The sequence below is a fragment of the Myxocyprinus asiaticus genome, chromosome 25 (genome assembly GCF_019703515.2).
Source record: "Myxocyprinus asiaticus isolate MX2 ecotype Aquarium Trade chromosome 25, UBuf_Myxa_2, whole genome shotgun sequence".
In the NCBI taxonomy this organism is placed as follows: domain Eukaryota; kingdom Metazoa; phylum Chordata; class Actinopteri; order Cypriniformes; family Catostomidae; genus Myxocyprinus; species Myxocyprinus asiaticus.
In genome coordinates this window covers 28,385,582-28,529,760 of record NC_059368.1, presented here as the reverse complement: position 1 = coordinate 28,529,760, position 144,179 = coordinate 28,385,582, and the positions used below count along the sequence as shown (strand labels likewise).

General features: G+C 40.5%; 1 protein-coding gene across 1 annotated transcript; it reads left to right on the top strand.

The window, feature by feature from the left end:
• The first annotated feature begins 59,103 nt into the window (after positions 1-59,103).
• LOC127416433 (cadherin-2-like) lies at positions 59,104-117,384 on the top strand. Its single transcript, XM_051655798.1, has 16 exons — positions 59,104-59,302; positions 62,736-62,844; positions 90,341-90,549; positions 97,488-97,628; positions 97,723-97,878; positions 99,826-99,970; positions 100,495-100,667; positions 101,145-101,282; positions 101,375-101,560; positions 102,735-102,988; positions 103,458-103,600; positions 105,670-105,903; positions 106,272-106,505; positions 107,376-107,515; positions 108,607-108,771; positions 115,360-117,384. The coding sequence occupies exons 1-16, from the start codon at positions 59,255-59,257 to the stop codon at positions 115,564-115,566; spliced, it is 2,682 nt and encodes an 893-aa protein (XP_051511758.1). The 5' UTR covers positions 59,104-59,254; the 3' UTR covers positions 115,567-117,384.
• Positions 117,385-144,179: the final 26,795 nt, after the last annotated feature.

Here is a 144,179-nt window from a genome sequence, read left to right as displayed (position 1 = left end):
AGGGAAGCTCACCTCCGATGATGTGTCTGGCAGTTCGCACCACCCTTTGCAGGGCTTTGCGGTTGTGGGCGGTGCTATTGCCGTACCAGGCGTAGATGCAGCCAGTCAGGATGCTCTCTACAGTGCTGGTGTAGAACCGTGTGAGGATGTGGTGGTTCATTCCAAACTTCCTCAGCCATCTCAGGAAGAAGAGGCGCTGATGAGCCTTCTTCACAATGGCCTCAGTGTGGACAGACCATGTGAGTACCTCAGTGAAGTGGACACCCAGGAACTTGAAGCTGCTGACTCTCTCCACTGGTGCTCCATTGATGGTGATGGGGTTGTGTTCTCTTTCTCTTCTCCTGAAGTCCACCACAAGCTCCTTTGTTTTACTGACGTTGAGGGAGAGGTTGTGCTCCTGACACCAACGTGTCAGAGTGTGCACCTCCTCTCTGTAGGCTGTTTCATCATTGTCAGTGATCAGACCTACCACCGTCATATCATCAGCAAACTTAATGATGACATTGGAGCTGTGTGTTGCCACACAGTCATGTGTGTACAGGGAGTACAGGTGTGGGCTGAGAACACAGCCCTGTGGGGCTCCAGTGTTGAGGGTCAGTGATGAGGAGATGTTACTGCCCATTCTAACCACCTGGCATCTGCTTGAGAGGAAGTCCAGGATCCAGCTGCACAGTGAGCTGTTTAAGCCCAGAGCCTGGAGTTTCTCATCAAGCTTGGAGGGCACTATGGTGTTGAATGCTGAGCTGTAGTCTACAAACAGCATTCTCACATAAGTGTTCCTTTTTTCCAGGTGGGAGAGAGCAGTGTGTAGTGTAGATGCAATGGCATCATCAGTGGAGCGGTTGTTGCGGTAAGCAAACTGCAATGGGTCAAGTGAGAGAGGCAGCACAGAGCAGATGTAATCTCTGATTAGTCTCTCAAAGCATTTGCTGATGATGGGGGTCAGAGCAACAGGACGGCAGTTATTTAAGCAAGTGATTTTGGATTTCTTTGGTACAGGCACAATGGTGGACATTTTAAAGCATGTGGGGACTACAGACAAGGAGAGGGAAAGGTTGAAAATGTCCATAAAAACACCAGCCATTTGGTTCGCACACGCTCTGATGATGTGGCCCGCAATGCCGTCTGGACTCGTGGCTTTATGGATATTCACCCATCAGAAGGATCAGGTTACATCCGCTACAGAGACGGAGAGTGAACTAACCTCTGTAGCTTCGAAGTCGAGAGCTCTCTCCGCGAGGGCGGTGTTATTTCCCTCGAAACGAGCATAAAAATTATTTAGCTCATCCGGGAGAGAGGCAGCAGTGTTCACGGCAGAGTTTTTATTCCCTTTAAAGTCCCTGCCACATGCTTCTAGAGTTGGTGGTGTTAAACTGTCCTTCAATCTTGTTCCTGTACTGGCATTTTGCTGCTCTGATAGTTTTTTGGAGGGCATAACTGGCTTGTTTATTCTCCTCTGCATTCCCGGAATTAAAAGCAGAGGTCCGCACATTAAGTGCCGTGCGAACATCGCTATTAATCCAAGGTTTCTGGTTCGGGTAGATCCGTATTGTTTTGGACGGAACAACATCCTCTACACACTTTCTGATGAAACACGTAACGCTAACAACGTAAACCTCGATGTCGTCATCAAAGGTGGACCAGAACATCTCCCAGTCCGCGTGATCAAAACAGTCTTGTAGCATAGAGTCTGATTGGTCCGACCAGCACTGGATCGTTTTGAGGGCGGGTGCTTCCTGTTTCAGTTTCTGCCTGTAAGCGGGCAGAAGCACAACGGAAGAGTGGTCCGATTTGCTAAATGGTGGATGGGGGAGGGATTTGTAGCCATCCTGGAAGGGAGAGTAGCAATGGTCCAAAACCTGGTCCCCTCGTGTGTTGAAACTGATGTGTTGGTGGTATGTTGGTGCGACTGATTTGAGATTGGCTTTGTTAAAGTCCCTGGTCACAATGAACGCGGCCTCAGGGTGCACGGTTTCCTGCTTGCTTATAATCCCATACAGTTCCTTGAGTGCCTGGTCTGTGTCGGCTTGTGGCGGGATGTACACAGCAGTGATAATGACCGCTGTGAATTCCCTCAGTAGCCAGAATGGTTGACACAGAAGCATGAGAAATTCCAGATCAGGAGAGCAGAAAGACTTGATAGAATGTACGTTCCTCTGATCACACCAGGATTTGTTGATCATAAAACATACACCACCACCTCTGCTTTTACCTGAGAGGTCTTTCGCTCTGTCTGCTTGGTGCACGGAGAACCCCGTGGGTTCGATGGCTGAATCTGGAATCTCCGCAGACATCCAAGTTTCTGTAAGGCAGATAATGCAGCAGTCCCTCGTCTATCGTTGGAAAGAGATCCGCACTCTCAGCTCACAGAGCTTGTTGTCCAGAGACTGAACATTTGCCAGTAGAATGCTGGGTAGCGGGGGTCGATTTGCACGACGTCTTACTCTGATGAGAACACTGGCTCTGTTTCCCCTTTTCCTTCTGTGTTTCCACGGCCGTGCAGCCCAGATAAAGGGCTCCGCTGGCGTGTTTGTAAACAGCGGGTCGGCATTGAGGAATTTGAAGTCCGGTTTACGGTGTGTAATTGCAGAATCAATGTCCAAAAGTGTTTGTCTGTCGTAGACAATAAAACAGACAACATCCAAGACAAAAAAGATAAGAATTGTAAACAAAACAAACAAAAAACTACAATGTTGTTTCGTAGCTCGCAACACAGCAGCCATACTCGGCGCCATCTTGAGTCCAACATGTACCACCATTGCCTTCCAAACCCACAATAAACTCCACCAAATAAATCGCATTGTCTACTACTTATTTCATTTTGACCACAGCTGTATTTTTTCAAACAATATTTCTTTGCTTTCCAGTTGGTTAGATGCTTGATATAGGTAAATACTGTATCTAATATCTTAGTTCCGAATTTGCTACCATTTTCATCTGGGAAGTGACTGTATGCCTTTATCTACAAAGCTTGTAGTCTTAATTATTGCCTATAGAATTCTTGTGTTAAAAAGACATTTACCAATACAAATCTCCTATCAACAGCTTTTTGGAAAGCAGGCTTATTGATCACATAATGTCTTGTAGACTTAATGGGGTGCAAATTGTGAACCGATCTTCTACCCATCCCAAGCACCTTTGTACACTCAAAAAAAGTGTTATGCTAATGAAGCATCCCTTTGTTGATGCGGAATTTAAACACAAGGAAACACATTTGAAACAATGTAGGGGGTAGGAAATAATGAGCAAAGTTAAAGTTCAGCCACGATCATGCTTTCTGTAAAGTTTTACAATGTGCCACACTACATAAGATTCAAGATTTCGCACAGAGACACGGCTCCTTTTCAGAAGTTTTGGTGCCTCCAGAAAGCAGCAGAAAAAGACAAAATTCAGGGAGATGTAGGGAAAAAGAATGCATTCAGGACGTGGGCAGTCATCTTCGATCTATGAAAAGGGAAATTAATTTACATGGCAGTAGATGGAGTTGCAGGCTTTGTCCGAAAGAGCCATGTGAGGAATAGTAATTGAGGCATTTGCGCAATATCAGTTTTTTCATCTTGATAAATATAAAACTTTAAAAACATTGTAGGATGGGATGTTTTGAGTAAAGGTTTTGAAGTTGCTTTGCATCATTAATAGACTATAATATTAATTTGTCACAGTTAGTACTAAGATTATCCTTATTCTGACTCTCAGCACAGTATGAACAGATACAGCTAACTTATCTACAATATGCTGTATGGGCAAAGAGTTCTTTAATACATGGATAGAGCTAAATATTAGCATTCCCATTCATTTTAATGGCAGTTGCTCAGTTGGTGCATGTAGCCCCAGAATTACACAACCTGGATGCTGCCTCAACTTTGCTTATGTACCCTCCATTTCGGTAACATTTGTCTTGTGTCTAGAGCCTTCAAGTCCTCCTTGGAAGTCTGTACATGCTCAGAAGTCGTAATTACGAAGTGATGTGCCTTAACCATGTCATATTTCTTTCTTTTTTATTTATTTATTTTAATTACTGACAAACACTGGAATTGTTTTAGCCTTTATGCATCAAAAGGAAAAGCAAAGGATGGGCATTAGGTGTGGAATAATTTAGAGTGAATTCAGCAAGAATGAATTGTGGCTGGTAAAAGTGATGTTTATTTGCACTCGCTGTCTGTGCTGGTTTTGCGCACAATTCACTAAAATAATAATGCAGATCCAACAGCTGCACAAACGCACCCAAAAAAACCGTGCTGAAACCAATTTGCATGGCGTAATTCTGATTTTACTGGCTGATTCTGAGAGCTGTATGCAAACTGTCAGGACTGTACAGCATCACTCCAAAAAGTGTCATTGTGGTGATGGGGCGTGGTCATGTGTCTGTCTGTGTGAGAGAGAGAGCGGCAAGGCTCGTCACATGGGTTGTAATTATTTCTAATACCTGTCTCTTGTTATAGTGATGGTGGAGGGAGACTTAAAAGCCACACCAGCTTACCAGTGGGGAGAGAGGGAGAGCACGAACTCGACACTTTCTGAGTATATCCATGATCTGACTGAGTGTTTAAAACATTTATTGTGTTATCTGATTGAGTGTTTGAATCTACATGAACAGACTGTGTTAAGAACCTGAGGCAGAGAAATAAATGTCTTGCCTGCACTGCTTCGTTGCCTCCTGACTCAAGAGAACTGAACTTGTTACACTGTTGCCGAAACCCGGGACTTTGGAGGACAATGCCTTTATGGAATCTTCACCACTGGGCGAAGTCATCAGATCCCTCTGCAGCATCCTGTAAACCCAGCATCAAGCCCTCATGAAGTTACACCTGGAGCAGGAACAGCGGTTCCAACTCTTGCTCCAGGCCCAAGCGGAGGACCGGCAGGTATTCTGGAGCCTAATCGACAGAGAGAGGGCTGGCAGACAGAGATCCAGAGGCCTACCTCAACTTGTTTGAAAAAAACGTTGAGGTGTGAAAGTGGCTGCCCGACCAGTGGGCTTGTTGCTGTTATTCTCCAGGGAGGCGCAGCTAGCAGCCCAACAACTTCCCACCACCAGCCTCCTCAAGTAACTTGACCTCAAGAAAACCATCCTGCAGTGGGTCGGTCACAGTCCAGAGTAAAATCGCCAGCAGTTCCGATCCCTGAGGTTCAGGAGACACGGTCACCCGTTTGCCTTTGCCCAACAACTCCGGGATGCTTGCCGGAAATGGTTGCTGGATGAGGGATCTGTGGCACTATGGACATCATGAACCTGGTGGTACTGGAGCAGTTAATCGCCCAGCTTCCTTGTGGGAAACACAGGGACACAGGGACATTCGCAAGTGGTGTGCGGCGTACCGTGAATATCAGTTGGTGAATACACCGGCCACCCCAAAAGTGCCATTGCACTTTCTACCTCTAATCGAGGTCCCCTTCAAAAGAATTGGCATGGACCTCGTTGGGCCATTAGAACGGACCACGCGCTGACATCACTTTGTATTAGTTCTGGTGGACTATGCAACGCGATATCCAGAAGCAGTGCGCAACATCTCAGCACATAGTGTTGTGGAGGCACTCTTCAGAATAATCTCCCAAGTGGGGATTCCAAAAGAAATCCTCACTGATCAAGGCACTACCTTTGTGTCAAGAACACTACGCAAGCTATATGAATTGTTAGGTATTAAATCGATTCGCACAAGTGTTTACCACCCACAAACAGATGGGTTTATGGAATGATTTAATAAAACCTTAAAAACATGTTCATAAATTCATATATGAGAATGCAAGACACTGGGATAAGTGGCTCGATCCCGTTATTTGCAGTGTGAGAGGTCCCGCAAGCCTCCACAGGGTTTTCCCCATTCGAACTATTGTATGGCCATCAGCCACGCGGGATGCTTGACATCATATGCATAGCTTGGGAGGAGGGACTTTCAATCAGTAGAAATGAAATTCAGCACGTTCTTGATCTTAGAGCAAAACTCCACACCTTGGGTCGATTAACACAGGAGAATTTGCTCCAAGCTCAGGAATGTCAAAGCCGGCTGTATGACAGGGGCACTCGACTACGGGAATTTGCACCAGGAGATAAAGTGCTTGTATTACTGCCCACCTCAAGCTCTAAATTACTCGCCAAGTGGCAAGGACCCTTTGAGGTCACACGACGAGTTGGAGATCTCGATTATGAGGTTAAGCGAACAGATAGGGGTGGGTCATGTCAATTTTACCATCTCAACTTCCTAAAATCATGGAGGGAGGCAGTCCCTGTTGCCCTAGCGATAGTAGTCCCCGAGAGGGTGGAGCTCGGGCCAGAGGTGACTCTCAAACCAAATTCATTCACCCCGGTCCCCTGTGGAGACCACCTCTCACCGTCGCAGCTCACAGATGTGGCCAAGTTGGAAACGGAATTTCAGATGTGTTCTCGCCTCTCCCCGGTCACACAAACCTCATAGAACACCATATCGAGACCACCCCAGGGTTGGTGATTCATAGCTGCCCCTATTGCCTTCCTGAACACAAAAAAAGGTTGTTAAGGAAAAATTAGAGGCTATGCTTGATATGGGCATAATAGAAGAGTCGCACAGCAATTGGGCCAGCCTGGTGGTTCTGGTGGCTAAGAGCAACAGGTTGGTCCGGTTCTGTGTAGACTATCGCAAAGTGAATGCGGTGTCCAAATTTGACGCATATCCAATGCCTCGGATTGCCGAATTGCTCGAGCGGTTTGGTGCGGCTCAATTTTATTCGACACTGGACTTAACAAAGGGTTATTGGCAGATCCCTTTAACTCCGATCTCCTAAGAAAAAATGGCTTTTTCCACACCATTCGGCTTATACCAGTTCGTGACCCTTCCATTCGGTTTGTTCAGGGCCCCAGCCACGTTTCAGCATCTCATGGACAAAATCCTCAGACCCCACACAGCATATGCCACTGCATATTTAGATGATATTATTATCTATGGTAATGACTGGCAGTGGCATATGCAACATCTGAGAGCTGTCCTGAGATAGCTGCAACGGGCGGGGCTCATGGCCAACTCGAAGAAGTGCGCAATTGGGTGGGTGGAAGTTCGGGATCTGAAGTTCCACTTGGGCCACGGGCAGGTGTGTCCCCAGGTTGACAAAACCACAGCGATCAGGGCCTGTCCAAGACCAAAAAGGAGGTAAGACAGTTTCTGTGGCTAGTTACTCTGACGTCACCAGCCTGCTGACTGATCTTACTAGAAAAGGGGCTCCTGATACGGTCCGGTGGACGGTGTTGTGCCAACATTCTTTTCTAAAGATAAAGTCCCTTTGTGGGAGGCCGCTTTTATATGCTCCTAATTTCTCTCTCCCCTTTATTTTGCAGATGGATGGGGGCTGGGGGCAGTGCTGTCACAGGAGGTGGAGAAGCGAACGGTGCTGTACATTAGTCATAAGCTCTCGCTGAGAGAGACTAAGTACAGCACCGTGGAGAAGGAGTGTCTGGCTATCAAGAAGGCCATCCTCACCCTCCACTACTACCTGCTGGGGCGGGCCTTCACCCTCTGTTCAGATCACTCCCCTCTCCAATGGCTCTACCACATGAAAGATACCAATGTGCGGATCACCCGTTGGTACTTCAGCCATTCAAATTTGGGGTGCTCCACAGACCAGGAGCACAGATGGCTGTTGCTGATATCCTCTCCAGAAATGGGGGGGGGGGGGTTGGCAGGCTGGATGTTGCCCTGGCCTTTGGTGGGGATATGTGGTGATGGGGGCGTGGTCTTGTGTCTGTCTGCACGAGAGAGAGAGCAGTAAGGCTCGTCACCTGGGTTGTAATTATCTCTAATACCTGTCTCTTTTTATAATGATGGTGGAGGGAGACTTAAAAGCTGCAATAGCTCACCAGTGGGAAGAGAGAGAGAGAGACAGAGAGCACAAACTCGATGCTTGCTGAGTGGATCCATGATCTGACTGAGTGTTTAAAATGTTTCTTTTGTTATCTGATTGAGTGTTTGAATCTACGTGAACAGACTGTGTTAAGAACCTGAGGCAGAGAAATAAAAAGTCTTGCCTGCAATGCTTCGTTGCCTCCTGACTCCTCCATTGCCCAAGAGAACCAAATTTGTTACAGTCATGTACAGTCAACATCCATAATAACAATATTTTCAAGACCAACAAACAATATTCTTATGCCATGATTCTTAAATTGACATGCCCCCACCTTCCTGAATTTCCCACTGGTAATATTGACGAATATTGAATATTTGAATATTAAATATTGAAATACTATCAATCCGACAGGACTCGAAACCAGCATAATCATCCAGGGCCCTCTGGAAAAGCCAATAAATTAATCTAATTAATCATAATTAATCGCATATATAAATATTTGCAGAGAAAGCCCGTCAAATAACAATAATTCAATAAATGATGATTACATTTCAGTTAGGACAACTCTCGGAGATAGATTAAAGATTTTTATTGATTATAATGACAGTGAAGTAAGCTTAGTCTTGGCGGACTAGATTTGCTTTACGCATGCTGCTGCTGCTGCTGCTTGACATGAGTCAATATGCTACTGCTGTTGGCACGAAAACACGATACTGCTGAGACAAAAGTGACATGCTGCTGCTACTGTACCAACCTCAAGATAAAGCCCCCCCTAAAGCAGATCTGGACAGGTGGTGCTGGGGAGGGATAATGCTACACATACTGTGCTGCTGTAGCTATTTCCCGGTGTATTGCATGAGGTGAGTAGAAGCATTATATATTTTGACACAAGGAAAAAGTTTCTGATTGGGTGCGTAGAACGAGGTACACCTGTGCTACCTATCAGCCATGCCATGTAGAGTTTCCTAACTGTACTTACTGTCGTTTCAGTTAGTAAATCCTGTTCGAGACCACGAATGACGATAACTCTACACATACTGCGCTGAGATGTAATAATTACATTATTGTGGCAGACGAGTAAAGCATTGATAACACAAAAAGTGGCTTTAGAATCCAATATATTGTTTATTTTTATATTATTGAACCTAAGCCTATCATTGGCCTGCAGTCCACAGCAATCCATTTTGCAATTGAATATGTCAATCTCTCCGAGAGATTTATTATAAGGGCTTTTCTAATGACACATCAATGTGCACATGTGTCAGACAGATGCCTCTGGAGCATCTCACTTTGATTACGTTGCATCATAAACCTGCCGTTTTTAGGTTGCTGTGTCAAGTTAAAGATAGTTTGAAACTTAGAACAACATGTGTGGTGAGAGGCCTACACTCAAATCAGTGTTGCCCCTGGCAACAGTAATCACTGGCACAGCCCAGGTGGATGAGACACACCTGAAACTCATCAAGAAAAAGACTGCAGAAGAGAAGAGAGAATGGTCTCGCTCCATTACGCTCCATTACGTGGTGAATAACGTTTGTTTCTCTCTATTTACCCACAGGAAGCGATTGATGCCAGACTCTCACGATACAATCACTCTGCGGACTTCTTCAATCAACCACCCTCACAATCCCTCGCATGGATTCAGCGATCACACTCACCTTTATAAACTGTGTTTTTCTCCGGATCTTCTCCCCACACTAGCTCACACTCACTTCCAGTCTGTAAATAAAACGTCCTCCTTGTGTGTTCATGTCTCATTACCCCGCTACATATGTCTTGAGATCCCTGCATTCAGATTTGTGCTCCATCAAGCTGTGTTTGAATGAAAGAACAGGTTCTTCTCATCTTTTGCTGCCACTGGTATCAGGCAAGCCTGAGTGTGTTTTGTTCCCTATCTGTCACTCACTCGACGTTGTGTCGATGTAGTGACACTACGGGTCACTCTTGGGAGCCCGAGACACCTCTGGTCTTTGATAAAAGGCCAATGAAAATTGGCGAGTGGTATTTGCATGCCACTCCCCCGGACGTATGGGTATAAAAGGAGCTGGTATGTAACCACTCATTCAGATTTTCTCTTTGGAGCCGAACGGTCATGCTCACTGAGCTGAATTCCCACGACTGTTCATTCACCTCTGCTGGATCTGACAGCACATTTCAGCGGCTTCTCCCCCCTCTGCACTGGTGCACTGCAGAGAATGCCCCTGGGCGCTTCGGCAGAAATAAAAGAGTATATTTCTCTAAAAGAGCGGCACACACGGACATTGCGGTCACGGCTCGCCTTCGTAAGAAAGCAAGCCACCCCAGAGGCCCCCCCTTGCACGGAAATTGGAAGCATGGCTTGCGATTTCCAATCTGTCGCTACGCGATTCACTTCGCCGGGCGTCCGCCCAGGTTCAGCGGTGTCCACTTCATCTTGGTGAAGGACGAAAACGCTGCTACCTTGCACGGAGATCGCTACCCTCCAGCAGAAGGGCGCGATAGAACCTGTCCCTCCAGCAGAGATGAAGGGGTTTTTCAGCCCCTACTTCATCGTACCGAAAAAGGCCGTGGGTTGTGGCCAATCTTGGACCTGTAAGTACTGAACTAGGCTTTACCCAGACTCCCATTCAAGATGCTGATGCAAAAACCCATTCTGGTGAGCGTCCGGCATCAAGATTGGTTCGCAGCGGTAGACCTGAAGGATGCGTACTTCCACGTCTCGATCCTTCCTTGACACAGACCCTTCCTGCGGTTTGCATCCGAGAGTCAGGCGTATCAGTACAAAGTCCTCCCTTTCGGCCTGTCCCTGTCTCCTCGCATCTTTACAAAGGTCACAGAGGCTGCCCTTGTCCCGTTAAGGGAGGTGAGCATTCGCATTCTCAACTATCTCGACGACTGGCTAATCCTAGCTCATTCTCGAGACATGTTGTGCGCACACAGGGACCTGGTGCTCTCACACCTCAGCCGACTAGGGCTTAGGGTCAACTGGGAAAAGAGCAAGCTCCTCCCGGTTCAGAGCATCTCTTTTCTCGGTTTGGAGTTGGACTCAGTCTCCTTGATGGTGCGCCTTACGAACGCGCGTGCACAGTCGGTGCTGGCCTGTTTGAAGGCGTTCAAACAGAAAACAGCGGTTCCACTGAAACTTTTTCAGAGGCTCCTGGGGCATATGGCATCCTCGGCGGTGGCCACCCCACTCGGGTTGATGCATATGAGGCTGATTCAGCACTGGCTCCAGACTCAAGTCCTGAGATAGGCATGCCGCCACGGGACATGTCGTGTCTGTCACCGTCTTTTCAGCCCTTGGACTGACCTCTCGTTTCCATGGGCAGGCGTTCCTCTAGAACTGGTCTCCAGGCGCATCATGGTCATGACAGACGCCTCCAAAATGGGCTGGGGCGCTGTTTGCAATGGGCACGCAGCCGCCGGCCTCTGGACAGGTCCGCAACTGCATTAGCACATCAATGGCCTCGAGTTGTTGGCAATTCTGCTCGCCCTGTGGAGGTTTTGGCCGTTGATCCAGGACAAGAATGTGTTAGTTCAGACTGACAGCATGTCAACCGCCAAGGCGGTCTGCGCTCTCATTGTATGTCACAACTCACCCGCCGTCTCCTCCTCTGGAGTCAGCAGCACTTTAAGTCGTTGCAAGCCACTCACATTCCGGGCAACCTCAACACAACAGCGGACGTGCTGTCACGACAGGTTACCCTCAGGGGAGAGTGGAGACTCCACCCTCAGGTGGTCCAGCTGACTTGGAGTCGATTCGACAGGCACAGGTGCACCTGTTCACCTCCCAAGAATCCTCCCCACTGCCCGCTCTGATACGCCCTGACTGTGACCCCCTCGGCATAAACGCGCTGGCATACAGCTGGCCCCCTGGCATGCGCAAATATGCATTTTCCCCCAGTGAGCCTGCTTGCACAGACCCTGTGCAAGGTCAGGGAGGATGAGGAGCAGGTCGTCCTGGTAGCACCCTATTGGCCCACCCAGACATATTTCTCAGACCTCACGCTCCTCGCGACAGCTCCCCCCTGGCGAATTCCCCTGAGGAAGGACCTTCTTTCTCAGGGACGGGGCACCCTCTGGCACCCACGCCCAGACCTCTGGAATCTCCATGTCTGGCCCCTGGATGGGTCGCGGAAGGTAGACACGATCACTCAGGCAAGGGCCCCCTCTACGAGGTGCCTGTATGCCTTTAAGTGGCGTCTGTTCGCTAAGTGGTGTTCTTCCCGATGCGAAGACCCCCAGAGATGAGCAGTCAGATCAGTGCTTTCCTTCCAGCAGGAGAGGCTGGACGGGAGGCTGTCCCCTTCCACTTTGAAGGTGTACGTTACCGCCATAGCAGCACACCACGACGCAGACGACGGTAAGTCCTTAGGGAAGCACGACCTGATCATCAGGTTCATAAGAGGTGCCAGGAGGCTGAATCCCTCCAGACCATGCCTCGTTCCCTCATCAGACCTCTCTGTAATTCTTCCGGGTCTACAGAGAGCCCCCTTTGAGCCTTTGCAGTCAGCCGAGCTTAAGGCACTCTTCTTGGAGGCTGCCCTCCTGACTGCACTCATTTCAATCAAGATTGTCCGGGGGAGTGGCATGCAAATACCACTCGCCAATTTTCATTGGCCTTTTATCAAAGACCAGAGGTGTCTCGGGCTCCCAAGAGTGACCCCTAGTGTCACTACATCGACACAACGTCTCGTTCCCTCCATCAGAGAACGGAGGTTACACAAGTAACCATGACGTTCTCTGTATAAGCTGCACGTTACCTATACAGCTGGAGTTTCACTTACTGCCCCCAGAGAAAACAGGTGGTACTTCAAGCTTAAATTTTTCAGATGATAGGAATATTCCTTATTATGGTCTGGGGTCAGGGACATGATTATTTGCGTTAATTTTTTTAACTCATTATTTTTTATATAACTGATTGCACTGAATTAATGCATTAAATCGACAGCCCTCAGCATCTACCAACAGGAGCTTACTGACTAAAGTAACCAGCCAAACCTTGAACCTTGGCTGTAGATTGGTATAGAGCAAAATTCTGGTAAACCACAATCCACACGAGTGGAATTAATGTTATTTTATGGGTAATGTTCAGACTGAGAGAAGAATAAGAACATTAAATTAGAATGCTTTTGCTCAATATTGCCATATGTAAAGTCATCAAATCCCTGTGTTGCGGTAGCATATTGCACATTATAAACATAATGGCATTGCTATGTAATGTTTGCTGCATGTGATAAAGGTGCTTTTTCAATGTAGCTTTATGCTAAGTGTGCCGGAGGCTATATTGGATCTGTGTTGGTAATGGGGGGCATTGGGGGGGGGGTTGCTGTAGCCTCATGCTAACCTGGTCTGTCAGCAGAATGTAATATGATGAGGTGTTGTGCTTCATTGTTTTGCTTGCCGCCTGTCTGGTACACCGCTGCTGTGCTGCCTTTGATCATTAAGCCAAACCATGTCACCGTCCCTGATGTCATGAATTATAATGTGCTGATCTTTGATCTTGACAAATATTTTTCCCATTTTCTGGCCCTTGGTGGGTGATGTGTTACATTCCCTAACAAGGCTGTTCTGTTGTATTCAGAGAATGAATAATTTACCTCTAAAAGGAGCAAAGCCAAGCAGTTTCACCATTTATTCTGTGCTATTGTCTTTGCTCACGATTCTCTCATTCCTCCGGCTGGCCTTCATGGAAAAAGCACAAATAGAAATAATGTCTGTTAAAGTATGTCAAATAGGAATTCAAGGTAATATTATTCACAGTCTTGTAAGTTTCCAAGAATTCTTTCAAATTATCATGCACAATTTTGCACGATTATAATTAATGCCTACAGAAATTGCAAGGAGCACAATTAGGATGAATATCTAAATTGATTGCAAGAGAAACACTAAAAAGAAAGGCGAAGAACAATCTGAGGAATTATGTGTGTCTTAAGGCCGGATGATACCTCTCAGTTTGTCGGGCACACTATACTTTGACCTTCACACCATAGACATTGCGCATCCAAGGCCCATTCACAAACCCACAACACACACACATATTGTGTTGTGGGGTCTGTGCAACCTTGTAAGTGAGGGCCAGAGTCGTTGTGAAATGGATATGCACATCCTCTACCATACACACAGGTGTACATGCACACAATAAATGTCACTTCCATTTATTCTTAAAATAAATTTAAGTGGAAATGAAAAATACCCACAAAACTCCACAGGAAGGAAGATATTTGCTCGAGGTACTTTGTTGTATTGGTGATTTTAATCTTCACACTGTAATGAATTTGATAGCCATGGAAAATTAAAGACATTAACTCAGCACTGCAAATTGAATCTACTGGTCTGAATAATATATTATGTTGAGATGTTTCATGTGTGCCATGATAAACAGTCCTAGTGAAATGCCCTCAGCATAGCAGGACGAGAAATATTAGCCTTCGCTAACTGCCGGGCTTAAGAGCACTTATGTGAATTTTTTTTTTTTTTTTTCATCCTATAGACCCATTCTGACCTCAAAAGACCTGGATAATACTGCAGCAGATGGGATGAGTTTTGGCATAGTGGCACAATAACACTTTTAGTTACAATGCTAACTTCATAAAATATAGAAATGTCTAACAGACTAAAAGCTGTACTAAATGTTTTAAAGAGCCCATATTATGCTCATTTACAGGTTCATAATTTTATTTTGAGGGTCTGCTAGAACAGGTTTACATGCTTTAATATTCAAAAAACACATTATTTTTCTCATACTGTACATTGCTCCAGCACCTCTTTTCACCTCTGTCTTAAACGCTCTGATGTAGCTCCTGTCTCTTTAAAGCCCCCCTTTCCAAAAAAGCCCAGTTAGCTCTGATTGGTCAGCTGGCCCAGTCTGTTGTGATTGGTCAACCACTTAGAGCATGTGTCAGAAATGTAACGCTCCTTACCATAACTGAGTTTCAGCTCCCAAAAGTCTATTCGCTGTTCTGGCAGGCATTCGTATTTTTTTAGATGAGCAAATGCAAAATCCTTTGAAAGACAGGTGGGCATACTGCAAATGCTTGCGTATACGCTAGACTACACTACTGAGTTCACCCAAAAATGAAAATAATTTACTCACCCTCATGCCATCCCAGATGTGTGACTTTTTCTTTCTGTAAAACACGAACAAAGATTTTTAGAAGAATATTACAGCTCTGTAGGTCCTCACAATGCAAGTGAATGGTGACCAGAACTTTGAAGGCAGCATAAAAGTAATTCATATGACTTCAGTGATTAAATCCATGTCTTCGGAAGCGATATGAGTTGTGTGGGTGAGAAACAGATCAATATTAAGTCCTTTTTAAAAAATAAAAAAAAAATTATATTGTAGCGTCACAGTTTAACTGTTGCTAGTTCTGATTGGCTGCTCATGTTGCAGTGCATTATGGGTACTTTTTATTTTCTCTCACCCTCTGGCAGAAGAGTAGCACCATTAGTTAGGTGCTTGGGTGAGCTATCTATTCCAAGCATTTTCTGTGTTGTGTGCAGACTCCTTTGGGATCTGGGAGGCCTTGTTGAGGAGCTACAATGTTACATCAGACAATGAGAATCAGCCGCTACTGCCCTCTTCAGGGTAAAAACCCCAGATGAAGAAGACATCAGCAAGCAGAGCCAGAGGTAAGTGGCTGGTGCCAGCACGAGGAGCAACCATTTCCTGGAGGGTGTCACCTGTCCACGCCGGCTCGACCGCCTCTTTTGAGGTGGCTGCCTCTGTTGAGGCAGGAGTTCAAGACTCGCGTGGGCGGGAACCGGACCAGAAGGAGGATCTCTTGTCGATGGTCAAAAGTGAGCATATGGGTATTGAATTCCAAGGAGACATGGGCAGCTCCTCTCAGGTGTTGGTGGTGCAACGGCTACTGCAACCGAGACCATACCGCACCAGGACTCCCCACAAATGCCGCCCCACACTGGCACACTCACCACTAATCAAGGTCAGCAGCTCTGGGAACTGCTAGACAAAAACCAGGACATCTTCACGGTGCGAGATGAGGAGTGTTGGTGGACAGGGCTGGTAAAGCACGAAATTGACACTGACACTGTTCCACCAATACACCTGCGGCCCCACTGACTGGCTCTGACCAACCAGTCGGCGGTGGAGCAGAAGATCCTGGAGATGGAAAAGGCGGGAGTCATTGAGCCGTCAGACAGTCTGTGGGTGGCTCCCGCTGTGCTTGTAAGGAAAAAGGACTCCTCCTGGCCATTCTGTGTTGACTACCAATGCCTCAGTGCAATCACAAGGAACAACTCCTGTCCACTGCCCAGCATTGATGACACCCTGGATTACATTGCCAGGTCTAGTTGATTCAGCTCCTTTTACCTCCAAAGAGGGTATTGGCAGGTGGAACTGGCCCTGGAGGCAAAGCCCAAGACCGCTTTTACCATTGGTCAAGGGCTTTGTCAGTTCCGGGTGATGCCATTTGGTTTTTGCAATGCCCCTGCCCCCTTTGAGTGTTTGATGGAGCGGGTGCTGATGGGCATCTCTTGTCGCTGTTGTGTGGTATATTTGGGTGACCTGCTAGTACACGCCCCAGACACCTCCAGGAAGTTTTTCATCAGGACCGACCCACCCCATACCAAACCTTGGCAGTGGAACATTCTGTTGAGAGCAGGGTGGGGGACTCTCTGCTGGTGATTGGGGAAGCCGGGGATACCTCAAGGCTACAAGTAACCTCCCTGCCTGCCACTTAACAGCCTGATGCCCATGAGGGACATCCTCAGGAGAGGCATCCAGAGGCACTCCAGAACTATGTTTGTGATACCATTGGTATTGAATTGATAACCTCAGATTGAAACTTTAATGTGTGTTATTCTGTACGCAATAGGGTTTGTAGACACCGGGACGGCTGTCTGTTAGGAGGGAGCTGTGTAGCTTCACAGTCTAACTGTTGCTAGTTCTGATTAGGCTACTCATGTTGCAGTGCATTATGGGTACTTGTCATTTTCTTTTATCCTCTGACAGAAGTGTAGCACCATTAGTTAGGTGCTTGTGTGAGCTGTGTGTTTCCAAGCTTATTCTGTGTTGTGCACCGGAATAAATGCTCTTGTGTGTGATTAAACCATCACACTTGTCTTCATTGAGACATTTCAATATTTTAAGAGATTCATGTGTGGAAGTGACTTTCATGTTTAGTCAACTACTGGTTGGGGCTTTTCAAGGGTGGAGATTGATAGTAAAAAAAATAACTTAAATATTGATCTGTTTCTCACCCACAATTATCATATTGCTTAATTTTTGGTTGAACTATCCTTTTAAGACTTAATGTAGTATTCCTCTGTAGTAATATCAGATGAATTAACCAATATCCATTGTATTCTTTTCATTTGATTCCCTTAAATTAAATTGAATGTACTGTGCTTGTTGACTTACATTCAGAGGCTTATCTTTAGCAAATTGATCTCAAACTGTGATGGATTCAATGTTATTTACTTACAGTTGTGCTCAGAAGTTTGCATTCCCTTGGAAAATTGGTAATATATGTACCATTTTTAAAGAAAACATGAATGAGCAGGCAAAACACATTTCTTTTATTTCTTATGGGATTCATATTCAACTGTAGGTTATAATAGAATGGCACAATCATAAAACAAACATGGCAACAAAGAAAAAAATGAAATGACCCCTGTTCAAAAGTCTGCATACCCTTAGTTCTTAATACTGTACATCATCATTACAGGGTTTTTGTTTATTTGCTGTTCTGTTTAGGGTATTTTCACAATGTCTCAGTATGAGCCTTACATTTTGCCTAAAGTTACACTTCTGACATCATGACTTTCTCATATTTAATTTTAGGGGCGAAAAAATGATAGCACAGTGAATATGACCTTTTCTTTATCAACAAGACAAGACACTAACGTGTAATAAGGCTAGGCATTGGAATCTGCATCAGATTGGAAATTGAAATATTGGAATGATATGTTCCCAAAATTAAAGCTTAAGCTTCTATATGTAGCCAAGTGGAGAAATTTCATGTGATTTAAGTCTAGTCATAAATTGGACGTGGCCCCTTTAAGAACCGGAGTTTTGCAACACTGGAGCTTTGCAACACCTGCTTTCTGGCACTGTGTTAGAAACGTGAGGACATACATTGTGCAAGACAGCTCCCAGTTTTGTTCACTGGTTAATAATTCTTTGGGTAAATATAAAATTTCACACAAAATGCTCATAAATTGAGTTGTGTTAAAATTGAGTGTTTGTTATGAATCATTTTTGAAGGATGCATATGGATTGCATGTGTGGAGTTTGACCATGTTTTGGATCACATGTGAGGACTGGGTATGTAAATTTAGTATTAATTATGTCTTATTTAATGATTTATAGCCAATAGTGTTTTCCAGTTTAGTGAACAAGTGTAATACATGTTATATGAGAGAAAAAAAAATTGTGTTATGAGAATTGTATTGTTTTAAACTGTTATACATGTTCTTAAAGTCTGGTTAAAAATGCATAAAATACTGTGAGTGTTTAAGCATGTGTTAAATGCATCGAATGCTTTGAGTGGTTTGAACAAGTACTTAAGTGCATAGGGTGCTGTGAATAATATAAGCATGTATTTAGTATGTGTTTAGGCATGTGGGTAGGCTAATACCCTGTTTGTGTTTTCATTTAACATTAGCCATTATAGTTGCACAATATTTCATTTTTGTATTTCATTTCCGTTTATTTCATTGTACCATATTTCTTTTTTCTGAATTTCATAGTGCTGAAATTCACTGAATCATTTATATAATTTTATCATTTTTTAACCAATTTTATCATTTTGATCTAATTTGGGACATTGTTCTTTTTGAGTCACATTTACAAATTGTCAGAAAATTTTTTCATTAATCAAATATGTACAAAATCACAGTTTATATATTTTTTTATTCCCTTTTTCAATACAGCCCCATCGACCGCTGTCCTTTTTATGAGACAGCAGTCAGAATAAAACCCCAAAAGATATTTTAATTTATTTTAATATTTTATTTAGATATTTTAAGAAAATGCTTTATTTATAGTAATCAAAACACATAGTATTCCTGATAATGTTGCTGATAATAATATTGAAGATTGCTGAGCCTTTAATGTTATCCTGCGAAGTAAGGTAAGAACATCGGTGCAGTAACATATTAATACTTTGACTTTTAATTTAATGAGAACTGATTATGAACAAAATTATCAAAACTTGCTAAAATGCTTTAAAAGTCCTCCTTGACTATTTTTACATTATTGCTTAGACCCCTTGGTGTAAAACATGAATAAATGCAATTAATTTTCAGAAGCCATAATTTTCTGACTGGCGATCACACTGTGCAAGTCCACATCTTGTTTGTTTGTTTTTTTTGTTTTCAGTTTTATACAGTGTGCTTTTGCTGAGGTTGAATTGATAGCAATCACATTTCTGGAGAAGTGCATGCCTACTTTATAGTAAAACAGAGCACTACAGCTTCAATAGTATCGCTTCTCTGGGTTTGAATTAAGTCAGAGGAAAGTATTAAAGGGGTCATATCATGAAAAATCACATTTTCCTTGAGATAAAAAGAGCTTGATGAATATGTCACTTTTATAATTCAAAACTTACTCAACTGTCCAAAAATACGATTTATTGATTGTTCTGAAATCCTTAAGGGGTTCATATATACAAGGAATCAAATTGTCCTTGATCATTTGAGATAAAAGGCCTCAATGTACTACAAAAACATACTGTAACTTTCAAATAACTTTCAGAACAAAGCTGCAAAAATGACTTGTTCCATACTTACAAGACTTTCTAACATCAGACATCCCCAACTTTCTAACACATGAACATCCACGCATATGCATCAGTGAGACCAACTGGGAGATCAGAAACTTGGTTTATCCTGTCATGTTGTGGTAATAAGAAGCAGATTAGATGCTTGTAACATTATAAGGATGGGCAAGGACGAGGCTGGAACTGGCTGAACAGTCAACATAAAGTTTAATGATATAAATGAACTTAAAACCAACATAAACAAAAATGCAAAGTGGCCGCGTGCATCTCTCTCTCTCAAACCGGCGTCTCCAGCTGCCTCTTATCTCGCTCTCCCACTGATCAGCTGATTCATTGCCAGCCATACTCCACGGCCCAGCCACGCCCTCCTCCTTGTCACAGTGCTATTATTCCTAAACATCAGAAGAAATAGATTGAGTTTACCAAACTTTGTGCTTTTAATGGTTGTGTGTAGCATCTGCCACTCTGCATATTCTTCTGAAGGATCCCAACTTTAGGAAATAGTGGCTGAAGTTTACATTAACCTGCTGAAGTGCATGATCATTTAATTGGACTTTAACCATTTGTGCAGCACATTTCCACACTGATTGTTTTATGAATCATGTCATTTTATTAAATGTCATTTAAGTCTACATTACATGTGTGTGTGGTATTCATATTGTTTAATTTCACCCGATTACAATTTCAATAGGCTTGTTAAAAAGAATAAAGACTTTTTATAATGTTACACACTTCTTTGGGCTTAAAAGTTACATTTTAAATAATTGAAATCATTTTCTATTGCACTGTATCACTTCCTCATGTCCCAAAAACTGCACGTCAAACATCTTTGACAAAAATAAATGCTAAATCATTGGATTTCTATTTTTCCCCCACATACAGTTAAGAGTTTAGTGTTACATTCTCTCACTAACATGAATTCATTTGTGGTAAATATGTAATTTTTAACACTGATAGTGGAGGTTTTTTGTGTGTCCCTTGATTTATTGTGCACCCTGTTATGTCATGATACCATGACCTTTCGTTGAAGATATATGTTAGGAAATGACATCACACACACTGGAGGTGGACATCAGCCATTCTGCAAAATTACTTTGAGTAATTTGAAGTTTATAACTCTATTGTTTTATTTATGTTGTCCTTTATTTTGTGGTGTTAGTCATATGTGGTCAAGTATAACATGTCCACCCTATTATGGGAAGATATATGGGAATTTAATATAATTTTAAAATTTCAATATATAGTATTTATGTTAACAGAAATAAAATCATAAATATTAGTTTACAAATATGTTTCCTAGATATCAATCACAGACCATGTAGTGGCTCATTTATCCACTGAATGTCCACCCTAGTATTGTCCACCCTGTTGCTGCCCATTTAACTGGATTGACATTTTTTAGTAATTTAGCTTGACCAGTATGACTAATACAATCTTTAATATGTTTTATTTTTCAAAAGTTTCAAAGCCGTAATGTCACCGAATTGCAGGAATGACCCATTTACGAGACGTACAGAGTTGCAGTTTCACAGCTCTCTATATGCAGATTATGCAGTCTACAGTAACAGACCTCCAAGGTCAGACAAACAGGGACTGGGCAATATGAATGCACACAAACACCAAAACATCCCTGCAAATACATACTGTATAAAAACAGATACAAACACAGTGTTCTTCTGACTGTTGGCAAGGTCAGCGGCATCTGGTCCAGAGTGAAGACAGAAGAGATAAATCACCACTGCCAGATTAAAGCCGCTAAAATGGAGAGAGAAAGAGCGAGAAGAGGGAAAAGGAGAAGGTGGGGGGCCTTCAAAGAAATATAGCAAATGGTCTACAGCAGAGAAAAGGGCATGCAGGAAACAAATGGTGAGCTAAGGGTTAGTGTTGCAGGATATAGAGACTAATGGGAGTCTGGTAAGGTTGTTAGGGCTTCAAGGTTGTTGTAAAGAGAATGGAAGCTACAACCATGATTCACAAACGAGTGTACAAGTTCATCAGGACAGTGCAGTAGACAATCAAAACTTATAGTGAGCTACCTACCTAGACAGCACTTAGGAGCTCCCCAGAGGTGAAGCCTGTCCCACAGGGTAAGCAGCAAATGTTGCTATTTAAAGTCCAAAGGGTACTCCTGTTTTTACATGCAAGCTATGGCCATGGCACATGGCGTAAATTATGTCATTAGTAGGGTACATGAGCACTGTACGTGTGCAGTACAACTTTTATAACCTGGTGTACTCTGTATGCATAGTCAATGTATGCTCTTAGAATTGTTTGCACTAATTAGTGGGTCCACAAGGTATCAACACTTACAGTCTGGCCATTTTTTCCACAAAGTGCCGGTGAACAACAGGAGATGAAGGTGGAAACAACAAATGTGGATGTTCACTTCAAGAGTGAGTGTGTGAGAAAGTCAGATGCATGCATTTGTATAACTTGAGTCTACTATAAATACACCTTTATTGGTCTAAACTCCTGAAGAGAAAGTCGAGCATCACATAGCAGTCTCAGGGTGGCTACACACTAGAGTTTACACTGCATCAGTGGTGAGGTGGGGATGCATTGATGGCGGGGATGGTAACCGTAATGGTTTGCGATAGTGACGTTCCGTTATGCAACCAAAAGTTCAAAGCATTTCGAAAGCATTTTGCTGCAACACACACTTTCGAAGGTCTCTATCCGTGATCGCCACTTGAATGCTGCTTGTTTTTAAACTGTACCGCCTCTTCCCACTGTGGAACACGCTTTCCAAATGGACCTTTTGCATTCCCATGTGTGAACCCTTACAAAAAAATCTAGAGTTGCCACAAACTTGCTGCAGATTCACCACTCATTATTTTCATATGCAGATGAGCTCTGCGGCAAACTCTTCATTGTTGCCAAAGGTTTGCTACATGTTCCCTACTACCGGTGAAGAGCTGCAAACTTCTGGCAAACATCTGATCGTTCCCTAGTGTGTATTTGCCCAAATGGAGTTAACTTTGAAAGGCTAGAACATTTGATTGAACACATATGGACGGGACAAAAATGGGAGAATATTGGCAGTTATAAAAGTATATGGAGTTATACCCATGAGAGACCAGTATGAACAATGAAGACCATGAGCCAAAGTTGAGTTTCAATCAGTTGAGAGAGAGTTTACTGAAGACAAAGTTCTCCACATTTCAATTGGCAAAAGACAGAAAGAGAAAATTATTTGAGGAGCTAACAAACATGGTGTTCTGTTTAAGTACGTGAATTGACGTAAGTCAAGTTGGTCTGCAGATTCAGGTCAGAGGTTTGTCATACATCGAGAGGGCTCTTCTCCTTTTAGATACCCTTGGCTTACAGTTCCTCTGACTTAGTAACATGACCCTCAAAACTCAAAAGTCAGGCCTCACTGGGACACAGGCCTTATCCAGCTGGAACAAACATTACAATAGAACAATAGGTCCAAATGCAACAGAACAAAGTTTGGCAGAAATATACTTTTAGTGATGAATGTTAAGAATGTATTTGTGTCAGTAATGAATGACCTAAAACTTAAACACAATAAAACTCTTAGTTTGATCAATTATCAATGAAATAGTTATAACTCACATGAATAATTGTTCTCTGGGAGCCGGGCTAAATGAGTAAGCACTGTTTCTGCATTCCTAATAGAAATCAGACCCTCAGTCACACCTCAGAGGACAAATACACAAATGACTTGTAACATTCATAATTAAAACATAACCTGAATAAATGCACATGATTTAAAAACATGTTAATTATCTTTTGATTATAACAATTGCTAGTGAATGTATTCAACTCATCAATTGGCCAAAGAGACAGGAGTAAACCAGTCCATCCAATGGCATTTATAAATATACATGCCATACAATACCAAAAAAACAAAAACAAAAAAGATAATAGTTTAAAAGAATGAAAATAGTAAAAAAAAAAAAAAAAAAAAAAAAAAAAAAAAAAAAAAAAGAAGAAAAATGATCAGTGTTGTAAAAAGTATCCAGTTGTCATGCTTAAGTAAAAGTAAAGATACCTTCATAGAAAATTGACTCAATTAAAAGTTAAAGTAGCTCATGGAAAAAATACTTTCAGTTGTGCTCAAAAGTTTGCATACCCTGGCAGAAATTGTGAAATTTTGGCATTGATTTTGAAAATATGACTGATCATGCAAAAACTTCTTTTATTTAAGGATAGTGATCATATGAAGCCATTTATTATCACATAGTTGTTTGGCTCCTTTTTAAATCATAATGATAACAGAAATCACCCAAAAGGCCCTGATCAAAAGTTTACATACCCTTGAATGTTTGGCCTTGTTACAGACACACAAGGTGACACACACAGGTTTAAATGGCAATTAAAGTTTAATTTCCCACACCTTTGTCTTTTTAAATTGTAATTAGTGTCTGTGTATAAATAGTCAATGAGTTTGTTAGCTCTCACGTGGATGCACTGAGCAGGCTAGATACTGAGCCATGGGGAGCAGAAAAGAACTGTCAAAAGACCTGTGTAACAAGGTAATGGAACTTTATAAAGATGGAAAAGGATATAAAAATATATCCAAAGCCTTGAAAATGCCTGTCAGTACCGTTCAATCACTTATTAAGAAGTGGAAAGTTCAGGGATCTCTTGATACTAAGCCAAGGTCAGGTAGACCAAGAAAGATTTCAGCCACAACTGCCAGAAGAATTGTTCGGGATACAAAGAAAAACCCACAGGTAACCTCAGGAGAAATACAGGCTGCTCTGGAAAAAGACGGTGTGGTTGATTCAAGGAGCAATACAACGATACTTGAACAAAAATGAGCTGCATGGTCGAGTTGCCAGAAAGAAGCTTTTACTGCGGCAATGCCACAAAAAAGCCCGGTTACAATATGCCCGACAACACCTTGACACGCCTCACAGCTTCTGGCACACTGTAATTTGGAGTGACGAGACCAAAATAGAGCTTTATGGTCACAACCATAAGCGCTATGTTTGGAGAGGGGTCAACAAGGCCTATAGTGAAAAGAATACCATCCCCAATGTGAAGCATGGTGATGTCTCACTGATGTTTTGGGGGTGTGTGAGCTCTAAAGGCACAGGGAATCTTGTGAAAATTGATGGCAAGATGAATGCAGCATGTTATCAGAAAATATCTTCTGCATGAAAGCTGTGCATGGGACGCTCTTGGACATTCCAGCACTACAATGACCCTAAGCACAAGGCCAAGATGACACTCCAGTGGTTGCAGCAGAAAAAGGTGAAGGTTCTGGAGTGGCCATCACAGTCTCCTGACCTTAATATCATCAAACGTGTGGTTCATGCAAGATGACCAAGACTTTGCATGACCTGGAGGCATTTTGCCAAGACGAATGGGCAGCTATACCACCTGCAAGAATTTGGGGCTTCATAGACAACTATTACAAAAGACTGCACGCTGTCATTGATGCTAAAGGGGGCAATACACAGTATTAAGAACTAAGGGTATGCAGACTTTTGAACACATTTCATTTTTTTCTTTGTTGCCATGTTTTGTTTTATGATTGTGCTATACTGTTATAACCTACAGTTGAATATGAATCCCATAAGAAATAAAAGAAATGTGTTTTGCCTGCTCACTCATGTTTTCTTAAAAAATGGTACATATATGACCAATTCTCCAAGGGAATGCAAATTTTGAGCACAACTGTAAGTAAAAGTGTTAAAGTAACTGATATAAAATGTACTTAAGTATCAAAATTACAAATAAATCGCATAAATGATGGAGCAGCTAATTAAACCCATGGCAACTTATTTGATTGCCGGTGCCATACTGGAGTTTACTGTATATTAGGAGTTAACTCAAGAACCGCTCTACAACCAGTCAGTGAGTAAATGCACTCATCTGGTGCAAAATAACAAAGTAAACAGCATGAACAACATGTGAAAATCAAGCAAACTGGCGACTATACAGTTTAGATTTAATGTGTTTCATGCTATTGTGGAAGAATAAAGCTTGCCAGAAAATAAAACGAATTTAGCTAGTTTATATGAGGTGACAGGATTGTGCAATAAAATAACATTGCCCATCAGTACAGTATATGGCCACTAGGGCTAAAAACGATTAGTCAATGTTATCGACAAAAAAATTTCGTTGTCGAATAGTCGTATGAATAGTGACGGGACGGTCCGGTTCTGTGTAGACTATCGTAAAGTGAATGCGGTGTCCAAATTTGACACGTACCCAATGCCTCGGATTGACGAGTTGCTTGATCATTTGGGCGCGACTCAGTTTTATTCAACACTTAACTTAACTTAAAGGATTATTGGCAGATCCCTTTAACTCCAATCTCCCAAGAAAAAATGGCTTTTTCCACACCGTTCAGCTTACACCCATTTGTGACCCTTCCATTCGGTTTGTTCGGGGCCCCCGCCACGTTCCAGCGTCTCATGGACAAAATTCTCAGACCACATACAGCATATGCCGACGTGTATTTAGATGATATTATTATTCATAGTAATGACTGGAGGCAGCACATGCAGCATCTGATAGCTGTCCTGAGGTCGCTGCGAAGGGCGGGGCTTACGGCCAACCCGAAGAAGTGCGCAATTGGGTGGGTGGAAGTTCTGTATCTGGGGTTCCACTTGGGCCACGGGCAGCTGCGCCCCAGGTTAACAAAACCGCAGTGATTGCGGCATGTCCGAGGCCCAAGACCAAAAAGGAGGTGAGACAGATTCTGGGGCTGGCTACATCCTAAGGATGTTGCCCTGGCCTGAGTCGGGCAGTGGGGGTATGTGGTGATGGGGGCGTGGTCGTGTATCTGCCTGCAAGAGAGAGAGAGTGGTAAGGCTTGTCACCTGGGTTATCATTATCTCTAACACCTGTTTCTTGTTGTAGTGATGGCGGAGAGAGACATAAAAAAGCACACGAGGCATCAGAGTGGTTGAGAGAGACCAGAGAGAGACTGTTCCTGTGTGTGCGCGACAAGAATTATTTACTCGTTTGTGTGTGATTACTTGACCACTGAGTGCCCTTTTTGTTTATGTTTTGTGAACGATGCTGAAGAGTAATAAAAATACTCACGTTGACAGTTTGCTGCCTCCTGACTCCTTCCTTGTCCAGACTATGAACCTGCTACACTGAATTAAACTTAATAAAAAGTATTTGTTTCCTTTAATTCAGTGAATGTCATTTAGAGGCATTTTTTAAAGGATTTTGTCCTCTTTAATGTTAGTAAGCACGTTTAATACAGCCTTTTATGTCGGGGCACAAGCTGAATAATCGGTTAAGAGCTAATGATTAATCGTTGCATTAATCGCCGAACAGTCGAATAATCTTTCTAATAATTGTTAGATTAATCGATTATCAAAATAATCGTTAGTTGCAGCCCTAAGAATGATAAAATAAGACACACCTAATGTACATGTCCTTGCATTGGTGTTAAAAAAAAGCTTCCTGCTTTTTCAGAAAGTGAAAAAAATATGTGAAACAGGCACATTCTGTCCAACAAAAATCACTTGAACGCTCATTACATCACAATTGCAAGTTCTGACCTTGAAAGTACGAACTTCACAGAAGGACTTGAACGCAGTTTAAACCACAACATATATATTAATAATGTTTATATTGGCTGTGTTAAACATACACTACCAGTCAAAAGTTTTGAAACACTTGACTGAAATGTTTCTCATGATCTTAAAAATCATTTGATCTGAAGGCATATGCTTAAATGTTTGAAATTAGTTTTGTAGACAAAAATATAATTGTGCCACCATATTCATTTATTTCATTATAAAACTAAAATGTAATTAAAAAAAAAAAAAAAAAGGTTTTTGAAATTGATGACTTTGACCAAGTAATAAAGAAAAGCAGCCAATAAGTGCCCAACATAGATGGGAACTCCTTCAATACTGTTTAAAAAGCATCCCAGGGTGATACCTCAAGACGTTGGTTGAGAAAATATCAAGAGTACATGTCTGCAAATTCTAGGCAAAGGGTGACTACTTTGAAGATGCTAAAATATAACACAGTTATGATTTATTTTGGATTTTGTTTAGTCACAACATAATTCCCATAGTTCCTTTTATGTTATTCCATAGTTTTGATGACTTTACTATTATTCTAAATTGAAACACTTACTTACTTACAAGTGTTTCAAAACTTTTGACCGGTAGTGTATGTGGATAAGAGATATATAAAATAATATATTTGTATATGATTTTCATATGAACTCCGGGAAAGGCAGGAGACTGATAGCACATTATTTCACAGCTTTCATAATGTTTAAGCCTAAATGTGTCAAATTCATTCTTCAAAAAACAGATTTAAACTTACATGAGCAGTTTCTTGTCTTCCCCAGTGGATACAGATGGAAAACGTGTTTTCCAGTGCGTGCTACATTTGTGATTTTGAATCAGATTCGTGATTTGTGAAATTAATCATTCAGACTGCTTTTTTAAATCATTTTGATCAGTTCAATTGAATCATATTTAAAAGATTCGACTCAAATAATTCTTTCATGGATCTGACATCACTAATGCATGCAATGTACAAGTACAGCTATGTTATTTTTTTGCGGTGTTCAGTCGCAAATGTAACGAAAGTGTCTGGAGAAATTAATTAGAGTATAAGTACCAATTTTCTCTTCAAAATGTAGTGAAGTAAAAACAAAAGTCTAAAGAAATATGTATACTCAAGTAAAGTACAAATATTATAAAATTGCACTTAAGTACAGTAGTGCTGTCAACAGGGCTGAGACACTAAATTCGAATTTGTCACTTAAATAGTTCCAATATTCGAAGTATATTCGAATTTTAAAGACATTATTCCAGGTAGTGGTAAAAATCCACAAGAGGGCGCAACAAATCAATATAAACCACTCATCACCGTAATAGCAATTGTTTATTGCAAAGAACATATCTGGCTGTTAATAAATGTGTGTAAAATTATAAAGTCAAAGATTTAGCCAGTTTATATTCTCAAATCAAATGTAAAACAAGAAAAGAAACGTTTCAAAAGATGCTTCTATGTTAACTTAGTGTTGCACGCAGTACCTATACCAGTGCCAAAGTACTACCACAGACTTAAGCTTTATAATACCTGCGGTACTAGAGTGTTTTTCATTAAATACAGTTGAATGTACATACCTAATGCTTATGCAGCGAGACGCTGATAAGAGAGCAAGGCATAATCAACACACAATGGCCAAAGACCGCCATCTCAGGAGGGCGTTCACTCCGAACGCATCTGTCTTTTTCTTTGTAAGCATGTGCTAGACGGACGTCTTTGACTGTTGCGCCTTGTCTCACTGTTTTTTTAGCATCTCATGAAGAAACAATGCATTTTTTCAGACACTGTGTCAATTTAAAAGGAAATTCAGCATTTAAAACGCGCCGTATAAGTCATTGTCAGCACTTGACACACATCCAATATTCAATGCTAATTTTCGCATTCGAATGTGCATTTTTATCTTACATTCGACAAATATTCAAATTCAAATTTTAATGTGACAGCCCTAAAGTACAGTAACAAAGTATATGTACTTTGTTACTATATACCTCTGATGCTTATTAAAGTATCTCATGCTAGCTTAGCAACATGCTAATTTCAGACTCTGGTGGAGTCAGTTATAAATCAAGTTTTTCGTGTGCTTCACATAAGAGCATTAATTGTGTTGCATTGCTGCCTATGAGCATTTCAAATCAGTCACTTATGAAGTTTCATTCTGGTTAGGATGCTGCCTTAAAAGCAAATGCATTTGTTAGTTCATTTTGTAAGAAGTAACAATACATAAATGTGAATGGCAACTTAATAATTGACCAAAATCTCAGAAATAAAACTGGTATATAATATATTTGTCTGTGTTAATTTAAACTTCTATGTTAATCAATCAATTAGAGAACAAAAATATAAATTTTGCTTTAACGTTGTTAAGCTAGCATTTGTGTTCACCGCCATGGGATCAGTGTAGGATCCACTCTTCTTCAGTTTGCTCTTCACAAAATATTCAGCTCCATTCATCACTCATTAAATGCCTCCAGATGCATTTTAGAAATAAACAGAGGACAAAGGCTTCTTGTGGTGTTGTCAGACTGTTAAAGAATGCACCCATCTCCTAGCAACTGTTTAGTAGCCCACTCTGATAACACACTGCTGAGATGAAAGTCAAACAAAGCTACATCTGATTAAGCTGCCAAAATGAGAATAGTGCTCTCTCTGGAAAATATCAGGCAAACATCAGTTTACAAAACTGTTTATTTCATAAACATGATGTACTGTAAGTGGAAAAATGGCAGGAGCTGCACGTGGGATGTGAGGTTGTGGGTGGGAGCCTGGGAGGGACAGAGTAATGTTTGTGTTTGCATTGTTTTTTCATAAACATATTGTGGCATTGTTGTATTATGCTGTATGGTTGTGAAGGTTTTGAGGGCTGACATGTTGTAACTGTATTTCAGCTAGTTCTACCAAAAATAGTAAAAATACTGTATGCAACCCCTATTTATTGTTGGTTTATGTTACAGTATGTTTGATTACACAATGAACACAGATTGAATGAAATATTTTAGAAAGTATATATATATATATATATATAAAATGATATACTTTACAAAAGTAATACAAATATTTCACATACGTTATACAACTGAAAATCAATGAATTAATCATTATTGTGCATATTGTCCACAGCTGGGAAAGGAAAAAGTGTGCTTTGTTTGCGTAGGGGAGGAGAAACAAACTACAGTAATTAATAATGCAATTATGTAGTGACTTTTCACACTTTATTGTGCTATGTGGCCAAGCAAATTTTTTTTTTTTTTTAAATACAAAAGTGTTCTGAAAATCCTATAGTATTTACAGTATAAGTGATTTTATAAAAAACAAATTTAAAAAAAAGATAAACATCCCTTATAATTAGCAAATAAGGCGACTATAAACTGTAGAAAAACATCAGTTCACATGTGTAGCCCCATGTGTGTGGAGGCAATGAAAGAAGTTACAACTTTTAAGTTACACACATACACACAAGCGTAAACGGTGAACAAAAGCTGCTGATCTTCATGAGAAGAGGTCAAAGACCTGTTGTCTTGTCCATGTCAAATTGTCCATTATGTCTCATGCAAGTGATCCACACAGTCTAGTTCATCTCAGGCCTCATTTGCATCTTATATCTGCATGTTAATCAGAATTAGGTAGCAATGTGTAAATGTCTACATTTGGTCATTTGGTTTTCCAAGTCAATACTTTAAGGGGTTTATGGCCAGTGACGAACTGAACAGATGTGATTGACAGGTTGGGAGTCAGTGAGGTACGAGGCAGGTCACAATATTTCAGCTGGCAGTCAAATATTAGCACAACCTTCCTGCCACAAAGACAGTCTGGGTCAGGAGTACTAGTCACACAATCACCCACACATACACGCACACACAAAGATAGATTCCTCAGAGTGACACTTGGGGTACTCAGTGGGTCATCATGGCAAAAGGGTTCAGAGGTGAAAGGAGATGATGGTGAGGCTGTGCAGAAAGAAGAGAGTGAGAAAGTCAGTGTGTGATTATGTGTGTCACTAAAACAGGAATAAAATGGGAATGATAAATTCTGACTGTTCCAAAACTATTGAGCTGCCTTGCCTACATAGGCAGCTGCCTTCAAAGGCATCATTCTTACAGAAATGGAGCCTCATTAATGACTGATTTGGAACATTTTACATAGACAGCAAATGTGTGTCATTTAAATACTCAAATCACCTTTGACTTCAATAAAGACTGGCATTAGCATGTTGCTAAGCAAACAATACAGTACAATAATAAGCTTTAAAAACAAAGCACACACGAATATTGGGGGAAATAGTCAATTTATATTAGACTACTTATTGATACTTTTCAACACTGAATGAAAAATATTTATAATTGACATTTCCCTTGCTTTGCCCGACACACTGGAATTTTTCCTTGAGCTCATCGCAATGTCTTAATTTCCAACTGCCTGCTAGGAAAAGTGCAATGGAATGCCATAAGATGGACTTCCAATTTGGAAACTCATGTGGAAAACAGTGAGATGTAGATGCCTGATGTCACGCAAACATTTTGGCACCCAGGGAGTCAATAATAAACTTTCACTTTTTAAAAATAATATCCATCAATAAATCAAAGTTCCTGCATTTCATGAATATAAAACTTGTTTAGCAAACGTTTGCAGAGACAAGTGTTCAAAAAGAACCCAACCCACTAATAAACTCATTAACAGTGCTTATATTACTCCCAGTCTATTGCATTAAATGAAAGTTAGATCTGACCCTCACTATCATCTATGTAATAATTCAGCAGTAGGTACTTACTTACACATGTTCTGGGAATGCCCTATTGTGGATTCATTTTGGTCTTTTGTGAAGACTGTACATTCAGATAGTTTATTAAACCTGGATATTCCAAAATACCCATTGCTCTTCTTATTATTGAATGAATCCATGTTCCAACTAAACACTCATCAAAGAAGAACCATAAAAAGATCATCTTAAAGCTTTGGATGGAACCATCCACTCCTACATCTTCCCTCTGGCTGGCACACTTTAGAGATATTGCCTTGTTGGAGGGCACCACCGCCAAATTCAATTGTGCAACGAGCAAGACAAGACAGAGTTAGGCAGAAAGGTGTTGTTAGACAGGATCAGGTCTTGAGTTGCATGAACCACAGTGTTTCACCCTGTGCTATTATATATAATTTAATTTTATTATTATTATTATTATTTATTTATAATTTTAGGTAATCTATGCAGTTCTTGGGTATCTGTCTGTAACAGTTCATATGATTTCTCTGCATACTCTTTTTTTTTTCAGAAGAAAATATACAATATCACAGAAAATAATAATAATAACAACAATAATAATAATTTGTCTGTGGAGAAAATGAATGGGTTTTAGGAACCCAGAACCTGACTGTTGCACTCTATTTGCTTCTTTCTAGAAGGTTGCAGATGGTATTAGGGGAGGTAAATTCTCTCCTGGATTAATCTGTGTAGCGCAAAATGAATCTTCAATATTAATATTTTAAATTTTGTAAATTCTGTCAACATTTTGTACATTTGTTCTGTCAGAATTCCATTTCAGATTATATACTTTGAAAATGCATACACTAGATGGCCGAGTCCATAATGTGTAGTGTACAGTATAAAGTTCATAATTTGAGACACAACAATGGACTAAATGCCATAAAAGGCTTATTTTGATTTCATGTAAAATGCATTTTCAGTTCATCCGAAATTATAGCTATACATCACATCTTTGAGGAGATTATTTTAGACCACTTTCTAGGGATCTGACAGCAGTATGAACTGGGTCTTGAACCAGGCATAACAAACCCTTTGGACATTGCGGTGGACATTGACAACATAAAATCGCTCTGCTCTGTTGATATTTAATGGGCAAGTGAAACATATTAATATCAAAGGGAATATATACATACTTAGTCTGACCTATATTTTCCATAAGAGTGAATTCTGCATTACTTGCCCAGTAGATTAAACTGGTTCTGGGAAATATGCTCTTAAATAGAAAGGAAGGCAAACCAAACATTCTAATAACAGTAGAGCACTAACCTTTCAAGTGAAATTTTAAAGCATGTTGAAAATGTACTTTAAGAATATGGAAAGAGCTCAGACATATCTCAGCAGTCTATTTAAGAGTAACAGAAGCAGAAGAGGATGTAAATTCTTTTCCCTCAGCACAATAATATACAACTGCAAACAGGTTTTTTTACTTGTCATTTCTCCCCATCTCTTGAATTGAAGTGGTACCCTGGTGAACTATCCCTCATAACTGTACCTCTTTTCCCGTGCTCCCAAAAGGCCTTCGCTGGTTAGCAACCCACATGTCTGATATGTGTTTAAAAAAACATCAAAGTACATTATTTAACAAACATGTTGGAGAGGCAGACTGAGGAAGCAAGAGAGATGGAGAGTAAGTTTATATTCTGAAATTTCTACAGTACCCTGAAAATAACCTCTTTTTGAAGTGAGATAGCCAAATAAATCTTGCAAAGCACAAAAACTTTTAAAACTTAATCTGGAGTGTATTTTTCATTTATTTATTACTTCTCACACAGGCTCAATAATACAGCAGGTTTTGTTGTCTGTTGAGTTCACTGAACCTTAGACCAGGAAGAAAAAGAAAAAAACCTTACGCAAATGCAGTACGTCAATACAGATGTGAATTCTTGGCCAGTGCATTGCAAGTGTGCAGTCCCGATGTACATACAGTACTTTTATTTTTTTAAGAAAAGTAAATACATTTAAGGACTTAAAGCTGAAGTGTGTAATTTCTGCACCACTAGTGCCACCGAATGGAATTTCAAAAATAAACATTGTTTTCAAACAGCTGAGATCGAGCAAAAAGTAAGTCCCACCCCCAACATCCACCATTGGTTAATAGGCCTTTATCACAGTCCGCGTGTCATCACATCCGGCTCCGAATAGTAGCGTAACCAAATATCCACCCATTGATCTGTCTATGGACGATCACAGTTTTTCTAAATCAATTTAGCCAACTTGGATCCACTTGGCAGTAAACATCAGCACTTCACCATATGTGTTATCTACCACTTTAATGTGCAATAGTATCTGAGCGAGGCGATTATCAGTTTTCTCAGTTCATGAGGAGCTGCGCGTGCTGTTCAGCTTACTCCCAGAGGATGAAAGTGCTCAAGTCCGAACAGACAGTGTTTAATTGTTTTAATGTTGTTGTTTTCACTACTGTAAATATAATACAGTTGTAGACACTGGGACATTTTCATCTTTATGTTTTATTTACACTGCATTCAGTCGCGACTCGCGAGTGTACGCTTCTCCAATCACTGTACTCATACCACGAGGATAAAACTCCATGTTTACAATGATTAAACCAGTTATTTTCTGTAATCGGACTCTGGGATGAAAAGGTTTCTTTATTTGAACATTTTTAAATGGATCTTATGTCATACATGGAGATTATAATAAGTAAGTACATTAAAGCAATGTGATCATTATCATCGCAAATATTCTGTATAATCTTTACATGGAATATACGGTTTTTTTTTTTTTGTGACTTACTGTATACCCCTGTCTTGTTCTAATGTTCTTTAATGTGCAAAGGTACTCTTGTTTGTATATATTCTTGCACTCATCTAATAAAAAAAAAACCTTACTTATACTCTGTGAAGTGTTCCCTGCTCACATACAGTACATCCATACATGACACCATTTTCATTACTTCATCGAGTAATGATGGTACGGTGAGGTAGGTCTGTTTAGATTAAGTATTTAAAATGAATTGTACATAAAATAGTCCATAATAATCATTGAAACAGCCTGCAGCGGAAGTTATTTTATGCTACTAAGCGAAGATTCTGCTCTTTGAACACTGAAGTGTGATAAAGGCCTATGTTGTTATGTCAGGCTGGACAGGTCACTCAAAACAAACAGATCCAATTTTTATAGCGAGTGTCTATATGCCTAATGAGCTGAATTGTAGAATGTGTTCAGGAAAAATAGCTAGTATAAATACAAGCTAAATGAAGTGTAAAGGGGCATTGTTACACATACACAATGCTGAGTTAGTGCTAAGCTTTGTTCAGTGTACTGTACAGTATACACATAAAAATACAAAAACAAAAACAAAAAAAAAACATATTTATCAGTCTTTATATAAGACCTTATCCCAAAAGGAGGTGGTTAAAAGATGTTTATCCCTAAGACAACTCCTCATAGCCTCCAGCAATCAACTTGACTGTATCAGTGCGGTTTCATAGCTTAGCTCACTGAAGCTTCCTCAGCTCATTTCCAAAGCTCTCAAATCACAGAGAAGCCTTTCACATGAACAATAAGCCTTACATATCAACCTTAAATAAATTCACATACATGTTTTTGAGTCTGAGAGTCCTTCGGGTGTCTTTTGGCAAACTCCAGGTGGGCTGTCATGTGCCTTTTACTGAGGAGTGGCTTCCGTCTGGCCACTCTATCATACAGCCCTGATTGGTGGAGTGCTGCAGAGATGGTTGTTCTTCTGGAAGGTTCTCCTCTCTCCACAGAGAAATGCTGGAGCTCTGTCAGAGTGACCATCGGGTTCTTGGTCACCTCCCTGACTAAGGCCCTTCTCCCCGATCACTCAGTTTGGCCAGGTGGCCAGCTCTAGGAAGAGTCCTTGTGGTTCCAAACTTCTTCCATTTACGGATGATGGAGGCCACTGTAATCATTGGGACCTTCAATGCTGCAGAAATTTTTCTGTACCCTTCCCCAGATCTGTGCCTCGATACAATCCTGTCTCGGAGGTCTACAGACAATTCCTTGGACTTCATGGCTTGGTTTGTGCTCTGATATGCACAGTTAACTGTGGGACCTTATATAGACAGGTGTGTGCCTTTCCAAATCATGTCCAATCAACTGAATTTTCCACAGGTGGACTCCAATCAAGTTGTAGAAACATCTCGAGGATGATCAGTGGAAACAGGATGCTCCTGAGCTCAATTTTGAGTGTCATGGCAAAGGCTGTGAATACTTATGTACATGTGATTTTTTTCATTTTTTATTTTTAATAAATTTGCAAAGATTTCAAACAAACTTTTTTCACGTTGTCATTATGGGGTATTCTTTGTAGAATTTTGAGGAAAATAATGAATTTAATCAATTTTGGAATAAGGCTGTAACATAACAAAATGTGGAAAAAGTGAAGCGCTGTGAATACTTTCCGGATGCACTGTACATCCATACATGACACTGTTTTTAATTACTTAATCGAGTAATGATAGTACGGTGAGGTAGGTCTGTTTAGATGAAGTATTTGAGATGAATTGTACATAAAATAGTCCATAATAATCGTTGAAACAGCCTGCAGCGGAAGTTATTTTATGCTACTAAGCAAAGATTCTGCTCTTTGAACACGGAAGTGTGATAAAGGCCTATGTTGTTGTGTCAGGCTGGACAGGTCACTCAAAACAAACAGATCCAATTTTTATAGCGAGTGTCTATATGCCTAATGAGCTGAATTGTAGAATGTGTTCAGGAAAAATAGCTAGTATAAATACAAGCTAAATGAAGTGTAAGGGGGCATTGTTACACATACACAATGCTGAGTTAGTGCTAAGCTTTGTTCAGTGTACTGTACAGTATACACATAAAAAAAATTAAAAAAAAAAAAAACATATTTATCAGTCTTTATATACGACCTTATCCCAGTAGGAGGTGGTTAAAAGATGTTTATCCCTAAGACAACTCCTCATAGCCTCCAGCAATCAACTTGACTGTATCAGTGCGGTTTCATAGCTTAGCTCACTGAAGCTTCCTCAGCTCATTTCCAAAGCTCTCAAATCACAGAGAAACCTTTCACATGAACAATAAGCCTTACATATCAACCTTAAATAAATTCACATACATGTTTTTGAGTCTTTCACAGGTTGTCTTTTCTCTGTTTAGAGTTGTTTCACATCTCAGAGGGAGACAGACAGAATAAAAAGCTTAGAAGAGGGAGATGTTAGAATCCTTCACCTAACCTCAGAGCAGTGCTGATAATTAGCCAGAAGAGTGTGTAAAGAGAAGAAAAAGAAGGATCTGTTCCTTTTCTTCTCAGCCCTTTTCTTTTCTGCTCCGAATGTAATTATCTGCTCAAAACCCCATGCCACCAACCTAAACCTTGTGTGAGATGGAGAGAGAGTATGTGTGTGTGCCTCACACACTTAGGTGTGAGTGTTCACCAACTTCCAATTCCAAAAACAAGTCACCTCAATACAGTGAGCTGAACTCCCTTGCACAAGGGTAATTAGGCTCATCGAGAGAAAGATATAGAGAGAGAGGAGAGAAAGATGTGGGCGGGTGTAGAACGAATGGGATGCCTGAAGACATTAGAGAGGACAGCAGAGGAGGAAGTGTGTATTATGGCCAATAATCTAGGGTTAAGAACAAAATGATGCTTGTGTGAATATGACACGATTTGAATAGCAATGTCCCAGACATTTATAATTAATTCCAAAATTGAGTTAAAGGATATGGAAACAGAAACAGAACATTAAAAAGTGTATTGCACACATTCAGCAGGCTTGAAAGTACAAAATGTATTTGCTTAATAGTTCTAAACGTCCTGGTTACTTTCGTAACCTCCGTTCCCTGATGGAGGGAACGAGACGTTGTGTCGATGTAGTGATACTAGGGGTCACTCTTGGGAGCCCGAAACACCTCTGATCTTTGAAAAAAGGCCAATGGGGATTGGCGAGTGGTATTTGCATACCACTCCCCCGAACATACAGGTATAAAAGGAGCTGGTATGCAACCACTCATTCAGGTTTTGTGCTGAGGAGCCGAGACAAGGTCCCGGCCATTTCAGCAGGTAGTCCAGCGTGGTGGCAGGAGGGACACAACGTGTCGTTCCCTCCATCAGGAAACGGAGGTTACGAAAATAACCAGGACGTTCCCTATCTGTCACTCACTCGACGTTGTGTCGATGTAGTGACACTAGGGGTCCCTATACGAAACGCCACAACTAGCTGAACTGTGTTACGTGATCTGGCGGTGCGAGATGGGCAGACCACTGTGTGCTACCCCAGTACAGGGCTTAGTTAGCACATGTACTGAGCCGGCAGCGAGTTTCTCCACAAACTCGTCTGCCACAGGGCAGGGGGAATCATCCACGGAACACACTTTGTGAACACTACTGGGAGTCAACAGCGCACGTCTTCAGCTCAGGGGAGGCGAAAGGTGCTATGCGCAAGTGATACACCCGGCTAGCTGTCCCGGACTTACCTGTTCGTACCTAGCAAGACACGGGACGAAACCGGCTCAACCCGGAGATTGTAGAACCTCGCAAAGGTGTTGGATGTTGCCCAGCCCGCTGCTCTGCAAATATCTGTTAGAGAGGCACCACTGGTCAAGGCCCAGGAGGCTGCCACACTCCTGGTAGAATGGGCTCGTAGCCCTGCAGGGGGTGGCATGTCCTGAGCGTGATATGCCATTGCTATGGCGTCAATGACCCAGTGGGTGATCCTCTGTTTGGAGACAGCATTTCCTTTCCGCTGTCCACCAAAGCAGACAAAGAGCTGAAGCTCTACGTGCGATCCAAATAGATGCATAAAGCGTGCACCGGACACAGCAACGTCAGGGCTGGGTCTGCCTCCTCCTCCTCCTAGGGCAGTGCTTGCAGGTTCACCACCTGATTCCTGAATGGGGTCGTGCGAACCTTGGGCACATAGCCCAGTCGGGGTCTCAGGATCACATGAGAGTAGCCCGGACCGAACTCCAGGCACATTTCACTGACAGAGAATGCTTGCAGGTCTCCTACCCTCTTGATGGAAGTGAGCGCAGTCAGGAGGGCAGTCTTTAAAGAGAGTGCCTTAAGCTCAGCTGACTCCAGGGGGTCAAAGGGGGATTCCCGTAGACCCTGAAGAACTACAGAGAGGTCCCATGAGGGAATGAGGTGCGGTCTGGAGGGATTCAACCTCCTGGCGCCTCTCAGGAATCTGATGATCAGGTTGTGCTTCCCTAAGGACTTAACGTCCACTGTATCATGGTGTGCCGCTATAGCGTCTACACACCTTCAAGGTGGAGGGGGACAGCCACCCCTCCAACCTCTCCTGCAGGAAGGAAAGCACTGATCCAACTGCGCATCTCTGGGGGTCTTCGCATCGGGAAGAACACCACTTAGTGAACAGACACCACTTCAAGGCATACAGGTGCCTCGTAGAGGGAGCCCTAGCCTGAGTGATCTTGTCTACCACCGCGGGTGGAGCGTGAGGTCCGAGAACCACATCTGGGTGGGCCAGTAGGGTGCTACTAGGATGATCTGCTCCTCGTCCTCCCTGACCTTGCACAGGGTCTGTGCAAGTAGGCTCACTGGGGGAAACGCATATTTGCGTATTCCAGGGGGCCAGCTGTGTGCCAGCACGTCTATACCGAGGGGTGCCTCAGTCAGGGCGTACCAGTTTCTTTTTATTTATTTATTTTTTTTTAGCAGGCAGTGGGAGGATTCTCGGGAAGCGAACAGGTCTACCTGTGCCTGCCCAAATGAACTCCAAATCAGCTGGACCACCTGAGGGTGGAATCTCAACTCTCCCCTGAGGGTAACCTGTCATGACAGTGCGTCCGCTGCAGTGTTGAGGTTGCCCGGGATGTGAGTGGCTCGCAATGACTTAAGGTGCTGCTGACTCCAGAGGAGGAGACGGCGGGCAAGTTGTGACATATAACGGGAACGTAAACCACCTTGATGGTTGATGTATGCCACCGTTGCCGTGTTGTCTGTCCGAACTAACACATGCTTGCCCTGGATCAATGGCCGGAACCTCTGCAGGGCGAGCAGAATTGCCAACAACTCAAGGCAGTTAATGTGCCAATGTAGCTGTGGGCCCATCCAGGAGCCGGCGGCTGCGTGTCCGTTGCATACAGCGCCTCAGCCCGTTTTGGAGGCGTCTGTCATAACCACGACGCGCCTGGAGACCTGCTCTAGGGGAACGCCTGCCCATAGAAATGTGAGGTCGGTCCAAGGGCTGAAGAGGCGACAACAGACCGGCGTGATGGCCACACGATGTGTCCCACAGCGCCATGCTCATCCTAGGACTCGAGTCTGGAGCCTGTGCTGAAGCGGTCTCATATGCATCAACCCGAGCGGTGTGGCCACCGCTGAGGATGCCATATGTCCCAGGAGCCTCTGAAACAGTTTCAGTGGAACCACTGTCTTCTGTTTGAACGCCTTCAAACAGGTCAGCACCGACTGTGCGCGCACGTTCGTGAGGTGTACCGTCATCGAGACCAACTCCAAGCCGAGAAAAGAGATTCTCTGAACTGGGAGGAGCTTGCTCTTTTCCCAGTTGACCCGAAGCCCTAGTCGGCTGAGGTGCATGAGCACCAGGTCCCTGTGCGCACACAACACATCCCGAGAATGAGCTAGGATTAGCCAGTTGTCGAGATAGTTGAGGATGCGAATGCCCACTTCCCATAACGGGGCAAGGGCTGCCTCTGCGATTTTCATGAAGACGCAAGGTGACAAGGACAGGCCGAAAGGGAGGACCTTGTACTGATACGCCCGACCCTCGAAAGCAAACTTCAGGAAGTGTCTGTGTCGAGGTACAATCGAGACGTGGAAGTACGCCTCCTTCAGGTCTACCGCCACGAAGCAATCTTGATGCCGGACGCTCGCTAGAATGTGTTTTTGCATCAGCATCTTTAACGGGAGTCTGTGTAAAGCCCGGTTCAGTACTCGCAGGTCCAAGATTGGCCACAACCCACCGCCTTTCTTCGGTACAGTGAAGTAGGGGCTGTAAAACTCCTTCTTCATCTTGGCCGGAGGGACAGGCTATTTCCACGCGCAAGGTAGCAGCGTTCTCGCCCTTCACCGAGGTGAAGTGGACGCCGCTAAACCTGGGTGGATGCCTGGTGAACTGAATCGCCTGAGGTGCCACGTCGTGCCGTGGCCGTGCTGAGTTCAGGGACATCGAAGCACTTACTTGGCTCCTTGTGACCACCCCGGAACAGCCTGGGATGGGGGAGGAAGAGGTTCGTCCTCATGACCTGTGGAGACCGTCACATCGGGGGCAGATTTGTGCCACAGCTGGGCATGCAGGGGCGGGGGGGCCACCGCTGGAGCGCCAAACCTGCTGAAATGGAATGGTGGACAGTGGTCGTGCTGATGGCAGTGCGCACCGGGTATGTGACCCAGGGCACAAGGAAACCACTCTTTTGCTGAACTTTTAGGTACCGCAGCCACTTGGGCATGCGGAGAAATTAAATGAAAAGGCAACAAAAAATTCTCCTCCCGGCCCTCCACCGGGGGATGGAGTGGTCTGCTTACCAGCTCCAGAGCAGGGGGTCTCCTCGCCCCTGGGTCGCCCGTCTCAGGGGCGCATTGAAGCCTTTCTCGGGTTCTTGGTGGCCGGCCGTGAGACGGGTGGTGTCTGCTTCCTGTGGTAGGCTCCACACCGGGGCCGGGCCACGGGGGCGGGCTGTGGCGGAGCCGGTGCAGTCACCGCAGGAGGACGCCCTTGGCGATGAGCAGACGTGGTGCGGGATCTTGAGTCACGCCGGGGCAGGATGTGTTGGATAGCTTCCAACTGCTGCTTCACCGCCGAGAACTGCTGGGCAAAGTCCACGATGGTGTCGCCGAACAGGCCAACCTGGGAAATGGGGGTGTCAAGGAACCGTGCCTTGTCGGCCTCTCTCACCTCGACCAGGTTGAACCAAAGGTGGCGCTCCTGGACCACCAAGGTGGACATCGCCCGCCCGAGAGACCATGCTGCGACCTTCGTCGCCCAGAGGGCGAGGTCGGTCGCTGAGCGCAGTTCCTGCATCAATCCCAGGGTGGAACTACCCTCGTGCAGTTCTTTTAGCGCCTTGGCTTGGTGGACTTGCAGGAGAGCCATGGCGTGCAGGGTGGAGGCGGCTTGTAAAACGGCACCGTAGACCTTGGCCGTCAGGGACGACATAAACCTACAGGCCCTGGATGGGAGCTTCGGACATCCGCACCAGGTGACAGCGCTCTGCGGGCATAGGTGCACCGCGAGCACCTTATCCACCCGGGGGATCACCGAATATCCCTTGGCCGCCCCACCATTGAGGGTAGTGAGGGCAGGGGAGCTGAAAGATCGGGACTGGGCAGTAAAAGGTGCCTCCCACGACATTGTCAGCTTCTCGTGCACTTCCGAGAAGAAAGGAATTGGGGCGGGGTGTGGCTGTGAGCGGCGCCGCGGGCCTAGGAACCAATCATCAAGCCACGAGGGTTCAGGGGAGAATGGAGGGTTCCACTCTAGCCCGACGCTCGCGGCTGCCCGGGAAAGCATGTCCATCATCTCCGCGTCAGCCTGTGACTGGGCGACCGTACCCGAGGGGGTAAGCCCAACTGAGGCTTCCACATCTGACTGGATGAGCCCGCTCTCCAATGCTGCGCTCGAGAGCTCATCACCTTCGCGACTCCGAACAAGAGGTTGAACTCGCCATGAGACGAGCCGGCGGACTCATCCGGAAGCCCGATCGGGCAAACGAGTGTGCTGGGGAATGGGAGGTCTGTGGGGGGATACCCGGCGGAGGTGGTCCCATTGAGGTCCCCAAATCGCCCCCAGTGCTAGCCGCGCTGGCCTAATACCCGTAGGTAGAAAGACCGAGGCGGGGAGCCGCTGGGGTGGCTTGCTTTCTTACGAAGGCAAGCCGTGACTGCAATGTTGCCATGGTCATGTTCTCGCAATGAGGACATGACCCATCCATGAACGATGTCTCCATGTGGGCTGCGCCCAGACACGAAAGATCGTGGCCGTCAAAAGGCGAGAGATAACAACTGCAACCAGGAATAACGCACGAACGGAAGGGCGTCTTTAAAAAGACGTTCTGTGTGTGTCGCTCTTTTAGAGAAATATACTCTTTTTATAATATACTCTTGTATTTCTGCCGAATCGCCCAGGGGCGTTCTCTGCAGTGCACCAGTGCAGAGGGGGAGAAGCCGCTGAAATGTGGCGTCAGATCCAGCAGAGGTGAATGAAAAGCCGTGGGAATTCAGCTCAGTGAGCATCGACCGTTCGGCTCCGAAGAGAAAATCTGAATGAGTGATTGCATACCAGCTCCTTTTATACCCGTATGTTTGGGGGAGTGGTATGCAAATAACTGTAAAATAATGTCAAAAATCAGAATGTTCTTCAATGCAGTGGTTCTCAGCTGTTCTGATATGGTGGGCACCTGGTTTGCTAAATGCAAAAATTTAAATGTAACTAACCATATGTTTGTGCATGGGCAGGATAGCGCCAGCCTGATCTTAAGAAAATAGCATGGCTGTGGCAACATTTTTGCTAAATGAAATAACGTGGTTCATTACACAGATTGCGGCAGTTCCAAGGTGAGTTGTCCACTAAAAGTAATGTTCTCCCAAATAGAGTTTTTTTATTTAATTATTTTGAAAGTAAATGCTCTAAAAGTGGTGTGCAGCAATGCCATTATCTGTATCTGTATTTGTATCTGTTACTATGACAAAATGATCTGTGTCTGTCTCTGTATTCGGATAGAACTGGATGTGGGCGTGGCTTAATCCGGAAGTGTCTCAAAACTAATTTTAAAATGTAACTCTCTTCCATTTATAGTTTCTGTATATAAAATATGCCTCGGATAGGCCTATTTAATTATTATTATTGTGATTATTATTATTATTTAATTATATTATTGATATATTCTTTATTTTTTTCTCACCAAATGAAGCTGGATATGTAGGCCTCATAAACTGTGGAATATGTTGTTAACTGTGGTTTCTCCTGGTATTTTTGACAACAGAATTCTGTTTTATGTCTGCAATGTGCAAGTATAACAATGTTATTCTGGAGGCACGAGGTTTTAAGCAATTGTTAAAATGTCAAGCACACATTATGCAGTGAATATTAATTACAAATACAAACAAAAAAAAAATGAGAAAATAATTAAGCCTAAAAATAGTTGAAAGCACTGTAAATTTATATCAGAAAGTTTTATGATAGGCTACACTTGAGGCTTATTTTGTAAGCACATATTTTAACATAATGTGGAGCAGTGTTTCCCAAACCTTTTTCTGCCACAGCACATTTTTTACGACAAAAAAATTCTACGGCACACCTCTATCCCACAAAGGCTAACCATCATCAATATTTTTCCTTTTCAAGAACTTGAATCTGTCTGTCTTAGTAGCGTGTTTACATGTAATGTTTGAAATTTGGCTATGCCAAAAAAATAAAAAAAATAAAAATAAAATCACATAGGTAGGCTATGCTGTGTGAGGTCACAGGTGGCAAGAGTGCTAAATGGGTAATGAAAAAACAACAAATTAGCTTCTTTTCTAATTTGTAGATTTGTTCTTGCAATGCCACAACAAATTACAGGGATGCAAACTCATGAGGGGCGAAAAAGGTAAGACAAGAACTGGTCCACGAAAAAATTTTGGGAGGATTTTTTCTTTTCTTTTTTTTTTTTTTAAAAATAAGCTAAAAGCACCAGTTCCAGCTATTTTAGTGATTCAGGTTTATTCAAGTTTACAACTATGCAGAATTAGCTACAAAATAAATAGTATTTTGGTGAGGCTTGCTTCTGTTTCACAAATTTGTTCAATTTTATTAACTGATTAGTTCAGTGACCCCTTCTGGAAATGTCACTAGGTGGCAACAAAGGAGCATCTTATGTGCTATGAGTGAGTCAGTGGATCATTTTGAGTCGTTCATGACTGAAATCTACCAAGAGACTTTATAGTGTTTAAGCATTAAAAGAACAAAGCAGATCTATAGTCTTCCTTCAGTCAGAGCATTATTTTTCATCCAAAAAGACAACAATAATAGTCTAATAATAGTGAGTTTCAATAATGTCCTTACCTTCTCTTTTATTAAAACTTGCATGGCTACAAATCTACTGACTTCAGTATAAGAATTATAAACACAAAGCAGATCTACGGTATCATTTTCATTTCCAATTTAAACTGCTGAGCATGGCTTTTATCAGAAAAGACCACAATAATAGACAAATAATAATAATTTTGAGTTTCAATAATATAATTTCATCATTGTAAAGCGCATTTCACATGAGCTGAATCGAGGCGTCAACGCGCCGTTCAACGCCAGTGTCAAGTGCCGCATTGCCCTCCAGATTTTACAAGTTTGCCACATAAAAAAGTGGGATGTGTGCACAATAAACATTGAAAACGTGTATTTGGAAGAGAGAAAAAAGCTTGCAGTTGCTTTGATAGCAGAAAGTAATAAAATGACTCATTTATGTTTCGGTCTAAGTGTTTTCTTGGTGAATTTAAGGGTGTGTTCACACTTGGCAGGTTTGGTTCGATTAAAACGAACTCTGGGGCGATTGCTCTGTTAGTGCGGTTCACTTGAATAAGTGTGAATGCTGTCACTAGAACCTTGGTGCGCACCAAACAAGCGGACCAAGACTACCTGAAAAGTGGGTTTCGGTCCGCTTCCAAATGAACTCTGGTGCGGTTCGACTGATATATGAATGCAACATGGACCAAAGATGTCTAAACGGACCAAAAACATGAAGTAATTTGCCTAATACTGACCTCAAGCATACCTGGTTCTTCTCATCATAGGAGCTATATTGCCCATTACAGTTCGGTACAGGCGTCGGAACTACCGTCAGCTGTCCTTGCAGAATATCTTCATTTGTGTGTGCAATGGAGGAATTCCTGGCGCTGTTTGTGCTCCTTTACATATTTTATTAGCTCTTCATTTGTTCTCAGCTGGTAAAAATACCACCATATATACATATATAAATATAACAAGCGCATTTCGCCCAGCAGCCAGTATTGTTTTGGATGATCGGCAAGTTCCGTAAAAATATATACGTCATAAAAGCTGTCCAATCAGGTTGTGACTTTTTCCTGATGCCTTTTGTTTTGTATCATTAAGTTCGGTGTTAAAAATAATAATAAATAATAAAAATGCCAGTGTGAATGCTAAGCGAACCAGGACTAAATGTATCATTTTCTTTTTTGGTCCAGACCAAGAGGACCAAGAGAACCGAACTGCAAGTGTGAACACACCCTAAATTAGTTCAATAACTGGGGTCTCTGATATTCGTAAACGATAAGGTAATATTTAATTAAAAGAAATTATGAGACATTCAATGTCTTTTTACAAATTTGGACAGTTTTTAAATATTTCTTGTTGCTTAGTACTCTCAAAGACATTATTGGTGAAGCAAAAACATGTGTAAAACACTTTGGTGTAAAGTGGCGTCACTTCATAGACTTCAATGTATTCTGCAGCGCTGACACGAGTCATGTGAAAGACCCTTAACGCGTATAAATATCAGTCACTTTTACACATTAATCATTGCTCTTCAATATCACAAAAGTGACCGATTATGGTTTCAAAATGCCGCATTTCTTCAAAAGGTGAGGAGTTTGGATCCCTGAAATTATTATTATTTTTCATGCATTTATATATTTTGTGGAATTTGATAATTTTCGGCACACCTGACAATCTTTCACGGCACAGTGGTTGGGAAACACTGATGTGGAGGACATAATTATTTAGTTAAATTACATGTACAGAATTATCTAAATGCTGTGGAATAAACAGCAAGTGCGAGCCTCTATAAAGTTCTAGAAGAAAAAAGCGTTTTTTGTGCAGGTTTTGTTTTCTTTGCAATCATCCGTGCATGTGCAGGAATATTCTGAATAGACTTACAAGTATGTAAACCTATATGGATCATTTAAACTGTTAGGGAATAAAGGCTAAACCATGCAATTACCTTAATGGTGATGTGGATATAAATGTGTTCAGCTTTAAGAGATAGATAGATGAGCTCCGTTATAAAATCATCACATCAGGAATTCAACATTGCACTCAGGTTGGTTTGTGGATCCTTACATGTGAATTGTGTGCAACAGTTGGTGTTAATTTGTTAACTGATATAAGTGGAAAATGTGTATGATATAGTATCTAGTTGTTACTCTTGACAAGATTATATTTCTGAGATGTGCACAATTAACAGAGACTGAAAGGGAGTCAAGAACATGGCCATCCAATGAACTTGAAATCACACATGCACATTTTCATTCATAAAATTTACACTGTTGTATATTTGTATTATTCGGATGAATTCGTTTTTTGTTTTGAAGTTATTATTCGTGCCTTTCCAATAAGGTATTCGGATTCGTGCACATCCCTATGATCTTGTTTTAAATCAACAAAACCCACCAACCTCCTTACCCTAAACCTTAAACCTAAACCTAACCGATACTGCCATAAAAAGTAATGTGAGGTGTAAAATGCAACTGCTGAAGCACAAGTCATTTTGTGGTGCCTCTATGACACTTTCGACTCACGTGTTCTATTGGAAAGTAACGGGGTCCTCTGAGTTGCATGCACAACACAACACACAACTTGTTCATACTAGAATAAGATTAAATGAAGTTGATTATGTAATACAAAGGTTAGCATGTATTGCCTTTTAAGTCACACACTGTAGTAAAATTGTTTTAATGTTATTATTTAGCACTGTGTAAGGAACAGAGCGAAAAGTGTTCTTTAACTGATAATCAGCCATTTTACTCTGGATTTGTTTAAAAGTGATTACAATTCATTGTTGTTTTTGAGCCTCTTGTGTTTTAATACAATAGGAAACTGCCACGATATGTACAACAAGCCACGTTAAAATAATTTCATAAAAATGTAGGTAATGTGGTTCTATGAAACCAGTTTGCATAGCACGATAGGCTTATCCAGTTTAAAAGGAAAATATGGAGAAAATACTTGTCGATTGTTATACAGATATAATGATATCAGAAATGCTGCATCCAATCAGATGCTATTTTGCTGCAAATTCATCTGTTCCTTGGTAGAAGCTTACCAAATTAGGTATACAGTGTATCAACATGGACTCAACTCATCCTTGAGAACCATGAACAAGGTAAAAGAACCTTACAAACCAGACACAATTTATTTTGCATGGTCAGTTACTGGCTGCAGAGAACTTATTGTTTAATTTTGTTCAATAAGCATGTTTGTTGTTACTGTGTTGGGTTGCCATTTTAAGTACAATGTAAAATCTGTGTCCTCAAGCAAAATCGGTTGAGAACCACTGCTTAGGTTTAGCAAGAACCATGTTCTTTCCATTTTTGTTGTATTATGTTCTTGAGTTGGCTGAACAGTCCTTTACTTGAAATTACATTACAGGTTCTTCAGATATATTGTACATCTTAAGTGTATTTGTTGTAGTTATCATCTGTTAACAGAGGAAAAGTAAAGCTGGGTTCTTTGAAGTACTAATAGATTGATGGTTTTCTAAAGATCCACATAACACAATATTTTTCTCAAATAGTGTCTGTAAAACACTTTTTGGAACCTTTTCTTTTTTTTTTTTTTTTTTTTTCTAAAGAGAGTGAGTGTGTTGCTGTTACTGTCTTAAAGGATGATATTTACAGTCACTGTTATGTGAGATTCCCTTTTACAACATGAATGTGGCCAGCCAATATTGCAACAACATAAGGTGTCAGTGATGATAAGTAAAATCCACTTTGTTTTTAAAATACAAAGACGCAAATATGCTTCAAGGCATTAAAAAGGTGTGCAGGATGTTGATTTACAAATGGTAATGAAGAGTGGTATATTGAATGAGTTTTAGCATTGTAAGCACATTTATGCTGCTCACACATACATATAAAACCTGCTGAGACAGTTGACATTTAGATCAGAGCTGTTTGCAGTGCACTGCTGTTGTATTTTTAGTATATATGGTTTGATATTTTGTTTTGACTATGACTTTTAGAAGATTGCCATAAAGCCTTTCAAAGTGGATTGTCTTTTCCTGTTTCCTTAGTGCTTCAAGGCCTTGGGTGAAACTCAGAAGAAAGGTGAAAGAAAGCATGAACAGCAAGAGAAAGAGATAGTTTAATGGAAAAAAAATAAGAAATGGATTGAGACTATTAGACACATTGTAGTTAGGTGTGCGAGAATGTGACCCCTCTTAACTCGGTATACACACACCCACAGACACAGCATGAAGAACATCTCAAAATGCACAATAAAACACACAGTGGCATGCTAATGAGATAAGTAGGAGATAGAATCTGGGCTTATACTCAAAATGTACCTCCCTCGGGGAACAATCAAAACAGAAAGAGAAAGAGAGAAAGATAGAGAACAAAACTGTTGTCATAGATTAAACAAACTTAGGCATCACTGTCCTCTGGACCTAAATATGTGAAACATACATTTCATACAAGCTCTTATTCTGATAACATTTTCTGCAGTAATGGGTGCTTGAGGCATAAAGCCAGAGGTGGGTAGAGTAGCCAAAAACTGTACTCAAGTAAAAGTACAATTACTTTAAAAAAAAAAATTAAAAGTAAATAACATAAATAATTACTTGAGTAAGAGTAAGAAAGTATCCATTTAAAAGAGTACTCAAGTAGTGAGTAACTCGTTACTTTCACAAATGACATAATAGACGTTAACTCCCAACATTCCATTACATAATACACATTTAACATGTATTACAGAATTATTATTAATGGAAATTATGTCATCATTCACCATCATGTTGTTCCACACCCATATGGCTTTCTTCCATGTAACACAACAAGGAGATTTTATACAGAATGTTAGCCTTGGTCACAATTTACTTTCAGTGAATGTGTTTATATATATATATATATATATATATATATATATATATATATATATATATATATATATATATATATATGTTCTGAAAGTGAATGGTGACAGAGATTGTCAGTCCCTAACATTCTGTATAACATATTTTGTGTTCCACAGAATACACAAGGTCACAGAGGTTTGGAACAACATGAGGGTAGGGAAATGATGGCAGATTATATTATGGCTGAGCTATCACTTTAAAGGGACAGTTCACCCACAAATGAAAATTTTCTCATCAGTTACTCACCCTCATGCCATCCCAGATGTGTATGACTTCCTTTCTTCTGCAGAACACAAATTATGATTTTTAGAAGAATATTTCAGCTCTGTAGGTCAGTAAAATGCAAGTGAATGGGTGCCAAAATTTTGATGCTCCAAAAAGCACATAAAGGAATCATAAAAGTAATCCATACGACTCCAGTAGTTAAATCCATATATTCAGAAGTGATATGATAGGTGTGGGTAAGACACAGATCAATATTTAATTAATTTTTGGCTAGAAATTCTTCTCCCAGCCCAGCAGGGGGCGATATGCAGAGAAGAATGTGAATATATATATATATGTTTATAGTAATGTTATAATGTTTAAAGTAATATGTTGTTGTTTGTTTGTGTTAATTTATGAATCAATAAAAATGTTAATAACAAATATATATATATATATATATATATATATATATATATATATAGATAGATAGATAGATAGATATAGATATATATATATATATATATATATATATATATATATATATATATATATATATATATATATATTTGTTATTAACATTTTTATTGATTCATAAATTAACACAAACAAACAACAACATATTACTTTAAACATTATACCCCCACTATATCCCCTCCCCCTACCAAACTCCCAGCCTACCCTGACCCCCCACCCCCCCCCCCCCCCCACGAACACCCCTGTGGTCAATAGAACAAAAATAAATAAATAAATAAAATATAATAATCAAGTATAATATAAATAAATAAATAAACTCTAAATTTCTCCTTCCACTGCCCCTCCTCGAGATTCCCCCAAAAATGCTAAGTAATTGCCCCATTTCTTATTGTAAGAATCCCTAACTTCCATCATTATGCTCGACCCTTCCTCGAAGGCAGCCACCCTCCCCATCTCCGCGCACCACTCCAGGAACAAGGGTGCTCCATCCGACTTCCAACTCCTCAAAATATCCTGCCTACCAATCATCTCACTGGTCAATACCCAGTCCTTCATGTACTTATACTCCAAATCCATGACCTCCCCATCTCCCAAAATACAGAGTCTGGGGCAGAACGAGACCTGAGTGCCCAACACATCACACACAAAACTTTGCACCTTCAGCCAAAATTCTTGGATCTTATGACACCCCCAGAAAACATGGGTGGTGTCTCCATCTTCAGAATGGCATTGCCAGCAGATGGGTGTGTCCTTCAGACGAAGCCTATACAATCTAGATAGGGTTCAATAACATTTATGTAAAATCTTCAATTGCATAAGGCGAACCCTTGCATCTCTAGATGCAGACTTGACATTTTTTAGAATCCTAGCCAACACGCCCTCCTCCAATAACAAATTTAAATCTTCCTTCCATAATCTTTTGAGAGAATTTAAAGCTCCGTCCACCAGACTCTGAATTAGCAGGGAGTAATACACTGATGCCTCATGACCCTTCCCAAAAGCAGCAATCACCACTCCCAGAGTATCTGCCGCTCTAGGGGGGAGCGTGCTACTCCCAAAAACAGTGCAGAGCAGGTGGCACAGCTGTAAATACTTATAAAATTGAGATCTGGGAATCCCAAAATGTTGAATCAAATTTTCAAAAGATCTCAATAATCCACTCTCATATAGGTCACCAAGTGTATTAACCCCCCTCACAATCCAATCTGACCAACAGAAAGGGGACTTATTAATACATAGTTTAGGGTTCAGCCATATGCTCGAGGCTACGTTTAAATAGATATCCGAGCTAAACACTCTGGACACCTTTGCCCATATCGAGTGTAAATGCAAGATAACGGGGTGTGACTTAACTTCTCCAATTAGTTTAATAGAAGGGCTTTGCAGTGGTGAGATAGGGTCAAGAACTTCCTTTTCAATACAAAACCAGGGAGGGGCTCTCTCAGGTGGAAGCGACCAATGAGCCAAATATCTGAGACCGAATGCATAATAATAAAACAAAAACTTAGGTAGGCCTAGCCCACCTATGTCAATCGGCCTATGTAACTTGTTGAAATGTAACATGGGACGCTTTCCATTCCAAATGAAGGACTTCGCTATGCTATCAAATTGCTTGAAATAAGAGAGGGGGACATCTACAGGGAGAGATTGTAGTAGGTAGTTGAATTCTGGAATACAATTCATTTTAATAGCATTAACCTTCCCAATCATCGATAAATGTAATGAAGCCCACCTACCCACATCACTCGAAAACTTTTTATTAAAGGATCAAAATTAACTCTAACTAAATCACATAAATTTGCTGGGAATAAAATACCCAAATACTAAATGCCCTGTTTGGGCCATTGAAAGGCACCCGGTTGAAAAGCCATTACTGGGCAGTACACAGTCAGAGCTAAAGCTTCCGATTTAGATCAGTTAACTCTGTATCCCGAAAATTTTGAAAAGGAATTGATAATTCTGTGGAGGCTAGGCATAGATCTAGTGGGGTCGGAAACGAATAACAAAATATCATCTGCGTAAAGCAGAAGCTTATGCACCACACCTCCCGCCGTCACCCCTGGAAAATCATCCTCCTTTCTTATCGCGGCTGCTAAAGGTTCCAGGGCAAGACAAAACAATAATGGGGAAAGAAGGCAACCCTGCTGAGTGCCCCTATTGAGAGTAAAATAATCTGAAATGAATCCATTTGTTTGTACCGCCACTACAGGGTGTCTATAAAGTAACGTAATCTATCCAATAAAAGTATTTCCGAACCCATATATTTCCAAAATCTTAAAAAGATAATCCCATTCTACCATATCAAATGCCTTTTCGGCGTCAAGTGAGATGGCAGCGACCGGAGTCTGATCATTCGCCACTGACCACATGATATTAATGAAACAGCTAATGTTGTCAGAAGAGCTGCGGCCCCTAATAAACCTAACCTGATCTATATGTATAAGAGATGTCATAACTTAATCGGTTAGCCAGAATTTTTGCCAAAATTTTTACATCTAGCTGGATCAGGGAAATTGGACGTTAACTTTTACAGTCGCTTGTGATCCGGGCTTGTGTCATGGTTTGCGGAAGCTTTCCATTCTTTAATGATTCTGTATAAACTCCTAACAAATGTGGAGCCAGTTCTGTAGCATAAGATCTACAAAATTCAGCGGCAAAGCCATCTGGCCCCAGAGACTTGCCTGTAGGCAGGGCCTTAATTACCTTGTCAAGCTCCTCCAAGTTTATCTCAGAATCAAGAGAATTTTTTTGCTCAGTTGTCAGTTTAAGGAGTTCTAATGGTTCCACAAAATTTCTAATTTCTTCATCAGTAAACGAAGACGTGGAACTATAAAGATCAAGATAGAATTCTTTAAAAGCATTATTAATATCAATGGCCGAGGTAAATATTTCACCACCAGCAGATTTCACTGAGGGAATGGTAGAAAAAGACTCTCTCTGCTTTATATATCTAGCCAAAAGCTTCCCTGCTTTGTCACCCGACTCAAAGTATGACTGTCTTGCCCTGAATAACCAAAACTCCACTTTCCGTGACAAAATAGTATTATACCTGTATTTCAAACGGGTCAATTCTCTGAGGCCATCAGACGACATCTGGCACTTCAGCTCTGCCTCTGCACTTTTAATATTCCCTTCCAACTCCACGAGTTCTCGTGCTTTGGATTTTTTGGTGAATGAGGCATACTGTATGATCCGACCCCTAAGAACCACCTTAAGTGCCTCCCAAGCCACGCCCACAGAGGATACTGAGGACCAGTTGGTCCCCATATAAACATTGATTTCATTCTTTAACACTTGTTGGAAATCAGGATTTTGCAAAAGGGATACATTAAGGCGCCAACTATGATTTCTTTTTCTCCATATGTGGCAACACCTCTAAACTCACCAGGGTGTGATCTGAGACCAAGATATTTCCAAATGAGCAGTCAACAACAGATGAAATGAGGGACTTAGATATATATATATAAAAATCTATTCTAGAATAAATCTTATGGACTGATGAAAAAAATGTATAGTCCCTACCAGATAGGTTCAAAAGTCTCCAAATATCTGCAAGACCAAGATTTTTACACATCCTGTGAAGCGTCAGTGTTGCTCTAGGGGGCTTACACACTTTTGCTTCACTATGATCAAGGACTGAGTCCATCAACAGATTAAAGTCTCCTCCTAAAATTATATCATGAGGGGTGCCAGCGGCTTGCAACATCCGTTCAAGATCTATAAAAAAGCCCTGATCATCAGCGTTAGGTGCGTAAATATTAGCCAAAATCAACATTTGCCCCTGAATTTCCCCTAAAACAATAATGATTCTTCCTAATTTATCTTTAATCTGTTTGAGACATTTGAATTGTAGATGCTTACTTGTCAGTGTAATGACTCCCCTGTTCTTACTTGAGCCAGCACTAAAGAAAATATGTCCACCCCATATCTTGCCAAATTTTTCAGCTTCCTGAGGGGAAAGATGTGTTTCTTGAAGAAAAACTATATCATATTTTTTACGCTTAAGAAAAGAAATAACCTTCCTTCTTTTTATGGGGTGCCCCAACCCATTCACATTCCATGTGGAGAGAGATAACTCATATTAATAACGGACATATTGATATAATAGAAAAAATAAATTGTGTGTCAAAAACAAGATTATAAAGACCACATTCCCCATTAGAGCAACAATCAAACCCCGAACTTCCCCCCGAACAAAACAAACAGAAAAAAGAAAAACGTGTGCATTAACCCCGCGCTCGACAGCGCCAACTGGCGTCAATCCCTCTAAACTCAAAAGGTCCATGTACGCACGTGAGAACCCCCGCGACAAATTTGCCATCAGATTGCTCAAATCCGGTGCTTCTGCACAAATTTTGTGAGGCAAAATTACATAACAGAAAATACTTTGTAAAACAGACCCCAGCCAACAGGCAGAATAAACACAAAGAATGTGTAGATTCATTCACAGAACTGTCTTGAAGGTGTGTTCCTCCACAAAACAACTTCCAGCTGATATAAAGCCTTTAAGTTTCCTCGGACAGACAAACAATTGTTCCGTGAGCCGGCTGTTATGAGTACAGCAGATGACGTAATCATTCTAATGTCCCTTAAAAATACTCCACAAAAACAAACTCCAGCCGCTAGGTGGAACCAGCACGAAAAGAAACAAAACAGGCATCCCAGTTCCTCGGATGATCAAGAGCCAAACTCACTCAGAGGCCGCTAAAAAAGTACATCATGACTTACTCAGCCCGTCAACTTTCTAAAAGACTGTGAGCATGTAGATATGTTGCGGTTATCCATAGTGTTCATTCTCAATCTGGCCGGGAACTTCAGTGTAAAAGCGATCTGCTGTCAATCCAAAAGTTTCTTGAAGGAGTCATGCCACAAAACAAACTCCAGCCGCTAGACGGAGCCAACGCAAAAAAAAAAAAAAAAAAAAAAAAAAAGCCGCCTAGCTTCCTCAGACAATCGAGACACTGAACAGTGAGTCAGTTCACTAATATAAGAAACATCAAATCGCTTATTCACTCCAATGTATTTATAAAGGAAAAAAGTGCCTGTTTGGGACATGTAAATACTTTGCTGCCGTCCCTGGTATCTATTCTCAGTTTGGCCGGAAACATCAGTGCAAAAGCGATCTTCCGTTGATGTAAGAGTTTCTTACATTCCTTGAACCGATCGCGTTTCTCTCTTGTCGAACTCGCAAATTCCAGGAACAAGAAAATATTGTGACTCTTCCAAGAAATATTTCCTTTGCTCCTCGCCTGGCGCAACATGAGATCTTTACCAGATGATCTCAGAAATTTGGCCAGGATTGATCGGGGCCTGTCTCCCTCAGCAGATCTGCGAGCAGGGACTCTGTGAGCTCGCTCGATTTCCAGTTTATGGCCTGTTATGTCAAGCAGACACAGGAAGAGCTCGTCCAGGAATTTCACCATATCTCTGCCCTCTTCATGCTCAGGAATTCCAACAATTCGTAAGTTATTCCTTCGGCTTATACCTGTATTTTTTAAATATTCAAGTTTTTCCAAAATGTGTTCCAAGTCTGTTTTGGACGCGGGCGGATTAGCGGATAATTCCCTCTCGGACCACTCCAGATAATCGATTCGTTTCTCAACATCTGCGGCTCTTGTGACCAACTCAGAGAATTTTGTTTCCATCGCCGTAATAGATCGATGTATTACAGCGAGATCCTCCAAATCAGCAACAACCTTCGTCAGCATCACCAAGATGTTGGACAGTTGATGCTGAATATCTTCTCCCGACGCGCTATCCAAATCGAGTCCCCGGCTCGCAGGCCCGTCAGAGGCCTCAGCTTGAGCACGTAAGTGTCTTTTAATGTCTCCAGAGTCTGAGGATGTTGACTTCTTTGCCATGTTTACCTCAAAGAGCAAATATGTAACTGGGTGTATCGAATCTCACCAGATTATAACATGAAAATATTTTTAAAAACTAGCAAAGTGCGCAGAGCTAGTCACTCACACGTCTGCTTCTCGCATGGCGTCACATGTCCCCCTGTTCGTGAAAATAATTTTTTTATTGCAAAGACACATGGTGGTCTTCTTTACTTCCTTTGTGTTCAGCATAATATAGAAAGTGTATGTGTTTGGAGGGTGAGTAAATTATGAATTTTCATTTTTGAAGTATTCCTTTTTTATACTAGTCCTTTAATCACCTTTTTGCCTTCGCCAGTTCATAGTGAATTTTTAAAAGTACAAATATTTCATGTCGTCTCTGAGTTAGCATGAGGACATAAAAGCTGCATGCAAAATAATGATCAAAAAATAAACAAAATGCTGCTTTAGATGGAGCATAGCATGTCAAACCACAGGACAAATCAACTTCCCAAAGGTATTTCATGTCCAAATAAACATTCTTGGTGTAACCCTTAACCCCAATAACTGCTAAAGAACTCTAATACAATGATATATATTCTTCTTTCAGCAGACCAATGAGATTCCTGTCAGCTTTTTAAAGCCAATCACCATAAAGTAAATTAATTATGAGCCACAGTTTTTTCCATGCTCATTAGGTTGCTATTATTCGTGTGTGTGATAATAAATATTTCTGGCCTATATGAAGACCACCTAATAAATCTAAATATTTCCTTGTGGGACAGTTACATTTGCTCTTTTTTATTTTATTCATTTAGCAGATGCTGCAATTCAGCATGGCTCATGACTCAAAGGGTAGCCAGGGCATTATAAACATGGTCTGGTTGAAATATGGTCCAGGGCATGGAAAATGTAGTCTGCAAGAAAACTAATTATTCTGTCCATAGGAAGTTTAAAGTGAGAGAAGGGCCTCCCAGGAGAGATGGCTAGTTAGCCAGCCATAATGTTCTGTTCTGACCATAATGCTTTTAGCATTGTAGGAGTAGTGGACTATGTCTACTTATAGATTTTCAGCAGATATGAGAGGACCTCTCTGGTCATTTCCTCCCAAATTATTCATTAAGCAGCTAAATATGTGTGACTATTGAGTAGTTGCCAGAATTAGTTATATATAATGGACCAATCACAATTTCAACCTCAATGAATTGGTGTTGTTGTGAAGATAAAGCAAGGCACAAGGTAGCACTTCTTAAAGGAATAGTTCACCTAAAAATGAAAACTCTCTCATCATTTACACACCCTCATGCCATCCCAGATATGTATGACTTTCAACAAAGATTTTTAGAAGAATATCTCTGTTGGTCCATGCAATGCAAGTGAATGGTGACCAGAACTTTGAAGCTCCAAAAAGCACATAAAGGTAATCCACAAGACTCCAGTGGTTAAATCCATGTTTTCTGAATTGGTATTGCAGACTCTAGGCACTCAAGCTCAATCACACATCCCAGCACCATCTAGCACTCTGCGCATGCGTCAAGCACTAGGAAGTGTAATTAAGCTTGAAATCATGATCATCAAGGAGACTGCAGATGCCAAGATTTATAGTGTAAAAGGAATTATATTTGGTCTGTCCTCACCCAAAACCCATTGGATCGCTTCAGAAGACATGGATTAACTCACTAACATCATATTGATTTCTTTTATACTGCCTTTGTGTGCTTATTGGAGCTTCAAATTTCAGGTCACCATTCACCTGCATTGTTTTGACCTACAGAGCTGAGATATTCTTCTAAAAATCTTTGTTTGTGTTCAGCAGAAGAAAGACATACACATCTGGGATGGCATGAGGGGAGTAAATGATGAGAGAATTTTCCTTTTTTTTGGGGTGAAATATCCCTTTAATAATTTTGGTAATGGGCTGATACAATATTATAGAGGTGTAATGAAATATCTTGCCATAAAGCTTCAGTTTCAGTACCTAAGACAGAATGACGATAATATTAAGGTTAATTTTCAGTTTGATGTCACGTTTGGCAACTTTGAAAGCCTTGAAAGAAGCAGTTGCATTTGGCTGCCATCTTAAACACAATGTTGTGGATACACTTTCTTAAAAAGTACCATTAGGACTATCACTGGTATGTTCAGGTAGATTATGTCTTTTTTCCTCTTTTACCCTCTCTTTATCTTTTATCTCTCTGTCTCTCTAGGCCAACCTCTGACGTCACTTAGACAGACCGGCAGCTCCACGGTTTGTGTGTGTTTGTGTGTTCCGGCCGGCCGGTAATGATGAGCAGATGGTGGTGCGCGCTGATGACCGGAGACTCTCTCAGAGTGTGCAGGACATCTGCTCCGTAGACATTCGCTGCTGTCACAGGAACTCCAAGTGCCAGTTTCCCTGTCCCTGCCTGCCACGACTAGAGACACAGTCGTGCCCACAAGTCAACAGTGGAATAAGACATCACCTGAGCAAATTCCCTAATCATATTTCAGCACTGTCATAAAAATCAATTTACATTGTGATTTCACACTATTTAAGATTCACAGCATATGAGGGGCATAATTTCCCTCCCACCTGATATACTCGTGAGATTTTGTAATAAATAAAGCCAAATTGGGCCTTTATTGAATTGCCTTATTTTGATTTAATCAACATGGAGTCTTAACAATGCTTGCAGAAGCTAATAACACCATTAGATTTTCAAAGTAGCCCACCTAGATGAGAGATGCACTTTAAATCCAGGAATTCTCAGTCCCTCCTGCCTATTAGTGAGCATTAAGGGGTTGGGGTGGGGTTAAAGAGAGAAGATTTTCCTTTTGTTGTATTGAAGGAGGCGGGGTCTTGTCTTCTTCACTGTGACTTCCGGAGGCTGAATGGGGTGACATAGGGGAAGGAGCACCTTCTCCGGCGCAGTACCGATAGCGGAAGCTAGAGGGCGCAACTGAGGTGATGAACTGCTGTTGAACTGAGAGAGTGAGCTGAGCGTCAGTACCAGACTGTGAGCAGCGCGGTTCAGTGCCAGAGACAGAGAGAGAGGAACGAATCTATCGCTACATGCCGCCGCCACTGCTGCTGCTACCTTACGGAACATTATAACGCATCGGTCCTCAAGGAAAACGGCCAGTTCTATCGGAGTCTTCATAAAGACGGGATTTAAACGATGTACCGTTCGGGAGGCGTGATGCTGGCGCTTCTCGCGGCTGTGCAGGTAAAATACATGGTCCGGAGGCGATGTGCGCGCAAGCACGGGCTCGAGGTTTGCTGTAGCGATGCTGGCTTATGTTTACCGGGGTTTGGCATGTTTGTAATTGTTATTATTTATATTATGGGTGTTTGTCAGCTACAGAACAATTCGACGCAATAATGTGTCTGCCTTATTTTCTGTGAAAATACAAATAAGAGCTTATGCTTAGTGTAATGATATTCAAATAGGACGATAGGTGGCTCGTAGCCATTTAATTCAATCCTATCCATGTTTCGGTTTGTCTCTTATGGTAAAATAATTTATATTGCATTTAGTTGGCGTCATATGCAATTCCATACTAGCGCGTCCCTAGCGCGTGTAGGTGTGCGATGTGGCTGGATTTTTATATGGCGTGAATCCTAGAGCAACTGTCGTACATTGTACTAGCAGCCCGTTCAAACCGTCCCGTGCTGAACCGGAGCCAGTCGCAGACGAAATGCGGGTCTCTCTCGCTTCTTTTGGCACGAGAGGGAAAAGTTACCCTCGTGGATGTGATTAGGTCACAATGGTTCCGTTCTGACTGATGAAAGAAATGTAACAATAATCAGTTAATGAACAGCTCGTTGAAGTGGCCGCGAGGTTACTGTCCTTTTCCGTTAACTCAATCTCTTTTAGTTGTGGAAATGTGAAATGTCACTGCGAACAACGGGGCTAAGCGTCACCCAAATATGAACAAATCACTCTGACCTGAATCAGCGAGTGGAGAAACGAGGCGTGTTGTCAGGTTGTTGGGTCTGCTGCCCTCTAAATTGCTGAAAATGCCTAGTCTAGCTGAATTATTTGAACGCGGAGAGCAGTCAATTTGATGTTCTGTTTTTATGCACCTCGACTGAGAAAATTATGATGTAATCATGGAACCGAACGTTCGAAATTTACATAACAATAAAGTTAACATTTGGCCATCAGCCATTTGGTCCTGGTTTTAATGTTGTATTTGCGGTCAAAAGTAGCAGCCTTTATCTCGTAAATGTCTTCTGGGGGCAAGTTTTTTTAAGTGTAACATAAATGTCGCGTTTTACTGCCGTTAATGTTGTTTGTGCTCGTGCTGTAACGGTTCCACATGTTTAAATACCTCTGCTAGTCAGGGGGAGCGCATTCTTTCAGAGCGAGGGCTTACATTTAAAATTCTAATTCGAATTTTTGAACCATTAAAGGTCGCCGGCGCGCCAATCGCATTCTAATTTATCGCAGACACTATAAAGCGAGAGCACAGTGTGACAGTGTCTTTATTCGATCTCCTTTGGCTTTATAGCGTCTACTGCCTCTTTTTCCGTTTGTTTCTCAGCTATTCTTCATGTCAGCGGGGCCGCTGGTGCGGCTCCATCTAGAATCATTCCCTCTGTAAGGATGTGCAGAGGCAGCATATTGCTAAGCAATTGCTGACAGGACAGTTTAAAGTCAGATTTTTAAACACACCCCTGAAGTGCCGGCTTTATATATGGGTCCTGCGGATATATTATCAGCTGCAAGGCAGCTTAATTGGTTGGAGACAAAAATAAATAAAACCTGATCAAGAAAACAGTCGATTTTAAAGGAATATCACGAGTTCAGTGCAAGTTAAGCTCAATCGACAACATTTGTGGCATAATGTTGATTACCAAAAAATGAATTTCTACTTGTCTGGCCTTTTCTTTAAAAAAAAAAAAAAAAAAAAAAAAAAGCAAAAACAATAAAATAAAATCTTGGTTACAGTAAGGCACTTAAAATGGAAGCGAATGGGGCCAATCTGTAAACATGAAAATATTTAAAATTATAGCCACAAGACGTAAACAGTATTCAGATTAGCATGATTTTAGTATGATAAAATCGCTTACCTTTTCTGTTTAGTTATATGCAAAATTATATCCAACTTCGCTGCCATGTCAACATAACACACTAATCCCTACAGTGTCCATAAAACGACAATTTAAACAACTTTACAGCTCAAATAATGCACAATTAGTAACAGAAGAATAAATGTAAGTGCTTTTATAACATAAGATTCACAGTTTTGCCTTTAAATACTCCAGAATTGGCCCCATTCCCTTCCATTTTAAGTGCCTCACTGTAACCTCAATTTTTGCCTCTTTTTTGAAGGAGGGACAAATTAAAATTATTATTATAATTGTATATATATATATATATATATATATATATATATATATATATATATATATATATTTGGTAATCATCATTTTGCCACAAATGCTGTCGATTGAGCTTTACTTGAACTATTAAACCCTGAATATTCCTTTAAGCAAACCTTTGGCTCTGGCAGTGACTATTCTGCCATGGTTGATGATGATCTTTGTTAGAACACAAGCAAATATTTGATCAGTTGTGTGCAGGAGGGAAATAAGTCAGCATCCTTTGAGCTAACAAGTAATTAACATGTTTGATAAATTGACTATGGTCTTATTAACAAGCACAGCTAGCTGCCTTCCTCCTGCATTTGATCTTATTCTAAAACAAATAGGCTTGTTTTGGTGGACATCAGGACCACCACTCAATCCTCGTTTGATCTCTTAAACTAGCATCCACTAAAAGCCAAATTTACCTTTGATTATGCTAAGATACGGACCTTGTGTCTTATCAGGTTAGCTCATGCCGTTAGATAGCTACATTTATATGGAATGACTCCATGTTCATTGTTTATTTTTCTGATGGGACTGAAGTTGAGAATGAAAGAGGCTTTGTGCTGATCGATAGCTGTTAAACACCACTACGCTAGGTGTGCATGCCTGTTTTAAGTGTAAGCCATAAAGGGGGTTTGTGACTGGTGTCACTGGAGTGCTTGTGCCAGCTGTGTGTGTGTTTGTGTTTTTATATAAGTGCTGCACCAGACCACGGCGTTCAAGTCAGACTGCGTGTAGCCTGGTCAGCTCTGCTTTCCTAACGACTCTTCCTCCTGACCTCATCAGTCAAATTACACCCACCTCAAAATAACAGATGCCCTAGTGCCACTGGAGGGCGGACAGCAGGGGAGGGGAGATAGAAAGCACTCCCTATGCTTTGGGGAAAGTAGAATCAAGAAAAATTGAATAATTTAGGAGCGGCGCAGAATATTGTTATGGATATTGCTGCAATAAACCTTATTTAATTTAGCTGATATGTTGTAAATTAGTGGGTAATCGGTGCGAAATACAATAGTATTGCAAATTCAAAGAGTTCATTTTGAGCTTGATCAATGGACTCGCCGACTCTTGAAGTCTCATCGCAGTGCTTTTCTTGAGCAGAGTTCTGCCTCATTTCCTCTGTTTATGGTGAAAGAGTGCAATCATTATGTCCATCGATTCCTCCTGGGATTCTGGATATTTGGCTCTTGGCGTGGTGTATGTTGGCCCATGCTGAGGGGTGATGTTTATTAATCACCATTAATCAGGGGATTAATTTGTCTGGTGCTCTTGTCTTTCGGCAGGTGGCGGTCCAGGGCACAGGGGCGATGCCGTGTCAGCCCGGTTTCGTGGAGACACAGTACGACATCATGACCGGTGATGTCATCACTGAGGGACAAGTTCTACTCAAAGGTAAACAAGGATGTTTTCTTGAATTTGGTCTCAAACAAATGCTGAATGCTAAAAGAAATGTGTGGCTAAGTGGTCTCATTCCACAGTTTGGTTTCAACTTTGATTCTTTACAAGCCACTGTTGGAAGGAGAGTGTCCAACAGATGGGGGAAGGGTGGGGTTTTTATGTGTGTTTGTGAAATGAGGGGGGGAGGTTGAGTGTTATGGTTGCTTATAGCAGGGGGTGTTTATAGAGGGGAGACTCAGCACACCGTTTTGGAAGAATGTGTTTTGAAGGGTCTCAGTGTGAAATATTTGGAGGGCCGAATCGGCAACTCCTCCCATGGTTTCAAACACAGATGAATCTCCCCCGTGGTCGATGGCATTGATCGAACCAGCCCCTATCCATACAGTCAATCGATGGCATAGATCACACACATATATCTCCATACATTTAGTCAATCACAGCCCAGCTGTCTATGAGCACTGGCAGGGCCACATTTCTGCTGCGATTGTAAACCTTGGAGGACTTATAACATCCTTGCATCATATTTAATTATTGCACCATAACAAGGGCATACGTTTTACATGTCCAGTAGGTAAACTTAACAAAACCACCAATTATAGCCATGGCTTATAATTCAGTCAAAATATTTTAGATTGTGAAATATTTATAGCAAAATATTTTTGTCTTAAAGTTCTGAAAGGGAAAAGTGCCTAATGGCTAAGGGTGGTGTGCCTTTTCTGGTTGGAAACAGTGTGACGTCTAACAATCAACATGTTATTTTTATATTTCCATATTGTTGACTTGTTTATTTGTGTTGTGGAAGAGTGTGTCCAGAAATATGAACAGACATGGTAGCACTTTACAATAAGGTTCTATTTGTTATCATTAGTAAATGCACTAGGGATCATTAACTAACAAAGAATTAAATATCTTTACAGCATTTATTCATCATGGTTAATGTTAATGGTAACGCTTTACAATAAGGTTCCATTTGTTAACATTATCTAACAATATTAGTTAACATGAGCTAACAATGAAAAATGGTTAATGTTAATTTCAAAATATACTAATGCATTTTTGAAATCCAAAGTTGTATTTGTTAACATTAGTTAATGCACAATGAGCTGACATGAACTAACAATGAACAATTGCTAACATACGGAACTTTTGATATAAAAATGTATTAGTATATGTTGAAATGAACATTAACCAAGACTGATAAGTGCTGTAAAGTATTGTATTGTTCATTGTTAGTTCATATTAGGGCTGCAACTAGTGTTGTCACGGTACCAAAATTTCAGTTGTTGGTATCGATACCAGTGAAATTACCAATTTCGATACCACAGCAAAAATATGCTAATATTATAATGTGCTATTGAACAGTTATTTTTAATTATTTAATAATTATTTTGATATTTATTATTATTTTCCAGAACTTTCCTGAACATTTTATAAAGTTTAATTTAATTTAATCATCAAAATGGTGTCTAATCAATAAATTCTTAAAAATGTAACAAGTGAAAATATAACTTTTTAACATGTCATTGCATTTTTTTTTGCCAAACTTTTATTCAACAGCTGTCTTGCTTGTGATATTTTGATTAATTATTATTATTATTACAGTGAATATCATATTTTACTATACAGTTATAACATATTTTTCTTCAATTTCAGGCAACTAGATTTTATTTTGAATCGTGCTTTTATTATGGCATGTGCTTTCTGCCGGATGCTTCACTTTTCCGGATAAACAGTTCAGGACACATCCTAGAGTGATCATTGAAGACTTTTAAGTCACGTCTGAAATCTCATCTCTTTACAACTCTCAAGTACATCAAACAGCATAAGCTCTCTGTCAATGCACCTGAAGCAGCAACCGCTCCACATTAAACTCTATGCTTACTATGATCTTCTTTGAAGTGCACTGGACAACTTAGGTCGAGTTTCTTCTGCTTCAGCTTGTCTCCGTTGTTTTTCAAATGAGTTATCATGCAACACATTTTTCACCGGGGCTGTTAAGTGACGTCACTGATGGAGCTTCTCCGTGCTTGCCGCATATATCCAACTAATCGATACTGCAATTCTGTTATCTATAATTATCCATTTTATTGATTAGTTATTGCAGCCCTAGTTCATATTAACTAATGGTAGTGAATACAGGGATGCTCACACACTCACAAATATACTGTACATGCACACAGAATTGTGACAATTACAATAAAACAGGCTTTAAATTTCACACTGAGGTTTGACATATCACACCCTGAGTGGAATTTCCCAAGTGTGTGTGTGAGCGTGTATGTGTCAGGAACTGCTGAAGGCCCAGTTCTGCCTTGATTTGATCTTCACTTCCTATGTCCTTCTTAGTGGAAAGGTGAGCTATCACATTGCCCACACAAACACAATGGAAGCTCTTATTTCATTACCATTTCAGGCCTGTGCTCATAAAAGCCTGTCAGGTTAGTTAGTCAATGTGAACTCTGTTACGCACAGTGGCTTTTGCCAATGAACGCAAGAATTGTAATCTTTATGCACTATTTCATTTCCCTCTCTCTATCCTCTCCACCTACCCCCTAACTGAGCACTGGGGGAGTCTCTTGTTAAACATGAGGTAGATGTTTTGTGTCCCTGACACTCATTCATCACATCCTTTTTAGGCAAATTACTTAGGGATGAAGACTTTCTTTTCTCCCCTGCAGCCTTTCTTTCACTCTTTCTCCCCCTTCATTTCTTTTTAAGTGGGACACAGGAATGTACAGTTAGTGCTGTCTCACTGACCCGACTTTGTGATTCTTACCGAAAGAATGCGCTTATGCAGTTTTTGCTGTTCTTTGGAATTTGAATTCCACTCCAGCAATAACCCTTTATTTTCCTTTCTACTGTATGTGGTCTCCTTAGCCTCACTGTTCTCCTGTTCTGTTTCTGTTTCTTTTTACCTCATATCTTTTCCCCCTCACTTCTAAAACGAGATACAGCTTTGAGCTTTTAAGACAAACTTGTTTTATTAGCGGAGTAATTTTGTAAAAAAAAAAATTTTTTACCATTCCTTGAAATACCTTACTCAAGCCCTTTACCACTGAGTACAAATTTCTCTCTCTCTATGTGGCCTCCTTGTTTTTATAGGAACTTGTTTTTCCCTCGTTATTTTTTTTAAAGCAGGAGAGAGCAAATGATCAGAGGAAGATATGGTGGGTGAGAGGTGATTACTGTATCGGCACACACACTACATGCCGTGCCGAGAGGCGGTGTTTGTTTTTGATTACTTCCGATCAGAACAGAACAGAACTTTCAGCGCTGACTGTTTTCCTGAACAAGTAAAAGAAAAACAATGATGAGTCAACACAGAGAATGGGAGAGAGTTACAGAGATAGAGTGTCTTCTTTGTCTGGGCCATGTGGGGGCTGTTGGTCACCGAGATTGACCAATCAGGGCGTAACATTGAGGTCATCAGCATGCGGTTCATTGCCCTTCAATGGGCTGACTGAGGTGGAATTAAAGAACGGTTACGGGAACACAGACCATATTAGAGTTGCTGGGGGAGTGAGTAAGAAACCGACAGATAAAAAGGTAGAAATTTGGGGGGTGGGCACTCCTGGTGCTTTTGTCCTTTTAGTGTTTTTAAATTAAATTTGAAGTCCTTAATGAGCTGTCTAAAGATTAAGTGTGCTATTGTCTTATTTATTCAGCCATCTAAATTCTTTATTGCATGTGTGTGCATGCATGTGATAATGAGCTGACATAATTAAAGAAGAATACTAAAAACTTGCAAGTTTTGCAGGAGTGGTTTGATAGTTCTCTACTTAGTTTTTCATCAAAATCTGAGTCAGAGTTTAGTCCCGTTCTAATTCTAAATAAAGTCAGAATGACATTAAAATAGACTATTTACTTCCTTAAGGTACTTTCTTAAAGGCATAGTTTACCCAAAAATGAAGATTCATATCACTTACTCGCCCATGTAGGTCCAAACCTGTCTGACTCTCTTTCTTCCATAGTACACAAAAGATGTAAGGCAGAATGACAGTCTCAGTCACTATTCACATTTATTGCATCTTTGGTCCTTACAGTGTAAGTGAATGGTGACTGAGGTTAACGTTTTATAAAATTAAATTTTTTTGGGTGAACTGTTCCTGTAAGGCACATTCCTGGTTTCAGTGCATACTATTTCCATCTTCCATTAACTTGATAACTCGTTCTTCTTTTGAAATGACTTTCCATTTCAGCTGATTACACTAAGGCTGTGCTGGCTCTTTGATAATGTAAACCAATAGCCTGGCTTCATTATGGAATGCAATACCCACTTTTACAGTACAGTCAATTTCCGGTGGCTAAAACAACTCCCGTCGTACACTGGAAAAAGACTAACCTAAAAATGTGCTTCATGTGATAACATCTACAGTAAATTAACTAGTTTGATGTCAAAAATTTTATATAATCTGAATCATCCTGACCACATTACACCAACAAATGTAATTTTAAGGGTTAGATTAGGTAGAAATAGCTTCTTAAGGTAACAATGGCAAGTTACCACTTTCTTTTCAGAGCACATTTTTTTCTGGTTGATTATATTGTTTCACTCATCAAAGTACATCACAATACAGAAGAAAAATGTCTTGCAAACGGCAGTTCACACTGACCTTAAAGATCACATTGTCAGCAACTGTACTCGATCTTTATGCTCGATGACTGGACAATTATGCACATTTGCATACCTCATAACTGTTTAAATGCAACACAAGGAGGACACATGCTTAATTAATGGCTGTTTGGAGAGGTATTGGATGTTAAAGAGGCAGAATACCACAAAAGAGAGAAAAATGTGACCTCTCTTAAGCTCAAACAGTCAAACCTCTTCTTCACAATCTCTCTGTCTTTCTGTCTCTCTCTCTCTCTCTCTCTGTTGAATTTGGCCTCATGGACTTCATTACCCTAAATCGATCTGGCAAAACAAAGACCCTGAGAGTATTGATCATAGTGTACATATGTGTGAGAGCTTATGCGTGAGCAACAAAGAAACAAAGAAAGAAAGAAAAAGAGGATTAATCTGTGGGTGGTGAACCTGAGAAAGACAAAGAATAGCCTTTGAAGGTTATTGTTCAATATACTTTCCAGACTGTTGCCTTTTCGGGTGGTCTGTACCAGACATACCAGGATTACCATGGACCATGAGATCAACACACTCCTCATTAATGTCAGTGTGTTTGTGCACCTGTTAATGTTGCATTAATTCACTGTAAAATCTTAGGCTCAGCACCACAATGTTTTTTTAGTCAGCTGGTCTCTGGGTCTGTTACCGCAGGAGGAGGTGTGAATCCTGTCCAGGGTGACATCAGCTCTTTAGACAGATATTTTTAGAAAAGTACTTTGCTCAGAAGCATGAACTATATTTTCGAAGAGCAAAGTATGACATCAGACATGACTTGGACCATGTTTGTTGGTTATCATTGGCTGTTCATGGAGCTCTGCAGAGTACTCACCCAATTTTTTAGCTGTTTTGGTTCTGGAAGTATTTTTTTCAATTCATTTTTTTTTTCCATTGGCTTTTCATAAAATATTTTATAAAAGAGTTCTAAGCCATGAACCCAATCAGTCAGCTCTGAGGTGAATCACAACATTACAAACTTTGATTTGAAGCAAAGAACTATTTGAAAATCTAAAAAAAAAAAAACAAAGGTACAAGACTGTGTACTTTCCTGTCTTTATTGCGGGAATAAACTACAATCCCATGAAGCATTGCAAATGATGTAATTCAGTGAAAACTATGGAAAAATATAAAACAAATGTTTTAAGTCATTGATTAAAGTATGGAAACAACATATTTTGAATTAATTGCAAAATATTCAGATATTTGCAAATATATAAGTAGTATAAAACTCGATTGCGTCATTCACAGTACGCCATGTGAGTGGGTGGTTGCTACAGTGCTTGTTTGGTGCACTTTTTTCGACGTGATTCTCTGATTGGTCGATTGTTTCCCTTAAGGATAATGGGTAGTGTAACCTGGAATTCTGCTATTAAACACTAGCATTGTTTCATCATGAAGATGAAACAACACAGACTGATGGCTTCAACAGAAGCATATATTATCAATTAACAACTTCAGAGCTCACGGTAGGGCTGTCCTTTAAAGGTTTTGAAGTTGTCATTAAAAATCAATTCACTTATGGAAAAAATGCATGGGATTTTTACTTCCGGAACCAGGCAGTTGCGCACTATTGTAGTTTTAGTGAAGCTTGCAAGATTCAGATTGCTTGAGGGTGTTTGAATGCAATGCAAACACAACACTAAGTCTAAAGACTTTCCGTCATTCTCTCTCAATCTCGTGCATGTGTAAGCCCCTTTTGACTGTGGGGGGATTTTTATAGGGTTCTTTGGTGTCATGGCAACTGTCTGATTCTATTCTCTCAGGCTTTTTGTTGTTACAGGTCAGGTGACCCAAAAACTCTGTTGTCTCTCTGATTTTGTGCACGACTTTCTCATTCTCATGCAAACACGCTCGCACACATGCATTCAAACACACTATGCAAGTTCGTACAGGATGCCCTATTTTCCAAAGTAATGATGTATTCCTTCCTACTGTGCTGACCATATTGTTTGGAAGGAAGGGGTGAAGAGAGAAAGAGAGAGAGATGGATGAGAAAAGAGGAAAATATGGGTGTGGTTGGTGTTTTTCATACTCAAATAGTATTATTGATTGTTAAATAGTTTCCTTTAGGCATAATTTACACAGTAATAGTGTTTAACCACAGCAAACAGGTTATTATGTGGCGTGTAAGATAATCACAGTGTGGTTATGTGGTAAGACGTAAAGATCCCTATTTGATTGTGGATGAGTGCGTGTAATGTGTGTTTATGTAGAAATGGATTTTGTGTTTTTGGCCCTCACTATGTTACATACACACTGGTCAGCTCTGCCTGACCTCTGTATACTTTGTGTTTGTGGTTGGGTGCATGCCTGGGTGACTGCGTGCTGGATCGCTATGAGAAATTGCGGGGGTGGCTGAACTACACTCAAGTCTGGTTTCAATCATCAGACGGAGTCAGGGGGTTTTAGGGGGGGAGGATGATGGAGAGATATGAAGGTACATTTTGGAGTGGAATGGAGATGGGAAGGACAATGATGTCAGTCTGAAATTAGAACATGTTAAAAGAAGGAAAAGGCAGGCCTTAGAGCAGAAGAAAAGAGTGGGGGATGGATGGAAACAAAAGAAAAAAAACTGAAAGGTTATTTTATGTCTTTCTTGAGCTTTTTAGATGGTGGCTGTGAATTTGTGAATCATTCTTGAATGTTTTTAGTGTGTAACATGGAAAGGCCCTTTAGAATGTCATCAATACCATAACAATGATTCACCGTATGCATAAACAAAACACCACCATGTTAAACCGGCCCAGTGAATGAGTGATTCTTCTCTCTCTCTCTCTCTCTGCATGTGTGTGTGTAGATGTGCTCCTATGGCTGTGGTCTATTTCATGCTCTGCCAGATCTTTCCTTCTTCCATCCTGCAGTAGGAAGATATGGGACACACATTGATTAATTGCATACAGTTGTGTGTGTGTGCTGGATGTAAGTGTGTATGGTTTTGAATGCCTGGCAGAAGCTATATTAATGCTTTATTAGTGTTTACATTGCCTTGACTTGTGGCATGTATGGCTACTGCATAGTTGAAGAATGTGATTTAACAAATACACTGGAATTCCAGTACAACCCAGACGTTACCCCCCTTTTATCGCCCCCTGTTCTCTTGTGTCGCCCTGTCTCGCCACCTATCCCAAACACCCTCCTCTTCCCCCTTTAATCTGGCTGGTATTTGTGTTATTTTAATCTTTATCCATAAAGGGTTACAGTTGTAGACGTAATTGTGTGTGTGTGTGTGTGTGTGTGTGTGTGTGAGTTATTGAGATCTAAATGCTGTTTAATTGATAATGGTGAATGACGGGTTAATCTGATCCTAATGGCTTCCAACAACAACCCTGCATTTCCTGTTTGCACATATGTGTGTATCTATATACATATGGATATATAATGCCATCAAAACCCACTGGTTGACAGCTGTAAGTATCCCCTACCCTTCAACCCCCCAACAATCAGGATAAGCCAAGATTGGCATGTCTCAGACAAATGCGTCATGTTTTCCGCTCTCTGCAAGTCTGTGTGTGTGTACTTAGTAGGGCTGCAGGATTTGGACAAAAAGTCATATTGCGATTTTTTTTTTTATTACTATTTATTTATTTATTTGTTTATTTTTTTTTCAAAATGTTGTGATTGTGAATGGAACTGCAATATGATAAACAAAACAATAGGAAGTGATTCCTTTTTAGCAAAATTGGTTATGTTTTGCCCATGATCTACTTGGGCTACTCTTTGAGGGTTTACACTTAAGTCCTCTTAAAAAGAAACAAACTCAATATCCTAATTTCTCAATTTCCGAACTTAAAAAACAGTTTCACATAATATCTCAGCTCTGTATGTCCATACAATGCAAGTGAATGGGTGCCAAAATCTTGAAGCTCCAAATCACGCAAGTCAGCATAGAAGTAATTCATAAGGCTCCAGTGGTTACTGTAAATCAATGTCTTCAGAAGCTATATGATAGACATGGCTGAGAAACAGATCAGTATTTAAGTCCTTTTTACTATAAATTCTCCTCCATACTCAGTCAATCTCCACTTTAACTTTCACTTTCACATTCTCCTTCTTGTGTTTTTGGTGATTCACATTTTTCATGCATATCGGCCCCTACTGAGCATGGAGAAGAATTTGTATTTGTATAGAACTTGCATTGTATGGACCTACAGAGCTGAGATATTCTTCTAAAAATCATAATTTGTGTTCTGCAGATGAAAGAAAGTCATACACATCTGGGATGGCTTGAGGGTGAGTAAATGATGAGAGAATTAAAAATTTTTTGAACTATACCTTTAATGTTTATAAATTATGTTTACAAAGAGAACCTCATTGTAAAGTGTTACCACTTTATATATATATATATATATATATATACACACACACATACAGTATATATGGGGTTAGTCTGTAGTATTTATAATTAGCTTTGTGCACTAAAAAAATGTTAACCTAAAAATGTGCTTCATGCGGTCAGAAATATTTTTCAACGTGTCTGAATCAATCTGATTACATTACAAAACCAATTTTAAGGGTTAGATCAAGTAGAAATTGCACAATTGCACATTTCCACTTTTTACTGTGTATAAAAAAAAAACAATAGAAGTCTACGGAATGTCCCTATTAAGTGTGTGTCTGTGCTTTCACAGCAGTTACAGTAGGATTGTCTACATCAGAGAGAAAGGACAGCTGGACTGGCATGTGTCCAGCTCTGGTCTGGATAAGGTTTCTGCCGTATTTGATTGAACACTCTGGTCCCGTCATTATTACACCCTTCCATTCCTTCCCCTTCCCTTCCCTTCACACCTCTGCTTCTGCTATCAACTCGCTCGCCTATTTAGGTGTGTCAGCAGCTAAGCGAGGAGAGAGAGTGTGAAGTGGAATTTTTGCGTTTCCCGCAAGATGGAGGGATATATTTGGATCCGAGGGCAAAGCTAGCATGATCTTAATACAGGACAATGGACTGCAGCTGTGCCCGATTTGGGTCCGCTTCTTTTACGCATACACACAACAGGATAGAAGGGGATGGCGATTAAAAATTATTTCTCTAGAGTTTAATGAGAAAAGACATTTGCTGGCACAGGAGTTGACACAGGTGCAGGAGGTGATAATTGGAGTGACTCATGTGACGACTTCTCTCAAAGGGACAGTTCACCCAAAAATGACTATTCTATTATTATTTATTCACCCTCATGTTATTCTTAACCTTATGACTTTCTTTCTTCCATGGAACACAAAAGGAGATGTTTGGCAGTATGTTAGTCTCAGTCACCATTTACATTCATTGCATCTTTTTTCCATAATATGAAAGTGAATGGTGACTAAGGCCAACATTATTCCTAACATCTCCCTTTGTCGGTCCAAACCCATATGAATTTCCTTCTTCCATGAACCGCAAAAGGAGATGGTTTGCAGTATATTCTCAGTCACCAATTACATTCATTGCATTTGTTTTTCCATACAATGAAAGTGAATGGTGACTGAAGCCAACATTCTACATAACCCTTAGTTGGTCTATACCTGGATGACTTTCTATTTTCTATGAAACATTAACTGAGATGCTAATAGACAGGATGTTAGTCTCAGTCACCATTCACTTTCATTGCACCTTTTTTCCATACAATGGAAGTGAATAGTGACTAAGGCTAACATTCTGCCTAACATCTCCTTTTGAGTTTCATAGAAACCTAGGGGCTTGGAGCTACATTAGGGCAAATAAATACTAAATGATGATGATAATTTTAATGTTTGGGTGAACTATCCCATTAGAACAATCAATAAAGTGGATCTGTTCATACAGCATTCCTCTGAGGGGCCATCTAAAAAACGTACAGCTCTGACATCATCTCAGTCTCGTCTTGATCTCTCTGTTTTTCTCTCCCTGCTTGCCTCCCTGATATTCCCATCTTTGTGTTGTATTGTCTCACCCTTTCCTTTGAAGCATCGTTTACTAGTGTACGCTCTCGCGGTTTTTTCACTCAGCCGTTCCTCAAAGGAGAGGCGCTTTTGTTGTGTTCTCCGTCTCCCTTTTTCTGAGCCTCACTTTTATTCCACTATCACCTTTCCCGCTTTTATTTTCAGGATACTCTAGCACCTGTATGAATGCCTCGGTTAATGTGGCTGGTGCTCATGTACTGCAGTGTTCTTTAAATGTTAGTGGAGCATTGCGACTATGTTATTACATTGTTTCCCATATGGCCAGAGAGGTGAGAGAGTGGGCTTCCCTCGAGCGAGATTTATTGGCCCCAAATTGATGTCCTTGGGCGTTGACGATTGATTTGACATGGCCGACATTGTTTTGTGAGCCTGGGGGAGGTATTTTGTGCAAGCATGCGGCCGAATGAAACTCTATTCCTCCCCTTTTTTTCAAAAAAACCATTCGCTTTTGCTTCCGAGCTGCAGGCCTTAGGGTTGTCAGGGGCGACCAGCATGGCGCTAGGCAACCTGGCCTAATTCGTCCCATTTGGCTGAGCACGGTTGCGCAGGGAGTATTGTTCCTGAGTCAACAGAAAACTAGTCCCGCAATCGTGACCGTTCAGCTGGATCTTTAACTTCTAGTACAAATCAGAAGCGTATGTTTGTCTAGAATAGATGTCTGATAGTTCCGTCCGTGTCTTACATCTGTGCATAGTTATGTAATTTGAGAATTTTGAAATACATCTCTTGCTTATTTTCGTTCTGCTCAGTTGGCGATAATCCTGACACACACACACATCCCCCCTGGCACTCACACACATATCAAAGTACTAAGTCCGCCCTTGTCCGCAATACTGTATCCCACTGTCTCCCCAGCTGTCACCATTCACACACACACACACACAAACACACACACAGAAGCTGACATACTTATGCTAACAGACATAAATTACAACATGCATAAAATGTGTTCATTCTTTCGCTCACAGACATTTAAAGATGCGTGAACATCCTCTCAACCATGAACACGTGTAACTTTATTCCCTAGATTTGCCTTTCTGTTCTCGCAAAGACAAATCACTGTCGCACACACACGTTCACAACCTCCACTGCGGCTTGGTTATCTGGGTCAGTGCCTGTACAAATCTCATTACACTCCAGTCTGCCATCCTGATGCATAATGGGTAATGTTGTACAGACCCAAGTATTTCAAACAACACCTCAGACACCAGTTTTACTTGGACTTTTCAAAATCCTGTTTGCATGAAATTCATTTAGCAGAAGTTCACTTAAGCATTTTTATTAGGTATACTCTTTCTCTGGCTGTCTCTCTGTGCCTTTTGTAAAATGGTGTCATATTGAGTAGCTCACAAAGGAGTGTCGATAGTGAAAGCCGATTCCATCGCTCATTTTGCACTTTGTGTATTTGAGTCCTCTGTAGTCTCTCTAGAATCATGTTTCACGTGGTTTGCATGTATCATTGTCACCCCTCAGGACAGGTAATTCCTCACTCACCCTGTTCACAAACACATTCTGTATCTCTATTTTCTGGGTCCACAATAAGTCTGTTTCTCCCTGAACTGCAGGATCTAATGGGTATCTGCTATGAACAGGAGGTTATGGATTTCTGCAAGCGAAAAAATAAAAACAATTATGCATCCTCACCACGTTTGAGTGTGCGTGTAATAGCAAAAGTGGTTTGTTGACAATTTCGTTTGCATTGTATTGTTTTCTTCAAAACTTTATTGGAGTCTCTATGCTGATTTTTGTCCTACATGTAGGATGTGTTACAAAATATTTTCCCTCAGTCACATAACATAACTGATCCTGCCCAACTTATGTTCTCGGTTTTGTGTTACAATTTCTCTGTGAATTTGTGAGTGTGGTTTGTGGCTTTTTTTCTTTCTTTCTTTTCTTTTTTTTCCATTTGTCTGTGGGAACACACCTTTATTGGCGCAGCTCTATCAAATGCTGTTTTGTCACCCAGTGTGTCGGATGAAGAGAAAGAACCACTCTTAAACAAATTACGTCTGGATGCCAACACATGAACGCACACTAAATTCTATCGGGGCTTGAGCTGAAATCACTATTATTTTCTGGGAACTCAAGATTTGCAAGAAGTCTAATCCTGGTTTTCACTTCTTTTGTTTTGCAGTTTGCTTTTTCAATCTGTGGTTTTTAAATACAGATTAACAGAATTCGCAATTGTGCGCATCAACACGCATGGACATGCAGTACAGAAAGTCTGGGATGTTGTTGTTTTTGTTTTTTGTTTTTTGGTCCAGAAGAGCAGCATTGTTTAAAAATGAGAAGGAGGAATGCTGTACAGTAGCTTGGTTGGTTTTGGTTTAGATCTGAATTTATCTGTTTCTTTTCTCACAATGGTGTTTGTGTGCTCATCCTGGATGTCTCAATCGAGACAAGAAAATGGGCCTCATTCATGAAACTTTTTCATGAGTACATTTGGAGTAATTTGAGTGTAAAATTGACCTTCCCGAAAACTTTCTGCCGGATTCACAAACGCTTCGTACTCATCAGATTTGTTAGTAAAACATGTGCATGTTAATGAATTGTAAACATTCGTCAATAGGAAATAATAACACTGCAAAATAATTATTAGACAGTGTAGGTATTCATTTGATCTAAACCAAGTCTATCTAGAAAGTTATCTAGAAATCAATATCGATAAATTGTCAAGTTTATCTAGAAAGTACTCATTGTATATCAAACAATTTTTGTGTATATTCATAAACCCCTGCAGATAGAGATGAGCAGCGCAGCAATATGAAATAATTTATCATTACAATTCAACTGGCAAAGTTTGATGAAATGATCGCTTGCCAAATGTTGGCTATAGATGCAGTACACTTAAAGCACATCACAGAGGAAAGCAATAATTAGTGATCTATGTGAATCATCATGGCAAAATGAGCTGCGGTTGTTTGATTCTCTCATATATTGCCTCTCCGTGGTTTGTTATGAAGCACAATAACTGTCACGTAACTAATGCTTTTTTATGGGTAAAAAGAAAAGAAAGGAGACCGTTCATCAACATGCACATGCCAGTTATGGTCTTGAGCCAGTGTTTACATACATGATGGACGAAGTTGAGCAACAAACACACTGTGTACAATCGTACTGGGGATATTATCGCTGTCTTTTATATCAGTCTCCATGTTTTTAACCTGTCATGTTCAGTTAGAGCACAGCGCACACGTGTAGCTGATCAGATCGGGAGCAGCATTGAAGAGCTATGAATTATTTTTCGCTTCCTTATTCAGCCTTTGGTGGATTTACAACATATCTAACTATAGCGTTTGCAGTATTTTTTTGCTTAATCTCGATAAAAATAAATAAAAAATAAATCGTGTCAAAATGAAAATTCGAATTAATTGTAAAAACCACCCAGCCCTACGTTAATCTGTTCTGAATGTGTCTCAACAGCAGCGAAACGTCACCCTCACCTGTCAATCAACCACTGCGCTAAAACAAGAATTTAAACTTTGCCGGTAACGAATGGCTTTAAATGGAAATAACAGTCGGATCTGAACATTTAAAAAGCGGATGCATACACAGTCACGAGAACTTCACAGATCTTCTTCAGTGTGTCTGATATCATCACTGATGAGGAGCATGAACATCTGCAACTCAGGTTAAAGGAATAGTTCACCCAAAAATGAAAATTTGCTGATAATCTACTCACCCTCAGGCCATCCAAGATGCATCAGAGTTTCTTTCTTCATCAAAACAGAATTTAAGAATTTTAGAATTTCATTTCAGGACTCCTCCTTTACACAATGCACGTGAATGTACTCCATTTTTGACGGTCCAAAATGCATATTTAGGGTGCATCAAAATAATCCACATGACTCCAGTCGACAAATAAAGTTCTTCTGAACGCAAATGATTATTTTTTAGAAACAAAACAATACTTATATACTTTTTAACTACAAATTTTCACTTCTGTACATCTCTGTGACGAGCGCTCATGAGAGGGATGACGTAAGCTCGTTGGTAAGGTCACGCATCACGTGGAGGAGGAGGCAGGAAGCGCATCACTATTTACAAGAGAAACTTGCACAGAGCACAAACAGTGCAGCGTTTTTTATGAGCTTACATTGTCTTTTCTGACTTTGTTGTGCTTAATGTCATGCAGTAACACAGTGACATTGATTAATGTGTGAAATCAGAGACCCTCCCCTCGAAATCTGAACACAAGTTGTCACAGGAGATGCATTTAAGCGACCTTGTGTAAACAGCCATGTGTCTCACCTGACCACATGTGATCAGATCACCCAAGGTGCATCTTAATACCTGGTGTAAACAGTGTCTTAGTCTGTTTCTTTTTTATTTAAGTGTTAACTGTTTTTTAGCTTGGTGTGTGTTGCATTACAGACATTTGTTTGGTACAAAACACCTTTCAACACACAGATTGTCATACTCCAGTAGTTTGGAAATTTCTAAATGGAGAGCGGGTAGTTGAGCAATGTTGGTAAATTACAGTATGATCTGCATTCAGCTGTGTGAGAGGCTGTGCAGATGTTTGTAATTGTTTGCTGTTTGTTATTTCCCGTCATTCTTTCTGATACACAATGAAGAGTGATTACAGTGGTCAGTATGATTGACCCGAGGGAGTCTTCATTCACTCACACTCAATATACACACACGCACATAATCTGAAGCCTTTATAATCCCCTCCTCCCTCCTTCTACCTCTAATTAATGATTTCTGTGGTTTACCATCCATTTTGCTTCAAACACCAAACACTTGTGCAGGCAAGTGTGTGTATGTGTGTGTGTGCGTGTGTGTGTGTGTGTGTGTGTGTGTCTGTGTCTGTGTATATTGATTGTGTGATTTGAGGGAATCATTCTATAGAGTCGGTTCTTTTTAATGAATTAGTCGAATTTCATTTTTATTCTGATTTATAATACAACATATAGCACTACAGACATACTTTTGTGATAACATGAAATAAAAATGTACCCTATTTATTTTCTTAAAAATAGTCCCTGGTTTTATTGTTCAAGATTCATAAGTGCACATTATTCTAAAGAAGAAAAAAAAAAAATTCTAAATTAAATCTTATGAAAAAACAAACAAAAAGAAAAACATAAAAAGTCCCAACCTACATTATTTTTCACTGAATATTCTGTTTCACTCTGAAATACAGCTCATTACAGCAATGAAATGCTTTGTGGATGCTGTTTTATGCTGTCCTTAAATACACTTTTCTATATATCTAGTAACATTAATAATTGAATAATTTCTTTATATTTGAAGGCTTTATTAAATTCTAGGACTTTAGACAGGAGTTTTAGTATGGTAGTGATAGTATGGAGAGTAGGCAGGGGGAGAAGATTCCTACTGTAATAAATGTCCATTGATGCAGCAAATTTTGTGACCTAGTCAGTATCTCCAGAGGCAATGCTGTCACAAAAGCAATCGTCTGGGTTTTCTAACCTAAATAATAGTAATTGTCATGGACCTTTGGTCACATATTATAATAGACTCCTTGTTATAGTGCAATTACATGAGGAAATACAGAGTAATAGCCATAAACATGCAATATAGAATCATATAATCAAATTACACATTGTTATTATGATTTTAATACATTACTTTATTGTGTTATACAGTATGTTTAATATGGAATCTATACATTTCCCAAATGTTTTATATAAATAAGCCCAGAAAAGGAAACACACGTGCACACACACACACACACACACACACACACACACACACACACACACACACACACACAAAGGTTGCATGGCTTTGATTACGGAGCCATTTGCTGTTTCATGGTCTGATGTCTTTTAAACAATTTCTGGTTAAAAAGGATTTACACACACACAAAAAATATTATTCTATCATGTACCGAATCTCTTGTTGTTCCAAACCAATTTTTGGAACACAATAGGAGATTTTTGGCAGAATGTTAGTCTCCGTCCACTTTCATTGAATGGAAAAAAGAGGCAATGAAAGTGAATGGTGACTGAGAAATTCTTCTTAACATCTCCTATTGTGTTGTACGGAAGAAAGAAAGTCATATGGGTTTGGACCAACAAGAGGATGAGTAAATGAGAGCAGAATTTTCATTTTGGGTGAACCATCCATTTAAGGGTGGGAGGTGAAGTTAAATAAATGCCTATGGATATTACGTTTTATATTACAGGTATTAATTTGGCAGGCACTTTTATCCATAGCAACTTATAGTGCATTCAAGGTATACATTTGATCTATTTGTGTATTCCCTGTGAATAAACCCATGACCTTGGCATTGCTAGTGCCATGCTCTGGCAGTGTAGCTACAGGAACAAGATACAGCCTTCAGACATTGCATGCTTAATGTACTAGGACTATTGCGATTTACTGCTGGATCATTCATAAACGCTCAAGAAATGCTTGACAAAGGTCTTAAGCGCAAGAAGTTTTTCCTTTAAAACGCATCCGTTTGTGTTTAAATGTTTTTTTTTTTTAAGACAGCAGTGAAAAGGTGTTTTGTGTGTGAGTAGAGACAGCAGTGGAATGCACTATCCGCTTTAGGTTTTTCTCAGGAGCGAAGTGGCGTGGCGCCCCTGCCATATGCTAAGTGTGTGTTTGTGTGAGTGTGGGTCTGTGCATGGTCATAAATCCTAAATCCACACAGACACCACCAATCTAGCAGGGGCAGGGGTTAAAATGACTTTGCACGCATGTGTGTATGCACAAACATACACACAAAGCTGGACCACTGAACTGAAAAAAATTATGATTGGGAAAAAAAAAACCTAAAGGCCCTTAGTGCTATTACAATGCAAAGTGAATAATTGAGTTTGTCTGTGACAGGGATTATTCAGTGAATGCCAGAAAAAAAAAAAAGTGTTTGTTTTTTTGCTTGCTTTTTAAGATTCAGTATTTTTTTATGTGTCTATTTTGTAAAGGTATGGGCATTAATGTGTAGAAGCTGAAAAATGCTCTGGGAGTGAATTGTGGTTTATAATTGTATTAAATAATATTGTTTGTCCTTTAATAAGATGTTTAGCATCCATGATATGTAAGAAACATCATTATTCTTTGATTTCGAAGTATTTGCTTGTAAATTAGCTTGTAAATCCAAAACATTCAAATGCTGATTGTTGTCATACTTGCTGTGGCAAGCAACCTAGTCACCCTTTGAAAAGAGTACTGTGGCAGTACCATGGTGCATTGATGGTATCAGTTGGTAATACCATGGTACTCTCACCGATATACACTCACCAGCCACTTTGAGGTACACCTGTACATCTACTTATTCATCCAATTATCTAATCAGCCAATCGTGTGGCAGCAGTGTAATGTATAAAATCATGCAGATATGGGTTAGGAGCTTCAGTTAATGTTCACATTAACCATCAGAATGGGAAAAATGTTTTATCTCAGTGATTTAGACCATGGCATGATTGTTGGTGCCAGATGGGCTGGTTTGAGTATTTCTGTAACTGCTGATCTCCTGGGATTTTCACACACAACAGTCTGTAGAGTGTAAAGTGAATGGTGCAAAGAAAAACAAAAAAAAGTGAGCGGCAGTTCTGTGGACGAAAATGCCTTGTTGATGAGAGAGGCCAACAGAGAATGGCCAGACTGGTTTGAGCTGACAGAAAGCCTATGGAAACTCAGATAACCCCTCTGTACTATTGTATTGAGCAGAATAGCATCTCAGAATGCACAACATGTTGAACCTTGTGGCGGATGGGCTACAACAGCAGAAGACTATGTTGGGTTCCACTTCTGTCAGCCAAGAACAAAAAATTGAGGCTGTAGTGGGCCTACCATTTGTGTACCTCAGCAGAAATCCAGATTTGTCAGACCAGGCAATATTTTTAGTTCTGTCCAGTTTTAGTGAGCCTGTGCCCACTGCAGCCTCAGTTACCTGTTCTTAGCTGACAGTAGTGGTGCCCAGAGGGGTCTTCTGCTGCTGTAGTCCATCCGCCTCAGTGTTCAATGTGTTGTACATTCAGAAATGAATTTCTGCATAGCGCTGGTGTAACGCGTCTTTATTTGGGTTACTGTCACCTTCCTGTCAGCTTGGACCAGACTGGCCATTCTCCTCTGACCTGTGTCATTATCAAGCCGTTTTCGCCCACAGAACTGCCGCTCGCTGGATATTTTTTTGTTTTTCACACCAATATCTTTACACTCTAGAGACTGTTGTGCGTTAAAATCCCAAAAGATCAGCAGTTACAGAAATACTCAAACCAGTCCGTCTGGCACCAACATTCATGCCACGGTCTAAATCACTGAGATCACATTTTTCTCTATTCTGATGGTTGATGTGAACATTAACTGAAGCTCCTGACCCATATCTGAATGATTTTTAACATTACACTGCTGCCATACGATTGGCTGATTAGATAATCGCATGAATAAGTAGATGTATAGGTGTACCTACTGTAATAAAGTGGCCGGTGAGTGTATATACTATGGAACTTAATGTTTACCATATGTATATTTGTCATGGTATATGGCAATTAGATTACCATATGGTATTTACATGGTACTAAAAGGTACTTCAAAGTAGGGGTGGGCGATATACCGGTAGACATGATAAACCAGTAGAAATTTGGCAACTGGCATACATTTTGGATAATCGTCTGTATCGCGGTAACGCAAAATCTCCACCGCGTGCAAGAAATGTGCACTTCATTCTATTCACGTAACGTATGCTGTACACATTCTGCTGGAGAAATGGAGGAAGGCGGAGCTCGTTTATGTGAGACTGAGAGAATTGATGAAACAGGGTTTTTCAGGCCTAGGGGGCGGCCACAGGGCCGGGACTGGGTAGTGAGTGTGGTTAGTGACTGGGCGGGAAGAGCCGCTGTAAGAGGAGTCACTGGGAGGGCGGCCGAATCTGCTTGAGGAGAAGTCTCTGGGGGAGCGGGCGGAACCGCTGGAAGAGGAGTCTCTGGGGGAGCGGGCGGAACCGCTGGATGACTCTGAGGGCGGAGCCGGGAGAGGCTCGACGAAGGCAGGCAGAGCCATGGTTGGCTCGAGGGGCGGAGCCATGGAAGGCTCGATGAGAGCTGGCAGCGACTGGGAAATGACCTCTGTAGTTGTGAGCTTGGGCAGAGACTGGGGAACGACCTCCGTGGTCATGAGCGCGGGCAGAGACTGGGGAGAAGGTGTCCCTTTCCTTCTCCTCCTTTTCTGGACAGCGGGGAGTGTAGTTACGGGAGCGGGTGAGACCACAGGCATTGGCTCTGGGACGGTTGAGGCTGCAGGCATGAGCGTTGGCCGTGGCAGGCGTGGGCACTGTCTTGTTGGCCATGGCAGGCTTGGACCAAGGAGCCGTGGAAGGCTAGGATGAAGGAGCCGTGGAAGGCTTGGACGAAGGAGCCGTGGAAGGCTTGGAGCAAGGATCCGAGGATACAGGTTTTGGCCCAGGGTTCCCGCCATAATCCACTGTGAAAGGGGAACCGCAAAGTTCCAAATCCTTCTCAACATATTCACAGAGCGTCCACTGAGGATCAGCCGGAGGCATCAGTTCCTTCAGTGCACTATTCAGACAGGTCCGGAAGAAAACCACCAGAGAGCGGTCTGGATAGAGCACTAAATTCGCTAGTTCTAAGAACTAATGGACGTGATCCTCAACTGGACGGTCCCCTTGCTTGAGAAGCAGGATACGGACAGCCGCTAGATCCATGTTTGGTCAGTTCTTCTGTAACGAATGGTTTCTGAGATGAGACAGGAGACATAGGATCTATATGCAGGCTTTAATAAAAAATGATGAAAGGGAAACAACAAACAAGAGCTGACAAAGGAACTAAACTAGAGGGTATTTATACATACAAAAGCTAATGAGGGAATGGAAAACAGGTGAGAACAATGAGGAACAGATGGCAGTGATGAGGGCAGTGCATGATGGGAAACATAGTCCGGGGGAAACACTTCAAAATAAGAGTCCTAGGAAACACGAGGGAGACAGACTGTGACATAAATGGTCATACTAATTGGATTACCTTATGGTATTTACATGGTTCTGAAAGGTACTTTAAAGAATACCAGATAATTGCCTCAGCACTTAATTGGTACTCATTAGATTATTTTATGATTTTTAGTTAGATGGTGCTTAAAGATTCTTTATAGAATAGCATAGTATTTCCATGTTACATCTCCAAAAACAAACATGGCTTTAACATGATACTTTAATGCTACTCATTAGATTTTACATGATAATTAGATATATCGATATTTACATGGTGATGAAAGGTGCTGAAAAATACCATTGTATTATAGTGGTACATTTTATTAGTGGATATTTATGTACAGATTACCCAATCCTGTGATGGTTCACATGGGGTGAACAAATTAAATACAGCTTTCTGTTCTCTGAAAGCACAATGTATTGATGTGCTAATGTGAAAATGTGTAATATGGTTCTCTGAACATGTATGTGCAAGCATGCATGCATTTGCATGTGATCAAGTCATTTAACAGGTTGAAATTGAACTTAATCAGGCGTGATATTCGTTATGTTCGTTTGATCTAAATTAAAAATCTGAATAAATGAGGGAAGACAGGAGAGAATATTTTCAGAGGGATGATGTTAGGGGAATAAACTTTAACTGTAGCCATATTATATCTTTCTATGTATTTCTCTTTGTGTTTGAGAGGAACAGCATGGGGTGAGTAGATAACAACAGTATGTTGTTAGTTGTACTTTTGGATCAAAGGCTGAGGTGATTCACATTTACAGAGGAACACATGAAAGCGGATGTTACTCACCATTATAACATTTTGGCAACTAATCAATAGCCATTGGCTCATTATAGGAATTACATATTGTTTTGCTTTCCAAAAGAGATAATGAATCCATTTATGAGCTGAAAAGCTCAACAGTTTAATGTGCTTTTTGATTTTAGAATGTATTTATTTCCCACTGGTGTGTTTTATTTCAGTCTATTTAGGTATATGTGTGAATGTGTCTGTCTTTCTGTGTATGTGTGGCTGTGGAAGTGCATTTGAGTTAAACCTAAGTTGCCATGCACACTGTGGGACATGCTTGAGCAATGGGGCCATTAGAGGAAACTTACCCTAAAAGTCACGGAAAAGTAGGCAATTATAGGCAGGCGGTACAAAAGGCAGCTATGCTCGATTCAAAGTGGGGTACTAAGTGACACATCCATCTGAATTCCTTCACAGAAAGCCTCGGTATTTCTCTGAGACCATGCAACTCCAAACGACTACATTAAGACAGCTATTTTATACTCCCTCATGGGGGTGGAGGGGGTAAACAAAAGTATTTTCCCATTACATCCCTCATTTATGTCTTGCTGCTACTAAAAGCTAGCACCAATTGTGGCCGACTTATATTAAAAAGAAGTAAGAGGTCCATTGGGAGGGAGTAGCGAGGACATTTTGAGCGGTAAAGAAGTGAAGAGGGAGTGAAAGAGATTTTCAGGAGTTGGTGTTGAATGCTAAATGCTTATGCCTGAAAGAGATTGCTTACGAAGCATATCACACCTCTGTTATCTCACCAAATCAGGACTTAAGCTTGAATGTGTTTGTGTCCATGTCCTCATTCATGCTGTCTTGAAAAAGTATAGGCATATATCATAGAGAACAACTGATTTATCGTTTTATCAGGTGGCGCTTTATGTTTATTTGCTGTGTCAAAATCTGTCGTCATTGCAAAATGTTCAGATTTTTATCCCTACTTTAATGTACATTTTGTTATTTTGGTTACATAGATAATTATCAAGTGTTCTAAATTGAAGCAAGAACACGCAAAAACAATATGAGTATATGGAAATGCACCCTGTCAGCTCAATTCACAACTTTATCTGGTGAATAATAATAAAAAACTTAATCTGGTGACTAAAAAAACTACTTTAAAAAAGTTCCCAGATTGTTTGTTGTGAAGAGTCCTGTATTATGCACCAAATCATAATTTTTTTTTCTGGTTACTGTTAAGGGTGTAAATCAGACATTTCATCACGATATGATCTATCGATTCTCTTGGCCTGCGATACGATATTTGCCGATACTTCAGAGTCTGCCACAATATGATTTCGATTTAATTCGATTCAGGGCCCTGCTATCGATATTCTGATATTATGTGCCTATTTTACACAGTCAATTACATTTTTGTTTGCCCTCAAATGCAACCAAAATATAATTTGAATATTTTATTGATCTCTCTGAAAAGCGCAAATATAGTATTCACATTGGGACATCCACAACAAAATATGGTACTTCAGATGTTGAAAAATATACAGAAAATAATATAAAAAATAATGTCACACACAAGTGATCATCAGTCGTTTGATTACAGCTTATTTTTCTATTTAATCCAATTCAAAATACTTACATACCCATGACTTATTTCCAACTATCCATGCTATCCGTGGTTTTCTTGGCAACAACTTCCACAGTTGCAGTTAACTGGGATAAACGTTAGCAGGGATGTTGATGTGTAGATGTGGAAAGTCTTATAACTGATGCTAGTGCTGGGCAGCAGGTGATTTCTCTTTCCTTCATTAATGCTGTTCAGAATGTCGGCGTTGTCAAGATGTTTCGCATGATGGTTGAATTGCCCAATGGTACTTTAATATAGCAAATTCTCATGTAAAATTCAAATGGGTTGCATGCGCAATGATATCGATGGAAGCCCGAATTAATCGTGCATGTGAGCCGCACTGCGTTTGTCATGAGAGCTCGCATTTTAAGGAGCGCCTGGTTGACGTGCTCGCACTGATCCTGTCACTGGAGCTCGCGTTTCGCGGGAAGCCTGGTTGACGCGCAGGCATGGATAGCAGAGCTTAATTTGGCTTCACAGACCCCGCGCACATCCTTGTCCCACATGACAAGCGTATTTAGTGCTCATGAAGTGAAATGAATGTAATAAGGTTTCTTCATCGCCTGACGGAAATGCATACAACGTGGCTGACATGACAGAATTTTAATAAAGGTGCATCTTAAAAAAAATGTCTATCGATATTTATGCGTTGTATCGATAACATTGGATCGTTGGTTATTGATCGATGAAACGTTACACCCCTAGTCGGCATCTAGTATATAGCTTCTTCATTTCATTCTCTTTAGATTAGAAACCATTTACTCAAGTGTCCACTCACCTTCACTCTGTCTCTTAAAGGGGTCATGACAGATTCTTTTTTTTTTATATAATTTTATTATCTTCTCTGAGGTCCACTGATAATGTTAGTAAAGTTGTTTTGTACCAAAACAGTCATAATTTAGTAATATATGATCATTTCCCACCCTGTCTCTGGCTGTCTGTCTGAAACACTCAGTTTTGGCTTAAGCGCCACCTTTAAACTTCAACGTAAACGCCCACTATGGTTGGCTAACATTGTGCAGCCCGATTTGAAACTCAATCGGAAGAGAATGAACAAGCTCCACAACATTACAAAATGGGGGGGAGGGTTATATACATAGTCAAAAGCATGGTGAAACAAGACGCAGACACATGTAGTATCATGCTGCATGATATCTAGTTCAAAAATAGCACAGATGGGCACAAGAAGGCGTCCAGGATGCGTTTGTGATCAAAACAGCAAAAGGCAGACCAGCTAATGAAACAGAATGGCATCTCCTTTCCAGAGTTGTAACTTGACACAGCATCTTTTAAAAGTGGCGTGAGATACATGACAACGGTCAAAGATGCCAGTGTAGTGCATGTTTATATACAAAAATAATTTACAATAGACTAGATGGGTCCCCTTTGGTGTTCAGGAATAGTAAGGCCACACTAGGCCTGTTTGTCCTGCTCTCTCTGAGTATGAAAGGAGCACCAGTGAGCGGGGCCAAGGGTGCGATGATGTGAAGTAGGCATTGATGTTGTTGCTGTAGAGGCGGTCATGAATTAAGGGGCCCCCTAGTGACGTAAGGAAGTCGCAGAAGTAGAGAATGACGCGTTTTTGCAGCTTGGTTTCAGTAAATGCTTTTATTGCTTTGGGGATTAAGTTTTGAGTTCTAAAATTTACAGTATGTTTTTTATATTAGAATGACCTCTTATGTGTCAAAACATCAAGGAAAATTTGATTCCTCATGACATTAGCCCTTTTTAACTAAGACCAAATGAATGGAATCAGACTATCTTCTTTGCCACTCAAAAATGTCTGTGGTCTCACACGCACACATAATGTGTATTAAGCCTCCTAAATCCCCACCTTCATATTTGGCACTTTGACAAATTATTTTCCATCTCATTGGTCAAGGTGACAGAAAATGAATGTTTTTATTAATTGCCTCTTATTAAGATTGTATCGGTTCATCGCCAGTAAATCATGAACCTGTGTTTGACCCTTGTTGTAGCAATATTAAAAAATCAGATATTTCATGTCGCAGCATTTCACTTCATCAATACTTAGCAAAGAAAAGCAGGCATACATGTCAGACCCTTCATTTGATAAGAAAAAGACTGATGAATATAGTCAGGTGTAGAATATAATGGAACCAATATTAAAACCTTCATACACCATATTTAGCTGGGGGAAATTTGTGGAATAAAATCTTTTCTGTTGTCTTTATCAGTCGTATTGTGGTTCGAGGACTGATATGTGTCTTTGTTGCCAAGGGCTTTCAGAAATCACACAAGTTACCTCAGATGTAAATAAATTAATTATTTTAAACAAACTCTGACTTAAAATAAATCACCCTTATAATTAAATCACTTTCCACTGTTTTTGCTTTAACCGTGTTTGCCCATGAGACGTGATGAGTAATGCAGCTTTTACCCGCCGCATTAAGCCGCATTGCCTGCTTGAGTTTGCAGGGACGTGTAAAGACATTGCGATGAGAAAAAATACTCAAAGACACAGTTTTTCTTTTTTCCCCGTTAGAGGAACAGAGCCCAGTAATAGAAGGAGACAGTGCTGTAGACATGTAGTGGCTCTAGAACACCATCCCCCCATCCTCATGAAAACTGCACAGGAAAATGCAGCTGCAGGCTAAACTGGTGCAGCCATCTAATAAATCGTGATTCGTGCACATTGTGAAGCCAAACCGACACACACACACCCCGAGCACTTAGCTCACACCTGCACCTGGCGAGCGGGATATCTGCTGCCATCAGGGCAATCACGTTACATTAAATGCTTTACTCAGTGATGGGTACCAATGTGCCAGGGGAAGAGAGTGTTTTCATTTTAAAGGGTTTATGCTTTACACAAGTAATTTACAAGGACACAGAGACTACCAATATTAACAATCAGATAAACTTAATAATTGCTCTCCCCCTTCAGCAAGTCTCTGTCTAATAATCAGTATTAAGGTTTCATTGGTTGCCATGTCTAATAATAGTGACTGATTATTTTAGCCTACTGTATTACCCTGAGAGGTCCTCACATAATAAATGGTGATTAACGAGAGTGAGAGTTAATTTACCTATGGACCAGTCTAATTACTAAAAGGCATATCAGCATATTACCTCACACATATGTGTCAGAATCGCACACACACATACCTGGGATGTAACAAAGAGGTAACACCAAGAGGTAATGAAAAGAACACCTACTATGAGGGAGAAAATTTTGAAGCCTGTGCTCCCTGGTGTTTTTGTGTTATTTTTCTGTGAGAGAGAGAGAGGAAGTGCTCTTCAAATGAATTTTTCTTTTCTTTTATTTATTTTTTATTACTATTTATTTTTATTTTTATTTTTTGGCTTTTTGCCATTTTTAGCTGAGAGAGAACAGGAAATGCTAGGAAAAGAAGGATGGAATCAGGTAGCGACACAAACTGGACTCAAACTCGAGTTCCCATATGAACACCAAGGCTCAATGATTCACTGCAAGTGTGACTCAAATTAAAATTTCGAATATTTGTTGTTTTTAAGATAAAAATGCACATTCAAATGCAAAAACTGTGCATTCGAATACAAGATGTGTACCAAGCACTGACGATGACTCAGGTGGAGGCTTTTGGCTATTGGGTCTCGCTTTCTTGATAGTGTTTTGCATCGTAAGCAATGCGTTTTAAAACACTGTCAAGTTGAAAGGAGTTCAATTTCGAAAAGCATGTCTCGAGATCCCGCGTTCTGTTCCATTCTCTTGCGCTCTGTCTAGCATCCTGTTTGAATAGTCCCTATTGTCCCATTGGGCTCAGATACCATGCCGTTACCACGGTAAGATAGAGTCTGAGCCGTAAATGGCGCTTCACAACCAAGTGAATACCACTGCTATATATATGGGAATATTACTACCATGCATACCACTGGAATTTTGAAGGTGTTCAAATTTTAAGGAATGTTATTTTCTTTTTAGACTTATGTCAATAATTGCTCGTCCACTGCAGCTATACCGTGTCACGTTAATGTGCAGTGAGAATTCACGTGCACCATCCACCTGGGCAAGATAATGTGTGCTTGCGTTCTGCTTGAAAGATGAAAAATGTCAGACAAATGAGCCCCGTCAATATGAGCCTTCTTCCAAACAAATGTTTCCTGATAGGAGAGTGTCTCCGCGCCTCTCTCAGTGCCGGGCGTGTAATTGTCTGTCTCTGTTCTCTAATTGCAGCATAATAAATAAAGCACAGTCATTTGTGTATGTCTGTATTTCTAATGTGATTCCCTTCAGTGCTGTTCTGCCGAAAGCTCTCAACTCTACTTTTCACAGCTTTCTCTCTATTTTTTCCCCTCATCCCTTTCTCTCTTTGTCTCCTCGTCCTCCCGTTCCTATGTTTCTTGGCATACCTGGGGGCCTGCAGGGGATGTCTCAGCATGAATAATGCAGGAGAGCTTTAGAAGTTTTACCTGCTCTCCTTTCCTCCATTCTCTGTTTTTTCAGTTTCTTTCTCTTTCTCTCGATCCCTCTGTTAGTGTGCACTTTCCATTTCTTTCTCTCCTTGTCCTCACTTTTCAAGTAAAACCATTATTCCCTTGTGGTGAACAGGAATGTGATTTTGTATGTGCTTGTTTTAAAAAAAATAAAAAACATTGTAGTTTAAAAACAAAAGCAGACCTGCGCTCAGTCCACTCTCTCTTTCTCTCTGCAGTGGATTTTGTGGACTGTGGCAGAGGTTCCGGCTTGCGCTTCGAGAGCGGAGACCCAGCAGATTTTCGGATAGAAGCCGATGGGACAGTATTTGCAGCACGAACCCTACAGCTCTCCGACAGGATGGGGCAGAGCTTGGAGATTAAGGCCAAGGACATGAAATCTCAAGAACAGTGGCTGGTACATGTAAACTTCACCCAGTCCGAGAAGGTATGGAAGTCAAGCCAGAGGGCCCATTTTAACTAGTCGACTAATTGGCGGGTCAGTACCTGCCAATAAATATGCAAATAAGATGAAAGCTAGTCAGTAAGTCCAATAGGATGCATTAGTTATAAAAGTGTGCATTTGGACAGACTTAAAGACTTTAATCAGTTGACACATTTGTATACATTATGTTTTTCATATACATGCAGTTTTACAAATTATTATTTGAAAAAGTCATGACATTGTTAGATAGTGTAAAGAAACACACTTTAATCTCACTCTTGAATATTTGTTTTTATTAAATAATTTCAAGCAACACATGGACAATAAAGCATTAGACAATTTAATCAAGAACCTCTGAAAAACAAAGTTCATATATAACTACAGCAAAAAAAAAACATGGATGGTTACAGACAGGTGCTTAGAACACAATCAAATGTATAGAAAGGAGAACATATGTCTCACAAACTGCTGTAGATTGCAAAAATGATTATAAAATACACATAGTCACTCTTTTGCTGGTATATCACTGGTAGATCTGAAGTTGCTATATCAATAAATACAAGCAATCTTATAAGCAACAGCTATGTGCATTAAAGTATTCTCTCCTGTCTTGATATTTTAGAGACTCACAATAATTGTAAAATCCTCGTTGAAACATAAATAGCAAAGGTTTAGTGTTTGGTTACTTTTATGAACTTCCCTAAGAAATATATTCAATAAAAACTGAATAGAAGTAATTCCATATCTCTGGAAAACGTAATACACATTTTTTTTTAACCAATTATACACATCAGACTAAAATGTAATACTACATACACTTGAAAAGCAAGTGATCCGCCATTGACAATCAGGAAAATACTATTATTAAAATCAATAGTTGATCCGCAATTGACATTGCCTTGTCCGCCATGTTTTTTTCTCCAACTCAGAAACTCCAGTCTGCTGTGATTGGTCATGAGGTTCAGCAGCAGGGACTGTTGGGTTGTAGTCCACTGTTGAGCTCGCACTGATGTGGGCTCAAACGAAGGGCGCATTGAGGGTGCAAACTGGGCACTTGTGAGCACCCCTCAGAGAGCTAAAATGTCAAATGGTACACCCTACGGTCTCGTGGATTCACGGGGCCGCTCAAACAAACAGCAATATTTTTTATAGCGCCACAGAGACCCAGGGCCCCACGGAAAATACATCATGTTTGTGAATAAATTATTTTTGTTCCCTCCTCCACAATATATATATATATCGCAATATCCAATTACATTGGCTGAGGGATCGGTGAATATTCTTGCTTTAGTGATTTTGCATTGAAAATTACATTATTTAAAAAACTAAAAACTTAAATCAAATACATTTCTTAATTCAAATTGCACTCCAAACGAAACGAAACGAAAAAGCATATAAAATAAAAAAGTGATCAAAAAATAATATATATATATATATATATATATATATATATATATATATATATATATATATATATATATATATAAAGTAACCACCTTTCCATTTACTGTTAGGCAAGTATCTGTCTAAACATGCAGGCGGAAGATTATTACGCAAACGAAAACATAAAAACAATTATAGTGACAGTGCCCTTTTCGCCATGGCTCAAACAACAACTGTATAAGAATGATGGTCTCTTTTATAACAAGCTCTCTTGTCAAAATTTGTGAATATAGGTCTATCACATACTTGCAATTCAATTTTGATGTGGGCTGTAGTTTTGTAGTCTGTTTTTAAAACATTTTCAATGAGGAGTAATCCGTTGTTGGAAAGGCTGATGATGAGTCTGGTGATTGTTTGATGAGATGAGAAACTGCTGTGGTCTTTTTCCCTTTCACTTTTCGTTTCTCTTTTTGATAATTCGCTTCCTTCAATTTTTGCTCAAGCTCGGTTATTTTCTTTTTCCCTTTTGTAATTCAGTTGATAACACAGTCATTTTAGTTTGCGTCACTTTAGAAGCCCGATTAACATTTTCTTTCTGTTGTTCTTCGGCATGCATTCGAAGTACCATTTTTGCCTTGGCTCAGATTACAGTCATTCATGCTGCACATTCCACTGAAGGAAGAAATTATTTGTTTTCATTTTTTACCAATTATATGAAGAATATATTTACTGACAGTGTTTGACACAAAGCCTATTTAACAGCACAGGTCTTTGCTTAGCCTAAATGCCAGTCAGTTGATCAGTGTGTGTGTGTGTGTGTGTGTGTGTGTGTGTGTGTGCGGGGTAAATTATTTGTAATATTAATATAATAATAATAATAATAATAATAATTTAATACATTAATGGGAAAATTAGCCAAATATCATCTTGTCATCGTCAAAGGCATCAGCTATTGGCACTCTCACTCTGACCATTGTCGATCCCCTAGATCATCGTCTATCGGCACAACCCTAATAGAAAGATGAACTTACATTCTTTTGTGCATTAACTGTGTCCTTGTTGAATGTCAGGAATATGTCAGGTATTAACAGTGATTGTATTGGCCTTCCAGGTTAGGCTGTGGATTTTTGCATGCACTTCACTTATACCGGTCGATTTTGCTTTAAAATTTTAATTAATTTATTGAAACATGAAAAACTTAAAACAAAAATATTTCTAAATTAAAATTACTCAATGACTCAAAATAACGAAGTGGTCAAAAAAAAATTATATAACGACCTCCCCAAATCCAAACATTTAACCCTCCAACTTCTTCTATGACTTAAAAATCAATCTATGACAACAGGTGTAAAAATATGAATACAAATTAGATCATAAATACAATTTTAAATATAAACATAATAATACAAATAATAATAATTGAAAAATAAACCATGACCTTTAGAAAGTTCGTTTAAAAAACAATAAATATTAAAAAAAAAAATTACAAATTAAAAAACCGGCTGCAACAGTGATTGTCAGGGACATAATTTAATGTTCCACCATATTTTCAGAGTTTGCACATGAACTTTATTACCATCTGCTGGTGGAGTCTCCAAACTGCAAATGCAGGAACTGATTTTAGACTTTGTGCTGAAAACAGAAGTGCTCCTGAAACGTCTGGGTGCAATGACCTATTTCTCAAGAAAATAGCAAATTGCCCTTGGCACCACTTCATTAATATACAATACACCCACAGCTTGCATGCATACACCCACAGATAGCGCAAACACTCCCACCCACGGCCACTTGCGCTTTGTGCTGGCACGAAAATTGCCCTTAGAATTAGCGCTCTTACAATAAGATGTAGCGCGCTGTCGTAGCCCGCAGTTGTAGCACTGTGCTTAGTTCAGTCATGATAATAGAGCCCACAGTGTTTACAGTTTTGAAGAAATCAGCCTACAATGTAGATTGATCAATCATGTTTTTCATCAAACCATGCAATAATGACTTTCAGATATTACAGCTTCATTTTCTGTTAAATCATAATTTTCTGTAAAGCTGCTTTGAAATGATGTGTGTTGTGAAAAGCGCTATAAAAACACAAAAGACTTTTTTAAATAGTTACTCACTTCTGCTTTTAGTCATGTGATCTACGACTAGTAGACGCAGACCCAGCTTACTGACTTGTGGCAAAACTGATCAGAGTCTGTGAAACCCCTGCATTGCACACTCACTTGTTAGTAGAAAACGTAATCTACATGACTGCGAAATCACACTAATTATAACCATGTCATCGCTAACAGCTCACACCATTTCCATATAGCCTTATGCTACAATTATGCCATCAAACAGCCATTGTGTGAATGTGAGCTCACACAAATGTGTCTCTTCATCCGAGGCCCTCTGTGACAAAGCCAAAGCACTAATAAAACTATATTAGAAAATTAGCAGAGCACTAACACGTTGATGGTAGGGCTGTAATTAATGTTTAACGATGCTAAAGAGACATTAAGGCAGGAGGATAGATTAGACAGAGGAGATCTGGACGCTCAGCTTGGGAACACGAACCATATGTCTCTTAGCCCTGCCTTCTGCTCTGAGACAAGGAGAATTAACTCTTTATTACCGACACACATGTACACACTCATACTGCAGCCAAGGAAAAGAGGACAAGAGGAGGGGAGCGGGAGAGGAGTCGGTGGGAGAGAGAAAAGATAAGGGAGAGATAAAGAATGAGATGGTCAAGGAGGAAAATGAGGAGAGGGTGAAGGGGAGGGTTTGGATAGGGAGAGAGAAAGAGGGCAGGGCTCAACAGTAAGGATGGTTTGTTTGAGAGAGGCCTAGTCCCAATACCCACACTTGCGGTCTTGGCCACTTGAGTGCGCGTGCATGCGACAGGAAGTAAGTGTTCAAGACTGTCCCTTGTCTAAAACATGCCAAAGCTCAGTGCACTTAACCCACACTAGTGCGAATGCTGCTTCAGAGTGGTCTTTCAGGTTAAGTGTATCCCAGAGTTCATCACGATCAGGAGCCACACCCCGCCTACCCGAGCGATCGGTGTATTTTCACCATGACGTCAAGGGAAGCTTTTCAACACAAGTTATTTATTATAATCAGATAGTGAAACGTAAGAGAAGCATATATTTATTTTGTAACGTGTTTGGGATGACTTAATAGCAGCATCATAATTACAAAATATTATTTATGTGTATATTTATATACCTCTTTGTCATCCTTCTCACCCAATAATCACATTATTTTGTTTGTTCTTGCCTGCTGGTGATTTTGGTAATTTATCAGCCAGTGTGGCATACACTATGCAGTGTAGTAAATGTTGTTTTAAAATTAAAAAATGATTAACTACTACTACGGTTTCTTTCTCATCTTTATGTATTTAAAATGTATGCTGTAATCCTTTTTATTTGTTGTATGAAACCGCATACTGATAAGTGCAAAGCAGTCTTTGGTCGTCTTATATAAATGACAAGCCAAAGCATATCATTTAAATGGTTTGTATTAGTAGCTATTAATGGATCACACAGGTTTATAGAATAAAGTTTTTATTTATTTTAATTAAGTTTTATGCAGTGTATTGAGAAACAAAGTAGAAATAAATTGCTTATATTTAATATTTTACAGCAATTATGGACAATGCAATTTTACAGTTTTTAATGTGCAAAGTATTGAAAATCAAAATGAGTAAAAATAATTAACTTTTAAAATTATTTTCACACAATAAAAACATTATAAAACATTTACTTACATATTTTCTACAGTACACTTCCAACAACCAGTATGTATGTACCAGTGTATTAATAAATGAAAAGATGGGTAAGATTTTCAGTTATTTATTATTTTAAGTAGGCTGTAACAGTCACTGCTACCAAAAACAATCAGTTTTCAATCAGCTGAGTGAAAATACAAAAACAGCTGTCACAACCAGCACCAACATCTTTAAGTCTACGAGTGTCCCAACGTGCAATCAAAAGTCATCCGCACACTCGCAGTCTTCACGTCTACTTGCACACTAGTGGCCAAACACTGGAAATACGGAAGACAATTAAAAATAAATTTCTATATTAAATATAACTCTTTCTAATATCTTATCGGATAAAAGAGATAAAATTATTTTTTTAAATACAGTATTTATTTTTTATTTCATTTTTTTGATATATTGATATATTTTATATCATTTTATTTATTTATTTTTTTTTTATTATAATGTAGATCATAAATATAATTAACATTTTGGTATATTTAAGTCACATAAATTATATTTTTTGTTTATTCTAAACAAATTTAACTGTGTATTAAACAATAGTATCTTTTATCTGTTACCGCTGTTTTATAAAAGCAATATATATGTAATAGGGTTTAAAAATCATGGAAATTAATTGGTTAAAAGGTGTGGGAACCCTGGTTTTTCTTTGATGTTATGAATATTGTTGTTGCAATTTTGCTTGTCAAGAAGGCAATGTTATCTGGCTGGCTGCATAGACAAAATAGTGAGAATGACTTGTGATAGTATTGGAAGCATCAGTAAGAATGGTTTGGGGAAAAAATCAGAAATGTATTATTTATTAAAGACCTTGCACATTTTTTGTAAACAAAACTCAGTTCATATTAATTCACTCAATTTTTTATATTTTAATTTTTTTCTGGCATACATTTCTATTTATTAATTTTTTTGGTGGGGCTAGTAAAAATGTTGGCATGGCATGTAAAAATCTGATCTACTGGCCAGCAATCTTACTGTAGAGCCCTGGAGGGTATGAGAAAATGTATAATGATAGAGAGAGAAATTGGAAACATGAGAGCCAACGTGAAAGATACGAGGCAAAAGATGTTTTTGAATCTGTTCAATCTATGTTTATGTTGTCACTGAGTTTGTTTGGAGAGCAGTGCGACTATGAGGAGCTTCGACTGTAATGAGTTGGCTCATCACCTGAGTCATAGCAGACAGAGAGATGCAGAGAGAGAAAACGAGAAAACCTGCCCCCCACCTATCCCCATTTCGCTGTCATTAACGTCAGTATTTCACCACAAGAGAGGGAGAGAAGATAGGTCAAGAGGGAGGGAGGCTTAGCTCATATCAAATGAAAAGAAATATTGAGACGCCTTACAAGCAAACACTCAGAGATTGTGTACCCACATAAAGGATACTGTCTTCGTGTCAGCTTTTACAGTAAAATGAACTTTTAAAGTGCACACTTTGAGGTGTTTTGTTCAGTTTTCTGCATAACACTAAGAGTAGGGCAGATTTCTGGTCAAACATTCCTCTGGCTGCCTCTGGCTCTGAATAAAAGGGCTGAAGGAGCAAGCAGATTGAATGATACTGTGAATTCTACACACACACACATTCACTGAGAGAGGTTTTTCATCTGAGGGATTTAATGCTGGAGCAGCATTCATATTTATGACCCTTTTAAAGAGGGTAAAGTTAATTTTGTAATTATTTGGGGCTGGGGCAGTTGTGTTGAAAGTACCACAGTGTGTGTGTGGGTAAATATATATTGGCCGGTTGGGTGTTTGTAACTGTTGTTCTTTTTATTTTTTATTTTTTATTTATTTATCAGGTGCCAGAGATATGGTTTCCACGGCACAGTGTGGTTGTCAAGGGTGATGGCAGTGTGAATCGTGTGAAAAGAGACTGGGTCATTCCCCCTGTCAACGTGCTCGAAAACTCCAGAAAACAATTCCCTGAAGAGCTTGTCAAAGTGAGTTTTAATACACAGAAAAAAAGAAAAAAAAACATTATTTAATAATTCAGTTGTACATTTATTCTGCAAAATTTGTGCTTTTGTATTTCAGATCCAGTCTGACAAGGATAAGAGTAACACACTACGCTACAGTGTGACCGGACCAGGCGCTGACCAAAACCCCACCGGCCTGTTTATCATCGACCCCATTTCAGGAATCCTGTCTGTCACCAAACCACTTGACAGAGAACATATCCCCAACTTCCATGTAAGTGTGTGTGTGTGTGTGTGTATGTGTGTGTTGGTGGATTTGGGTGGTTTACGAGGAAATTGTTTTAGGTTACAAACTGGTAATTACAAGGTATTATGCTATAAATGTGGTTTATGAGGATATTTCTAGTGTCCTCATAATTCAAATCACTTAAAAAACATACTAAAGGATGTTGTTTTGAAAATGTAAAAAATCAGAAAGTTTTTTGTGAGAGTTAGGTTAGGGTTAGGGTTAGGGGTTAGAATCTATAGTTCATACAGTATAAAAATAATGATATCTGTGGAGAGTCCTCATAAGGATAGCCGCACCTAAATGTGTGCATGCATGTCTCCATATCCCTGGTTTTAGAATCATGCATCCCATCTTGGAAAGAGAGAAACACTCTCAAACTCACAATAAATTGCGTATGTCAGGGTTACCATGGCAGCCGGTCTGAGAATGTGACCTCTAACATCCCTCTAATCCACTGTACCGTGAAGAGGAGAGCAGGCAAAATTAAAGTCACAGGAGCTTATCCTCACTCTAAATTACACACACATTCATTCATTGTGCTGGTAGGGGGGCCTTCCCTAAATCAGGATTTTCCTAAGAACAATCCTCAATCTCCCCTGAAAGTAGTTAGAACCTTTTCCTGTGTTGTTTTAATATCCTTTTCAATTTACTACTGGACCTGAGAGTCTGTTAACCTCCCTCAGTGTCCACCTAATCCACATTCAAATTCAAATAACTATGTAGAGATTGCATGAATATGTAATGATTTGCCTCCTAATGGTGCCAAGGGTGGAGCATCAGGCTTGCTTTGGTTAGCTCATGAATATATGCAGCAGACCAGTGTCAGAAATAAAGGAGAAATATTTGCCCTATTGAATTGTTTTACAGGGGTATTTTTGACCTTAATAAGGATATATTTTTCTAACCATATAAAAATAGACTTTGTGTCATCCTTAGGTCAATCACTTCAATTTAATCATATCATTCAAATAAATTCAGAATGTGAATAATTAGATACATAAGATGTTACCATCAAACTTAAATTGTCATACCTTGACCAATATGTCAAAATGCCTGACAAGCTAAACTCCATCTGAAAGTATTTTAAACAGCAAATTGATAATTTATAACTATTATGCATGCACCTTTATGACCACATATTAATTGAGAGACTACATTAATTATTTGTACTTTTTACTTATTCAGTTGTCACAGGGCTATTTAAAATGAGCTAGTGAAGGCAAAAGGGTGATCAAAAATTGAAAAGACTGAAAAGAAAGTTAAAAGAAATGGTGACGAGTTACAGGATGTATGATTTTGATAACACTAAAAAATAAAAAAATTAAAAAATAAATAAACAACAAATTTTAACTTTAATAAAAAGCATCATTTTCATTACTAGGCCCTGAATAGAATATTAAAAATATATATTTCAATTTCAAAGTATTTCATTGTGATGATTATTACTGTACATACAATATTTCCAAAGCATTAATACACACAACAAATAATGACAAGAAAATAATAATAACAATAACATAGTAACAAATAACAATAAAAATATAATTAAAATAAGGTGTCTCAATTTATATTAGATGTTACAAATAAGAAAGAGATAAATTCATTATGGGACAATTTTTGCTCCCACATTTTCCATTTTGGGGCAATTTTGTAACTTTTGTTGGCAGTTTTGTCCTGAACCCCATTTAATTTCTGACTCTGCTGCAGACCTAGGAGCCCAATATCTGCTCTTGCACACAAACTGCAAGCAGGTCAACTGTAGCAGCTGCTATGCCCAAACATTCGTTGTAAATAATTGGGGTTGTTGTTGTTGTTTAGATAGATGTTCAGATGTGGACTTGGGTGTTTGTTTTTTCAGCTTTTGTTGTCATGAAGGCTTTTCAGGGGGTTAATGCAAATGGTAAATATGTAAGTGTGTGTTTGTGTCTTCAGCTACGTGCTCATGCCGTGGACATTAACGGGAACCAGATGGAGAACCCCATCGACATCATCATCAATGTCATTGACATGAACGACAACAGGCCCGAGTTCATACACCAGATCTGGAACGGAACTGTGGATGAGGGTGCTAAACCAGGTACACATGCTCGTTCTTTAACAAAGGGTTCCCACAGTCATGGAATTTTAAAATGGTGTTTTCCAGGACTTGAAAAGTCATATGTAAATTAAGGAAAATCTTAAAAGTTAGGACATGTCTATAAAGTTTTATAGTTATTGTCTGCACTTAAACATTTAATCAGCTCAGTATTGTTCTTGTGTAGAGTAAAACATTTTCGCAAGCTGCAATCGTAATGTCCAACTTGTGTGAGAATCATTTGTGTGTCGGTTCTATTCAATGAATCGGTCAAACCAGTTAACAAATTAGTGTAAATGATTCATTAGCAAATCAATCTGAATTAAAATGATTTTTTTTTTTTTTTTTTTTCAAATCTGTATACAGTTATCACAAATGACTGGAAAGTTCATGGAAAAGTCATGGAAATGTATTGGTCAAAATGTGTGGGAAACCTGTTGTAACAGTTTGTTACATGTCACCAATGAAGTGAAAATTTGTTTTTGTTTTTTGTAAGACAAAAGTTGACATTTATTTCTTGGCTTTAGGTACATTCGTGATGACAGTGACCGCCCAGGATAAGGATGACCCAAATACAGCCAATGGGATGCTCAGATACAAGATCCTCTCCCAGACCCCAGAAAGCCCCTCCTCCAACATGTTCACTATCAACAACAAGACGGGCAAAATCATCACTGTAGCTGCAGGCCTGGACCGAGAGGTACGACGAAGTGTCTGCGAGTGTAATGCCAACAATACACAAAAATACTGGGCACGTTCACAGAACAGCAGAACACAGTTGTCAGTCCTGTTTTAGGCTAGTATGAAATACTGTTACATGAACACACAGTTCGGTTATGAACAAGAGTGACGACTGCATTCTATAAGTGACTCCTCTACATTTTCAGAGCTCACAACTGAATTTTGAGAGTGAGTTCAGCTAGCCTGTGCTGTTTGAATGCATGAGAGTGGACAACTAGCTGTCTGTCACATCATTCAATGTGATTCAACAGCCACTCTGTGCTTTTTGTCGACCAAAGGTTTAAGATCCAGTCACTGTCTTCCACCACAGCTGATCCCATCAGTTTTGTGTTCTGACTGTTTGAACTGTAAAGCCAATGACATTTTTTTTTTTAATTCTCTGTTGATCCATCCTATGTTTTCAAATCCAACTTGTTTTGTTTTCTGTGCCGAGCAGAAGGTGCCTCAGTACACCCTGATCATCCAGGCCACTGATATGGAGGGAAACCCCATGTATGGTCTGTCTAACACCGCCACTGCTGTCATACGCCTGCTGGATGTCAATGACAATGCTCCAGAGTTCACCCGAGAGACTGTGAGTGACACACACAGACACTTAAACATGAGTCTTGCAAAAGCCATCTTAGCTGAAAATCAATCTCTCTCTGTCTCTCTCTCTCACTGTAGTTTCATGGTGATGTCCCTGAGAACCGTGTGAATGTGATAGTGGCAAATCTTACTGTGACAGACAAAGACGAACCGGGAACTCCATCCTGGAACGCGGTTTACCGGATCATATCTGGGGATCCAACCGGACGCTTCTCAATCCCTACTGACCCCGTTACCAATGAAGGCCTTGTTACCGTGGTCAAGGTAATGCACGTACACTGCAAGAAATTTGAATACAGTGGCCCCAGAAAGTGTTCCTTCAAAAATGCTCCTTCTGCAGCCATCAACACGAGAATGCTACTTCCACAACCAGGCCCTGTGGTTGGAGTGGATGTGTAGGGGATACCTTTCCGGACGAGCTCTCCCTCTCACTTGCATTCGGGTGGGGACAGAGAAAAAAATGGGTTAAACATGACAACCTCAATCAGCTGCAGAGTGAATGCTTATTAAATGCCACTTAACCTTCTTGTCAGTTGGGAGGCCATCCCCATGGATTCTCCATCCCAATCCAGGTTTTTCATCTGACTTGAAAAAGAAAGGGCATGTTACATTACCATTGTTTGATCTTCTGTGCTCTCTCTGCTCAACCTTTACCCGTATTCTCCACCACTGTGGTGGGTCTGGCAGTGCATCTAATTCAGCCAGTACTCTTCCCACTCTGCTCCTGGACCTGCGAGGACGCCAGTGTGCATGCACTGGATTTAGAGACCATTCTCTCAAGGAGAGGTATGCTCTGCATTTTAAAGGCAGTGGTGAAGAGGCTCTTCACATCAGGTGCGCCTCATCATCCGCTGCCAAACAAGGATTTTTAAATTGTGTCTCTCCTGCCCACTCCCGTTGTGAGCCTGGCTGAAGGACGGCCTTCAGAAAAGGTGGGGCAATGATAATCCAAAGGAGGGGCGTGTCATTCCACCACAGTGGTTTAAAGTCATTACAAAAATGGTTCAGAAAAGTGACATTAGATCAGAGAAAGCTCTGGCATCATTTGTTTGCAGATGCCACTTTATTTTTTTATCCATGCAATGAAATTCATACGTTTTTAAGTGTGACTTAAGTGTCCAAATACTTTTGAGGCCACTGTATCAACTGTTATTGGGGTTTATTGCTATTTGCTAGAAGCTCGTAGGCATGGGTTCAGATATGGAACAAAATACTTTCTCCATGGAAACAGCTTCCACCTGCTGTTCAGCTGAGTTAGTGGTTTATATGTCTCTTAATTGGGAATGAGTCATTCATAAATTATTATTAAAACATTTCTCCTCTGTATACTTAATTGCATCAAGATCCATTTATTGAATATTTTGATTCCCCTAAAATATTACTAAGCTACATTAACTTGATTGTGTGTGTGTGTGTGTTTTCGTGTTCTTGTGTACAGCCAATTGATTTTGAGATGAATCGATCATTCATGTTGACTGTCGTTGCTGAAAATGAGGTGCCGCTAGCGAGCGGGATCCATCGCACACGCCAGTCTACATCCACCGTGTCCATACGTGTCATCGACGTGAACGAAAGCCCAAACTTTGACCCCAACCCCAAACAGATCAAACTGGAGGAGGGTCTGCCGGCGTGGTCGATGCTAACGACTTTAACAGCACATGATCCAGATAGATACATGCAGCAAAGTATTAGGTAACTTCTAAATATATTTTGAATAAAATGGAATAAATAGGGGACATATCCAGCCCATTTATGGAGCTGCAAAAATTGGAAATTGTCATGGTTATGGCATCAGAACCATGAGCAGGTATGACTACCTACTTTATATATCAACACCTATTTGGTACTCATTTAACATGCAGAGGTTAGCCAATTATAGCAAAGGTAATTTACATATAGAAGTCTTAAATGTACAGTAGCAAAAAAAAACAACCAAGGGAGAGTGTAGAAAATGGTATAGTAAAACTAAGTTACTGTTTTGTGTTGCTAGAAACATGGTGGGGGAACTAAATTCGTAATATGACCCCTTTAATTTGTTGTCATTGTGTTTCATTATGGTTTTTTTTGTTTGTTTTTTTTTTTTTTTTCACTTCAGTGGTTATTCTGTGAAAAAGTAAATGTAAACAACCTCTTTTTTTGTGCATTTTTGTGTGTTTTAAAGGTACTCTAAGCTGTTTGACCCCGCCAACTGGCTCGAGATTGACCCTAGCAATGGCCGAATTTCCACTATTGCTGTTTTGGACCGCGAGTCTCCCTACGTCAAAAATAACCTCTACAACGCCACATTCATGGCCTCCGACAATGGTACGTAGATAGGAATGGGTTTGTTTGTTAAAGTAAATGTACAAATGCAGAAGCTGTGGCTCAGTTGAAATCCATTACAGGTTCAGTGTGGATGAGTGATTTCATTGATCTGAGCTCTAAAGGAAAACTAACAACCATAAAAACGCGGAGATAAATACACACCCACACATCACCAAAAATGTATGCAAACTCATTCTGAATGCCTATATGCTCACATTCTCTTGAGAATGGTTTGTGATGGTCGACTAGTCATCAAACAAACAATTTGTGTGGTCAACTAGATTATCAATAAAAAAATATATATATATATAGCCTATATATTTGTCATTTTTATATATTTTTTCATCCCCTTTAAAGCACCGCTGCCACATATTCAGCTTGACGTTTTTGACTGTTGTGTCGGATCTTGCACTGTTTGACCGTTCTGTCACAAGTGTTTTAAAATGGCGTGTTAAGTTAAAAATAGGCCAACTTTTAAAAAATGTGTCTCGTTCTGTTCCATTCAGATGCGCTCCATCTATTTCAGGAGTTTTTATACTTTTTGATGCCAAGAACCCACAAATATGATGATCCCTTATGAGGGACCCCCATTGTACTAAAGCAAAACATGTTATTTAAATTTTACATGGAAAATAAATACTTTTTATTAATTTGACTGTGTACCAACCTAATTATACAGCGCTTTCTTAAGACCAATTAGTCGAATAGTCATTTTTTAAAAGATGTAGTTTTGGACATCCCTACTTTCTCCTGGTTGTTCTTTAAAGCTGTCTCTCTCCCTCTAACACACATACACTAGCTGCTGTGTGAATGATTGTACAGAAGTCTGCTAGGCCCTATTCTGCAACAGTGTTTAACATTCCCCCTGCATCAGAGCTGTGAAACAAACTCCCTCTCACACACACGCTATAAACTTAAAAGCTTGGCCCCAGAAACACTCAGTTAAAGTGAATCTTTGTGTGTTAGTAGCAGTATGGTGCTGATTGGCTCCTTTACCCACCATGAGGCCTTTTCGCATTTAGCCCAATGCACACACCTGATTCAGTAAATTAAAGGACAGTTAGTTGTACTTGTTTAGTTGCTCTCAGGGCTGGAGAATGCCAGCAGGATGAGAATAGATAGTCACTCTGGATGTCTTTTAGCAGCTGTTTGTTTAAAGATCAATTCTTTAAAAAAGTGAAGTCGAAAAGTGTTCCCATTCTTGCTCAAACAGAAACTAGGGCTGGGCAATATTTTTCAGCCTTTTGATGGTATTCAGTAAATATTTCAATAATTATGTATTTGTTCTGAAATAACAGGTGTTTTTTCTTTTTTTTTTAAACAAAAAAAATCACATGTTGTGAAAATTCTAAATATCGCCTAACCCTAAATTTTCTCACAGCTTCAGTGTTGATGGTTCAGTCTGTCATGGTTTCCAAAGCTCCTGTTTTTAGATAGTTAATTAATTGCATGTGGGCAGGTAGATTGAGATATGACTGGATCTGTAAAAATGATTTACCATGTCCAGAAGCCCAGATGAGTGGAAATCAAAGTTGTTAACTGCTGTATTTTCACTTTTCATGTTTTAGTCTGAGGTTCAGACAGCACGCCTACAAATTGTTCACAGTCACGATGCATATTGCTGTCTGAAATTCCCTTGTCCAATCTGATTGGACGGCTGCAACACATTTTCCAGAAGTCTGAGAACACAAGTTTTATCATTCTGCTGGGAAGCAAAGTCATGTTCACGGGTTATCAGACTGCTCCAATTGAGTACTTTTGAGGAAAAACAAGTTGCTTATTTTGCCAGGTTGTTGTCATCGAATGTTGGAAAGATATTCTGAGTGTTGTTTGAAGCCGTTAGTAGTAAATAAATGAGATATCGTTGCACGCGCACACACCTGTTTTCCGCTGTGTTCTCAGAGTTAGCTTCAATTGCAGATTTACATGCCCCCAAACGTCACAAAACTAACTTTAGATGGTCATTTTACTTTCCAGTTAGATGGCTCCTTCCTGTCTAAGACCATATGCCGATGAGACTATGTTTGTATTGATTTTCTCTCTGTCTCTTTGTTTGTGCCTCTCGACAGGTGTCCCTCCTGCGAGCGGGACAGGAACTCTGCAGATCTACCTACTGGACATAAACGATAACGCTCCTCAAGTCTACCCTCAGGAAACAGAAATGTGTGAGCGCCCTGAACCTAATGCCATCAATATCACAGCAGTAGACGGAGATCTCAACCCCAACGCTGGGCCTTACGCCTTTGAACTGCCCAACCGACCCTCAGATATCCGCAGGAACTGGACATTGACTCGAATTAGTGGTACGCCACAGACCACCAAAATCTTTGCATGTTATTTACTGGGATTAAAGCTGAAGTGTATTGATAGACAGTAAGGCTGTCACATAGATAGTTAGATAAACCGTCAGAGAGATAGATAAACTGTTAGATAGATAGAGAGAGAGAGAGAGAGAGAGAGAGAGAGAGCAGCTTAAAGAAGATTAAATGTCTTTTGTGGGTTTGTTTACATTTGAAAGCTGTTTGTAAAAAAATAAAAAATAAAAGTTTGTAGAATAACAGTATTTTGGCTTTGTCAAGCAAACGTAATTCCATTTTAACATCTGTTCTGTTGTCTCTTGCCAGACTTGACTGACCCTTGTATTTTTGTTATATTTGTGGTTGGCTTGTAGGCGATCATGCTCAGTTGAGTCTGAAGATCAGTTATCTGGAGAGCGGGATATACGAGGTGCCCATCAGCATCACAGACTCTGGCAACCTACCCATGTCCAACACCACCTTCCTGCGCATCAAAGTGTGCCAGTGCGATCACCACGGTGACTGCGTGGACATGGAACGCATAATGGCTGCCGGGCTGGGCACCGGAGCCATCATTGCCATTCTCATCTGCATCATCATTCTGCTGGGTAAGACATGCACTTGTTTGTTTAGCCATCTACATGTTGACATACCTTATACTACCATATACAGTACATCTATCATTATAAAGCAAACTAAAGCTATCGCATATTGTTGTTAAAGTAAATAAAGCTTATTATAATTACTATATCCTAACCAAACCATAAATGAAACCTTGCATTTTTAGAATAATATATATATATATATATATATATATATATATATATATATATACATACTGAACAAAAATATAAATGCAACATGCAACAATTTCAAAGATTTTACTGAGTTAAAGTTCATTTAAGGAAATCAGTCAATTGAAATCAATTCATTAGGCCCTAATCTAATCTAATCTAATCTAATCTAATCAATGCATATGGAAAATATTTGGGATCTTTTATTTCAGCTCATGAAACATGGGACCAATACTCAGTTCAGTGTATATATATATTAATTACTATATTTATGAATCATTTTTCCATCCAAGATGTCACTGAATGGAGGTTTTATCAAATTTAGCTTACTTTGGGGACAATTTTGTCTCCAAACTATTGCAAAATATGTACACACCCATGTACACACTATATTGATATATTTTCTTGCAGGCAGTGGAGTTCTTATCAGTTAGTAACATTTCTAGTAGGCATACTGTATGTTATGTTAGCTTTGACAGTTAAAAGTGAAGCATGTAATTTCTGCCCCTCTGCCATTGGGTGAGCCAGTGCTGTTAATTCTTGCCCAGACAAACAAATTGCAATTCAAACTGGTGCCGCTAGTGGTGCAGAAATTACAGTACACACAGCAGCTTTAACTGTGTGATCTCAAGTCATTTTGCTCATTTTATATTGATCTCTCTCTATGTGTGTCCCTCTCTGCAGTGCTGGTGTTGATGTTTGTGATGTGGATGAAGAGACGGGATAAAGAGAGACAGGCCAAGCAACTGCTGATCGATCCAGAGGATGATGTGCGAGACAACATTCTCAAATACGACGAGGAGGGTGGTGGAGAGGAGGACCAGGTAAAACACACTTCCTCCCTCTGCTGATGTCAGCCTGACCAACTAGCTTCATGATTTAGATCATTAGCTTGTTTAAAAAAAAAAAAAAAGAAAGAAAAAAAGAGACATGTTAAAGTCTCATCTATACATCTATAGGTCATCTGTATCTATAAAACTTGTGTACGAAATTAAGTTTTAGCAGATATACACCTTTAAAATGGAAAGTCGTTCTCCTCTGGAAAAAACGATATTATTAAAAATATTTTTGTCCAATAAAATGCTCTCTAAAATAAGAATACCCCTCTCTCTAATACTAACTAGCAAGTAGCAAATCATGGGTCATGTAGCCAATTGGTTTTTATAAAAAAATAATAATAATAAAGAACAAAGGACTAGCCCAAATTCAAGACGATTTTCATTTTAGCTGTGTGGTGCGGTATGGTATCTTGATGACTAATTTTCAGTAATAATTTTTCAATCAACGCTGATGAAGTCTTAGCAAGCTAGTGACTTATTTTAAATTGATGAAACAAGAATGAGCATGTATGTGTGAGACTCACTTTGGTTTTTGAGAAAGTGTCTCAGTGCTGACACACACACACACACACACACATTAACACACACACATACATACATGGTTGGGACTTTCCATTGACTTCTCTTATTTAGACCGAGCTAATGATATTTTCTACCACCTAAGCATAACCTTCACAGACACCTTTTTGCATGTTTAGATTTTCATTATTTTGGATGTTTATTAAACCATTTTCTTTGTTTATTAAATGTTGGTGATTCGGGTTTTACTATTCTGAGGGGGGGATGTACTATTCTTTGAAGTCAAAACCTGACCCACCCACACACACACACACGTGTTTACTTAGCTATATAAATGAGGTCATATCATATACTTCTATTATTTAATATTAAGCTCATTATATACTTACTAACCCTAGTAAACACCCTAAGCCTACCTTATTTTTACTCTGCTATTTAAAATAAAGTAACAAGGTCAGCAATTAAGTTCCCTTCTTCTCCATGCAGATCTTCCCAGGTATCCATGGGTTTTCAGCAGACCGCTAACCCTGTTTGTGTTGCTATCTGTGTTTCTGTAGGACTATGATCTGAGTCAGCTGCAGCAGCCCGATACTCTGGAGCCAGACATGATCAAGCCAGTTGGGATCCGCCGTCTGGATGAGCGGCCCATGCATTCGGAGCCCAACTATCCTCTCCGTTCAGCCGCGCCCCACCCCGGAGACATAGGAGAGTTCATCCACGAGGTACGCCATGTCTGTGTGTCCTCTCTACTGAAGTCTCGCCATCTAAAATGGCTTGATGGCACCAGTGATAAGACATAATGGTGATTGATTAGCTAACTGGACCGAGGGCCTTTTAGTTTCGTTGATCATTAGCCAGGCTTAGGGATTCACGCCCACACACACACACATGCACACATGCAGACCTCACAGGCTTTAAGCAGTGCGACTGCACTCAAAGCAGTGTGAGATTAGCGAGAAACTGCTTAAATAAGGTAATGAATTAAACATTATGGCTAAATGTAAGCAGCCTGACTTAAAAGACAGACAGGCTTTGTAGAAGGCAGCGTTTGTCAATCTGTCAGACTGAAATGTATTTGAAGGAGTAAGGACTCTCTAGAACATTGCACTGCAATGTGAGCAAAGTTCGTCACTTGTAAGTTATGTGAAGCAATATTGGCTTTTACTTAATTAAAGTGGAAAGCTGAGTTTTGTTTAAAGTCATTTTGAGTCTGTAGAAAGGTTTGTTTAGACAAGCGAATTTCAGATTCTGTGTACAGATTGTGTCAACTGAACATCTATACAATGTTTAGTCTATGTCAGTGTTCTGCCTGGACAATGTTATGCCAAGAATAGAACTTTATTTGTACAATGTGGCTGTATTTCAAAACCTAGTGAGCCTCTTACCTAGACTGCAATTTTGAGCATCTAAGGAGGTATTAAATGGTCACGATTAAACAAGCTAATTCCGTTTACACTTGGCCATATCAATGTGTCTCCACTAAACGGATATAAATCTGATCTTCAATTTCCGCGCTATATGTAAATAAACAAAGTTCACTTCGGTGATTATGCTAATGCTGGGCAGCAAATTTAAAAGATATGATTTACTATTCGATTCCAAGTGACTCTGGACTGTGTGTGGGTATCCCCTTACAAAAATTAAGAGTTCACTGCAAATTTGCCGCAAACTTGCCGCAAATCGTCCATTGTTACCAAAGTTTTGACGGAGGTTCACCACTACCGGTGAAGAGCTGCAAACCTCTGGCAAATGTTTGTGGCGAATCACAAGCTCATTTGCATGTGAAAATAATGAGCGGCAAATTTTCCGCAAGTTTGTGGATAGTTTACTTTTTGTCAGTGATCTGCATCAAATGAATAAAGAAAAAAGTTCTGTCTCTTCTAAAATGTGCAACCATTTCTTAATTTGTTTTATTTGTTGCACGATGCGAGCCCTATGTAAATAATTGGTAACAGCTGTTGTTTCACTTTTTCCCAATGCTGATGTAGCACTGTTTGGGTGGAGTAAAGTTTACATATGTGGCTTGAACAGAGAGATGCATTGACAATTGGCTGAGTTTCGAATGGATTGCGTCACAAACCCCCTCCAAAAGGGGTTTGAGGAATAGAATCTGTCTTGGAGGGAACTCACTAGGGCTGGGGGAAAAAATCGATTCTGTTACAAATCACGATTCTTGATTTTATTTAATAAAAAATAAAAAATACATGTTTGTCTTAATGCTACAATGATTAATAGATAAATATAGAAAGCTTTATTTGTGCAGAGTTCAACACTAACAGGTTTTCTCTATGAGAAATTTTGTCTCTTTAATTATTTACATTTAGTCCTTTAATGCACCGCTGCTAGATCCATCAAAGCGTCGATTGTTCACTGTCGGACATCAAAATCCTCTGCTGTGATCAATGTTCCTAATATTATGCATAATCCCTAAGTTTATTTGAGAGGTGTTGTGGAGAGTGTGTGTCAGAAGTCATTCTGCAGATTCTGTCTGACACTGTTTTAATAAATAGTTTAGCTGTAAAATTAACTGTTAAATGTCGTAAACTACATGTCACACCCCTGCAGTATTTATAATCTAACAGCTAGTGTATTCATGCGCAGTGGCGGGCAATTTTGCACATTTGCCTACCACTGTCGACAAGAAATGTCGCTAGATACAAAGACGCATGCTTGAGAAAACATACCTGATTATATTTTGATGAACAGACGAAAGACATGCCGGTGATGCATGCGTCTGATTTGTTTTTTTGTTCTGTTGCGCTTTGGCGCCAACGCACACAGCACCATTGTGTCTCATGGAACATGTGCAAATTGTGAGTTCTCACTTTTTTTTTACTTGTCATCTGGGAGCAGTTTGTAAGAATAGTGTTGTCTATGAGAATGCCTCATATTATCTCAGACTATTTCAGGATGCATAAGCAAAGAGCATTCAATGACATTGGGACCACAGGTGAATTGTCATGTGTGTCATAATTCAGTAAAGCCCCAGGAATGTTTCTTGAACAAGTTTACTCTTTAGCCTCCATTTATGTTGCAAAATTATCATTTTGATAATAGTAATAGCCTATGGTAATATGTTATATATTTTATATTCTAAAATAACAAAATTTGTTTGAAAAGTTAAAATGATATATTGTACATATTATTTTTTTTTTATTACAAATGGTAGCCTTATGGTTTCCTTTGCATTAACTAGTCAACTAATAGCCAGTCGATAACACACTGGCTGGTCGATTGCTAGTTTTAAATTGGTAGTTTTGCACATCCCTACCTTTTACCTGCAAATTATATATTATACAGTGAAAACTATTTTCATTTCAGACACAACTGTTCTTCAATCGACATTTCTTTCTGAGAAAAAGGAGTTAACATTTTTTATCTTTTTATTAAGTTTTTATATCAAACCATCAAGTCGCAATACTTACAGAATCGCAATACATATCAAATCGGCTAGGAAATATTGTTGTAATATCGAATCGTGAGGTCTGTAGCAATTCCCAGCCCTAGAATTTACACTTGGTCTTTTTATGATTGCATACCTATCTGATCAGTAAAATGCATGAAGTGACCAACTAAGGGATAGTCATTGGCTAGGTGTGCATTAAACCATTTTAATGCAAGATGTGGGGGCAAAGAACAAAGCTGAATGTCAAAACATATTTTTCTTACCAGCCTTATGGGTGTTGAAGGGGAAAATGCAGATGCATTCCTAATTATTTACAAATCAGGCTCAGAATAAAGGGCTCATAATCACTGGAGTCTCTTCCGTTTTTTCCTTTAGCACTTCACAGTTGATTTAAAATGCCATTGTATGACTTGATTATGTCGGGTTTTGTGATGTGACGATTAACCCCAGCTTTAAGGCTCATCAGACTTGCAACACATTATCCATGTCTGAAGGTAGATTGAACAGAGGCATAAAACTCAAGCAATGTCTCATTACGGAGGACAGCAGAGTAGGCACATTAATATAGAATGGTGATTAAAACTGACTAGAACTTGCCAGCCAATTTGAATCGATTATTCTAATAGATCATGGTATAAGTGTACAGTTGAAGTCAGAAGATTACATACACCTTAGCCAAATACATTTAAACTCAGTTTTTACAATTCCTGACATTTAATCGTAGAAAACATTCCCTCTCTTAGGTCAGTTAGGATCACTATTTTAAGAATGTGAAATGTCAGAATAATAGTAGAGAGAATTAATTATTTCAGCTTTTATTTCTTTCATTACATTCCCAGTGGGTCAGAAGTTTACATACACTTTGTTAGTATTTGGTAGCATTGCCTTTAAATTGTTTAATTTGGGTCAAACATTTTGGAAAGCCTTCCACAAGCTTCTCACAATAAGTTGCTGGAATTATGGCCCATTTCTCCTGACAGAACTGGTGTAATGGAGTCAGGTTTGTAGGCCTCCTTGCTTGCACATGCTTTTTCAGTTCTGCCCACAATTTTTTTTATCAGACTGAGGTCAGGGCTTTGTGATGGCCACTCCAATACCTTGACTTTGTTGTCTTTAAGCCATTTTGCCACAGCTTTGGAGGTATGCTTGGGGTCATTGTCCATTTGGCAGACCTATTTGTGTCAGAGCTTTAACTTCCTGGCTGATGTCTTGAGATGATGCTTCAATATATCCACATAATTTTCCTTCCTCATGATGCCATCTATTTTGTGAAGTGCACCAGTCCCTCTTGCAGCAAATCACACCCACAACATGATGCTGCTGCCCCCATGCTTCACGGTTGGGATGGTGTTCTTCGGCTTGCAAGCCTCACCCTTTTTCCTCCAAACATTATGATGGTCATTATGGCCAAACAGTTACATTTTTGTTTCATCAGACCAGAGGACATTTCTCCAAAAAGTAAGATCTTTGTCCCCATGTGCACTTGCAAACTGTAGTCTGGCTTTTTTATCGTGGTTTTGGAGCAGTGGCTTCTTCCTTGCTGAGCAGCCTTTCAGGTTATGTCGATATAGGACTCGTTTTACTGTGGATATAGATACTTGTTTACCTGTTTCCTCCAGCATCTTCACAAGGTCCTTTGCTGTTGTTCTAGGATTGATTTGCACTTTTCACACCAAACTACGTTCATCTCTAGGAGACAGAATGCATCTCCTTCCTGAGTGGTATGATGGCTGCGTGGCCCCATGGTGTTTATACTTGCGTACTGTTGTTTGTACAGATGAACGTGGTACTTTCAGGCATTTGGAAATTGCTCGCAAGGATGAACCAGACTTGTGGAGGTCCACAATTTTTTTCTGAGGTCTCGGATGATTTCTTTTGATTTTCCCATAATGTCAAGCAAAGAGTCACTGAGTTTGAAGGTAGGCCTTAAAATACATCCACAGGTACACCTCTGATTCAGTACACCTCCTATCAGAAGCTAATTGGCTAATGGTTTGACATCATTTTCTGGAATTTTCCAAGCTGCTTAAAGGCACAGTTAACTTAGTGTATGTAAACTTCTGACCCACTGGAATTGTGATATAGTCAATTAAAAGTGAAACAGTCTGTCTGTCTAAACAAATGTTGGAAAAATTACTCATGTCATGCACAAAGTAGATGTCCTAAACAACTTGCCAAAACTATAGTTTGCTAATATGAAATCTGTGGAGTGGTTAAAAAATGAGGTTTAATGACTTCAGCCTAAGTGTATGTAAACTTCTGACTTCAACTGAAAAATACCCCTTAGGTGAGTTCATATATTCAATTAGAATATTTGGGCATGGCAGGCTCATGTGCGACTCGAACATTAGAATGTGTCTATTATGACCAACTGTTCGATGCAAATGTTTGAACTCCCCCATGATGCCAAAAAATACTGTGCAGGTGTAAATATTATACCCAAAAATGCTGTCTAGACAGGTCACAATCAAACAAATTTGAATGTGTCTATGAGGCCCAAACATTTAATGCCAAAAAATCTGTCTAGGTAAGCAGCTCACTAGGTTTTGAAACACAGCCATTGTCTATGTGGTTCTGTTTGTAGAATGTTTGTAATAGTATTGCATTTTCTATCTCTATCTCTCTCTCACTTTTAACTTAAAGGGATAGTTCACCTAAAAATGAAGATTCTCTCATCACTTTCTCACCCTCATACCATTCCAGATGTGTATGACTTTCTTTTTTCAGCAGAACACAAACAAGTAGGTCCATACAATGCAAGTGAATGGTGATCAGACCTTTGTAGCTCCAAAAATCACATGAAGTAAGGAAACAAAAAACTAATCCATACAACTCCAGTGGTTAAATCCATTTCTACAGAAGCGATATAGAAGTGTGGGTGAGAAACAGATCAAAATGTAAGTAATTTTTTTACCCTAAATCTCCACTTTCACTTTTACATCTGCAAGTCACATGTGTTGCCTGTTTAGTTTAACTTTCACACCTGAAAGTGAAAGTGGAGATTTAGAGTAAAAAAGGACATAATATTGTTATGTGATTTTTGGAGCTACAAAGGTCTGATCACCATTCACTTGCATTGTATGGACCTACAGAGCTGAGACATTTTTTATAAAAATCTTCATTTGTGTTCTGCTGAAGAAAGAAAGTCATACACTTCTGGGATGGCATGAGGGTGAGTAAATTATGAGAGAATTTTCATTTTTGGGTGAACTATCCCTTTAATTGGTTTCAGTTCTTTTCATTTGTACCGTGACCCCCTCCTCATTCCTTCCTTTTCTCACTTTAAGTTGTTGCTGTACTGTGTTAACCCTCATCCAGTGTACTGTCTGACTGTGCTTTGTTGCATAGTTTGTTTAATTTTTTAGCTGTGCTGTTTCCAGAACCGCTTATAAATAAACGCTTTAGCCTGTTTCACAACCCAGCATCTGTTTGCACGGCGACCCCAATCCTTCTCGGCTTGCCTCTCCTCCCATCTCCCCTCCTCCTCTTTTGCCCTTTCTTTTTCTCCTCCCCATCCCCCTCTTCTGGTATATAGAAATGTAACAGCAGTATGCGTTTGAGATGCTTGAGGTGTTAGGAAAAAAATATATAAAAATGATTGAAATGGATAGGACACCCACAAATGAAAATTGTCATTATTTACTCACCCTTGTGTTGTTCCAAACCTGTATGTCTTTTGTTTTCTTTTTTCTGTGAAACACAAAAGAAGAAAGTCTCAGTCATCATTCATTGTCATTGCATAACCTAACACCTTCTTTTGTGTTCCACGGGAAAGTTGTACAAGTTTGTATGAGGTTGAGAAAATATTTTGATGATCTATCCCTTTAATTCAACATTGTGATTAATATTTTGCCACAGTGAAACAACTATTAAAACAACATCTGCTGTCATGTTTCTCCCTCAGGGTCTAAAGGCAGCCGACACCGATCCCACGGCTCCTCCGTATGACTCCCTGCTGGTCTTTGACTACGAGGGCAGTGGCTCCACCGCCGGGTCGCTCAGCTCCCTTCACTCCTCCAGCAGTGGAGGCGATCAGGACTATGACTACCTCAACGACTGGGGCCCTCGCTTCCGCAAACTCGCTGACATGTACGGAGGCAACGACGACTAACTACGCCATCAACACAGGACCACAGCAAGTAAGATATCGGAGTAGGAAGAAAATTAAAAGAAAAAACCATCAAAAAACAGTGTGGCACTTTTTTTTTAATGCGGGATGTGGACAGTGTGCTGAATCAAAACAATGAAGAAACCAATATACCCTAGAGAGATAGCAAACGAAGACTGAGAAATTAAAATAAAGTGGAAGGAAGATCACCATGGCAACAAAACCAGGTCTCTCTGAGGCCCTCTGTTACAGATGGAGGGGGTCTAATGAAGGAAATGTGACTAGTCCCGGATTTTTTTTGCCTAAGTTTGAAGGATCATCGGTACAAAATGTATGAAGGAACGCTTAAAGAACGTTTAAATGAATGCTAAGTTACACTTGAATCTCACAGTACAGAAGCACTGGGATATTATGTGCCTTTTTGTAAATTTTTTGTTGTTGCATTTTTCTTCCTTATTTTGGTCTTTGTTAATTTGATCTGACAATGTTTTTTTCTGTTCGATGGCTTTGATGGCTCAGAGTTTTGGAGTGTTTTTTCGTGAGCCTGTTTATAATGTTTATGCTTCTACACGCTTCTGTTTGCGTTTCTCACCATCATACTGTTTGTTCACGTCACGTATCAAAATGAAGACTTTGGAAGATTGCGAATGGTTAGACAGAGAGAACAGCTTTGTACAGTTTGCTAGAAAATAGTTTTCAGTTTCTTGTTTTTGTTGGTTTTCCTTTTTTTATATATACATAATTTTTCCACCAAAATGTTAACTTATGCAGCCGGTTGCTAAATGGTAAACGAGCATTATTATTTGGTAGCAGAACTCTTTGTTTTATTCATTTATTCTCTCTCTCTCTCTCTCTCTCTCTCTCTCTCTCTCTCTCTCTCTCTCTCTCTACAATTTTTTGAAGTGATTTAATATTTTGCAAATAATAACATGTCATAAGCCTTAGTCATCCTGGTATTCTTTCATGCCTTGTATTCTTTCATTTTTTATTCCACTGTAAATTAAATGGTGTGTACATAGTTTTTTTGTTTAGTTTTTTCTCTTTTGATGTAGTCTATGAAAAAGAACAGGGCGTGAAGAACTTGTAAATGTATAATTTGGACTACAGACAAAAGGATTTTGCATGTTTTTATCTTTTCCATATAAAACAGTCTTTCTGAAATTTATTTACACACAAATAAAGAAATGCCCACCTCTAAGAAGACAAGAGACTGAAGCGAAATAAGTGAGACTGTAGTTTGGTCCAGATACACTTTACTTTCATCCCTCATTTTTATATAACGTAACATTCCTTTTTCTTTTCGCCTTCAATCTCTCATTTGATTGCTTGATGTCTATCATCAAGGATTCCATCTTGACCTTCCACATCCTTCTTTGTTTTTCTCTTCTACGTTCCTCATTTCCATTGTCTTCTCCCCTGGGCTACTCTCATGGATCAAAGAGTTCGAGTGACATTCAAGGCTGTGAGGCCATATTTCTAAATGCACCAATCCTTTGGGAACTTCATGTTTGGACTAAACTATAGTGGTGGACTGAAGCCCTCGTCATAGCTGTCTCTGCCTATTAGAGAGCCGTGCTAGTGTGTGTGCGTGTGTGTGTATTGCTGGATGCTGTTAGAGAGGGTCTGTGGAATGCCAATTAAAAGTGCAGAATGGAAGCAAGAAGCCAGTCCACTCATGAGGCCGACAGCCATAGGATGATCAACAACTTTTTAATGAAAGTTGGCTGTGCAGAGTTATGTGGGCACTGTTTGCAATTACTTGTTGATATTATGACCCACTGCAGCCCAAATGACCAATAAAACTCTAATTTTGGAATTGCTTATGCGTTGTTGTTTTTTTTTTTATGCATTTACTGCATATGCTGTTTATACGACAGTTATCTAATCGCAATGCTTGATTGTGCTTTGGATTGATTTGGAACAATTGTCATTAGCGGAGCAATAATTGACCAAACAACTGGCCACATTGTGAATGAAATACAAGTTACTTAATATTAAAGGGTTAGTTTAAAGTAAAATATTGTTATTTATGGATTTATTTTGTAACCACACACAACGCTTGATTGTGCTTTGGCTTCGTTTGGAACTATTGTCATTAGCAGAGAAATATTTGACAAAATAACAGGCCATATTGTGCTAAAAAAATATACGTCGATATTAAAGGGTTCGTTTACAGTAAAATATATTTTTATTTTCATGTAAGTAACAATATGCGACGCTTGATTACTTTGGCTTCGTTTGGAACAACTGTAATAAACTGAGCAAAATTAGACAAAATAACTGGCCATATTGTGTATAAAATACAAGTTACACAATATTAAAGGGTTAGTTTACACTTACAGTTAAATAAAGTTTTTTTGTTTTGTTTTGTTTTTTGTAACAATGCTTGATTGTGCTTTGGCTTTTTTGGAACTATTGTCATTAATGGAGCAAACACAGACAACATAACTGGTCATATTGTTTATAAAATATTAGTTACTGAATATTAAATGGTTAGTTTACAGTAAAATATTGTATTTATTTATTTTATTTTTTTTTTGTAAGTAGCGACAATGCAACACTTGTTTGTGCTTTGGCTTTGTTTAGAACTAGTTTCATTAACGGAGCAAAAGTAGACAAAAAGTAACTGAAAAGTAAATTTAATAAGTTTGTTGATATTAAAGGGTAAGTTAACAGAAAAATATTGTTGGTGTTTTATACCTATTGTAACTATTTTCATTCAAATCAAAAATAGACATTGTGTTTAAAATATAAGTTACTCAATATTTATGGGTTAGTTTACAGTAACATATTGGTATTTCTTTTTGTGTAAGTAAAACGCTCATTGTAAGGTACAAAGCAAATTTAAATAGTTCTAAAAAAAGTCTGTCGTCATTTACTCACTATCATGTAATTTCAAATTCATATTTTCTAATTCAACTTTTATGGAACTTTTGAGGAGAAATTTTGAAAAATATTTCCATATAATGAAAGTGAATGGGGACTGAATCTGTGAGCCTCTAACAATCTGCCTCACTTCTCCTTTTGTGTTCTAAGAAAGTAATACAGGTTTTAAACAACATGAGGGTGAGTTAAAGATTTCGGTCAACTATCCCTTTAACTTCTTGTTTATAAAACTGTTGTATAAAAGCAATATTACACAAGCAATAGTGCTGTTGGACTAAATATCAGCATGTCTGTGATTCATCCTTAGAGTGCCACAGGTAATAACACTATACACATGTTGAATGGGTTCCATCAAATGGAAAAGGGAAATGATGCAACACACTGACCTTAAAAGTGATTACTGGCAGCTGGGTCATTATCTGGGTTGGTGTGTGCCTGCCTCCATCATTTGAGTCAGTAAGTAATCACAAGCACACAAACTTGTATTTCTCTACTCCCTCCAGGGCTATCCTTACTCCTCTTTCTCTATCTCTGCCTCTCCGAGGACTGAGATTATTGTGGCAACATCAAAGCCTGGCCTCCACACATCCTATTGTGTATAACTGAGAGAATGAAAGGACTAAAAAGTGGGAGTCTTGTTGCTTAAGGTCACATGAAAGATGGGGAATACATCATTCCACACTCTGTGTACATATATAAGTACAGTATATATACAGTATATACTGTATATATGCATACACACACACACACAAACATACAGTGTGAAACTCCTTCCTGCTTTTTACATTAAGCGTTCTTTACTGATTTGCTTTTACACTCTGATAAATATTTCTCTTTGTCTCTGTTCTTTGTTTCAATTTTTGTGCTCAGTTTTGTCAGTAATGGTCTGGGCATTCCAGTGGAACAGTTGATCCTTTGTTACGCCAGAGGGATACGTGTGTGTGTGTGTGCGTGCGTGTGTGTGTGTGTGTGTGTGAAATAGACAGAAGGAAGGGCAGTGAAAGCAAGAGGATTTATGAGGAGATATAAATTGTAGGCAGATACATATACATATATACACCAATCAACACGACATTGAAACCACCTGCCTAATATTGTGTAGGTCCCCCTTGTTCCGCCAAAACAGCACCAACTTGCATCTCAGAAGAATAGCATTCAGCAGATCAGCAGTTACAGAAATACTCAAACCAGCCTGTCTGGCACCAACAATCATGCCATGGTCCAAATCACTGAGATCAAATTTTTTCCCCATTCTGATGGTTGATGTGAGCATTAACTGAAGTTCCTGACCTGTATCTGCATGATTTTATGCACTGCACTGCTGCCGCACGATTGGCTGATTAGATAATCGCATGGATGATTGTTGGTGCCAGACGGGCTGGTTTGAGTATTTCTGTAACTGCTGATCTCCTGGGATTTTCACACACAACAGTCTCTAGAATTTACTCAGAATGGTGCCAAAAAAACAAAACAAAAAAAAAACATCCAGTGAGTGGCAGTTCTGCAGATGGAAAATATATATATATATATACACACATTTGTAGAAAGGCATCAGCAAATGGAAAATGGAGGACTGTGTGTGTATGTAAGGGAAAGAGCATTTGCAAAGGGGAGTTTGAGTTTGAGGCTCTAAAAATAGGACTTCGTGCTGGCTGGAGGATGGAGATGACATTGATCAACTGATACAGGGAGAACAACTCCGACTCAGCCCCCATCTTGCTTTATATCTCTCTCGCTCGCTCTCTCTCTCTCTCTCTCTCTCTCTCTCTCTCTCTCTCTCTCTCTCTCTCTCACTCACTTTCTTATAAAGTCTTAACTCTGCCTTTTGCATTCCTGTTTTGCCATTGCTATCAGGGTCAAACTTACTCCCCCACAGTGTAGTCTGTGTGAGGTTTGTGAATACATTTGGTTATGAGTTTGTGTGTTTAGAGTTTATGGTATGTTGTATCCAATCCAAAAGATTTGTTTATTATCCATTGTGAATAGCAGACCTAGTAACATACACTGAATAGTGGCTTCCCAGATCTTTAAAGAATCTGCTACAATGCAAATGTCTGGTGCATTTTGTTATTGTGAAGCTTGACAGCATCCATCCCTTTTCACTTTAATTATACAGATAAGAGCAGCTAAGATATTCTTCAAAAATTCGACTTCCACATGTTCTATGGAAGAACAAATGTAACGGGGTTGAAATGACATGGGGGTGTGTAAATGATGACAAATTTTCATTTTTGGGTGTACTGTACATTTCCTTTAAATATAAAGAACAGTAAAGAGGATAGCATGTCTGGTGAGTGAGATCTAGCACACCCACACAGCTGCTAATGGCACTAATAAATTGGACTGACAGCTGAAGCATCCAGTATAGGATTGATGTGTAGAGTCATTATGTACTACTAGAAATAATTTCAACAGACATTCACAATGTATTCACCTGCAATGTTGTTGGTATACATGTCATTATTTCCACGTGCTCCGCTATTCCAGATCATATGACAAAGGGAATGAGGCAGGATGTTGCTTTGGCTTGTTGTCCACAGAAATGGCCTGAAGAGTCGACACATGCTTCTCTCTGCCTGTACACACTGATGTGAGTGGACATGAGAGGGAGATTGGGCCAGCTATATCATTGTACTGACAGGGTCTCTCCACAGCTCTGGGGAAGAGAGAGCCATTCACATAATGCATTCATTCCTATTTTGGAGGAAATACCAAGCAAATCAGTGCACTTTGCCATGTTGTGTTCTCACAAGGAGTGTTCTCACAAGGCTGCTTCAGACAAATGTACTTTGAGAATGTATCATACTGCCTTGTTTTTATGTGGTTTAGTTGCTTCTTGATTCTTGAAGAGAATGAAGATGAATGTTTATTAATGGATATTTAAAGTCTCCTGTTCCTCAGATTTTTCTACTAAGAAAAAGACCCTAGTAGTCTCATATGTGTCTCCTCTAGAGTGTCAGATGTGTTTTTAAAACAAACTGTGCTCAGAAAGTCAATATGAACTTAAACATGTCTCATCAAATTCCTCCAAGATATCATTGTAAAAATAAAAAGATAGAGGAGGCACCATTTGGAGTTATTCAGCTGCCACACTGGTGGAACCCTCTGGAGATGCTCCAGGCACCTTTTAAATGAGCCTCAAATATCCTATTTATGTACTCAAGGAACTTCAAGATACTGTATATTTCAAGTGCCTTGAATCCTTTCTCTAATGATGGAGTTACTGAATGAACAGGTGATAGTCCTTTAGATTTCTTGCAGGACAAAAAGAGTACATTTCTCAAAAAGTACATTGACATTACGGCATTTTGTTGTCTGAATATTTTTATAGTTGTTTCCCATATATTTCACTACCTGAAATAAAGTTAATATCCCAAGCTACTTGAACCTACAAAACCTTACCAAAAAAAAAAAAAAAAAAAAAAAACATACTTGAACAATATAGCGGACATCGGGGCTAGTTGTCACAAGGGCTATACCTCAGTAATGATAAAATTTGTAGACAGAAGTCCAATTGTACAAATGTGCATTTTCTCTAGCAGAGGTTTTGTATGTTGTTTTCAAATGAGTTCAAATCCCTCTTAAATTACAATATTTTTATTTTTTTATTTTTTTATTCAACCTTCAAAAGTAATTTTTACAAGGATCCTATTTTTAAAATACATCTCTTGGGTAAACAAGCAAACATGATCAACTACACTGGCATACATTAATCAACAATATTATGAAGGCAGATTTTTACTGAATGGTTAAATGTGTACTTAGGACCAAGGTCAGGGCATGTTGTCACATTTTTATCAGGGCAGATTGTCATATGTTCCATTTTTTATTTTTTTATTTTTTGTTTAATGCATTGTTTTGTGCCTCATAATTTTTTACTTTTTAAAAACACTTTATTTATTTATTTTGCTGAATAATCTTTACAATGCTAATTAAATGCAGGCAACAATTTTAAAAGAGATGTAGATTTTGTTTTTGGTGGTTGTGATGGTGGGCATACGTTTCCCTACCACCCCACAATGTTCACATGAAACTTATGGCACTCATTAAGTGACAAGTTCCATTGTGACAACTTACCCCATATAGTGTGACAACATGCTCTGCTATTGGGGCAAATTATCGCAAAAGGTCAACATGTGTCTAATGGACTGTATCTTTTGTCCTGGGCAATATCAATGAACATGTTGGAAAGCTTTATTTTAAAAGACAAGACTTTGAGGTATGTGGCTATGCAGAAATTGTCTTTCAAAAATATCTACTTGGAGAGATATTTACTGGAGAAAAAAAAAGTGTGAAACTAGCCCCGGTCTCCCCTATTTTACTGCAAAAGTGCATGTATTGTCTTGTTGAATGTAATAATTTACCATAAATTGTAAGGTAATCTTGACTTCTTTTTCACTTCCAATATTTACAGTAATTTTCAGTAAAATTATATTATCTTGTCATGTATTGCCCTATAAAATCTTATAAAATTTGTACTATATATGGTAAAGCAACTTACAGTTAATCCATTAACAGGTGGTTACTGGCATTTTAACATTATTTTTCTGTTCAAATTATGATTTTTTTTTACAGTGTACTGAGCTAATAAAGAGCAACCTCTGAGCTACGCAAATTATGTTTATATGTGAGTGTTTTAAATGTGTGTGAACAGTTGAATAGTTTTACAGTGTGTGCATGTTACAGCAAACAGCTGGGTTGGGAAATGTGACTTACTGCTCATAATTATATAATCCAGAAATGGGGGCATTACATTAAGCAGACCCAAACCAAGTGAAATGAGAGAAAGCAGGCCTACATCAAACTAATAGGCAGAAATAAAGCTCTTCTTGTGCCTGTGAATACTCCTAGAGGATAATATACTTTTATAAAGGGTTATAGCCCGATATAAAGCATGAATACCACTGGCTTTAAAGCAAGACTCAGCTCTCTGAGATATTTTTATTTCTGCATAGATGAATCTGAGAGCATGTTTGTGGTTCTACATATTTCTGAATGCATGTTTGTGTAAGTGCTTGAATCATTCAGCTAGTGACAATGAATGTTTACTGGTGCTCACACTTCATGCCTTTTCCTCTCAAGAGACATTCTTATTTCATCAGGGGTGTAAAGTAATTGAGTAAAAATACTTAAGTATTATACTTAAGTATTATTTTCTGGGATTTGTACTTTACTTGAGTGCAATTTAAACAGAATACTTGTACTTTGACAATTACATTTACAAAGAAAAAAATAGTACTTTTTCCTCAAAATGGTATTTAAACTTGAAAAGTACTCACTACATTTTTGCAGATAATTTTCATTCATCTTACTAGACTGAAGCCATCTTTTTACTGCATCCGACAAACAACAGATTGACAAACGATACAGTGTCTCATGGCGGCTGTGTGGAGTTCCAACCATCTGCAGAGGCAGAATTTTGGATCTGATTTGAGCTTCGGATATGTTGAAATATTTGTGTGCCTAGACCGTATGTGACAGCCTGACTGAATGTGATTTATTTATTCAAAACTATGAGCACGAAGTGAGAAACACTGACGTTTTTTGTCCTAAATGCCTGCTACTTCTACAGATTGGACAGATGTTAAGTCAAAAATGATCATTCATGTTACAAATATATATATAAAAACAAAAGGCTTTTGTAATTTAATGTGTACATCATTTATTTCTACACTTGCCTTCATATTTAAATCATATCTATGAATTTTTACTTCCTATTTGCTGAATTATTATTGTTGTTGTTGTTAGGCAACTATTAATTATTATAATAACTATAAAACCAGCAATGATAATGATGACAATAATGATAATAAAAATAATGGAATTTGAGTAAATATTAATTATGAATTTTATTGAATTCTGTCACCTGCTCAACAGCAAGGTTTGGTAGCAAACCTCAGAAAACAATTACAAAACCAACAAAATTACTAACTTTCTTCAAAGCTTATTTTGAATTTTTTTTATCTTTCTCTATGTTTCAAGGGGCTGGGTGCTCTGACATCGCAATTCGTGAGTGCCTTCTCCCATGCAACAAACATTGCATGACTGTGACAATGTTTTTGCAAAAAATAATTAACTGGTTCATTGCACGTCTCAGGGCAGTTCCAAAGTGAAATGTCTACTGTGTGGCGCTAAAAGCGAGTGAAATGTTCTCCCGAAGAGATGCATTTTTTTAAGGTTAATGTTCTATCAAGATTTAAATGAACAAAACCGACCTCCCTACCCTAAACCTTAAAACTAAACCTAACTGATAGTGTCAGAAAAAGCTAATGTGAGATGAAAAACACAATTTCTGAAGCAACCACGTCATTTTGTGATGCTTCTATGACACTTTTGGCTCACATGTCGACTCGTGTGCTCTTCAGGACTCGTACCCCAGTCCTTTACATCACAAGTGAAAAAACTCTATCAGTTGAGCTACCACACAATTTGATCACACTTAAACAAGCTTTTACATGTAGTCTGCCAGTGGATCACCAACTTTCTGACAGACAGGCAGCAGCAGCTAGTGAGACAGGGGAAATTAACTTCGAGCACCTGTACAATCAGCACTGGTGCCCCCCAGGGATGTGTGCTCTCCCCACTACTCTTCTCCCTGTATACAAATGACTGCACCGCCAAAGACCCTTCTGTCAAGCTCCTGAAGTTAGCAGACGACACCACTGTCATCAGCCTCATCCGAGATGACGATAAGTCTGTATACAGAAGGGAGGTTGAACGGCTGGCTCGGAGTGGAACATGCTCAAAATGGTGGAGATGATTGTGGACTTTAGGAGAAACACCCAAACACTGACCCCCCTCACCATTCTAAACAGCACTGTGGCAGCAGTGGAGTCATTCAAGTTCCTGGGCACTACCATCTCACAGGACCTGAAGTGGGAGACCCACATTGACCTGCTACAGCTGCTGCTGTTACAGCTCTACTCAGCAGTCATTGAGTCTGTCCTCTGCACTTCAATACCTGTCTGGTTTGGAGCAGCTACGAAATCGGATATCAGAAGACTACAAAGGACAGTTCGGACTGCTGAGAGGATTATTGGTTGCCCCCTGCCCTCCCTTCAAGAACTGTACACTTTCAGAGTGAGGAAAAAGGCTGGAAAAATCACTCTGGACCCCACTCACCCTGCCCACTACAATTTTGAACTGTTGCCTTCTGGACGGCGCTACAGAGCTCTGAGCACCAGAACTGTCAGGCACAGGAACAGTTTTTTCCCTCAGGCTATCCATCTCATGAACAGTTAAAACTGCCCCATTGAGCAATAATTATGTGTAATTCACAGCTTAGTCTTTTTATATTATCCAACACATCCAACCTTTTCTGCCATTACATTGCCTTGCACTGTATATAACAGATTTGTATTTGCATATGCAGGGTTGGGAGGGTTACTTTTGAAATGTATTCCACTACAGAATACATGCTGTAAAATGTAATTTGTAACGTTTTCCGTTAGATTACTCAAGGTCAGTAACGTATTCTAAATACTTTGGATTACTTCTTCAGCACTGGTAGATTTTTTCACTTGTTTTGACTATAAAAACTCTGCCAGTACAGTAAGACAAAATACACATGTTAAAAATACATTCTCTGAAAAACCTAAATATCTTATGCAGTGTTGTTTCTAAAACAAGATCAATCAAACTGATCTTGTTTTAAGGATTTTTAGATATTTTTACAGGAAAACAATAAAAAAAATTATCATTAAGAATACGATTTTTGCCCTAATATCAAAGGTCTTACTAGTAAAAAGAAATTATGATCTAACATGGATTTTCTTGATAAAAAAACATGATTGTGCCTGGTAACATGTGCATGTAAAATGGCTAGAAATAGCATTTTAGCTTTGTGTAAAGCTGACAATTTACACAAGGTTTATTTCTATTTCTTCTGCTACAAACTTACTTCAAACTTACTTCTCTGTCTGCTCGTATGAAACGAACACATCATAAAAAAGTGTTTCACCGCTGCTCAAGCGCTCTTTGGATCACATCATTTATATGTATAAATTTGCCCTATCTGTCACTCACTCGACGTTGTGTCGATGTAGTGACATTAGGGGTCACTCTTGGGAGCCCGAGACACCTCTGGTCTTTGATAAAAGGCCAATGAAAATTGGCGAGTGGTATTTGCATGCAACTACCCTAGACATACGGGTATAAAAGGAGCTGGTATGCAACCACTCATTCAGAATTTCTCTTCGGAGACGAATGGTCATGCTCACTGAGCTGAATTCTACTGTTCATTCACCTCTGCTGGATCTGACGGCGCATTTCAGCGGCTTCTCCCTCCTCTGCACTGGTGCACTGCAGAGAACGCCCCTGGGTGCTTCAGCAGAAAAAAAAGAGAGTATATTTTCTGAAAGAGCTTTTTCCTCTGAAAGAGTATAGTTCTCTAAAAGAGTGGCACACACAGAACGTCTTTTTAAAGACGCGTCTTTTTAAAGATGCCTTTCCGATTGTGTGTTATTCCTGGTTGCGGTTGTTATCTCTCAACTTCAGATGGTCATGATCGCTGTCTTTCGTGTCTGGGCGCGACCCATACGGAGGCAGCGTTTGTGGATGGCTCATGTTCTCATTGTGAGAACATGACCATGGCAACGTTGCGGTCGCAGCTTGCTTTCGTAAGACCAGCGCCATCCCAGCAGCTCCCTGCCTTGGTCCTTCTACCTACGGGTATGAGGCCAGTGTAGCTAGCACTGGGGGCGATTTGGGGACCCCAATGGGATCGTCTCCGCTGGGTATCCCCCCGCGGACCTCACATTCCCCAGCACGCTCGTCTGCCACAGTCGGGCTTCCGGATGAGTCCGCTGGCTCGTCTCACGGTGAGTCTGGCCTCTTGTTCGGAGCCCACGAAGATGATGAGCTCTCGAGCGCAGCATTGGAGAGCGGGCTTGTCCAGTCGGACGCAGAAGCTTCAGCTGGGCTACCCCCCTCGGGGACGATTGCCCAGTCACAGGCTGATGCAGAAATGATGGACATGCTTTCCCGACAAAGCTCAAAGCAGCCACGTCCCGCTCCAGTGCCTTTCTTCCCGGAAGTGCACGAGGAGCTGACAAAATCGTGGGAGGCACCTTTTACTGCCCGGCCCCAATTCCGCAGTTCCCCCGCCCTCACTACCCTCGATGGCGGGGCAGCCAGGGGCTATACGGCGATTCCCCCAGTGGATAAGGCACTCGCAGTGCATCTATTCTTGCAGAGCGCCGCCACCTGACGCGGATGCCCTAAGCTCCCGTCCAAGCCCTGTAGGTTCACCTTGTCCCTGACGGCTAAAGCCTACAGTGCTGCTGGACAAGCTGCCTCTGCCCTGCACGCCATGGCTCTCCTGCAGGTCCACAAAGCCAAGGCGTTGAAAGAACTGCACGCGGGTAGTTCTGCCCCAGATTTGATGCAGGAACTGCGCTCGGTGACCGACCTCGCTCTCCGAGCGACGAACGTCAAGGCGTGGTCTCTCGGGCGGACGATGGCCACATTAGTGGTCCAAGAGTGTCACCTTTGGCTCAACCTGGTCGAGATGGGTAAGGCCGACAAGACACGGTTTCTTGCTGCCCCCATTTCCCAGGCAGGCCTATTTGGCGACACCGTCGAGGACTTTGCCCAGCAGCTCTCGGCGGTGAAGCAGCAGACAGAGGCTATCCGGCACATCCTGCCCCAGCGCGGCTAAAAATCCCACACCCCGTCTGCTCGTCGCCAAGGGTGTCCCCCTGCGGTGACTGCACCTGCTCCGCCGCAGCCCACCCCTTCGGCCCGGCCCTGGTGTGGAGCCCACCACAGGAAGCAGATGCCACCCATCTCACAGTTGGCTGCTAAGAACCCACGGAGGTTGTCAAAGCACCCCTGAGACGGGCGACCCAGGGAGGAAGAAACGCACTCACCTGGAGCTGGTAAGAAGACCACTCCATCCCCCGGTGGAGGGCTGGGTGGAAAACCCAAAATGAGATCGCTACCCTCCTATGGAAGGGCACGATAGAACCTGTCCCTCCGGCCGAGGTTTTACAGCCCCTACTTCATCATACCGAAAAAAGGCGGTGGGTTGCGGCCAATCTTGGACCTGCGAGTACTGAACTAGGCCTTACACAGACTCCCGTTCAAAATGCTGACGCAAAAACGCATTCTGGTGAGCGTCCAGCATCAAGATTGGTTCGCGGCGGTAGACCTGAAGGACTCGTACTTCCACATCCTGATCCTTCCTCGACACAGACCCTTCCTGCGGTTTGCATTCGGGGGTCAGGCGTATCAGTACAAAGTCCTCCTTTTCGGTCTGTCCCTGTCTCCTCGCGTCTTCACGAAGGTCACAGAGGCAGCCCTTGCCCCGTTAAGGGAGGTGGACATTCGCATTCTCAACTATCTCAATGACTGGCTAATCCTAGCTCACTCTCGGGACATGTTGTGCACACACAGGGACTTAGTGCTCTCACACCTCAGCCGACTAGGGCTTTGGGTCAACTGGGAAAAGAGCAAGCTCCTCCCGGTTCAGAGCATCTCTTTTCTCTGTTTGGAGCTGGACTCAGTCTCTTTGACAGTGCGCCTTACGAACGAGTGCGCCAAGTCGGTGCTGGCCTGTTTGAAGGCGTTCAAACAGAAAACAGCAGTTCCACTGAAACTTTTTCAGAGGCTCCTGGGGCATATGGCATCCTCAGCGGAAGCCACCCCACTTGGGTTGATGCATATGAGACCGCTTCAGCACTAGCTTCAGACTCGAGTCCCGAGATGGGCATGGCACCATGGGACACATCGCGTGGTCATCACACCGGTCTGTCACCATCTTTTCAGCCCTTGGACCGACCTCTCATTTCTAAGGGTAGGTGTTCCCCTAGAACTGGTCTCCAGGCACGTCGTGGTCATGACAGACACCTCCAAAATGGGCTGGGGCGCTGTTTGCAACAGGCACGCAGCCGCCGGCCTGTGGACGGGCCCGTGACTGCATTGGCACATCAACTGCCTCGAGTTGTTGGCAATTCTGCTCGCCCTGCGGAAGTTTCGTGTTAGTTCTGACAAGCAACATGGCAATGGTGGCATATGTCAACCACCAAGGCGGTCTGCGCTCTCGTTGTATTTCACAACTCACCCGCCGTCTCCTCATCTGGAGTCAGCAGCACTGCAAGTCGCTGCGAGCCACTCACATCCCGGGCAACCTCAACACTACAGCAGACGCGCTGTCACGGCAGGTTACCCTCAGGGGAGAGTGGAGACTCCACCCTCAGGTGGTCCAGCTGATTTGGAGTTGATTTGGACGGGCACAGGTGGACCTGTTCGCCTCCCAAGAATCCTCCCACTGCCCGCTCTGGTACGCCCTCACCAAGGCCCCCCTTGGCATAGACGCGCTGGCACACAGCTGGCAAATATGCGTTTCCCCCAGTGAACCTGTGGTGGTAGACATGATCACTCAGGCTAGCGCCCCCTCTACGAGGCATCTGTATGCCTTTAAGTGCTGTCTGTTTGCTAAGTTGTGTTCTTCCCGACAGGAAGACCCCCAGAGGTGCGCAGTTGAATCAGTGCTTTCCTTCCTGCAGGAGAGGTTGGAAGGGAGGCTTTCCCCTTCCACCCTGAAGGTGTACATTGCTGCCATAGCAGCACACCATGACGCAGTCGACGGTAAGTCCTTAGGGAAGCACAGCCTGATCATCAGGTTCCTAAGAGGCGCCAGGAGGCTGAATCCCTCCAGACCGTGCCTCGTTCCCTCATGGGACCTCTCTGTAGTTCTTCAGGGTCTACAGAGAGCCCCCTTTGAGCCTTTGCAGTCAGCTGAGCTTAAGGCACTCTCCTTGAAGACTGCCCTCCTGACCGAGCTCACTTCCATCAAGAGGGTAGGAGACCTGCAAGCGTTTCTGTCAGCGAAACGTACCTGGAGTTCGGTCCAGGCTACTCTCACGTGATCCTGAGACCCCGACCGGGCTATGTGCCCAAGGTTCCCACGACCCCTTTTAGGGACCAGGTGGTGAACCTGCAAGTGCTGCCCAGGAGGAGGCAGACCCAGCCCTGTCGTTGCTGTGTCCGGTGCGCACTTTATGCATCTATTTGGATCGCAGACAGAGCTTTAGGATCTCTGAGCAGCTGTTTGTCTGCTTTGGTGCACAGCGGAAAGGAAGTGCTGTCTCCAAGCAGAGGATCGCCCACTGGCTCATTGACACCATAACTATGGCATATCACGCCCAGGACATGGCGCCCCTGGTAGGGCAACGAGCCCATTCTACCAGGGGTGTAGCAGCCTCCTGGGCCCTGGCCAGGGGTGCCTCTCTAACAGACATTTGCAGAGCAGAAGGCTGGGCAACACCCAACACCTTTGCAAGGTTCTACAACCTCCAGGTGGAACCAGTTTTGTCCCAGGTAGTGGCATGCAATACAAGCGGATAAGCCCGGGATAGCTGGCTGGGTGTATCGCTTGCATATAGCACCTTCCACCTCCTTTTGAGCAGAAGACGTGCGTCATTAATTCCCAGTAGTGTTCACAAACTTTGTTCCCTGGTTGACTTCCTCCGAGCCCTGTGGCAGTCAAGTTTTCGGAGAGACTCGCTGATGGCCCAGTACACGTGCTGACTAAGAGTCCTGTTCTGGGGTAGGTGCTCTGCATGTGGCAGTTCCCTGTAAGCCTAACCCCATGCGATATATATCTTCCGCTAATTCGTTTCCCTGTTGGCAATCTGTGTCTTCCTTGGGCAGAGCCCCTCTGCCCCAGTCTCCATGTTTGTAGTAACTCTTCCCCCGTTGGGTGGGATCTACCTTGAAGACACTCCACATGGTCGGAAAGACCATGTGACGTATTCTTCCACTTAAATATCCCCCCCTCCCTTTGGGCGAGGTGTGGTCTCCGCGGTGTCTTCCACTTGGGAGGAACACCCCCCGACTAGACCTGGTGGCCCAGTCAGATAATCCGCCTTCTTGGTTAGGGAGTGGAAAAAGAGAAGGGGAAAAGAGGTCATGACTGGGTTAGCCTGTCTCAATCTTTTGGGTAGTCGACTTGTCCCAAAGGACCCTTCGACACTCATAACTATGTTGGGGGAGGTTATGTGTTGACCTTGTGTGCTGGCTATGAGGCACACAGTGGTCTGCCCACCACACACCGCCAGTTCACGTAACACAGTTCAGCCAGTTGTGGCGTTTCGTATAGGGACCCCTAGTGTCACTACATCAACACAACGTCGAGTTAGTGACAGATAGGGAACATCATGGTTACTTGTGTAACCTCCGTTCCTTGATGGAGGGAACGAGATGTTGTGTCCCTCCTGCCACAATGCTGAAATACCTGCTGAAATGGCCAGACCTTGTCCCGGCTCCTCAGCATAAAATATGAATGAGTGGTTGCATACCAGCTCCTTTTATACCCGTATGTCCGGGGGAGTGGCATGCAAATACCACTCGCCAATTTTCATTGGCCTTTTATCAAAGACCAGAGGTGTCTCGGGCTCCCAAGAGTGACCCCTAGTGTCACTACATCGACACAACGTCTCATTCCCTCCATCAGGGAACGGAGGTTACACAAGTAACCATGACATTTTCCATCTGAAAGGACTAAATATTAAATGAAAAAAATGACAATAAAATGCAAAGTAATCTCTTCAGTAATCAGAATACTTTTTGAATGTAACTGTATTCTAATTACCAATTATTTAAATTGTAACTGAAGTGGAATACAGTACTTATATGTTGTATTTTAAATACGTAATCCTGTTACGTGTATTCCGTTACTCCCCCACACATATATATATGTGTGTGTGTGTGTGTGTGTGTTTGTATTGTCATTATTGTCTTATTCTGTATTCTATATATACTTTATTTCCTGTTCAATTTTCTTTTTATTACATTTTTTATTTTTTATTAAAAAAAATAGATTTTTTTTTAATGATTATTATTATTATCTCTGTCTTGTTGCTGTATTGTATTGTTGTGCACTGGAAGCTCCTGTCACCAAGACAAATTCCTTGTATGTGTAAGCATACCTGGCAATAAAGCTGATTCTGATTCTGTTATGTAATGCAAACATCATGCGCTATAGTAAAAGTGTTAATATGTCATAAGATAACATTCTGTAAGGAACAAAGTGAAAAGTAAGTGTTTATGAACTGATAATCTGCTGTTTTACTCGTGATTTGAGAGAAAGGGGATAAAAGTAATTATTGTTTTAACGCTTCTAATGTTCATTCCACCAAGAAATTGCCATGTTACATACAACAGGCCACATAAAAATCATTTAGCAAAAATGTAGTTATTGTAACATGCACATCAACATGTTAAGTACAATTTAATGTGAATTATTTTTTATTTTCACACAAGTATGCTTTTGGCTAGATACTTGGACTTTTAACTGAGTAAAATTTTCACTCAGTATTGGGGCAGACTGGTAGGAGAAATCGGCCCGGGATTTTACATAGAAACTGGCCCAAAAGTTGTTGAGCGGTCACTGTCGCTGTCCTTTTCTGCGTATCGCTGCCCCCTTCGGCATATCGCAGCACCATTTTGTGGCCCATTCTGCATAATGCGGCGGCCCATTTCAGCTTATCTCGGCCCCGTTTCGCATCTCCCAACGGCCAGTCCGCCCCTGCTCAGTATCCATACTTTCACTTAAGTATCATTTCTGACATTCAACGGCGTTACATAAACGCTGTATGCCATCACGCGTTAAGTTAACGGCGTTTTAGCGCCTCACGTAATTTAATTAGCGCATTCATTTGCTCATGTACATAACTCCTCCTCTATCGCGTTTGAGGTATCTACAGCAAGTCAGAGGATTCAAATCATTTTGTTTTTTGGGGGATTTTTCCCCCTTTTTCACCTAATTTGGAATGCCCAATTCCCAGTGCGCTTTTAAGTCCTTGTGGTCACGTAGTGACCATGCATGCATGGAAGCTTCACGCCATCCACTGCGGCATCCGTGCTCAACTCACCATGCGTCCCACCAAGAATGAACCACATTATAGCGACCACGAGGAGGTTACCCCATGTGACTCTACCCTCCCTAGCAACCGGGCCAAATTGGTTGCTTAGGAGACCTGGCAGGAGTCACTCAGCACGCCCTGGGATTCAAACTAGCGAATTCCAGGGGTGGTAGCCAGCATCTTTTACCACTGAGCTACCCAGGATTCAAATCATTAACGGCAACGATGTATTTTGTTTCACAGTGCAAACGCACATTAAATGACTGCACCCGACTTTTGTTGACACATAATCCACGACCTGATGTCCTTCTGCCATCACTTAAAAGGTAAGGATTTTGTCTCCGCTGTCCAAAACTGTTTATTCAACTACTCACACCGAATTTAACTCAGGGTTTGAGTTCAGGTTTAACAGCTAGGTGACTAACTAAGATGGCTATTGGTTTTCACAAACTTTGCAAGCTAACTAAAGTAGCAAATTCTTTCAAAACGTGAAAAAACATTCTTAGTGATTCCAAACTCCTGAAAAGTTGATTGTGTGTGTTGCAAGTGTTGGAAAAGCACTGATGTACTCATTCTCATAACTATTTTTTACATTTTCAGAATTGAAACCATGCACAGGACTCTAGAGTGGGCAAGGGGGAGGCTTATAAATGCAGATTAAATAATCCATGGGATAACGGAGTTTATTCAGATGGTTCAGAATTTAGACAGGAGAACACATGAAGGAAAATGACATCACACTGAAATGAAACTCATTCAAAGCTTTTCTTGTTGAGGTTGCTCTGAATAGTAATTATTGAGACAATCATAATATCATTCAAAAATCATATAGTTCATGGAATAATTGTTTAGTTTGCTTTGCTACTTACTCAATAGTCTAAAACAAAGCATAGCAGAATAATATTTCTTCAGACAGATCTGGGTGTCGACCGCCATTGGTTAGTGGATCATGAGGTGCACCATCTTCTGCCATTACTCGGAGTCAGCTGTCATTTCTGAGGTCTTGAAGTTTTACAGTACCACAGATGGCAGATATTCTCCACACATCTTTATCCACAATCAAAGGACGATTAGGGTAAGTTGTGATTGTATTACATACACTGTAAAAAGTGGTAACCTGCAATGTTTACTTGCTCTTTATTCATGATGTAACCCATAAAATGTGTTCTGTTGGTGTAACATAATGTATTGAGGCTGATTCAGTGATGTTAGGTCATATTTTTGAGTTTAATAAAATGAATTAATTTTCATTTTACTACATGAAGCACACATTTTAGGTTAACAACTTTTTGTCCATAAAGAAATATTTATACAACTGCTAGTTCCAGTCCTCTAATCTGATTCACACACTTGAATATTTATAGCCTATGTCAGCGTTAGCTAGCTAACCAGCTTTATCAACAGCTGTTAGCTAAATTTGGTGGATGATGACTGTAGTTGTTTATAAAATAGACTGTACATTATAAATATGTTGACACAATTCAGTATTGATGTGATTCCATCACAACTGTAATTTTGATTAATCGATGCGCTATTGTTTTAAAATAATAGAATGTATATATTTTCTGTATAACCAAGTTAAGTTACACTAATGAATGGGTCTTTTTGCATTATCTTGAACATTGTCTAGCATTCATTTCCTGTGTTATTATAGTTTACCTTGCTGAATAATTACAGATTAACATTATGTCAGTTACTGTGAATCAGCATACCTGACATTTAGTATAAAGAGAAGATAGTTGAAATTATTTGAAAGTTACGAAGCAAGGTATCTTGCAATTCGTCAGCGTTAGCAGGCAAGATCAAGTTAGCTAAAATGACACAGATCAGTCCTTATGGCACTATATTTCACATGCTTTGCAGTTATGTAAGCTTACCTGTCCAATAAGAAGAACGCCAATTCAGGGTCAGTTTTGATCCCCAAAACCAAACGAAGGTCCCTCCAGGAATCAAATGTCCTGCCGATGTTCTCTCTAGTTTTCGCTTGACCACGATCACGTTCCCGCTTAGCCAGACGGGATTCAGTAAATGTTTTTTTTTTTTTTTGGGCTTACTCTGAGTTTGTGTAGGAGTCGGTGTTGTGTTTGGAGCTGGCTGTTTGCTGAATTCCATCTCTAAGATAACGTAAACTAGTGTTGCAGACTGTCTGTTGACGCTGTTGAATAGCGGAAGAGAAGCTACTGTCTGAGTAAAGGCTCTCGGGACCGCGCATAAACGTCTCATCCTTTGGATTTTCCCGGCAAAATCGAACCGCTCCCTTCGCATGAAAATCAGTCTACAGGCTTTAATATGCAACCTATGGTGTGGTGGTGGCGTAGTGGGCTAAAGCACATAGGTGGTAATCTGGTTCAATCCCCACAGCCACCACCATTGTGTCCTTGAGCAAGGCACTTAACTCCAGGTTGCTCCGGGGGGGATTGTCCCTGTAATAAGTGCACTGTAAGTCGCTTTGGATAAAAGCATCTGCTAAATGTATAAATGTAACCTAGGAAGTCCAGGAAGGGCTAATTTTTTAAGTTGCGTTACAAGCCGTTCACGCATTGGCAAAAAAAAAATTTTTACATATTGCACCTTTAAATATTACCTTATCGTTTACGAATATTAGAGACCCCAGTTATTGAACTCATTTAAATTCACCAAGAAAACGCTTAGACCTAAACATCCTAAACGAGTCCTTTTATTACTTTCTGCTATCAAAGCAACTGCAAGCTTTTTTCTCTCTTCCAAATACATGTTTTCAATGTTTATTGTGCACACATCCCGCTTTTTTATGTGGCAAACTTGTAAAATCGCCCCTCTGTGACGCTTTCTGCAACTCTTGTCATGTGGAGGGCAATGCGGCACTTGACGCTGGCGTTGAACGGAGCGTTGACGCCTCGACTCAACTCATGTGAAATGCAATTTACAATGACGAAACAACATTATTGAAACTCAAAATTATTATTATTTGTCTATTATTGTGGTCTTTTCTGATAAAAGCCATGCTCAGCAGTTTAAATAGGCTACTGTAGGAAAATGATACCGTAGATCTGCTTTGTGTTTATAATTCTTATACTGAAGTCAGTAGATTTGTAGCCATGCAAGTTTTAATAAAAGGTAAGGACATTATTGAAACTCACTATTATTAGACTATTATTGTTGTCTTTTTGGATGAAAAATAATTCTCAGACTGAAGGAAGACTATAGATCTGCTTTGTTCTTTTAATGCTTAAACACTATAAAGTCTCTTGGTAGATTTCAGTCATGAACGACTCAAAATGATTCACTGACTCACTCATAGCACATAAGATGCTCATTTGTTGCCACCTAGTGACATTTCCAGAAGGGGTCACTGAACTAATCAGTTAATAAAATTGAACAAATTTGTGAAACAGAAGCAAGCCTCACCAAAATACTATTTATTTTGTAGCTAATTCTGCACAATTGAAAACTTGAATAAACTTGAATCACTAAAATAGCTGGAACTGGTGCTTTTAGCTTATTCTTTAAAAAAAAAAAATATATATATATATATATATATATAGCCCCAGAAAAAATGTTCGTGGACCAGTGATTGTCTTACCCTTTTCACCCCTCATGAGTTTGCATCCCTGTAATTTGTTGTGGCATTGCAAGAACAAATCTACAAATTAGAAAAGAAGCAAATTTGTTGTTTTTTCATTACCCATTTAGCACTCTTGCCACCTGTGACCTCACACAGCGTAGCCTACCTATGTGATTTGATTTTTATTTTTTTTATTTTTTTGGCATAGCCGAATTTCAAACATTACATGTAAACACGCTACTAAGACAGACAGAAAACATGGACAAGTTCTTGAAAAGGAAAAATACTGACGATGGTTAGCCTTTGTGGGATAGAGGTGTGCCGTATAATTTTTTAGTCGTAAAAAGTGTGCTGTGGCAGAATAAAAGATTGGGAAACACTGACTTATAGCACATGTGAAGTGCTTTTACCTTTAAGTTGCACCAGCAACTATTTAGCAGAGATGAGCCACTTCTATTAAAATGAATGGGAAAAATGAGAATGCCCAACTGCAGCCAACGGTCAACGGATGTAAATAGGAAGTCCCGCCTTAGAGGTAAATGTGCCAATCACCTTTTAGATACAGACATCGCCTGGCAATCAACTCGAGAACACGCATGCGCATTAGCTATAAAAGCGGGGAAAATTGTGTTTTTTTAGCGTAATCTGAGGTAAAGAAGCACCATTTATTATCCCAGTGTTGCCAGATTTTACTGCTGATTTGAAATATGTTCTTTGATCATAATCTTGACCAACTGTTTTGGAGATTTTGGTCTTTCTCCATTCAAGTAGATAGGAGTTGCACTTTCATGACTGGAAATAGTCTTCCGAGAGCGTTCCAAATATGGCCGTCAGTGGACTGACTTGCTAGAAAAACTTTGGTCGCACTCACGCAGAACTTTTGATCCTGATCCTGATCCTGCAATTTTGATTCTGGCTGATAGAATATGCTCTTCAGAGGAAGATGAGCGCTCTCAAGAAGATGAGCGCTCAACAGTAAGAAAATGCTGGATTTTCGTGAGGTTTGTAAATTACATCTGTTTAAACGAGATATCTGCATATTTGCAGATGGTATATAATAGAAGTTTTATTGATATTTGCCTTTTTATCATTAGAAAAGTCAGTTAAAAGTTACAGGGAACAGTTGAGGAGAGAGAGGTAGATTGAAACAGGCGAGCACTTTATCATTATGAGCTCAAACGCGTCTGCCGCGGCTCTGATGTGCGGACTGTTTAAATGAGATTGTTTTGCACACCGGTCTATTATTGTAGTAACACGATGGCACGTAACAACAGAACGAACTGTGACTGCTTGTTTACAAGTCTCAGTCAATTCACATGCAAGCAGATGATTTTCGGAGCTCTCAAGAAACAAATCGGCCAAAGTGGAAAATTTATCAGCAGATGCAGATAATTTAAAAAGTCAGAATATCGGCCGATTTATCAGCCTCTGCGATATATCGGTCGATCACTAGTTATGACCATGAACATGTTGAACCTGTACTTTCTGGGATGTTTGTTTTAGGGCCCGCAAATCCAGAGTGGGGTGGAGACCTCCCCCTCTCTTCAGGATTACAAAATACAGGGAACAAAACCCCTGCTGGCTTTCCTCTTGTGGTATCAACCTTAATTATTTTTTCAATAGAGAGGATATGTCATCCTCTAATAACTTAGCTGATTCTCCCTGTGCCCCTGACATAACCAATCCATTGAAACTTGGTGGTTTTGCAGCAAACTGAAGTCTGTAACCCTCTGAGACACTGCACATGCGCGACAGGTCTCCACCTGCACAGCGAGGGGGCCCTGACCATCCTTGCTCATTAGCAGTGGCATCTAGTGGTGAAGAGGTGTGTTGCCACTTAATTAAGGGATTTCTTTGGTTGGATTGCAGTAATCCAAGTAGCCCCCTTTCGACTGGGTTGTGAAGTTTATGCTGGCAGGCTGGTATGCCATCTCCTTAGACTAAGAGGAGAGCCACAGGTCTTTTTTACCTGCCACTGCAACCCGAAGCCTCCTTTTTTTGGTTTTGGTGGAGAAAGAGGCACATAATGGGCAGCACTCTGGATTTGACAAAGCGTCTTGGGCATGCTTCACTCCCAAAAAAGATGTAGCAAGGGTGTGAATACTTTACTGATATCCATGAGCCACACGCACACATACTTCATGAATCGCCCTGTCCCCATGGGCTCTCCGGTGTTTTAGCAGCGGCCATTACACCATGTCTTTCACCCTCTAGGTTCAGTAAACTCCGACACAATGTGCAAGTTTACAACCATGGAGCACTGTCAGACAACACTCTCAGCAAATAAATTATTTCCCTTTTTATACAAACTAAATTTTAAAATTTAAAATAAACTTGTTTAGATGCATCATAGATAAGAGTGAAAAAAGTGAAAAACTTGCCTTGCCTTGTTTACACTCTCGAGAAAAAAACACCCATCAAATAGCAAGATTAAATTTATTGTGTTTGCGACGTTACCTTGTGGCTTTGTGAGTATACAGCTGAACGATAAACTGCAATTATAAACCTGATGAATGCAGCTTCCACAAACTTCACAGGGAAGAGAGCAGGGATAGAGCAGCAGCGAGCTGCAGCAGTTTATATACCAGGGAGGTGGGACTCCTTGATTGCTACAGTGATTGGTCTGTCATTCAGACAGACATGGTACAAATGGTGCTTCTGCAATTGGCCATACCCAAGGTGTTCCCATAGTAAGATACCAAACAAATGTTAGACAGAGAACCCATGACATGTCTCCTTTCTCATTTCCTATTTTTTACTCTCTTCCCCACTCCATTGTCCCACACCCCTGATTAAAAAAACATCTTAAACCAGCCTAAGCTGGTTTTCTGGGTTTCAGATGGTCTAGCTAGCTAGTCTCCCAGAGGTTGCTGTTGTTTTCAGCAGGAACTGCTTATTTTCCGCTTTCCTACTCAGAGCCAAACGGGAACCAAAACATCCTTTCTTTACTGCTAAATGCCTATTTTGAACAGGTAATGCAAATGTGCTGCTTTATGAGAATCCTACACTGCACAATTTTCCTTTATTCTTCATCCTTCATTTCAAAAATGCAGCCAAGTAAAGCCTTGCTGTAATGCCTCTCTCTCTCTCTCTCTCTCTCTCTCTCTCTCTCTCTCTCTCTCTCTCTCTATCAGAGTATAGCCCCTGATTATGTTACCTATAGCTTTATTCCATTGAGATATGGGGGAGGAGGTGTCTTAATGCTCCAACATTACAATCACTGGTACAGTTTCTCTTAGTCTGGATGTGTGTGTGCGCGTGTTTGTGGGTTTACACATGGTGTTTCTCGCATTAACTACACCCTGTCTTCCATAAAACCTCTAGCTGAAGCACTAAAATCTAGAGGTTCAGGTCTGAAACACTCTCTAGACATGTAAACATTCATTTCCACCCTACAGATTGTTGCAGTAGATGAGAGACAGAAAGAGAGAGAGAACAAAATTTAACCTAGCCAGTTACACATCAGGACATTGAATATTTAATGCTTCCACTACAGACCAGTGCAACTGTCTAGTAACTCTTTTAATTAGTGTAGGCTAATAGAATTTGCTTTCTTCATGTTTCACTGTCTATCTCCCTCTCAATTGTCTATTCTATTTCATTCACATTATCCCTGTATTATCTCTGTTCCCTCATTCCACCAGGGGGATTTTCTGACTTCTTGATTGTGGGCTTTGGAAAACTGGAGTCCAACTACATTGTCTTCCATCTTGCAGCAAATCCCAAAGGGCATTTGATAGACAGTGCATTATGGAGCATACCTTCACTTCACTGCACGGCTAGTTTTACCATCACTTGCTTGCCTGCTGTCTATACACTAATGCAAGTTCACACATGACCAACCAAAATGAAATTACTGGAGACCAGGGGCGAATGCAGGATTGGGAAACAATCGATGGTCCTATGGACAAATTTAAAATTAGCTTCATGGTGATGTTTCATACTAAACACAATTATGCAGTGATTGAATGGCTATGAATGGGAAACTGCAGAGCATATTCTTTGAGGCATATTGAATGATTGGGGCAGTTGTTCGTGGAAGTGGAGGGCCTGCTTTGATTATTTCATATGTTTACATAGACACCACCAAAATGCTCTTTATTGCGAGAAAGCTGATAAAGGCTCGAAAGTGTTGTATGGGTTTACAAGAGCTATATTTGTGGCTTTCTCTTTACTCCTGTATACATCCGGCTCGTTCAGTAAGAAGCTTTCTTCACAGCAACGTAATTTTCCTGCGAGGCTTGTGTAAATAAAAAAAATAGGGTTCCAAGGAAGACTTTACTATTTTCTCATTTTTGTTTTATTTCCTGCTTTATTTCCAGATATTCCAGAATTGTTTCCTTCACTTTTTTCGTGATCTGCAGCAGAATTATGCTGCAAAACATCAAACTCCGAATTATGCTGCAATACATCAAACATTGGTGTGTATAAATAGGTATAGTTTATAGCGTATGTGATTTTCCCACTGTTCTCCCAGAAATGTTGAATTCTATCCACTTTGTTGAAATGTTGTTGGGCTCCATCCTATGATGTTTGTTATCCGGTCTTTTGTTCACACTTCACACATGCACACTCCTCAAAAACCGGTTACAACGCTGCTTATGCCTTTACATGGCCACATTTAGCCATGTTCTCCAGGAGATACCTAGGTGTGTTAAGGGTCAATGATGTGACGGAAGTCTTTTTGTGTCCATATGGTTTAGTTAAATTTAAAAGGGTTAAGATTTGAAAATAAATGTACAAATTACTTGCATACATTATTTTATTGAGGACCTAGTCTAAAAGTTCTGGTTTTAGTCAATTTTGAGAGAATATTTGGGGGATGATGGCAAAAATGTCAATGTGGTGTAACCGTAAAAACTTTGTACCAAATAATTAAACTTGCTTAAAAAAGGTGAAATTCTCAATAAAACACCCTATCAACTAGTTTGGCATAATCTTACATTAGAATTATTTAACAGTAAATAAAAGTAATGGAACACCATTGTTCTGAAAATTAAAATTAATTTGAGGGATCCTGTCAGTCAAGTCAATTTCCTGAAGCGTCAAGTTGGTGTAACCACCATTCAAGAAGCCCTTTTGTTATGTGCAAGAAGACCATGTGACAGGAAATGATATCACAGAGAAAGACCCCTGATGACTCTAACTGCTGCATAAAAAGATTAGTAACTCTCTTTAAAATATTCGAGAATTTGATATGTTAAGGGTATGGTCAGGTATGCTTGTGTCAAATGGTATGACCCCAGTAAAACATTGATCATTCATCATAATTTTAAAAATGAGTAGACTATTTACTTTAAAAATTATGTTTGAAATATTCACACCAAGGCCATGTGCTTGTGTCCATGATAATGCCTGTCAACTTAGATTTTAAATTGAAATGTCAAATGGTGTAACGTAATGGTTACTGGTGTAACCTCCGTTCCCTGATGGAGGGAACGAGACGTTGGTGTCGATGTAGTGACACTAGGGGTCACTCTTGGGAGCCCGAGACACCTCTGGTCTTTGATAAAAGGCCAATGAAAATTGGCGAGTGGTATTTGCATGCCACTCCCCCGAACATACGGGTATAAAAGGAGCTGGTATGCAACCACTCATTCAGGTTTTACGCTGAGGAGCCGATATAAGGTCCGGCCATTTCAGCGGGTAGTTCAGCATTGTGGCAGGAGGGACCAACGTCTCGTTCCCTCCATCAGGGAAAGGAGGTTACACCAGTAACCATGACATTCCCTATCTGTCACTCACTCGACGTTGGTGTCGATGTAGTGACACTAGGGGTCCCCATACAAAACGCCACAAGGCTGAACTGTGTTACGTGAACTGGCGGTGTGTGGTGGGCAGACTTGCTGTGTGCCTCATAGCCAGCACACCAGGTCGACACGTAACCTCCCCCAACACAGTTATGAGTGTCGAACGGCCCTTTTTGGGGACAAGTCGACTACCCAAAGATAGAGACAGGCTTAACCCAGTCGTGGCCTCTTTTGCCCTTCTCTTTTTCCACTCCCTAAAAAAGAAGGGGGATTATCTGACTGGGCCGCCAGGTCTAGTCGGGGGGTGTCCCTCCCAAGGGGAGGACACCGCGGAGACCACACCTCGCCCCAAGAGAGGGGGGGATATTTAAGTGGAAGAATATGTCACATGGTCTTTCCAACCATGTGGAGAGCCTTCAAGGTAGATCCTGCCCAATGGGGGAGGAGTTACTACAAACATGAAGACTGGGGCAGAGGGGATCTGCCCAAGGAAGACACAGTTTACCCCACACCCCTGGCCAAGGCCCAAGAAGCCGCTACACCACGGGTAGAATGGGCTCATAGCCCTACCGGGGGCGGCATGTTTTGGGCGAGATATGCCATAGTTATGGCATCAACGAGCCAGTGGGCGATCCTCTGCTTGGAGACAGCGCTTCCTTTCCGCTGTGCACCAAAAGCAGACAAAGAGCTGCTCAGAGATTCTAAAGCTCTGAGTGCGATCCAAATAGATGCATAAAGCATGCACCGGACACAGCGACAACAGGGCCTGCCTCCTCCTGGGGCAGCACTTGCAGGTTCACCACCTAGTCCCTAAAGGGGTGGTGGGAACCTTGGGCACATAGCCCGGTCAGGGTCTCAAGATCACGTGAGAGTAACCTAGACTGAACTCCAGGCACGTTTCGCTGACAGAGAATGCTTGCAGGTCACCTACCCTCTTGATGGAAGTGAGCGCAGCCAGGAGAGCAGTCTTCAAGGAGAGTGCCTTAAGCTCGGCTGACTGCAAAGGCTCAAAGGGGGCTCCCTGTAGACCCTGAAGAACTACAGAGGTCCCATGAGGGAACGAGGCGCGGCCTGGAGGGATTCAGCCTCCTGGTGCCTCTTAGGAACCTGATGATCAGATCATGCTTCCCTAAGGACTTACCGTCGACTGCGTCGTGGTGTGCTGCTATGGCAGCAATGTACACCTTCAAGGTGGAAGGGGACAGCCTCCCTTCCAACCTCTCCTGCAGGAAGGAAAGCACTGATCTGACTGCGCATCTCTGGGGGTCTTCCCGATGGGAAGAACACCACTTAGCAAACAGACGCCACTAAAAGGCATACAGGCACCTCGTAGAGGGAGCCCTAGCCTGAGTTATCATGTCTACCATCGCAGGTGGGAGACAGCTTAGGTTTCCACGCCCCGTCCAGGGGCCAGATATGGAGATTCCAGAGGTAAGGGGGCGGGTGCCGGATGGTGCCCCTTCCCTGAGAAAGAAGGTCCTTCCTCAGGGGAATTTTGCCAGGGGGGAGCTTTCGCGAGGAGCGTGAGGTCCGAGCACCACGTCTGGGTGGGCCAGTAGGGTGCTTACC

Bases quoted from the DNA above. Each gene is read 5' to 3' on its own strand.
- LOC127416433 (XM_051655798.1), top strand. From the start codon at position 59,255: ATGTACCGTTCGGGAGGCGTGATGCTGGCGCTTCTCGCGGCTGTGCAG. The intron at 97,629-97,722 runs GTGAGTTTTAAT...TTTGTATTTCAG, and splicing joins TCCCTGAAGAGCTTGTCAAA to ATCCAGTCTGACAAGGATAA. The intron at 101,561-102,734 runs GTAATGCACGTA...TCTTGTGTACAG, and splicing joins GCCTTGTTACCGTGGTCAAG to CCAATTGATTTTGAGATGAA.